We start from the raw sequence: 127,558 nt of genomic DNA, 5'->3' as shown, positions 1-127,558 counted from the left end.
TATACTGTTATAAACAAAAAACTGGGCTACAATTATAAAACTAGTAAACTAACAGTATAGTTCACAGTATAGTTGCATTACAAAATATAAACTAGTTGTGTACTTAGAGTTTGATACTCCTACACTTAAAGTAAACTGGAAAAACAAAGTTCGGAAACTTGTGTTTGGTTGATTATATCTCTGTTGTTGCTAATTGGCATTGTATTTTACATCGTTGGAAAGCCTGTTTATTTACCTTCGCAATGATTTCCAACTTGTAAGGATCATGCATTTGTGGGATGAGTAGCACAGCTGATTATGTGGGTAGCGCCCAAGAAAAATTTGCCAAAATGCTCTGCCAACAGTGTATTCTCCTGTTGGTGTTGACTCTTGTTTTGAGTTGTTTGGTGGATTGGATGATTGAACTCTCTATCAGTAACAAGGAACAAACATAACATATTGGCAATTTTACACTTTATTCATTTAATACAATATGTCAGGAGCCTCAGTAGCGGGTGGAAGATCCATACGCAGCCACAACAGCCTGACACCTCCTCCTCATGCTGGTCACCAACCTGGTCACACGTTGCTGTGGGATGGCGTTCCATTCCTCAACCAGGATTCGTTGCAGGTCAGCCAACGAGGTTGTGTTGGTCACTCTAACACGTACAGCACGCCCAAGCTGATCCTACAAGTGTTGAATTGGGTTGAGGTGTGGACTCTTGGCAGGCCGTTCCATTCTCTCTACTCCCACATTGTGGAGGTAGTCTGCGATAACCCTGGCTCTGTGGGGGCGAGCGTTGTCATCTTGGAGGATGAAGTTTGGTCCCAGATTGTGGAGATATGGGATCGCCACTGGCTGCAGAATCTCATCCCGATATCTCACTGCATTGAGATGGCCTTCAATGATGACAAGCCTTGTTTTGCCAGTGAGGGAGATGCCGCCCCACACCATGACACTTCCCCCACCAAAAGCTGTTACTCCATCGATGCAACAATCAGCATAGCGTTCTCCGCGTCGTCTCCATACTTTGACCCGGCCATCCAACTTTCGCAGACAGAACCTGGACACATCACTGAACATGACATTCCCCCACATGTTCAGGTTCCATTGTCTGTGTTGTCGACACCAGCGCAAACGGGCCTGACGGTGAAGGGCAGTCATTGCAGGCTTCCTGGTAGCCTTATGAGAATACACTGTTTACCATTGGCAGAGCATTTTGGCAAATTTTTCTTGGGCGTTACCCACATAATCAGCTGTGCTGCTCATCCCACAAATGCATGATCCTTACAAGTTGGACATCATTGCAAAGGTAAATAAACAGGCTTTCCAACGATGTAAAACACAATGCCAATTAGCATTGTAATAACAGAGAAATAATCAACCAAACACAGTTTCCGAACTTTGTTTTTCCAGTATATATACTTTAAAGTATACTTTCATGAACTAAAAGTGGGCTACAAGTATAAAACTAGTAAACTAACAGTATACCTATAGTATAGTTCACAGTATAGTTGCAGTACAAAATGTGAACTAGTTGTGTACTTTATTCCTCCTACACTTACTATACTTCTTTGGACCAAATTGGCCCACTTTATAGTTTATAAAAGTATACTCTTATAAACTATAAAGTGGGCCAATTTAGTCCAAAGAAGTATTGAAGAAGTACACAAGTATACTACTAATACATTCATATTAGTATACTGTAATGGCAATTTTCATATCTGCAGTTTAACACTGTACCTTTAGATAATCTCAGGGCCTCACATGTTCAACTGTGTCACCATAGGACAGTGACCTGACATTTTAGATCTCTGTAACTGCAAACAACAGATTGCTGAAATACTTGTTATGTCTTGTGATGCTCTGTTGTCTGCTGTGTGCTGACGTAATGATACACTTTCTATCCTTCTCTTCTTTTCTTCTTTGCACTTATCTTCATGTTATGCTTTAAATGTATAAATACTGACTACTCTTTGTATTCGGGGCTCACTTGCCACAGCCCACAACAGGTGGCTGTGCTCGTGAGTCCATCTGCAGATGCTTTAGTTATTAATGTATGCCTTTTTATTAAATTCACTGAAAGACAAGTTGTTACATTGGTTTGTGTCTTGTTTTAACAGAAACTGCCACCACAATACTTACTACATAAAGTATACCTGGGAAATATAATTGAACTTTACTTAAGTTTACTTCATAAAATAAACTTGAAGTATACTTCTTTTTCGTAAGGGGATGTGATGACAGTAAACTTAAAACTTCAACATGCTTCAACAAGAAATAACTTAAATATGTTTTTAAATAAACGTGTGTGCAGTCTTTAGTGTTTTTAAGAGCTGCAGCAAAGATGTAAAAAAAAAAATTGGTATATTGGAAAACATATAAAACATCTCTGTGGTTGAGAGACTTGCAGTGCATAATGCTGATTTAAGACAAATAACCTCCATTCAGATTGAAATTAACAGCACATGACTCCTACTTCTCCAAATTAAATCTCAAAGGCATTTAACTCTTTGTTGAACGCAGTGGTACGGTATTTTTCTTCAGCACCAAGCACACTGGCTCCTACAGAAAACAGTTACATTTTTTAAAAAGGCTTGTGATTTCCTAAAACAGTTGAGCACGGACAGTTTTAATCAAACACTATCAAACAGGATTAAATGGTGCATTTGTTGGGGAATATTTTCAGATACGGATTATAATGTGCTAGTGAGCTTTAGAGTTTTTAATATTGAAACAAGAAGTTGGCCCTTATTGTGGGAATGCAGAATTAGCAGGGGCCAACTTCTTGTTTCACTATTAGAATCACATCGATCAGTATTGTTCTTCTAAGGTTTACTCAGCTATTTCTTCCGTACGTTTTTTGGCCTTTAACTAGTCCTGCATACTTTCAACTACAGAAACCGTTCAACTATCAAAATATTCAGCTCTTTAAGGACATTAGTGCTAAGACTTGGCTTGTTTCAACTATTTATACTTTTTAAAATATTAAGCTTTTTCCAAAACATTTTTACAACGTAACTCAATGGAGGAAATCTTCAAATCCTCTTAAACCTACGCGTGGGTCGTTAAGGGCTAGAGTGTGTGACATCACCGTTAAAGTGCGAGAAAGCTTTGAAATCTTTTGAAAATGTTCCGAACAAATTGCTCCGTAGCCCACAGTGTTCACTCTTAATAGATACTTTTTTCATCAAATTGTAGGAAATTTTGTGCCGGTCACAGTCATGTAGCTATGGAATCAGTCGGACTTACACATTTGTCTCCTGGGTCCCAAAAGTGAGAGTAAGTCCAACAAGCCACTCCATAGAGAGCAATGTTAAATCAGACGGGAAATGTCTGAAAGAAAGTTGACAATGGCACTTTTCTATCCTGCTCCCATGATCCCATTTTTGACTCCACACACAAAAAAAACGACATCAATGCGTTCGGCAGAGACGCTTCTCTCTGATGATGACATTATTTTTCCGATTGGGCTCACCTTTTTTGTCTGAGACACACTTTTATGACATGTATGTCTCTGGTTGACTCCTATTATAAACTGTCTCACTGAGAGTGCTTAGCAGTGTGGCCATCAGCTGATTCAAATCAGCCAATCAGAGCAGGCTGACTTACACACACACACACACGCACACACACAGAAGGTAACTGTATCTTAACAGGGAACTCATGACAAGTTTTTTTTTCAAAATAAAATCTCTACAGAGTAACTCTATCTACTATATTTTGTCTAACGACTTACAGTTTTTAAAGTTCTAGCTGCTGCTACTGCTACAACTATTACTACTACTACTACTACTACTACGATTACTACTACTATTGCTACTACTACTACTACGATTACTACTACTATGGCTACTACTGCTTTTGCTACTAATACTACTACTACTACTACTATTACTACTACTACTACTACCAGTGATGTTACTGCTACCACTACTGCTACTATTACTACTGCTCCTGCAGCTGTTCCTACTGCCTCAACTACTACTACTACTACTACTACTGCTCCTTCTGCTACTACTGCTACTTTCCACCCAAATACCACTTTCTGTGTAACAACTTATAGATTTTAAAGGTTCATTCCGTGAAAATACTATTTCTGTCCAAGCACTTATAGTTTTCAAGGTTTATTTCACCCAAATACTTCTCTCTCTCTCTCTCTCTCTCTCTGTCTCTCTAGCAATGCAGTTCATCTGTCTGATATACATACAAAGCATTTCTTCTTTCCGCCTATTCAGGAAAATTCAAATTTACCACTTTTAACAGTATTACAGTTTAGCTTCCAGCTTTTCTAGCAATGTATTTACAGCAGTGCAGTGCAATGCATTTGAGCTTTAACATTTTTAGGCAAGTAATTTCACATTTCTGCATTTTCAGCAATGCTTTGCAATAAATTTCAGCTGTCGGCATTCCCACGCATTTTCAGCAGGAAATGCATTTTCTAGTTCACAATGCTAGACATCCACCACAATAAAACACAGGAGGACAATAAGATGAAAGATTTTTAATCAGTAAAAACAGGCGCAATATTTCACATGTAAACAATTGCAGCATTTCATTCTTAATACCTGAATAGTTACAAAGAAATAATATTTTAGTGACTCAAGGATTCTTGTAAAAATAGATCGGTTTAACAAAAGAACAATATCCCCTTCAAAAAAAAAAAAAGAAAGTTTTTGCTAATTACTTCAAGTGCTCTTAGGCTCACCCGCAGGTCGGTGAGCAGGCGCCACAAGCCTCAGCTTCATTAGTAGCCCTCTCGGTCCCTGCAGCCAAATTCTACTTCACTAACCTGTAGTCATGCTTTCACCTACCACTGCACATCCATTTATGAGCAAAGGACTGTTGGGAAAACATCATCATCATCATCTCGTAGTTTGTAGCAGCATAACAGTGGTATTTACCTCAGTGGCAGAGACACAGGCCTTTATTTATAATATCCCCCAGTTAATTTCCTCCATGTTTACCTTTTGTCCTGATAAATTCAGCATAATGTACATTTCCATCAGTACAGCCAGAGTCATGTCACGCGGACCATTTTGCCTTTTCCCCCCCCCGAACGATGTTAAGCTACAATGAAAACCTCCTCCGTCATAATTCCTTTCATAGGTAGGCTTTTAATGTGACAAACATCAGGAAGTGTTGAGTTTTTAGTGTCACATTGATCAGTAGTAAGGCAAAGGAGGAACAACTGGAATGAACAGAACTAGACTGAAAAAGAGAGAACGTGACAGCAGCAGCGTGGTGAGTTTAACACAACTGATGTAATAGGCCCTTTTCACAGCAGCCAATTTGACATGTCATTGCAGGGTAAACACAGGTGTGATTAATAACAGTCATTGTTTCATTTAGGTGCGCCAGGGCCCTGGTATTGTACATGTTGGCTCACTGGAATGGCTGTGACACTAAATAGAACGGGACCATAATTAATTTGATCAATTACACCTGTGTTTACCCTGCTAGTACATGTCAGAATGGCTGCTGTGAAAAGGGCCTATTGGTGTTGTGGAAATGTACATTACTCCGAACTGACCATGTGAGCTGTTTTCAGCCTCTGCCATAGAGTGCTACAGGAATGAATCCTAAAGCCCAGAAATGAGTTAGCATTTTAGCACTTCCGGTTCCCTCGTCTGGAAGACAATTGTTTTTTTTAATGGGTTTTTAGTTAGATGCATGAAATAAGGTGTGTGGTTAACATAAGATTAAGAGAATTTAACCATATGTTCTACAATATAAAATACATCAATAAATACCCCACTCGTGAATTTTGAAACCTTTAATTGTCTTAAAAAAATGCAGTTGCTAACAAGTGGCTAAATGAGACTACAAAACGTCATCACGCTGACTCGTCCGGCATTACAGCCTCGTAGTGTATATTCGCGTTCATGCGACCGTGGTGTAGTTTGTCTATAGCCTAACGTTAGCTTTGGCAATTGCATTCACACTTCAAAAATCATAAAGGTGGTGTTCATTAGTGAAGATTATCTTGCTGAACAAAACGTGTAAGTATCATAAACATGTGTTTGCTACAGAGTTTATTTTCTGCAATAATCCAAAACCCAATGCAAAAATCCCATCGGCTTTTTGTCAAGGGAACCAGGGCGATGCTAACTTCCTGGTTGGCCTACAAAAATACGTCATCCCTGGAGCACTCTATTATTTGAACATCGCTTTTGTACGAGAATTGACGGTAATTCAGGGAAGGTAGAGAATTGGGCTGCAGGGTCTGTGTAGTACGTTTAACTGAGGTTAAGTCTTCAACAGAAATTACATTTTTGCAAGCACAGTTGGCACTGAATTCCCATATTAGTGTGTTCCTAAGAGTGGATAAGACCACTATCACGGTAGCACCTTGGAGTATTCTGACTCTAACAAACACTGCCGTTTCCCTCGCTACCTGCTATCCACCTTTATTTTAAGTGTTTCCTTCCTTCTGTCCTGACTTAGCAGCAGTCTTAGATTTTCTTCTGACAGATCATAGCTGTCATTTCATCCTCATTTTCCATGACAACATGATCAGGTCATGTTGCCTCTTGGGTTTTACATGACCTCCTCATTGAGGCTTCATTATGCCCTCTTGTTTCACCACATCTCAGGTCTACTTACAGTCCTCCTTCGTTTGGCGCTCTTTCCTCTCTCTTCTTCTTCCTCTGCGTCGCTCTCAGGACTCCCTGCAGACTTGTGGTCAGGAGGCCATATGGCTTCTTTTCTGTTCTGCCTCTTTTCTCTCCACCTCCACCTGCTCTTTAGCCTCTGTCCTGTCCTTAAGCGCCATCAGCAGCACCCTGAGCAGTGTGTTGTCATTCAGCAGGTTCTCAGAGGTGTCTGCCAGCTCCTCCAGCCGCCTCACCGCCTCCCCGAGCTGCCGGCTTTTCTCCCGGTGCTGCTCCTCTAAGCTTTGCCTTTCTCTCTGCAGCTCCGTGTTCTGGGCTTCTAAGCTGAGAGCGTCAAATGTCAGTCGCCGGTTGTCGCGCCACAGCTGCGCCAGCTGCTGGGACAGACGTTCGCGAGCGCGCCGCAGCGCTTCAACCTCTTGCTGGAGTGCCAGAAACTCTGCACGGAGGATGGCACTGAGTCCTGGATGCTCTGCCTCGCTAGAAGCTGCCGATGGTTTGTCTGCGTATTGTACAGAGCCAGAGTGCTGCAGGATGAAGTGGAGGAGGTTGGGTAGCGTGATGGGCAGGTCGTCAGGAAACTTCACACTGAAGTGTTTTCTTGAAGAGAAGCAGAAACAGGGAAGTGGTGGTGAAATACTATTTTTTAATGTGTATATTTTGTTTTTGTGAAGATAATAAAGTTAATCAATTAATTGAGTACACAGCATTGAGGCTGTTACTGTACCCACTCTGGAGTAGGGCTGCAGCAAACAATTATTTTCATAGTCAATTAAGCTGCTGATTACTTTCTCGATTAATTGATTAGTTGTTTGATCTATAAAATGTCAGAAAATGGTGCATAATGTCGATCAGTGTTTCCCAAAGCCCAAGATGACATCCTCAAATGTCTTGTTTTGTCCACAACTCAAAGATATTCAGTTTACCGTCATAGAGGAGTAAAGAAACCAGAAAATATTCACATTTAAGAAGCTGGAATCAGAGAATTTTGACCTTTTTTCTTAAAAATAACTCAAACCGATTAATCGATTACCAAAATAGTTGGCGATTAATTTAATAGTTGACAAATAATCTATTAATTGTCGCAGCTCTACTTAGGAGGTTACTGTACTTTGTGTTCTAGAGCTGCAACTAATGACTAGTCTATGAAATGTCACAAATCACAATTTCCTGAAGCCCAACGTGACATCTTCAAAATGTTTGTTTCATTCGACTAACAGTCTCAAAACCTGAAGATATTAAGTTTATTTTCACATAAGACAAAGAAAATATGCAAATCCTCACACGTGAAAAGTTACAGATATAAATTGATTATTTTTCTGTTTGACTTGTTGATCGTTTCAGCTCTAAAGAGCACTCTGGTTATTTCTAGCCAAATATCCACGTATGACTAGAAAATACAATCTCTAAATGTGTGTGTGTGTTTCTTACCTGTATTTGGGAAAGAGAAGAATAGAGGGAACGTGATCCACCATGAACTCCCACGGAAGATCATTACGGGCAACATTCACCCTACACAGAGAAAATGTGGTTATATTATTTTTAATTTTTCTTTAAAAGGTTAGACCACAAAACTAATGTTGAACTGTTTATGAAAGTTTCTTTTGCACTGAAGTTTAAACTATGATTCAACCAACAAAAAATCATATTAAAACACACAGTACTGCCATAATACCTGCATCAAGTCAAACACACACAATCTGTACCTGGCCACAGTGATGGTGCTGTTTCCCTGTAATAGTCTGGCCAGCTGGATGATGACGTGGTTGAGAACAGAGCAGAATCCACACCACTGAGTGTAGTAGAACAGCAGCACATCCTACAGGACAACACACACATTTATATTTTACTCCACAGCTCAAGTTCATGAACTCAATACCGAATCCTTCACATAAATGGATGTAGAGTGGATGAGGTGAGAGTCTTTTCTCACCTTTTGGAGGTCCATGACGGAGGGCAGGAAGGATGAAGTGGTCAGTTCTGTGATGAGGAGGCGTGGAGGTTTGTGCTGGTGTTGGTCTGGACGTTTGGTTTCCCCCTCCCATCCTTTCTTGTCTTCTTCTCCCACCAAGTGTCTCTGCAAGAGGCTGTACGGAGCACTGAAGTTCCTGATGAAGGCCTCTTTAACAAGATATAGAGACATACAGTGAAAACAGAGAATTACTATCAGGATCATATTCTAAACAACTTTTACCCAACTGACAGTGGATCCAGAAGCACATGCAGAATGGTTGAAATGTATTTGTCTCTGTTCATTACAAACATGAAAATGCAGATAACCAAGACATCATTATACATCCTGTAGGAGCCAAAAACAACATTTACAATTTTTACTGTGAAAAAGTCATCACATAGAACTTAAAAGGCTTCAACACCCTGTGTCCCATTCATTACATTACATATTGGTGGTGACTATTCCCTGAAAAACATCTGTACAGTAGTACAGTATGCAAAACATCATGAAACTCAGACATGAGCTGATCTGCTGATCTGCATAATATGCAAAAATGCTGTTTGCCTCAGATGTCTTTGTTTGATGATGTGTTGAATTTGCATTGAACACAGAATTGGTGAATCTAAACAGACATGGCAACTACAAACTAATCTGACTCATCTGGACTTAAAGCAGCAGTGGGTAGAAATGGAGCAAATATGATTAAAAAAAGTTATTTTTATAAAGCGGTCACTATATCCTGACAGAAGTGCATGAGACAGGTAATCTGAAACAAATCATGTGCCTCTGTGTCATCCGGTGCTCCTAACGGCATCTGCAAGATGAAATAGTGTCCTAGTCTTACCCAGAGACTCAGTCAGCGTGGCTGCTGGGCTGCGGTGGAGAACATAATGAACTTCGTCCTTCAGGTTCACAATAGCTGCAAATGACCCATCGCCTTGTGCTCCAGCCTCCTGGTGGGGAGAAACACTTCTGTTGCCTGTTGCCCCGAGCCTCACCGCCAGAGGCCAGTTCAGAGCAACATCCAGCACGTAAAACCTGAGCGTCTTGTTGGTCTGACACCGCAGCCCTGTGATGCCGTCTCCTCCCTGCCGAGGGGCAGAGGGTGGAGGGATGGAAGAAGGAGGAGGTATAAAGGGAGCTCTTTGCACATCTGGCTCCTCTTTGGCTTGTGATTCATTGAGTTGAGGTTCTACTTTTCTGCAGCAGGCACTGTATTGACTAAATGGGCTGTAGCTGCTCAGAAAATTGCTACAGCCCACTGAGGTCGCGGTTTTTATGGACACAGCAGGTAGTCGGTGTAGGCAGCAGTGTCGGAGATAGGACTGCAACACGTCTCCTCCCGGAGTCGTGGAGGAGAAAGAGCAGCGTACAGCGGAGCTGTTCAGGCTCGATGGTGACAAACTGAGGCACAACTCACACACACTTGTACTGGACTCTGGGAGAAGAACTGACTGGCAGCACAGCAAGTGAGAGGTAATACTTTTGTCCAGGCTGGAGTGGTTATTGTTGTAACAGGAATGATAACGCACAGCAATGTCTGCAACCTGAAAGACACAAGAAACAAAGTAATAATATATATATATATATATATATATGAAATGTAAGTAATACAAATGAACTGGTAGCCAGTGAGGGGAGGCTAAGATAAGGGTGATGTGGTTTAAGATCGGTTTAAGAGAGAACTTAAACATGAATAAATAGAGTTCCACTCGTGTAAATATGATGAAATAAAAGCACGGATACATTTCTGCAGGTCAGCAGAGGATTAAAATGATCTAATTTTGGATATGTTTTTTAAGTGGAGGAAGCAGGACAACCTTCTTGATGTGAGCATCAGAAACTGAGGTTACAGTCAAATAGGAATCCCAGATTTCTTAGGTCTAACATTTATTGACAGACTCCCAAAGTTAATACGGATGAGCTGAACAGAGTTGGGTGGATTGAATAACCAAATGTATTGTTGTTAAGCTGCTGCAAAGTTGTTGGACATAAAGCACTTAAACTCGTTGACGCATTGAATGAGAGTGACTGCTATTATCGCCAGGTGTTATTGGTGCATACAGCTGGGTGTATTCAGCATAAAGATTTAAGGCAAGTTCATTTGTACAGCACTTTCAACAACAAGGCAATTCAAAGTGCTTTACAAAAGACAGAAAGGCATTAAGAAAATATCTAAAAGAAACACAAGGCAATAGAAATAAAAAATATAAAGACAGAAATATTATATACATTTTAGAAAGAGTAAAACAAAATAAATAAGATGAAAATAAGCTAAAATACAATAACACAAATCACACTAGACCAAAAATTAAAGTGCAGCTGTGCAGTGCAAGAAATTAATAAATAGTCCCAAATGTAACTTAATAAAAGTCAGGAGAAGATCTCAGTTTTTCTGGGAGTTTGTTCCAGATATGTAGTGCATAAAAACTAAAATGAATATTATGTAAGATTAATGTTATATTTGTGAATGATGTCTGAAGGGAAAAGCATCTAAACAGTAAAAACAGTAATGGACCTAAAACGGAGCCCTGTGGCACACCACAAGTGAGATAGTCAGTAGAGGATGAAGCATTACTAAAAATAGATACCACCAATACACATAAATATCATTCTATGGTTGAGGTAGGATTGGAACCAGAGTAGAGCGGTATCAGAGAGACCTACCCATCTCGAGACAACTAAGCAAGATTCTCCATTGTATCAAATACACCACTGAGGTCAAGTACTAGAAGTAAGCTAATTTCCGTTCGCCGTCTGTGATTTTTTCCATCCCCGCTCACCTGCTGTAGTATGGGATTGGGTTTGGACCCGAGTGGATTGTGCGGCAGGAACAGCAGCAGTGCCGGACCTTTAGACAGCTCATGTTCCAGGAGACGGGACTTTGTTCCTGGAGGCTGCAGCCACTGGAGGACGGTCTCGCGGTGTTCAAACACCCAGCTACAGATGGCCTGTGATGTGAAGTTGCGTTCCCTTCGAGGGAAAATCTGACAGAAGAAAACACACAGCACAATGCCAGTGCAACGCTTTAGTATACATCCAACATGACAGTAAAATGTATCCAGCATTTAATTACATTTTCTAACCCAGTGTTTTATGGCCTTACCAAAGAGGAGTTAAATTTTCTCTTAAGATAAACTGTTTCATCTTCTTTTATTGAGATGGCCTCCGCCACCTGTTTGTTGGTCACAACCCCGAAACGTACAACACCACGGAAATCTGCAACAGAAAAACAGAGAGAGTCACGGCTGGAAACACAAACATTAACCACGTTTTACTGATCATTGCACATTTCCTATTTTTAACATACTCACTGCTATCTTTACTGTTACAAAGACCCAAGTTTCCCCAAACCTGGCCATTTCTAATTTCATTTTACATACTTGACATGATTACAAAGTTGAAACAACTGGCTTCAGTGCTGTCTGATCATGTCTTACCCCTCTTTAGAGCCTGCAGGGCAGAAGACAGATATGTGATGTACCCCGGCGGCTGAGGAGAGGAGTTAAATTGGAAGAAACCCACCACTCGAGGCTGGAAATACACAAGAGACAACCAATTAGAGTACATCATACGGAAATATAGCTTTACTCAAAGAAGAAGACACCTGTGTAAAGACACAGATAATTCAACAACAGTTAAACTTTTAGGTCTACTCTAGCATAACTCTTTAGACCAGGACACACAGTAAGGAATAAACTCTCCATCAGACGGCATGAATCCAAATAATACCTCGTGATAGGAGAGGAACTCTTCGAGTGTGGCTCTTGATGGGAGGTAAGTGAGCGGTGTGATGACTCTGAGGATAAAACTTTCCACATATGGAGCCACAAATGGACCCTTATACTCTATAGGCCCAAATCTGAAGCATAGAAACACAAAGACAAACAACATAATGGATCATTTGGGCGATCAACAACTTAATTGCAGTTACGTTGATCATAAAAACAATTATTTACACAGGAAATAAAACATTAACATTCAGGTGAAGATTTCACACAGGAAATGCCACCAACTAGAGTTCATTAAACCACAGCAATCCTTTCAACTGGAGCAAAAATGTAACCGTTTTGTCATATTTTTCACGCATCAATCATTCATTCTACCATTTCAGTTGAACAAAAATAACTTTGAATGGTTGAGCATCTTACCGTCTATAAAACAGATGGATGATCGGGTACTGATAGAAGCGGTTTTGCTTCCTACATTTCCCGTGATTCCACCAGCAGTTAACTGCCACAAACTGCACCTGTGTTTGTGTGTATAAGAGTGAGAGAAAAAGAAACACAGTTGAACAAGCAAAACTATTTCCAGACCACAGAGAGAGTACATCATGCGTGAGATCAGGCTTTATTCTGTCTCATCAACATCACAAATGAGCCCCACACATTCTAGTTAATAACTTCTTCACAGTGAATTTAGGGGTTGATTTAATTTTATTTTTCCATCAGATTTCTATAAAATCCACATTAACTGGGTAGCTCTTGGACACTGTTTGACAGTTTATTTAGATTAATACTCTAAGCTCTACGAATGCTTATTTTTCTTAGCACTTAATAGTAGGGGTGTAAGAAAATATCGATACACCAGTATCGCAATATTATGTTTTAACCTCTTAGAAATCTGACGGCCCCCCGGCAGACCCGGCCACTATTCTGTTTTTCGGAGGTTATAGCGGGCTCAGTTTTAAAGCTAGAAGTGAAGATACTGGCATCATATGAAACTAAAAAACCTAAAGAATCCATTGGTACCAACCATGTCATACTTGCAGGTCATGAAGGAGGCTAAATAACGCTCCAAACGTATGCTAAATTTTGCTGGGGAAAAACTGGCATGGCCATTTTCAAAGGGGTCCCTTGACCTCTGACCTCTAGATTTGTGAATGAAAATTGGTTTTATGGGTACCTACGGGTCTCCCCTTTACAGACATGCCCACTTTATGATAATCACATGCAGTTTGGGGCAAAAACCATGCAGTACAAATGTGTTATTTTCACCTATTCTAAAATGGTGTATTTGAATCCATCTGCATACTGGGGTCCCTAAACAGTCTTGAACTACATAAATTGGGTATCACAGTAAAGCTTTGACTCCTGTGGATGTGTAATGATGTTATTCCGCATAGTAGCCATTTCACATAGTAACTTTTTTTTAACTCAGATTTTATACATATTGTGTGTCTTTATACTGTGACAGTTTTCCTAAAATTAGATTTGAAAGAAATCTCAATATATCGCCTTGCTTACAGTATCGCAATATAGCTAAATAGCTAAAGTTACTCTTCATTGTAAGAATGTTACTACACCAACTAGCCTTAGTTTTCTGCTACCTTATCAGTGATCAACTAAGGTGGCTATTTGGTATACAAACATTCCTGCAGAGTGCTTGTTGTGTCCTCATGTATTCTGTACCTGTTTGGCCAGCTTCTTAGCCACCTGCTGCACTTCCTGCCGGGCAGCCATCGAGTGAGCACACCACGGCGCATAGAAGAAGATGAGAGATACCTCCGCCACACTCCTGAGACGCTCCACCTGGAGAGAAAATGTTAACGTTACAGACACGTATGGAGCGTGCTAGATTGCAAATCTGTTTGGGTTTTAAGTATGAATTAACACTTGTAGTTGAAGTGCTTTGAGAAAAAAATATGTGCCTCAAAGAAAGAAATCTGATGATTTAAGACAATGCCATAAGCAATCTGCACCAGTCACAGATGAAAACTACATAAGGAAACAATTAAGCGAGTTTCACGCACAAGAAAAATAATAAATTAAAGCTGTGTGCACTCTGTAGCCTCGTCACATTGTTCCTCTGTTATAGCCATCCTCAAACCCATTTATCATGCACATTTTACAATATCTAATAAGGAAAATAACATCTGACTCGTTTCAAAGTGTTTTGTCTGTGAATCTCACCTGGTCCAGCTGACCCAAGTAGAGGTCCACTACCGGGGCCTCGGCAGAGAAGAACCGCACCGGAGGCCGAGCTGCTGCCACCACATTCTTAGCACGGCTAGACACAGAAAAGATTTCAGTGTAAATCAGAAATTACGATTTTTTTTTTTATTTAACCTTTATTTAACCAGGTAGTACTCATTGAGATTAAGAATCTCTTTTGCAAGAGACCTGGCCAAGACAGCAGCATTTAAACATGACACCAAAACTACTACACCCTTTCCACTGTTTTGGCACAGCTGGAGCAAAACAGCCACAGTCACAGACAAAAGAGGCAGGACGTGCCCGAGATCATTTGTCTACAATTTGCTTCAAATTTCCATCTCCACATCTGATAAGATAACATAAGTGTGTTATTTTTGCTTGTTCTTAAATGGTGTATTTCTGGTGTGCTCTTTATACTATGACAGTTTTCTAAAATACGATTTTTTATTTTTGAAATTGCAAGTACTGCTTTATATATATATATATATATCGCAATATATTGAATTAACAAGGAAATATAGCAAATCCTTTGATTTGAAGAGCTGGAACTAGATTGTTTGATTAATAAAGCCAAGTGATTGATAATTGATCAAAATACTCAATCAATTGACTGATTTTTACAGCTCTACATATTTCTATTTAAATAATATCTTGAATGGAGTATTTTTACAATAATATTGCTACTTTTACTCAATTAAAACATTATAATACTTCTTCCAACACATATATAATCCCGGATAAGAAGCAGGATATATCTGAGATCTTTGATTAATACAATTATTGATCGGTTGATCAGAATACTCAATTAATCGACCAATTGTTTTAGATCTACAGATTAAGCTGAAAATACTTTTGAACTTTCTACTTAAATGGAGTACTTTTACTTGTAATTAAGTATTTTTACAATAATATTGCTACTTTTACTCAATTAAAACATCACAATACTTCTTCCAACACAACCTGATAAGAAGCAGGATGTATCTGACATCATTTGTTAGCATATTTGCTTAATGTTTCAGCTGAAACCTCCACAGCCGGGTTCACTGGGGCATAAATGTGTGTTGTTTACTACAGAGTTGTGATAGTTACAATGTTGTCTTTGGAGTCATTTTCAATCTCCACATCTGATAAGATAACATAAGTGTATCATTTTTGCTTATTCTAAAATGGTGTATTTCTGGTGTGTTCTTTATACTATGACAGTTTTCTAAAATAAGATTTTTTTTTTTTTTTTTTAAATTGCAAGTATAATAAGTAGTAAATATAGCAAATCCTCTGATTTGAGGAGCTGGAACTAGAGAACATTGGTATTATTGTTTGATTAATAAAGCCAAGTGATTGATTATTGATCAAAATACTCAATTAATTGACCAATTGTTTCAGCTCTACATATATCTTTACTTACTTACTCTATTTTTACTTGTAATGGAGTTTTTTTTTTACAAATAATATTGCTACTTTAACTCAATTAAAACATTATAATACTTCTTCCACCACAACCAGATAAGAAGCAGGATGTATCTGACATCATTTGTTAGCATATTTGCTTCAAGTTTCAGCTGAAACCTCCACAGCCAGGTTCACTGGGGCATAAATTGTTTACTACAGAGTTATGATAGTTACAATGTTGTCTTTGGAGTCATTTACAAATACAGACGCATAAAAAGCCTTCTTACATTAAGAAGCTGGCTAACTCTTGGTTAGTGGGCTGTCTGGTTTAAACGGGTCAAAGCATTAGTTAATTAATCCTCTTGTCCTACAGTACACGTCAGTGTCAGATCAGCTGCACAACATCATAATTAAACCCTGATTAGTTCACAAGTAGACACATCATAATTAAGAATAGCTAATTAACGATTTACTGAAGCTACAGCAACATTTACCTCAGCAAAGCCATGTTAGCAGCCTGCTCACACACAGAAACACACTACTGTAATGTGAACAGCTGCTCTTGTTTACCTGCATGTGAACTTCACGGCCAGTACGAGCAGGACGCCGAGCACGATAGTCCCGCAGAGTAGCCCCGGTCTCCGGGCCATCAGAAACAGCACCTGCCGGAGAGACTGCCGCACCCGGCGCAGCATTACAGGCGGTCGGCTCTCCGTCCCATTTATACGGCGCGGCCGCTGCTCTACGCCTCCATTAGCCTACCGGGGGGCGGAGAGGAGAGAGGAGGAGAGGAGGACTGGTTCTACCGGGGGGACGGAGCTAACCTGGATTGGACATCGGTGCTGCTGGTGTGTCTGGTGTTCAAACACGGTCAGACCAACCTTTCTTACACACGTAGACTTCTCACTTCCGCAACAATGACGTAAGGGAGAGACCGTAAAGTGCTGTTGAGATGTTGAAAAGCAGCGCTGGGACGTTTAACAACCGTCGTAAAAACAAAACAAAAAAAAGTTGGTGACGTCAAAAGGGGGTATTAAATTGGTCTGAATCATTATCACATGTCAATTTCAACAATTATTGTGTTTGTAGTTATTTTTTTCGTATTGAGTCTTTAGCTGCTCTTTTGAGACAGTCCCTACGTTGTTATGGCGACAGCCGTTGCTGCCTTGACGACCGTTGAACACTAGAGGGCGGACGTTCAACAGGTTTTCATCAATCAAACTCATAGAGGTTAGTACGCTTTAAAACCTACCCCTCAATATCACCGTGGTTTTATTTATATATATATATATACAGATATATATCTGTATATATATATATATACAGATATATACATATAGAAAAAAATATATTTATTTATTTATATAGAAAAATATATATATATATAAATATTAAAATATATATATATATATATATATATTTTTATATATATATTATTATTTTTTTCTATATATATTTTTCTATATATATATATATATAAATATATATAGATAAATATATATATATTTTTTTATATATATATATATTTTCTTTTTTCTACATATATATAGTTTCATTTAGTCCGTTTTAGTCATTATATTACATATAATTTGCCTTTTTTTTTGTATTTTTTTTTTATTAAACCTGCAGTTGGCAGATTATTTATTGGCATCATTTGGCAAAAAATCCTTGGTAACCTTTCAGCATATTATTTAATATATATATATATATAAATAGAGAAAAAATATATATATATATATTTATATATATTATTTTTTGTTCTATATATATATATATATATAATTTTTCTATATATATATTTATATTTTTTATATATATAAATATATATTTATATATATATAAATATATATATATATTGTTTAATTTAGTCTGTTTTAGTCATTATATTACATATAATTTGCCTTTTTATTTGTTTTTTTATTACACCTGCAGTTGGCAGAATATTTTTGGCATCATTTGACAAAAAATCCTTGGTAACCTTTCAGCATATTGTAATTCAAGTGCTCTGAGAGATAACTAGATTTCTGCACCTCCTCATAGCTCTGTCTTCAAGCTTTAAAAAAATCTAGCCCATGACGGAAGACTTTGGTCAATCACAGGTCATTTCAGAGAGAGCGTTCCTATTGGCTGTGCTCCGGCTGATGTGCGGTGCTTGGTATTTCCTCAGCTGATCTCAACATGGCTGCCAGGTCACAAACTTATTTGAGAAGTCAGGATTTTTTCATTTCTATTTCTGCAGTTCAGATCATCACATCCCGACTGAAACTGTCCTTATAAACATAATTATCCTAATTACATTTAAATTGCTCAGCAATTACTCCGTCATAAAAAAAAGAAAATCCCCACAACAGGATATTATTAAAAATCTTTATTTTTCCTTTGTCATTATAGAACATTTAAGAACAAAATCACAGTGTAGAACTTTTAAGTGCAAATGAACAATGTAAAAAATAAAAAGGTCTTTGATTAGCTCTACTCACTCATCACATGGAAACATACAATATACTGCGAACAAAATGTTTCTGAAGAATAAAAAAAAAAAAGGTGCAGCACAATATTTGTCAGCAGTACCAGCAAATAAAACCTGCTATGAACAGTTCCTCCATAAAATCCTAAAAATGAAAAAAGATCTGTATCAGCATCTCAAATTCTGTTAAGAACACATTTTATTTCAAATCTAAGTGCCAACATGAATTGTGAAATGAACGCTTGGAATTCCTGCAACGAGCTTCAGGGTTGAACATTTGTTCATAAAGTTTTGTTTTCCTTTCAATCAACTATGGGTTCCCATCGGGCTGCAATACTGCAAACCTCAACATTTGACACATTTCACAATCACCAAACCTTGTAGAGTGAGTTTTCAGACAGCTGTGTGGCACCAGGATCGCAGTCAAAGCCAGAACCGCACTGAAGATTTCAAGAACGCATAGAAGTTCATGCAGAATAAGGGGTTTATATACACGTATAATACTGCTTCATTCAAACTGATACTTTTAAAGCAGCAGTTGTCCAATGGTTGTGGATTACATGTCATAAAAACATTTAATAATAGAATCAATGCTTGTTTTGTTCCACCTTCAGCCATCTCAGTGCTACAAAGCGATCAGAAAACTCCTCATGAGGCCAGTCTTCACTACCACCGATGTTAGAACATGACTTATCATCAGCATAACTGCCCTCTAGACCATTTAGGCAATGTGGTTTGTGAATGCACTGTGCACGCAGAGAGAGCACTCTCTCCTAATCAATAACATCACAGATATTTCACTGTTTATTCTCCTACAATAGCTCAAACCCTCTCTTGTTCCACATGGCAACCATGCAGCAGAGAGACAAGACTGGAAGCCAGAAAACTTCCTTTCCAACAGCAAGTAAGCCAGTCTCATGTGAGCATACTGCTGAAAATAAACTCCTCTTCAGCAACTGGATTTCTGGCTGTTTTATTTGCTGTGAACTGTGCGGCATTATTTGGGCACTGACTGCATGCAAATTGTTACAGTGCCTGTGTTTCTGGGTGCATTAGCTGCTGCACCACCATGTCTATATTAATGATGGGGCTGAAGTAGAGAGCCCAGTAGAAGAGGCAGTTGCACACGAACTGAGGGACAAAAGGCCACAGGAGGGCGAAGGCAAACCCCTGAGATAACATCTTCCACATGTGGTTCCACATCTTGCGCGGCAGAGACCTGTGAGAAAGTGGAAGATACAAGTTAATGCATGTAGCCTTCTCCACCACAGGAACTGACCAACCTGTAACTTAACATGTAGCTTAAAAGAACAGTGTGTAGGATCTGGCGGTATCTAGCGGTGAGGTGACGAGATTACAACCAACTGAAGCCTCTCCCGTGTGCCAAGAGTGTTAGAGAGCTACGGTGGCCGACGCGTAAATGTAAATGATCCTCTCTAGAGCCAGTTGTTGTAAGAGTAGAGTGCTTCGAGTGTGTGTATACGTGGGAAGTGAGTGGTGAGGCCAGAGAGAGAGAGAGCGGCAGCGACGGGAGCGAGTAATGTTATCGACTACGGACCAAGCCTGTAGAAACATGGCTGACTGCGTGAAGAGGTATGTAGATATAAACGTCTCCTTCTATGGTAACGAAAACACAACGATTCTTATTATCAGGTGATTGTTCACTAATGAAAACATACTTATTAATATTATATGCCATTTCTGCCAATAGATCCCTTAATTGTTTCACACTGATCCTTTAATTTGACAATTACATTTCCCAGTAATGTTTAAGTAGTGTAGGAATTTTCAAATACATGCAACATTTCTAGCTGTGAAAATAGCAAGAAAAGCAAGTAAGCGCAACCAAACGCTACATCGCTATATTTTATTTTCTCTTGAAAAAAACTAAAATTACCGCCTCGCCTTTGTATGCCTCTGCCAACCAGTCAAGTTGCAGTTTACATCCATGTCTTTCCTAAATGTCATCACTTCATCATTTTATCCTGTTAGACATTTGTGTGAAATCATAATTAGCACATTCCTAGTGGACCTTTGTGCCAAATTTGAAGAAATACTCTCAAGGTGTTCCTGAGATATTGCGTTCACAAGAATGGGTTGGATGTACGATGGACGGTAGGACGAACAACCGGAAAACATAATGCCTCCGGACCATGGCAGTCACCGGCACGGAGGCATAAAAAAAAAAAAGCTTAGAAATGACTGGTCTGCATCCCACAGTAAAATTTATTTAAAAACAGAAAGAAAGTAAAAGAAAAACCCAGAAAGATGGCACCTGGCCTCCCCCCTGGTTATACCTGATCCTGGCTCTTGTCCAGAGTCTCCACAGGGCACAGCCCTCCAGCACAGACAGCAGCATGGCGTTAACAATGATGAAGCGAGACGTCCAGTAGTGGATGGCCAGCCAGTCCCAAGCAAACTCTGCTATCAGCTGGTATGGAAGCAGGAGGTACTTCACAAGAAACTCTGCCCACTGTCGCCAACTGGGCTCCAACTAACAAACACGGGAACATCACAGAAAACAAAAGATGATGGTTGAGAGGTGGTTTTATGAATATAAGATGAGTACAAGTTATTTTTCACAGTAAGATCGACCATCACTGTCATACAAAGAACATTTGGTAACCTCAATAGTTACAGTATATTTATATGCAACTTATCAATCAGATGTTTCATTAAGGTAATTATAGTTGTGATATTTTAGTCTGAATAAGGTTAGTACCACTTATTACTGTTAGCATGACGCCTATTTCAAATTGGGCCAAATATTCTAATGTTATTCTTTTATTTTACAGTGTGTGATCATGGATCCATCACCTCTGTTTGCCTACATAATAAAAGTTTTAAGGGCCTGTAGGCCTCAAGACCGGTCCTGATATGGGGAGGGGCTCATTAGGAGTGATGGCTGACACCTGGGTCACCTATATATACACATGTGGTGCCTGAGCAGTCCGTTTCTCTCTCCTCTCTAGGTTAGGTTGCTATATTTTTGTTTTCTTAGACCTCTACATGTTCACACATCCACATATTACTGATGAACTGACTGCATACTTAATTTAGTTTCCTTAAATAAATGTATTTTACTTTAAAGAGTCATATGTGCTCCCCGTATTTTGTCTTTCCTGCAGAGCCGGGTCCTGACACGATGAACCGAGAGAAAGACACACGCAGTCTGTAAAGTGTCACCTGTGCGTTGAGGAAGCTGCTCTCCATTGACTGGCCGATGTGTGTGATGGCCGGACAGCAGGTGTGCAGGAAGGGCAGGAAGGTTTCCGAGTAGTCGAACAAATACAAGTAGAAGAGAGTGAGCCGAGGGGAGCGCTTCAGTGCGTACAGCAGGAACAGGGACTTCCCTGCATTAGTAGCCTGGCAGAAAGAGAAAGAAATACAAGTATACAGAGGAAGTATAAGAAATATGACAAACACTATTTGGAGACTCGCATCTTAAAATCCCAATAATAGAGCTTAAATGAAGGGAATGTTGTATAACACTAAAGCAAAGGTCAAATCCTTGAATATACATTAATTGCATGCTACTGTAGTGGAGGTGGAAGCAAAACAAGATCTTTTACACAAACTTGCTCAGAGCTACAATCACTTCCGATATAGCAACTTCATGTTTACTCAGCTAAAGATGCAAAGAAGTACTGGAAGTACTACCAGCATGGGAACTACAACAGGACAAATACTTGCAAACCAAAGACGCAACATACAGTACGCTGAAAAGGCTAATAATCAGTGGTTTTGTCATGGTATGATCTGGAGCAGAAAGGACTCTTTGTTACCTTGTACTCCCAGAGGTTGTGCGGAGGTTTGACCCCCAGGGCTTTAACTCTGTCCAGTTCAGCCAGAACAGCCCGTCGGTGACTCTGATTTTCGATGCTGTAAGGAGGTTTTAACAACTCTTCGTCCCCCAGCATCAACAGTAGCCTAAAATAAAGGAATCCAACACCACATGGCATAAACATAATGATCCGCAACATGAGTTTCTGTGTCTGTGAAAGTCTAAACCTCAATAGAAAACAATGTACTACAGTTCAAAGATGACAATATGTTGAATAAATATGGCTCTATTTTGTAGGCTATAATATGTCCACATTTCAAATTCAGGACAAGGAGAGCAAACAGAAATTGTGCTGAAATAAAATGTAATTTTTCTACCTCCCATTGACGTTCTCCTGCTGGAAGGGTTCCCTGTAAAGCTGGGCCCAGGGCCCCAAGAGTTCCAGCCAGGACACGACTTCCTCCGTCGTCCAGTGAGACACTGGTTTACTGATCAGCAGGTCATGCTGCTCCACCACACCGCTGCTCCAGTGGTACACCAGCACCATCGCCTAGAAACACATAGATATTAACAAAAAAAAAAGGTACAGTGAACACTCGTTTATATCCTGCTTATACAACAGCAGGATGAATTATACATTATATTTAGATGCAAATAAAAGATGTAGTTCCCAAAGCTGTTGTTGGTGAGGAGTTTGGGATTAACAGGTTTACATGGTGGCTGGAGTCCCTCATAGGCCAGACTGGTGCCAACTAATCAACAGTTCAATGCTCTGGTTTAGCCTTCATGTGATCCAGTTACTGTGTCTTGCATAAATCAACCATTGCCACTAGAGTTCACTATAGGTGTTTGACACCTGCAGCAGCATGATTAATCAACTAAAAATATACATTTGCTCTTAAATTTTAGTAAGATTTGATAAAATGTGTTACTTATCACATCTTTATAAACAATTAAATACTCATTTTCATTTGCAGTTATGAGAATTTATTGCTTAACGTGCAGATTCATAGACCAAGCTCTGTAAGGCTGTGGTTGGCAAAACCCATATTTTTTGTGTCATTTGGTAAAGTTGGAAGAGCAAGATCACTTCTAAACAAAAAAAAAATTTAAACATTGATTAAACTGAAGCTCCATGTCCACTTGAAATGATAATAGTATTTTAATCCTGGGACTTATTTTCCTATTTTTTTCCCAGCATGATGACGGATTTTGATAACGAATCTCAGTTTCCATGGAATATTATGTTCCAGTACACAAAGAAAACACAAGTTCAAAAGCATCCAAAACAAACTGCTGCTTTGCACACAGGCCCTGGCCCCCTTTCCTAAATTCTACAATGATATTCATTATGAAGTAGGGTCAAAAACAGGACCATGCTCTCATCTGTTTACATGCTGCCAGCAGCCCACACACACACACACACAGACACACACACATTTACTGCCACGTTGCAAGACACACAGTTACGTTGCTCCCAAGTGCCACATGGACAAAATAAACATGATCTGTCCACATGATATGAACACTGACCTCTTCACCCACTACTGTGATAACCTTTAAATATTAACCACCACTGTTTTTTTTTGTTTTTTTTACTGCCGTTGTGTACTTACAGCCACACATGTGAGTGCAGTCAGGACTCCAGAGAAGAAGAAGCCTGTTCCTTTGTGTTGGTGTGTCCTGGATCTACCCAAGTTGTCACCATACCTAAAAAACATGTAGATATCTGCTTCAGACCACAAACAGTATTGAATAAGAGAAAGCAGAAGAGACAGACACAAGGCAAGTTCATGGGGATAATATCATTATTGTCAAAGGGATCTCTGTTATACTTGCATTGTGGGTAATATATGCACCAGGTTTTGACAAGGAAGGACAAAAAAGACAGCATCTCAGGTTCTGCTGTGTCCATTGTGATCCTTTCGGTTTTAATCCATCCATCGTGAGTCTCAGTGAGTGCAGTGTTAAATCAGTGGAGTACTCTTTTCAGGATATACTAAGACACACTGTTCAAAAGCATTACACCAAAAACGGCTTGCATCATAGATTATACTGTACTACCTCTGGAAGGCCAGCAGGCTCCGGGAGATTTTGGGGTTTTCCTGAATCTCTGCTCTCCTCCGCTGAACGACCTCACTGAACAGCTTGTCAGTTGCATCCCTAGAGAGGAAAGCAGTAAGTTAACAGCAAGAGGTGGTGAAGTAATGGTTATGTTTTTGGGGTTTTTCTTTAGCATCAACTAACGTAGCTCATGCTTCAAGGCCACGTTGAGGAAAATGTGTGTGATTCTGCTTCGTGCCGTTTGAAACAGTTAAATGAAACTCTTAAACATCCGGAAAGTGGGACAATTTACACCCTAATCAAGTCTTTCTCTTTCCCAGACTAAAACAGTGTGTGTTATATGCATCAGTAACAGTTTACAAAGATAATCCCAACTCCTCCACTCTCATACTGTTGTATAGATTTTTAGCCGTATTAATTTTTCCCGAATTCTTTGGTGATACAGTATTTGTGTCTGATGACAACAGCTTGCTTCCTCTTACTTATTACATTAAAAAAGGAAATACATTTTCAACAAACGCATGTTTTTGCTTCACTGATTGATTGAAGTAGCTGTGGGTGGTAATTTCTAACACTGACTCCATACATTTTTGTACATACTTCCATAAGTTTCTTTTCTTCCATAGGCCTTTACACACCGAATAAACAACAGGAAAATGCAAAATACTCGCCTGCAAATATTATATGTTAGGGCTGGGCAATATGACGATATATATCGTCAAAATGATATAGAAATGTCTATCATATACTGTGTATGTTTCTATATATTGTTTCAAACAGGATATAGGCTAGGCCAATATTTATTTCTTTTTTCTCTATAATTTCACTTAAAACTGTTATGTTCATTTTGCACTCAAGCTCTTAAAATGAGAAAATACTAAGGGCTTTTCATTTGTCAAGTATTAAATTCTCACAGGAGTATCAAAAAATAGGCTTCACTGTGTGGTTATTTCATACAGACTATTTCTTTATTGAATTACCAGAAAACGTGTTATAGTGTGCTATATTGTGATATATATATATATATATATATATATATATATATATATATATATTGTGTGATATATATATATATATATATATATTGTGTGATATATATATATATATATATATATATATATATATATATATATATATATGTCTCTTTTTTCGACGCCTAATATTTGCATTATGCATGAAAGTACTCAAGACAAAAACAACAGTTCGATAAAATATATTGAGGTGTGAATTCATCACACTAAATAAACTCAATTCATGGGGTGTATTTGAACCACACCTGTCACACAGATACACACATGTTTTTTGTCTTTAGAAGTTGTCAGTAGGTCTCTGTTCTCTACTGTGCTACTGTGAGAGAAATGTGAATACTGTGGTCAGAAAATCAAACATGCATTCCCTGATATGGTGTGGCTGTGAAAAGCATACCTCAGCAGTATGTTGATTTTAGGAAAGCCTTCCCACTTCTCCCGGCACTCTGGGCACTCATTCTTGTGAGAGGACTCCCACCACAGAGCCAGACAGTGGCGGCAAAAGTTATGGCCGCAGGTCAAGGTGGTGGGGTTCACTAAGATGTCGTAGCAACAGTGGCACGAGAACTCATGTTCTGAGATGTCGGTGGCGGAGGGCTTCGACTGAGGACACTCAGATAAGTGAGGGGCATCCTCCATTGATGCTCCCAGACCGTCATCTAATGAATCCAATTCCATCTGGTGCAACATGTCCAAGTCTGAAGAAGAGGAGAAACAAGGTTACAAAAGAAGAACTATGTGGATAAAAGTTTAAATTTTAAAATACAGTCTCTAAAAGCTTCTCAGAGACAACTTTCAATTCAAAGGACTGTCCCAGTGTTTTATCCAATTTACTACAATTCACATATATTGAACATCACAACTAAACCATGATGTTGAGTTTTTTATAATGATTATTTAATGTATTTTTCCAGGAGTGCATTGGCTTTCAGTCATCTCCTAACAATATGATAATATTAGCAAACTCTTGAGTTGCGTGAATCCATCACAGTGAAAATCAAGTCTGCATTATATTTTATCGCTGAGGTAATGATAGATATGATAATGATAATGATAATGATAGACATATTTGCCCACTCACATGTTGATAAGAGTATTAAATACTTGACAAATCTCCATTTAATGTCCCTTTTGAACAGATATAAAAATGTGTGATTAGTTTGCGATTAATCGTGATTGACTATGGACAATCATACGATTGAATATTTCAATCGATTGACAGCCATAACTTGTATTGCTTTGATTACTGTAAAACATTCAGCAACAACTATTTAAATTAATACATGTTGCAAATTATCCTTAGGGTTTCTTGGATATCCAGTACACATTTCAACCCAATCCAGTGGAAAAATAAGCAATTGGTGAGGCTTATAATACACAAACTTCCGAAATAACAGCAGAGCAACAGGATTTGCAAGGTCCCATGAATGTAATAGACGTTTTCACATGATTTTTTCCCCAAGAAAATCCATTCATCCAGTTGGTATGGAATGACCCATTTGAGAAGTTGGAACCATGAAGTATGACAAATGACAAACTATTATCTTACAATTAAAAGCTTCATATGTTTTCTGTGCAAAAATCTGACTTTGTAAAGCTGTCATATAAATGTAATGTTCCTTCCTGCAGCTGTCAGACTCCATAACCAGCACTGCTCCCAGTAGACCACTTACACATACACACCAAAAACTGACAATAACCTGATATTTTCAGGTGGAATTTCATTTCATTATCACTGTGCAATATCATTTTCCACTTGTGCAATTTTGTAAATAATCTGTTTATTGTCAATACTGTATATAATGCTCCTATTTTTATACTTCCTTCTATTTAAATGGTTTGTTATACTTTGTTTAGCTCTTTTTTTACTATGTTAGCTGATGCATCTTGTTTTGTGCACTATCCCCTTTGCTGCTGCAGGACTAATAAAGGAATATCTTATCTTATCTTATCTCAATGGAGTAAAAAGTACAACATTTCACTCTGAAATGTAGTGGAGAAGAAGTAGAAAGAAAAGACTCAAATTAAGTACAAGTACCTCCTAATTGTACTTGATTAAATGCACTTAACGTGAGTTACATGCCACCTCTTTAAACACCAAACAGTGAGCTGATCATCATCAAACCATGAGACAGAAAGAAAGCCTTCATTTACACACTGACATCTTACATAGCTACCGTTACTCTGCTAACAACCAGCGTTAACTTGAGCTATCACATCCAGATCTGTACTCGTTAGCTCATTACTAACATGATCTAGGTCAGCAACAACAACAGGTACTGCTCTGTGAAGCAGAAAGAAACAGTTTCCTGGTATAACAGTTTGAGCTTTAAGACTGATATGCTAGCTAGTTAGCCAGCTAGCTAGCGTTAGCATAACAATCAGTAGCTGACAGGATTACCTCGTCTCAGGAGTGGCCTCGGCTGGAGGAGGATGACATAATAGCTGGTTAAAATAACTCAATGTGTGCTTATCGTTAGTTAACCCTGAGTGAAACCGCCCACGGAGGAGAGATGTAGCTCTGCTGGAGTAGCTGTCGCCATGGTTCCGGTGTCACTGCTGCTGTGGAAGTGGAGAGCGCACACATCCGGGTACCTGTTAACAGTCGTCATTGGTGATGTGTCGCTCACGAACGAGCCAGTTCAAAGAACCGGCTCTTTTAAGTGAACGATAAGAGCCGGCTCCCGTCCAAGAGTTTTTATTTAATTAATTCAAGGCAGAATGATAGGACGATCAGAGCACTCCATGCACTGACTGTGACTGAATGAAATTTCACCTGAAAGTATTGCACAGTATGAATTGAAGTTACACCTGAGTAGTACTGATATTGCACAGTCAGTGTACAGTATTGTGCAGTTATTGTCATTTTTTGGTGTGTCTACTGGGAGAAGTGCTGGTTGTGGAGTCTGGCAGCTGCAGGAAGGAAGGACCTGCGATAGTAGCATAAAAAAGTAGAATAAAAGTAGCATAAAAATTGAACAAGTACCTCAAATGTGTACTTAAATACTTAAGGCTATACGTTCAACCACTGCTGTAAATACAGTGGTCTCTTCTGCACATGTACAGCCAACGTGTAAGTTAATAGGTTACTGTTTTGTTATTATCGTGGTCAGGAAAACTTCATACTTCAGTCCAGAATCTGATCTGAACTTTGAACTGAAGCATTTATGAAATCAGCTGGTTTTACAACATCACCTAGGAAGACTACAGACGACACCTTCCTCTGTCCTCTTCTCTCAGAAACGAAGCAGCATGTCAAATTACGGTATTCTGGAAATTATAAGGTTTAGTATATTTATATTGAATAATTTAAGTGATATATGTGCACACATACTAATCATAGGTCAAAACAGCGCTAAATTTGGCTGAATTATAAAAGGCAGAGGTGGTAAAACGAAAGAGGTCTTGGTGAGCTGAGCCAAATGATCTGGCTCACTAAAAAGAACCGGAATTCCCATCACTACTGGTCACACGCTCAGCTGACCTATCCCTGCAGCTGGACTAGAGAGAAGAGGACAGAGGAAGGTGTCGTCTGTAGTCTTCCTCGGTGATGTTGTAAAAAACAGCTGATTTCAGAAATGCTTCAGTTCAAAGTTCAGATCAGATTCTGGACTGAAGTATGAAGTTTTCCTGGCCACGATAATAACAAAACAGTAACCTACTGCTACTACAAGTTGGCTCTGTATGTGCAGAAGAGACCACTGTATTTACAGCAGTGGTGGAACCTAGCCTTAAGTACTTAAGTACACATTTGAGGTACATTTTTATGCTACTTTTATTCTACTTTGTTATGCTACTATCGCAGGTCAATTCCTTCCTGCAGCTGCCAGACTCCACAACCAGCACTTCTCCCAGTAGACCACTTACACACCAAAAACTGACAATAACTACACTATACTGTACAATGACTGTGCAATATCAGTACTACTCAGGAGTGACTTTAATTTATACTGTGCAATACTTTCAGGTGAAATTCCATTCCAATCACTGTGCAAAATCAAATTTCCACTTGTACACTTGTGTAAATATCTGTTTTTTGTCAATACTGTATATATTGTTCCTATTTTTATATTTCCTTCTATTTAAATTGTTCATATTTTATATGTCTGTCTACCTTTGTTTTGCTTCTTTTTTTTTTTTTTTTTACTGTGTTGTATCTTGCTTTTTGTTTTTACTGATGCATCTTGTTTTTGCACTATCCCCTTTGCTGCTGTACACTACAAATGTCCCCACTGTGGGACTAATAAAGGCATATATTATCTTATCCTATCTTTATTCTTCTACTCCACTACATTTTGGAGGTCAATATTGCACTTTTTACTCCATTCACACGACATTTATTTTGACTACTACACATATCTACTTTAATTATTCTGCAGATTCAGATTAATAATTCAAAACTCACAAGCTTCCCAGCAGCAAAATTAGCCCCACATTGACCACCTTCTATGGCAGCCTCTACCATCAGTTTATGAATGTGTATGTGAATGGGTGAATGTTGACTTTTTCACTTTACCATTGTCACTTTACTTTTATGTACTTCTACTGTACTTGTACTTTCACTATACTTGTATATACTTTTTACTACATTCCTGTCTACACCTCTGTATATGTATATATATGTATATATACATATATATTTAGTACTTCTCATTATTACATACTACATTCCTGTTTACACCTCTATATTACTTCTCATCATGCATATACATACTACTTTCTGTTTACATTCAGTTAACTGCACTATACCTGCCTTAGATTATAATTTTACTTTGACTTGTGTGATTTTTATATATATACATATATATATATGTATATATATATATATATGTATATATATCCTGTACAGTATATACAGTATACACGATCAGCCATGACATTAGGACAGCATGGGCACCCTGACCGGTCTGCAGCTATACGCAGCCCCATACGCAACAAACTGTGTTTGTACTATGTTCGGACACCTTTTTATCAGAACCAGCATTAACTTTTTCAGTTATTTGAGCTACAGTAGCTCTTCTATTGGATCAGACAACACGGGCCAGCCTTCGCTCCCCACGTGCATCAATGAGCCTTGGGTCTGACCCTGTCGCCGGTTCACTGGTTTTCCTTCCTTGGACCTCTTTTGGTAGGTCCTGACCACTGCAGACCGGGAACATCCCACAAGAGCTGCAGTTTTGGAGATGCTCTGACCCAGTTGTCTAGCCATCACAATTTGGCAATTCTGTCGCTGTTACAACCAATTTCTGATTCTTACAAACAGTCCCTTTAACTGTTTATAATTTATACAATCAAAATCACATTTCTTTTGGTATTTTTAAGTTAAACTTTACCTATTTTTTTTTTTTTTTTTACAGTATATACAGATAAGTAAAGTAAAGTTAAGATAAAATAGAAAGACATTGCAGTTAACCTTCCTGTTGTCCTCGGGTCAAATTTGACCCGTTTTCAAACTTCATCACATCACAAACATGGGTTTCTTTCATCTGATTGCCCCAAAATAACATGGATGAAAGTAATTCATAATTTCTTGGGGGGGGTTCATATACTCAAAAAGGAGGTATAATTTCATGTAAATGAAGTTTATTGACCATGAATTACAGAAAAAAGTAATGTAAAACTTGTGGTAATGAGTTGGAATGAAGTTGGCTTAAAAAGGTGTCATTATGTGCTGCCATTGAAAATGTTTTTTATATTATAATATTTATTATATTCTGACTAAACTTTGACATATACCCATCTGTGATAATCCATCAATATTATGTTCCACTGATAGTAAAAAATAATTAAAAATTGAAGTTGTTTTTTTTACTCAAATTAGGTGTAATTTCATGGAAATAATGTTTATTAACCATAAATCCCCCGCCCCCCCAAAAAAAAAGTGTAAAACTTTGTGGTAATGAGTTGGAACGAGGTTGGCTAAAAAAAAAAAGTGTAAGACAGAATTAGGTGATAATTTATAGTTTATGTTTTATATAAACCGTCAAACCAGACCAAAAGTTGCACAGTCGACGGGAAGACAATAGGAGGGTTAAACAAAATATAAATACAAATTTATATTATATATATATATATTTACATGTCATACTCAGTACCATCCAGTAGGTGTCAGTATGAGCCTTCCAGACTCCGACCTGCCACCACCACGGATGACAACCTCTGTTACAAAAAACACACGAAGAAGAAGTGGTGTCGCAACCAGCTAGCAGCAGGCTAGTTCAGACAGCAGCAGGCTAGTTGATGACAGGCTGCTGTCATCCTCACTAACGCAGCAGCGTAGCTTCACTCACTCTTCACCCTGGCTTTCTTATGACATCCTTCAAACCCGGCGCCCACATCGCATTATGTTTGAGGTAACGTAGACAACTTGTCTGCTGTTATGGTGCAGCTAACTGCCTCTTTGCTGGATGTAGCTTGTGGTAGGTAACTAGCTAGTAGAGGTGGATGGTGGATGCAGCTGGTTAACCTGCTATCAGATGAGTCAGAAGTAACTGTTCTGTGTGGGTCGACTGAGGTAAACATTGGTTTATATATTAACCTCATGTCGCTCCTAAATTAAACAATAGCTTCTCATTTAGTCAGAATAGCTTGTGTGCTAGCTGGTTAGCTGGTGACGTTTGTTATTAAACAATCATTCAGTAACAGATCAAAGTTATCCAGGGAGATGACTGATGCACTTCTTCTGACTCTCAGGCTTGTTAGATGTCCCAAGAGTTGGTGAAGAAAACATCATACATAACTCACTGTGTCAATGATAATGCTGGCTAGCGTCACAAAACATATAATATGCATAACATAAGTTTATTTACTGTATTGCCTGCTGTAACATTATTGTCAAAGTGGTGCACAAAACGCCTCATTTCTTATATAAATATGTGTTTCTGCAACTATACAGGCATTTTTAAGTCCAGCAATGAAATTTTGGATTTATGTTGAAATTTGCAGTGCAATTTTTGATATATATTTATTTATATATATGCAATGTTTGATAAATATATATATCAAACATTGCATATATATATATATATATATATATATATATAAATATATAAATAAATATATCTATATATAGATAAATATATCTATATATAGATATATTTATATAAATATAGTGTTATTACCTATCTTGATTCAAGGTGTTTATTGTCACATACAAGTACAATCGTGTGAAATGCTTTTTGCTGGGAAGCTCCATTAAAAATAATAAGTTATATTACAATTATAAAAGGAAATACTTTGTACAAGGCATATTAAGAACATATACATATCAGGAAGTATGAATGTACTGTACATATATAAGAAATACTTTGTACAAGGCATATTAAGAACATATACATATCAGGAAGTATGAATGTACTGTACATATATAAGAAATACTTTGTACAAGGCATATTAAGAACATATACAGGCATATTAAGAACATATACATTAAGAACATATACATATCAGTAAGTATGAATGTACATATATAATAAATACTTTGTACAAGGGATATTAAGAACATATACATTAAGAACATATACAGTATATACAGTATAAGACATATGATTGAGGTACTTTTTGTGTGAGAAGGTGTTGTATGAATTATCTATTTAAAAGTCTGACGGTCCGGGGGAAAAACTGTTCCTCAGTGTGCTGTAGAGAGTCCTGGGGGTCTTGTATCTTCTATCAGAGGGCAGGAGCGAGAACAGGCTGTTGTGTTGTGTGTGTTGTCCTTAATGACCCTCAGGGACTTCCTGAGGCACCGCTGGGTGTACAGTTCTTGCAGGCTGGGCAGCTCGCACCCAGTGATGTGTTGACAAAAAATAATTACTCAATAATTGGATTTAATAAAATTTATGAAGCATTTTATGGGCTCAAACACCAACCAGACCTTTTCCCAAACCAAGGTGTCCGAACACACAGTGCATCGCAGTTTGTTGCATATGGGGCTGCGTAGCCGCAGACCGGTCAGGGGGCCCATGCTGACCTAATGTCATGGCTGATCGGTGTATACAGAATTTAGAAATCTTTGTTCTGCAGTGGAGGGGTACATCTGCTCAACACTCAGTACAATTTTATGGTACGTGTACTTTCCTGGAGTATTCACATGTAATGTTACTTTTTTATTTTTATAAAACATATCTGTTGTACCCTTAACTGCATACTTTGCAGATTCAGATTTTACATCCAAAACCTATAATACATTTATAAAATATGACGCATAATTATAGATTAAACTATCCAACATTATATAAAGTAATTAACAGCTCCACCTTGACTAGCTGCAACATTTAAAATGATGCAAATTAATGTAATTTTTACAAGTCGTCTGAATGTTTTGGTATTGTTTTAATTAATACACATTTTGATTTACAGTAAAAAAAAAAAACTGGATTGATGGATGTCTGATGAAGTTCAGAAGAGTTTGGTTTTATTTTCACTGTATTTATATATTCAGAAAATTAATGCAAAATGTGTTTAAACAGCTTTCAGAATTATTTCTGCCGGAGGAATCTTGTATTATTGTATAGTATTTTCCCTTAATTACAACTGCAGTAAACTTAAAGGTTTCTGAGGTTTGTTACTGTATGCCTTGCATTCATTAATCACTGAGTGTGTCTCTGTCTTTATGTCTTAATAGGATCCTGAACTCCAAGATCCATTGTCACTGAGTCTAAATGAAAACTACGATGACCAGAATTCGCCATGTCATGATTCAAAAAAAGCACCAGCAAGCCCCGACTATAATTGTGAGACACCGGAGATTCAAGTAATTATCAAAGAGGAAGAGGAAGGCTGGACTGTGAGTGAAAATCGTGAGTGGAAAATCTTAAATATCCGCATCACCTTACTAGATGACATACACAGAAATGACTCGATCATGGTTTTTCACATTGTTGTTTTGGTTTGTAATGTTAAACACAGATGAGAGCTTCAGCTCAGAGGGAGAAAAGGAGGATACTTCCATGCACTCTTGTCATCCCGACCTGGAGAGCTCCATTTCATACGAAGTAAAGAGGCAGCAGGGAGTGTATTTGGTGGAGAGATGTTCGGAGGAGTCTGCAGGCCCCGCTCTCTACGGGCAGAGCTCCTCTGCCAGAGAGGGGCGGCAGAGACACATGCTCATGGACTCGGATGAGAAACCTAAGATTTCCTGTATACGTGGAAATGTGACTGTGCATCAGTGCAATAACACAAGAGAGAAACCCTTCTCCTGCCCTGTAAGCGAGACGACACCCAGCCACAAAGGGAGCATGAAATCCCATCAGAGAACACATGCAGGGGATGAGGGTTACAGTCAAAGCACATCTTTCACAACAGAAGCAGAAGAGACCAAAAGATCAGCACCTTACCAAACAGTATGTACATTTATATATATTTTTTGGTAGAAATTTGTGATATAACATTATGCAAACATTAGTAATACAAAAAGAATAATCTCTCTCATGTATTAGTGGTTTCATATGGTCAACATCAGCTTGCTTATTTGTTAAATTAATGTTTAGAAAATATCCTAAACAACCTCTAATACCACTACTGACATTGCTAAATGTGTTATGCTTTTGCCTGCTGGTTTCAGACTCCAAATTGTCCACAAATGGAGCGGAACAGGTAGCTTTTCATGGCAATTTCAGGAACATTGATTATAATACTGATCACATCTCAGGGACTTGGGCCTCCTCCATTAATGTTTTTGACTGTTAAGAGAATTTGGTGAATCCGACTTGTACGAACAATCCTCACAGTGAAAAAGTAAGAGAGGTTTAGGATAAGAATCCGAAAATGTTTTTGCATGAGGCCCTATTTATGAAATAATAAAACTGCAAATTGTAGTTTAATTTAAGTATCAAACAAAGTTGGGTTTGAGATTTTTTTTTTATTTTTTTTTTATCTCTATGCATTCCAGCCAAATGAGAGAAATGTCCAAATCGGGTGTCACTACTTCTCTGCAGAAAATGAATGCCTTGTTTTCACACTATGTTCTGTATTCAGGATTCACCTGAACGTGCGGCCCTGATGTCTCATGGACTCAAGATGACATCTGCAAACTTAGAGGACCAAACGCTACATTTGACTGTCAGACTGCAGGCAGGGGAGGAGGAGGAGGAGGAGGTGGAACAAGAGGAACAAGATGAAGAAATTAGTGGTTTAATCAACTCTGACGGAGAAGTGGTTGAATGGGATGCAGGTAAGTGATTCATAACAGCACAGCTTGTTGTTTCAGTTTCCCACATGAGTTTATTTGGTAAAGCACATTTTAAGTAGCTGTTTGGCAACCACATATATTTAACTATTTCCAAAACAAGACCCTTTTAAATTCATGAAAACTCCATTGTAAAGAGCCTTAGTTATTTTGTTTTCTGTTCTGTTCATCATTTGTTCACGTTTGCAGTTTATTTATAACTCACAACATTAGTACTGCCTTTATTTTGAATGTAGAATGCAGCCATTTATGTTAGGCCTGAATGCATTAACTACAGTTTGAATATCAGTTGTCATGTCCGGTATCTCTTGAAGCTGAGCTAACTGTCTTGTTTTTTTACAGGAGACAGTCCTGACAGAGGCTCTGATTGCAGAGAAAGTCCTCAGCCTAGCAAGGTAATTTGTCTTAAGACACAATTTATCAATTTTGTGATACAAAGGCAGATATAAGGTCTGGCCCCTTCAAATCTCTTGAAACCTCTGATTATATATAATATAATATAATTGAACAGTACCACATATATAAGCTCCAGAATGACAATAAAGTTGATTAAACATGCGCCCTGCAAAACCGGACGGAAATGGAATTTTGCAATGCAACTTCTCCAATTTGAGAAAATGGAAAGCTAGAAATGACTATATGAAAATGTCTTGGAAATCAAAGGGTATTATTGTACACCAGAAATATAATCCACTTGTTAAATGAACTGTCATAGGTGTTCCCCAAATTTTATTTCTGACTGATGTCCATGCAGAGGGTGCCTGCTAAAAGTAGTGCTTTGTTTGGGGATAAAGGAGGGTTGAAATCTGCTAAAGCTGGGCATGCACTGTATGATTTTAGTCAGTTTCTTGGCCCGAATTTTGAGCCGCCCGACTCATTTCAGAGTCGGACCAAATTTCAGCTTTATTGGGCGTTGTTTGCCGTGCAGTGTGCAGGGGGGACCGAGGACCGATTAACTCCACAGGCTCTCGCACAGTTGAAGCAGAGCCTCGAGCCATTTCCTTCCGTCAGTGCCTTTTTTCTAGTTTTCTTTTTTTACAGTAATCAGAGCGTAGCTATCAAGATACAGATATAGTAAAACGTAGCTAGCTTGCCTCCAGTTCTCTCTGCAAAATGGACAAGCCATACTGTCCACGTCTTCCTAGTCACTTGCAAGTCCATATACGCCGGCGCCTCTTGTCTTTAGATGTTTCAATAGACAGGATGGAACAGATGATCAAGGCAGCACGTTTCTGCCTTGCTAGAATTGTGACCCGCACAGACCTCTGCCAGCAAACAAGCTTTACCTGCCAGGGAGCTTTCAGACGAATCTTTATTGACAACTGTTAACAGCCAAAATGGTCTGCAGCGGCTAACAGATTGTACAGTGTGAGCACATAAATCATGAGCTTTGGATTTACATCGCGAACGATGTACTCGTACAGTAGGAGTAGGAATTACTCAACAACATTTCTAAAATCGTACAGTGTATGCCCAACTTAAAGCCAGTTTTACTTCCTGTGCTTTGGTTAACGTTCTTTCTCAAACAGAGAATGGGGGTGTGGTGAATAGTCAGGCGTAATTCATTACCATGGCAACCATCATTACCATGGTTTTTCAACCCAGTTTAAATTAAACCAATTTAGATGAATTTTCTGTTTATCAGACCACAAATGAGACAAGAAATACCTTGTGATTGACAGGTCGCTACCATGGCGTTGTCCGGTCTGGGAGTTGTCCGTGTTTTCGTTGGTCAGTGACTACGTCCACTTCTTATATACAGTCTATGGTCTCACTGTAGGGTAGATAAATAGACAAAAAGGAAAAATGACTTGACTGCCACAGAATAGTTTGGATTATATTCTATAACTACTACTATAAAAATGCATTTTATCTTTACCCTGCTTCGGTATTTTTCAACCTGGATCCTATTTCCCCATGTTTTCGTGTCTAAGTGACTAATGGGGACAACAATTTTTGAAATTGGTCCAGTCCTGAGAGATAACGCTGTAACAGGCTGCTGCTAAACTGGCTGCATTGTGATCATATCGGGCATATCTAAAAGTGTTTGTTTCTACCACTGACAGGCTCAGATTGTTATTATAAGTGTCTGAAAACATTATGGGAGAAACTACAGAGAAACGAAATGTTTTTTTTTTTTTGTTTTTTTACCTTTCACTTGATCCGGTCTGTTTGTTAATGTGTGTGTCTCGCTGTGAGAAGTCTCATTGTGAAATCTTGTGTCACACCCACATTGTGCATATCAGATAAATATTCAGCCATGACACTGATAATCTTTTAGATAACACTAAGCTACACTTTCTGTACTCCAACACAACAAACTCTGACAACACCGGCACTCCTCTCCCCACTCTCACTCACATTTCCACCTTTATTTCTCTGTAGGGTCATTTCCATAATGTTGTTGGACACTTATGATAACAATCTGAGCCTGTCAGTAGCAAAAACAAACACTTTAAGTGGACGTAAGTGACGGTGCGCAATTGCCCGATATGATCACTCCAGCGTTCTCCCTCAATACCGGACTAAATTCAAAAATTGTTGTCCCCATTAGTCACTTAGACACAAAAACATGGTATACACCCTCCCTGGGTGACAGTGTGTTTCTGATGGTTTCTAATGATTATGATCGCAGGGTGTCGTCCCGTCCGAGTCTCAGCTGCAAGGCCAAAACCAGAGAGACAGCAGTAGTCCAACGCTCATCATGGAAGTTGTGTCTGTGGGGGAAGATGAAGAAAGGGAAGAAGGGGAGGAAAAAGAGAGAGTAGTAAAGATGGCAGCTGTCTCGCCCTTATATCGTGGTAAACGCAAGTCAAACGAACAATGAAAAGCGTACAGGTTGTAAATAATAGTTATGACTCATCATTATCTTTTGCACACAATGTTACCAGGAAAGAGACACAGAAGGAAGAAGAAGGTTCCAGAAATAACAGTGGTGTCGCTGGACGTCTCAGACACGGAGAAGGAAGTTCCTGCAAGTCCTGGTGAGATGAGATGATCTTTATTATTATTATACACATTCTCAATATTGATTTAAAGGAACAGTGTGAAGCATTTCAGGATGTATTAACAGAAATGGAATATAATATTCACAACTATATTTTCATTAGTGTATAATCACCTGAAACTAAGAATTGTTGTGTTTTTGTTAACTTAGAATCAGTCCGCCATGTCGCTACGCCATGTTTCTACAGTAGCCCAGAACGTATAAACCAAACACTGGCTCCAGAGAGAGACTTTCACATTTTTACGTTACCTGAAGGCCACCGTAGTTCTCCGACACGCTAGTGAAACTGTGGTATCGTGAGCCGCAGAGTGCAAAACCGCTGTACAGCCGTCTGACTTCCGTTGCTCGTAAAGTAGTGTTATTATGGGAAGGATGGCCTCTGAGCGAGGCGAACGGTGTTACCATGGTTTTGGAAAGGGAGGAGTGAGCCGAGGGGTACACAGTTTGTTGGAACCACACCACTAGATGCCGCCAAATCCTACACACACACTGTACCTTAAAGGTCCAGTGTGTAGGATCTGGCGGTAACATGAATGGCCCTCTTTAGAGCCAGTTGGAGCAGAGCCACTGCGTAGAGTGTGTACGTGAGAAGTGAGTGGTGAAGCAAGAGCAAGAGAGTGGCGGTGATGGCAGCGAGCAACATTATCGACTCCGGCCCAAGCAGGAAAAGTTAACGGAGTTTGGTTTGTTTGTTCTGGGCTACTGTAGAAACATGGCGGTGCAACATGGTGGACTCCGCTAAGAGGACCCGCTCCCTAAGTAGATATGAAGGGCTCATTCTAAGCTAACGAAAACACAACGATTCTTATTATCAAGTGATTATACACTAAAGAAAACATACTTATTAATATAGTATTCTATTTCTGCCAATAGATCCCCCTAAATGTTACACACTGTTCCTTTAAGTAGCACATGTGGAGGATTCAGAGGTGTCATAATAAGAGTTGGGTGGATTGTTGATATAATAACTGTTTCTTTCCACATGGGAATACGTTCTTACTGCCTTTCTTTTGTTACAAAGTAAAACGACGGGGCAGAAGAAAGGTTTCAAAAGCTCCAGTGTTGTCTGGTGAAGACCTCGAGGCAAAGCCAGGAAGTGAGTGATTTTCATGTCCATTAAATTTATGTCCATGCTTCTGAAATGATCATTTTGAATATTATTATTTTCTTATAATAAGTCTTTTTATCTTATAGTGTCAAGGCGCACCCAAAGAAAGAGAAATGTTCCAATCATCGTGGAATCAGAAGAATTAACCTCCAAAACTGTCCGCCGGGTTGCTGGTAAGAAGAAGAAGAAAATATACGGTTGGGTATCGTTTTGATTATGTTGACTCTGAATCCATTGATTCTGATTCATTGCATATTATTTGATCAAGAAAACTAAAATATGTCTAGTTCTTTTAGTATTAGTAGGTCTACTACAAACTTTATTTTCTCTGACTGAGGAGCTGATTTGAGAAAAACACTTCCTAACAAATTCACAAAAAATATGAATCTAATTTTGAACAAGTTCTCGATACCCAACCCATTTTCATACGACAGTTTAACATCAGTTTTATGTTTTAGACTAAAGCAATAACCTTTTTTTTCCTTTTACCAGCAAAGCGACCTTACAAAAGAAGGAAAGATACCAAACTATCTGCTGTTTCTTCTGGTAAGTGCAAATAAAATGGTCCAAGAATTTATATCCAGCGTGGTTGTTGTGCAGCTGCAGCTAATCCTTTGCCATGATCTTTGGTTTGTCAAAGGAAAGAAAGGGTGGCTGTGTTTTGAATTGTCTTAAGTTATCCTATACCATGTTACCCCACGGCTAGCTCAGTTTCACCAGTGTGTTAACTGGTAATGTAGGGCATAGTTAAAGTGCTTCTGCATGGCTGCTTGCAGTTAAATAAACCTGGTGCTGTGATGGATACATCGTTGATAGGAACTATTATTTTAATGTACACCTGCCTATAAGTATAGATGTTGGACTTTTTCCAGTGTTCTCTGAAGCACTCATCAAGATAGATTTCAGAACAAGAACACAAAGCGTCTCTGATGATCATCACCAGTTGCAGTTCCACTCCACCCTGTTTCACCTACCGGAAGACATGCCGATGTGTACCATCTACAAAAGTGATTGATTTAGGTCATAGGTGTTTCTTAAAAAAATGGGAAAAATGTTATTTATTGTTTTTGGAATGTTTTTTATCACTGAGGGATAGTCATATGATTATCTTTTTTAATTTGTTCATTTAAAATCTTAAAACTTGTGTGTGCACACAAAGGAAACATCAGCTATGAAAAAGAATAAACTGCCGCTGTAACACGCATTGCAACATCAACATAAAGACGTCTCTTTATACATCCATGGCTATGGACTTATTGGCATTTACAGTCCAAAATGGCAGCAGCGCTACCGCAGCGCCATCTAGCAGCTGTTGTCAACAAAGCACCAGTTCCATCTTTTTGCTTCTATACTCTTTGATATCCACATCTGCAGATCTAAAATGCTGCTGTTATTATTTTCCTTTATTATATGTGACACAGTTTGAGTTTGTGATTGAGTGTTAAGCACCTAAAAAGAAAAAGAATACTTGAAGAACGGAGCAAGTTGACAAGAGTTACTGCAACAAGCAAATTAAGACTATTAACACAGAAAGTGGTTGGTATGTATGTATGTATGTGATTGGGCTTTGATAAGTCTATAAACTGGGTTAGGGTTAGCTGTAAGCATTAAATTAACAGCCTAACGTTGTAATCTCACTGTCCCCACATAGGGAAAAAGCGCCCTGGCAGAAAGATGGTCCGTGTTCCAATAGAAATCCCTCCTGAGCTCCTGAAGAAGCCCAAAGAAAAGATGGAGTACCACTGCTCAGTGTGTGGCAAAGAATTCCCTCATGCCTACAAACTAGAGAGGCACGGGCTGATACACACCGGAGAGAAACCTTACTGCTGCTCCATCTGTGGTCGGGGTTTCAACCAGAAGGGAAATCTCAAAACACACTTCAAAGTCCACTTAGGTGAGAGCTGTTACAGTACAGTATGAGTGCCTAGATTAATTCAAAAACTATCATTTGAAACAATATACACCATGACCATGCCCAATAAACATTAATGATTCATCAGTCGAGGAGGCCCTAATTCAAGCCTCAAGTTGCCAGTCGAATAATTGGCCTTTTTCCTACTGCATCATTGTACACAGAGCAATGCAGAAAGACCAGCATGGCTGTCTACAAAGTTTTTCAAATCTTGTCCTGTCTCCAAATTACCTAACTGTGATGGTGATGGAAAAGGAAGGCAGAGCAATACATATCATATTTGAAGAATCTGACCTGGCATTGACATGCGCCCTGGGTGATCAGATCACAAGTGGACAGCTTTAAGTACGTCTGTTCACACCTGGCATTAGAATGCGTCTCCAGTGACCACTTGTGATCCGATCTCACTTCCCCGCTCTATATGCAAATAAACACGTAGTAAACACAGGGCTGATACAGCAGATGTTGCGATGTGATATTACAGGAATGTCAGTAGTAATATCCAACATGTTTGTAATTTTATTTACATAAAAATATAAGGTTATTGTCTACCGGGGACCTCCATGCCTCCGACAGCGCCCCCTTTGCCAGGAGACAGTGGGCTACAGAGCTTCAGAGAGCCCTGGATGAGAGCGAGTGGGTGGGCGGGCAGGTGTCAGTTCCGTGCAAAGCACCGGAACAAAAACACTGACGCATCACTGACAGCAGGCAGCAATGCACCCCCTAAATGTTACACATTGGTTCTTTAAGGAATAACTAAATAAATATGTTGATGCCAGGTCTGAACAGGGCCAAAGTCAACTTGGAAAAACTAAATTGATTTCAGTACAGTAATATATGCCTGCCTGGCTCAATGTAAACCATAAGTGAAGTAAAACTGAAGTCCTAAACAATGCAAAGAGTGTTATACTTGAATAGCAAAACATGATATGTCTCTCTTTGTGTCTGTGAAGGTCGTAAGGGCGCTGTGGATTTTGACGACGAGGTGAATCCCATAGCGTCAGAACTCTCCGAATACTTGAAGACTCTGCCAGGGGAGTCCAGGATCAGATCATCCCTCCGTTGCCTGGAATGTGGCGAAGAATGTGAGAATCATGCAGCTTTACAAGCACACCACATCACCACGCACACAGAAACCGCTGGTGAATCAGACGCAGTTGAGCAGAGTGCGTCGCAGCTTCTCATCTGCCGCCGCTGCGGCATAAAGTTCAATGACAAAGAAAAGCTGGAAGAACATATGAAAACCCACATCAAGGCGAAGCCCTACTCGTGTCCTGACTGTGGCAAGAGGTTCATCAATGAAAGCTACATACAAATTCACCAGCGCATCCATACTGGGGAGAAACCGTTCCTCTGCTCCCAGTGCGGCAGAGGTTTCCACACGGCTTCCTCTCTCAAGCTGCATGAGATGCAGCACACCGGGGAGAGGCCGTTTGCATGTCTCATCTGTGGGAAGACGTTTCGAATAAACTCGTACCTAACAGCACATTACCAGACCCACATTAAAGAGAGACCTTTCATGTGTAGTGTCTGTGGGAAAGGCTACTCCAGAGCTGAGGAACTGAAGGTGCACCACAGGCTTCACACCGGAGAGAGACCCTACGAGTGTGGAGAGTGTGGGAAGAGCTTCATTTACCGTCAGGGTCTGCGGCAGCATCAGCGCACACATGCTGGAAAACGCATCGGCCCAACTAGACAGCTCGGTAGACCGAAGCAGCAGGCCAGGCTGGACATCTAACAGTCGATCTATTGATGAATTTTTTGTTGTGTTTGAAGATATTACAGTAAATTGCGCTTCTTTCCTGCTCTCCTTCCTTCCATTCTTCCCACCTACAGTAGAGACGATTACCGTGTCTGAAAATATGCGCTACAGCGTCGTGTGGGTTGCCAAATATAATTTGGAACCTTACCTTTTCATCTTTCTTGTAATCATGTTTTGTACCCATGTGTTTATGTTTACTCATCCCTAGTAGCCCATCTGTACAATTTGAGTGCCTTTGTATCATGCATGCCAAATACTTATACTTAATGTTAAAAAAAATATGCACAATATCCTTGTTATTTTAAAATCCATGTCGATGGAATACAGAAATTTTTCAGAAATATGTCTGTTTTTTTCTTCATTCAAAATAATGTATCTTTACAGTAATACGGATTCTCCACAATCAGCTTAGTGACCTGCTTATCATAGCAGAACATACTGCACCAAAACTCCACCAATCATATATGGATGCCTAACTAATTTTAAATCTAGCCAAAAAAGTGTTCATATCAAACCCTCATCCATTCTTGAAAGATGGTTGTTCTGCAGCTGAGTATATTTCAAACAAATTCTCATATTTTTGCTATTTCTGGTGTGTGCAGTGAGCAGTCAGAAATGATTTACCCCCTTGGATTTTCTTTACATTCTTTATCTTGTATTACCTTATTTAACTACAGCGGATGCAATTAGCTGTTTCAAAAAAAGACTACATTGTCAAAGTGAAAACAAATCTTTAAAATACTGATATAAATGAAGTACAAAACAAAATAATTGAGTACAGAAGGATTCACTCCCATCACATCTGCAATTTCCACCCCATCTTCTCTTATTGACAAACCAGCTGTTTGATTCTCCAGATAAAATGGTGTTCACCTTGGTCTATGCCTTTGAATACTCACAGGTGATCTGAAAAACTGTTGGCTTTGTCATCATTTATTTTGTAGATTTGTTTTTTAGTTTGAGTCTTTGTCTAGATCAGGGGTCAGCAACCTTTACTATCAAAAGAGACATTTTAAGCACAAAAAAAAAAATCTGTCTGGAGCCGCAAAACATTTGAGCATTGTGATGAAGGTAACACAGTTTATAGACTAAGAATATAGTATATGAGTCTAATGCAGTGAGGGCCAAAGTGCAAATGTACTACAGAGTATTAGGGCCACAATGAGGGAAAAAACATCTGAGATTTACAGAATAGAGTCAGACTATTACGAGAATAAAGTCATAACTTCACGAGAAAAAAAGAAAATAACTAGTCCTACAGTGTGTATTACAATTAAAAGTATTTTGTTGCTTTGTTACAGCTTGGATTGCTTATTTCTGTCTTCTTATCTGGCAACCCTAGCCAGCCTCCTCCTCCTCTACTAGCTGCAGGTTGTTTTAGTCTCACTGCTGATATAAAGACATTAAATACAACGTGGTGCAGGCACAGCGGTGATATTGGGCTTCTGGGATGTGAGTTAAAGCTAACATGGTGATTTGAAGCCACTATGAAGGAGGTGAGTGTTATTAATCTGCCCATAAACAGCTACGTGCTAGTGCTACATGCTAGCTATCCGTCAGCCAGCTGTTTGACAGTAAACTAGAGCTGCACCGTTAACTCTTCATTTGCTACTGCCGCTGTGCAAATACAATTCAACCTTTAATCATTGTGGAAATCAGATTTAAAATGACATTGAATGCTATTAGGGATGTTAGCAGACAGCTGTTTTGTATTTGACAGCTTGGATTCCTTATTTTTGCCCTCATATCTGGCAACCCTGAACCTAGCTAGCCTCTCTACAGATGCATCTTTAACTCTTCATGTTTAGAGGTCTGTGAGTGTCAGGTGTTACAGTATCAGGCTGTCTGGTCTACAGAGGTGGACTAACTTCACTTTAAAGGTGCAGTGTTGATATAATGTTAGCATGTACCAGATTTAACCCTCCCACTGCCTTTCTCTTTATAAATCTGTGGTCTTGTGTGAGTGTTGTGCCACTTTCCTATTTTACAGAGCCAGGGCTGTTTATGAAAAAAAAAAATTTCAGTGCACACAAAAAACAGACAGGAGATATTCACTGAAATTGTCAAAAAAGTATATTGGATTAGAATCACTGACTCCAGCTGGTGCAGAAACAAAGTGGCTCACAACACTGTTGCAGCCAATCAGCATCAGGGGGCGTTAGAGGGAGAAAGGTCCATGGATGTACTGTATACATAGAGAAGCATTAGAATGGGATCCTGGCCACTCTAGTAAGTGGAAATAGTTTTGTTGTTAAAGGGACTATTTGTAATTTTCAGAATTGCTTGTTAACAGCGACACCTGTGGCCGTTAAGTCAACAAAAGTCAGCGTCGGGCTTGTGCTCGCTCTAAATAGACATGAACGAGCATCGCTCAAAACAGTGAGGCGACACACGTCAGCTAAAACCACAATATCACTCTATAATTCATCTGCTTGGCAGTAATGTTAGCTGACCAGACGAAGGTCTCTCCATGAATCACTGCTGATCCTAGTGTTGGCCTTTCCTGCTTCAGCCCGACCGCGGCCGGAGTGAACAGGGAAGACACCGGCACCCGGTCGTAGACGATAACGTTTCTCGCTGCGGAGCTCCGTCACTTCACAAGACACGGGAAACCTCTGTTGGTCTGGAGGAGCTCCAGCATTTATTTCTGCACAAACGTCCACTGTTCATTTACTAGATATTCTCAGAGCTACGAAGTCTTCTGCAGTGTGGAGTGTGCGCGCATGCACGTGAGGTGGAGCGAGAACGCGTGCGTTGTGTGAGTGAAGGCAAGCAGGAGCGGTCTGAACAGCGTAGCGAGCGCGCATGGGACACCGACCTGGTAGATTTATTTGTGTAAAAAGTTACAAACAGTCCCTTTTAAATGACGAGACGTGATGTCATTCTGAAAACTAAATGTCTTGTTTTTTTTAGAAGTCATTCCTAATGTGCATCAAGCTGATGATTAACAGTTGGATAGGAGCATGGACCGGTGTTGCTGCTGCCATGTGTGTGGTAAGAAACTATCTAACAGCAGAGCTCTGCAGCGACACCAGAGGACCCACTCTGGAGCCAAAGCTCATACATGCTCCCATTGTGGGACAGCGTTCAGTGTCCTGAACAGACTGAAGAGACACATTTCAATCCACACCAAAGAAGAAGGAAGAAGGCTGAAGGAACACCTCGGCATACACGGATGGTCGGCTGAAGCCGAGGAAACTATAGAAGCTTTGGGTGGATTGGACACTGCCAGGACGCCGATCGACTCAGATATGGCACATTTGGAGAGGAAGTCTGCTGGTAAGTTGATTTAGGGCATGTGATGATCATAAAGTGGTCATGTCTGTAAAGGGGAGACTCGTGGGTACCCATAGAACCCATTTTCATTCCCATATCTTGAGGTCAGAGGTCAAGGGACCCCTTTGAAAATGGCCATGCCAGTTTTTCCTCACCAAAATGTATGGTTGGTCCCAATGGATTCCTTAGGTTTTATAGTTTCATATGATGCCAGTACTCTTCACTTTAAAATAGTCTGCTACAACCTAAAAATTGCAAGTTGCGTTAGTGCGTTAAAGAATTTAGTGGCGTTAAAATGAATTTACGTTAACGTGTTAATATTGCGTTAACTATGACAGCCCTAACAATAATACCTCACATTTCATTGCAGAAATGTAGGTGCCAAGACACAAGAGGTAAAGGAGAATATAAGACAAAAATAAAATGTTGTCAGTCAAAGACAACTCATTTTCACAAAGGATCCCTCAAACTTAGATGAAAGAGCGCCATTGTTGGTGTTGTTGTTCTGTACACCTACCAGTCTCTTTGTTTCATGCAGGTAAGACTGCTGATGTTACATTACCTGGTGACACACACACGGCGATGCCCGCCAAACCTGAACGTAACCATTCTCCGAAAACGACACCCACGAAACGTCAGACGAGAACTGAGTCTGAGGAGCTCATCAGCTGCGCAGAATGCAGCAAGGGTTTCCAGAGCGTGTACGCCAGAGACCGCCATCTGAAAGAGAAACATAGCAAACACCCACTTCACAAGTGCTACGACTGCGGACAGACATTTAAAGTTAGCCGAAGCTTGATAGTCCACCGGCGGGTCTGCCATCCAGCACCTGCAGCAGCTGTGGGACCTGAAGAAGAGCGAAGGGCTCCAAAGACTCCCATTTGTTCAACATGTGGAAAGCAGTTTCCTACTAGTGCCTCTCTGAGAAGGCACCTTATTATTCACTCAGGAAAGAAACCGTACCAGTGCACTTTGTGTGAAAGAGGTTTCTCTCAGATTGGAAACCTCAAAACACACCAGAAGATTCATAAAGGTGAGACCACTGAGGTCTCCAGTATTTGTCTTGACCTTTTTAATTTTAAGTTTCAGTTTCTTGCTGTGATTGTCTCTTTTTAACAGGCAGCTGTTTTTCCAGCACTTGTTTATTTCCACCACAATCTCATTCCTTCAGCACCTCAGTTTGGTGAATCAGTGGTTTTGCGCCAGATGCATTTCACACCAGATGATAGTTGGAATAGAGGTGTTTAAGTCTGTAATGTCCAGGAGAGTCTATCTGATGTCAGTCAGATGGCTTCAGGTGAAAGAGGGTGAATTTGGGGGTAGTTGTGAATGCCCCAAAGTCTGTGTGAAGTGAGGCAGAGTTCAACTGTGGAGAGAGATAGTAGGGAAGAACTGGCGATAAAGTCACTGAGAGAAGGGGCCATTTTTCACATATAGAGAGGCGAAGTCCCTCCCCTTCCAGTGGATCCCATGGGACCTTATTTAAAAAAAAATATGTACAATAGTCAACGGCAAAAGACAAATAATTTTTTGATCCCAGTTGAATTGCGCCATGAATCACACATATGATGTTTGTCAATTTAAAAGATAATTTTGTAAGTCAAGAAAGTCCCAGTTTACAACCTGTTCACACATTGTCAATAAAGAATGATTAAAAACGTTTATAAGCGTAAAAACATACATACAGTCCCTTTAAGGTTGATTAACTTCATTTTGTTTTTCTTCCAATAGGGAAATTCACCAACATGGCAGCGTTAGAGAAAAGTTCCCCTCAACCTGAAGAGGCTCAATCATCGGTGGAAATCTGCTTCTGTCATTTGTGTTGGACACAATTTTCAGAGAAACACCTTTTAGAAGAACACTTGAAACAAGTCCATGAATCAAAGAAACCGTTTTCCTGCACACAGTGTGGCAAAAGATTCATGAATGTCCAGAAATTAGAAGAACACAAAGCTGGTCACCAGGGTCTGAATCTCCACCAGTGCTCCCAGTGTGATAAAGGTTTCCAGACCTCAAAGGGACTTGAGAACCACATGCGAGATCACACAGGAGAGAAACCTTTCCCCTGCGTTATATGTGGAAAAAGGTTCAAGCAGGACTCTACTCTGAGAGCGCACCATGCGACGCACTCTGGAGAGAGGCCTCACCTCTGCTCCATCTGTGGTAAATGTTATGTGAGAGCTGAAGAGCTTAAAGTTCACCTCAGAGTTCATACAGGAGAGAAGCCGTACCAGTGTGACGAGTGTGGGAAGAGTTTCTACTACAGGCAAGGCTACAACAGCCATAAGAAGACTCACAGTGCCAAACCCATGGGGCCCACCAGGCAGCTGGGCAGACCCAGACAGCTGGGGAGGACCAGGAAGAAGATCCCCCAGAGAGATCCACCTGATTCAGATGGAGAGGACCTGACCAGGGAGCCTCCAGACCTCGGTAGGTGTGTTGATTGACTGTATCATCCATGACCATGCACTTCACAACGTGAACATTTAAAGGGTGGGTCCATTATTATTATTTTTTTTTAGGTTGTTATATCATTCCGTAGCTTCCCAGTGGTGTTCCTGCACATTTTGGTCAAAGTAGGTATGCTTTAGCATCAAAATGCTATTTACCCAAGCTCTTGAGCGCTTGAGCCTATCCCAGCTGACATTGGGCGAAGGTGGGACATAAAAGGATTCCATCAACTATTTATATAAATATTATATACCTATGCTTGATTTTTCTGCTCTACATATTACATGTAACTAGTGTCAAATAACACCTCTTATTTGCACAATTTTGAGTAAATAATTAAAGACCTAAAACCAAATTTTCATGGTGCAGCCATTTCATGAAGTAAATTTAACTATTATATTTATGAATAAATCAGAAAATCTGGATTATATGAAACAAAAGCTTTATTCCAAAATGGAAAATGACTTCATAAGATAAGTAAACACTATATGTGGAAATATTGTTTTACAAATTACAATTAGGGCTGGTCAAAGTTAATGCGATAATAAAGCATTAACGCTAATTTTTTTTAACGCTACTAATTTCTTTAACGCATTAACGCAACTTGCAATTTTTAGGTTGTAGGGGGCTCAGGTTTGGGGGTAAGTCATAGTCAAGTCAGCACACTGTCACACTGACAGCTGTTGTTGCCTGTTGGGCTTGAGTTCACCATGTTATGATTTGAGCATATTTTTTATGTAAAATGCAGTACCTGTGAGGGTTTCTGGACAATATTTGTCATTGTTTTGTGTTGTTAATGGATTTCCAATAATAAATATATACAAACATTTGCGTAAAGCAGCATATTTGCCCACTCCCATGTTGATAAGAGTATTAAATACTTGACCTTTAAGGTACATTTTGAACTGAAAAAAGTGGACTAACTGTGGACAATCATGTGATTAATGGCGATTAAGTATTTCAATCAGTTGACAGTCCTAATTACAATATAACTCAAGACAAGTGCAAACTGTGTTTAAATATTTACTTAAGATGATATCTGTAAGTTGTATTATAAAAGTCACAAGCTTTAAACACATTACTGAGGTATTGTTATGTCACTTGACCAATGGCTATGATATAATGAAAGTGAGTCATTTGTTTATACAGGAAATAGGCCCCAGCATCACCTTGGCAACCAAGAAAATCATGCTGCAGAGAACCACAGTCAGGTCAGAGAAATCACATCCTGTAGATGTTAAAATTAACTCTCTGCCTGTTCACATCACATTCATTATTGTTTTATATTTTCCAGACATCTGCCTGGAACGTTGGTCATCATACAGCATTCAACCTGTCGGACAAAAACCCAAATACATCCCACTGGAGCGCAGCAGAGGGCCACCACCAGGCCTATGGTGCTCCAGCAGGAGCAAGCATTAATTTCAGTGCCCTGCTCAGGGGAACGGTGGTAAGTGATACTTCGACCTCCAAGTTAAAGTGGACAAGAAGAAACACTTGGCCTCACTTAATGTAAGAAAGTGACTGAATTGGGTGGAAGTTACTGTAAACTATCAGTGGGTGGTGCTATAAATCCAGCCTTTGGTACCAAACATCTGCATCTTCACGTTTGATTGTGCCTCGCATTATGTATCAATGGCATAATCAATTTATAATACTAATGTTTCGAGGCAGATTTATTTTTTTAAGATGGCATCTGTTGTTGTCTATATATGTTGAGTGCAAATACCACAACAATAAATGAAACTCTATAATTAGACACGTGGTGATAATTTAAAACCTCTCATGGTCACAGGGTCAGGAGCACTTTAAAGAGAGCTGTCCAGCAGAGCAGCCCTCCTGGCCTTCTGGGACTTCCTCTGTAACACCATCCTCTGAACTCGGGCTCCCCACACTCCTCCCACACAACACCACATCAGAGACAATGCAGCTGAGCAACAAGACGGGTCTGGAGGTAAATCACCATGAAGAACTCCGACCTGAAACACAACAGGACCAGGATCACAGAACAGCACCTATAGGTGAGTTTGACCGTAGTGGTACAGTGTTATGTTTTTTGTGAACACATACAACTCTTACAGATTTATAATCAAGATAATCAAGACTTTGGTCTTTCATGTTGTTTTAAATTCTACCAGGGTTGAGGGGAAACCTGGAGGAGGAGGGGTCGCCTGTAACAGGAACTTACTGTATCTGCTGCATTTGCAACACAGAGCAAAGTTGTTGTTGCACCTAGAGGAATAAATAGTAAAAAAAGAGTATGGAAACCACCCAACAAACAACAACATCAGCAATGTATCTCGTGTATGGTATCACATCATTTACAATGTATTTCTTGTGTGTTTTCATGACAAAATGTAGTTTGAAAGATCTTGTAGTGTGTGACCTCCTGTCTCCGGTCAGTCATGTAGTGTGAAAACCACGACTTAAAGACTCACGATTACAAGACAGCAAGTTGTGTAGTGTGAACAGTACAGCAATCTGACGACTTTGAATGTCATGTAGGGTAAACTTGGCTTTAGTAAACATTACCATATGTACTCTACCTTATGTTGTCATGCCTCCCCCCGGCGACAGCTGTGGCCGGAGGCATTATGTTTTCAGGTTGTCGTCTGTACATCCGACCCTTTCTCATGAACGTGATATCTCAGGAACGCCTTGAGGGAATTTCTTCAAATTTGGCACAAACGTCAACTTGGACTCAAGGATGAACTGAATAGATTTTTAGACAGACATGGATGTAAACTTACTGGTTGGCGGAGGAATACAACCGCAAGGTGGTAATTCTATTTTTTTTCTCTTTTTAGAAGAAACTTTAAGACGGCCAGAACCTGAACACAGCAGCTCTCAGGAAAAGCCATTTGAGGAGCCAAAACAATGCCAGGGGCCTCGCAGACTCAAGAAGAACTATGACTGTCCGACCTGCGGGAGAGTTTTCCTTCGCAACACCGCTCTGCAACGACACCTTGTGATCCATTTAGGGAAAAGACCTTTCAAGTGCTTCATATGTGGAAGAGGATTCACCCAGAGTGGAAACCTCAAAACACACATGAAAGTTCACAAAGGTCAGAGGCAACAAGAAGCTCTTTTATCTTTATTTGTAATGTTAACTTAATAATTAAAATTCTTTTAAATGCTGGTGTGATTGCGTTTACAATACATAACTATAAATGTCTCTGTTTTCTCACAGGCGAGTTACCAAATTGGACATTAGTTCAAGAGAAGAGTCCGCCTAAAGAATCTCTAACAGTTCATGTGTGTGGAAAATGTGGCATGGACTTCCCTCAGAAACAACAGCTGGAGGAACACCGAGAGAGCCACAAAAAGCCTTACGCATGTCCTGACTGTGGCAAGACATTCAAAAATGAATATTATTTTAAAATACATAAGCGCATACACTCAGGAGATTCACCTTTCCTCTGTTCAGAGTGCGGAAAGAGTTGCGTCACAGCAGATTCGCTTAAAAAACACGAGTTGACACACACTGGAGAGAAGAATTTCCATTGTGATCAGTGCGGGAGGGCATTTTCACAATCTTCCCACCTCAACGTGCACCTGAAGACTCACACCGGAGAGCGGCCTCACCTCTGCTCAATCTGCGGTAAAAGTTACTCCAAAGCATGCGATTTGAAAGTTCACCTGCGAGTTCACACCGGGGAGAAACCGTATACTTGTGAGAAATGTGGCAAGCGCTTCTATTACTCTCAAGGTTATCAAGCGCATCTGAAGATTCACGACAAGAAGCCAAAACCTCCAACAAAACCGTTGGGTAGACCAAAACAACAGCCGATAGTGGTAAATAATCAATAATGTCCCCTGGGAATTCACAATAGTCTGAGAGGGTATAAACTGGAAAAGTAAATCTATTACAGTTGTGTGAAATAAAATATCTTTCAAGTGACTGAAGTGATTGTTCACACAATATGATAGTATCACATGTATATGGTGTACAGTCAGTTTTGTTGTTAAATACATGTATTGTACTATAGTATTAAAGAAAATAAATTATAATATTGTGAATCATTGTTGATAATATTTGTTTCTGTGTCTTTAAATGTGATTCACTTAAACTTGACCTTTGACCAGAGTTGATTTTATCATATATTTTGACTCCACAGATCACGTTATACATTGGTGTGTTACAAAGGAAAAGTTTTTACTGCTTTCTTGGCAAAATAAAACAAAAAGCTTGTACTTAAATATATTTTATACTCTGCATTGAATTACTTTATATATGCTTGTATTTTAAGTCAGAACTTTTTTGTATCTTCATACACAAATACTGTATATGCTGCTTTATGCATTGGGTTATCATGAACATGCCGCAGGATAATAGTATACTGTCATTGTTGGGAGTTTATTTTTGATAACAAATTATGGTTCTGAAACTTTTTCTGTCATGCCCCTCTTTAGAAGGAAAAAAATGTAAAGATTTGTTTTTGTAAGACGGCATCTGTTTTCAGCTTTATATGTTGAGAGCCGTTTGAAAGTACCTTATGAATAATAGTGTAATAATATGAGTAGTAATGTCCTTTTATGAGCCAAATATGTTGTTGGAATAACCAGACATTATTTTGTTATTTACTGTGTGTACATTGGGCGTCGCTGTGCTTGTATCTAGGGGCTCCCGTAGGAACCAAAGAGTGTAGGAACTGTTGTCGTTTGGTGTTTCACCCCGGAAGGACAAAGGGTTTGGTTTTTGACCGCTGTGGCGCTAAAAGTTTTATTTTTTTTAAAAAATACTTTATTTCAAGAGTTCAATACAATATATTCTCTTGTTCAGATTTTTCATTACAATTCTGCAAAAATATTTTACAGTATAAAAATAATATAAAAATAAATTATAAATTATACAGCAAATAAAATGAAGAATAGTCAAGTCAAGTCAAATTTATTTCTATAGCACATTTAAAACAACATGAGCTGACCAAAGTGCTTTACAGACATAGGCAGAATAAAAACAGGTCAACAGAGCAGACAACTAAATCACACACATCCACAGACAGAGACCAAGATAAAATCCATGAGTAAAAGACTGTTATAATGAGCATTTATAAAAAGGCCAATTAGTAATCACAATTCAAGTACATTCAAAAGCCAAAGAAAAGTGGTGTGTCTTCTTGAGCTGTGCTTTGAAAGACTCTGTAGAGGGAGCAGATCTGATGTGGAGAGGCAGAATAAGGAAATATAATCAATAACTGATTAATTTAATGATTGTCTTTATACTTTTATAATACATAATTTACATGCCAGATTCCATCAATCCGATTATAATAGCTGTTTAAAATGGATTGATTAATGTATTATAAGTAAACATGAACACTATAAAAGCCTATAAGCGACGACAATTAAAGAAATAGTGAAGACAAGGCAAGGCAGCTTTATTTGTAGAGCCCATTTCAGCAACAGGGCAATTAAAAGTGTTTTACATAAACATTCAAGAACATTGTGACAAAGTGCAAAAGAACATTAAGACATAATTAAAACAGTTATAAAAACATTAAAGATTAGAAAATAAAAACAAGCTAAAAATAAAAGCTAGGATAGAAGCTAAAATAGAGTATAACACACAAGAGTAAAAGCTCTTGGGCAATATAAGAAAATTATCTGGTTTAATAAAAGGCAGCAGCAAACAGGAAAGCTTTAAGCTTTGATTTAAAAGATCTCAGAGTTGGAGTCCTGCAGGTTTCTGGGAGCTTGTTCCAAATATTTGGTGCATAAAAACTGAACGCTGATTCTTCTGCATGTTTAGTTGTGACTCTGGGGACACTAAGCAGACCTGATCCAGATGACCTGAGAGGTCTGGATGGTTCATAACATAGCAGAAGATCAGAAATGTATTTTGGCCCTAAACCATTTAGTGCTTTGTAAACCAGCAGGAGTAGTTTGAAATCAATTTCTCTGAGAGACAGGGAGCCAGTGTACAGACCTCAGAACTGGACTGGTATGATCCACTTTCTTGGTCTTAGTGAGGACTCTAGCAGCAGCAGGTTCTGAAGCTTTTATTTTGAAAAGCACAACCGGAAGTTCCGGTACTACTGTTAGTGGCTAGCAGCTAAAGCTAGAAACGTTATCTTCACATCCAAACGCTTCTTTAACTTAACTCATTAGTTAGGTGGTATTAATTTAACACGTTGTTTAAACGCGCTGAGCATAAAAAATGAGAGAGAAGTTAATATCGCCAAGTCGTTTCAATAAACTGTCGGGAGAGTACTTTTTACCTGAGGGAGAAATCACTGCTGAGGTTGGTCAACATGTCTGTTGTTAAACGTTAGCTAGCTCGGTTAGCTCAGTGTTACTCAGGAGGTTGTGATATTTACAGCTAATTTAACGTGTTATTTTCACGTTGGACTCGATGGTGAATCTGTCGGGACTGTTGTTTTCATAGAAAATGCACCTGAGTGAGATGAGTCCAGAGGTAGACCCCCATGAAGAAGAACACAGACCTGAAACACAACAGGAGCAGGATCACAGAGCAGCACCTACAGGTGAGTCTGACTGGAGTGGTGTTGTGTACAACTCTTACAGATTTATACTCAAGATAATCAAGACTTTGGTCTTTCTTGTTGTTCAAATTCTACCAGGCATGATGTAGAATATGCAGTTTGAGCTTTAAACTGAAACAGACAATAAGCCTGGGACAAAACAGATAGTAATGCACACAGTGCACTTTCATAGACTAAGCTACTGGAGTTACTGCATTATACTCATTTTTAACAGTCTCTTTTGCACTATATTCACTTTTTTAATAGTCGTGTATCCCAGCTGTTACCCTGCACTATATTCAGTTTTAACAGTTTTTCTTTATCTCCTTGTATTTTTATATCTGGTATATTTTTTTGTACTTTGCACTACTAACTTTTTTACTGCCTTTTTACTAACATGTTTTGCACTATAGAACTGTGATGCTGGAAACTTGAATTTCCCTCGGGATCATTAAAGTTACTATCTATCTATCTATCTATCTATCTATCTATATGGAACGACACAGGACTGGTGAAAAGGGTGTTGTCTGTGTCATTTGTGTTGCACCTGACTCCCCTCTGGGCATGATACACCTACATGTTACCGTGCACCTTGATGACCCGAGGAATGTGGTGTGCAGGGTGTCTATATTTTGTTCACTCCTCATACCTAAACCTAACCAATTAATCCAACCAACCAACCAACAAAGGCATTCAAGGCAATGAGATGGAAAGGTCCGATGATGTCATTCTGCATAATAATTAGCCATGTGCTTCTGTTTGTTGCAATGAGAGTGTGTATTTCCTGAACGGATGGGCTGGCTGAACTATGGGCAGTCCCTATGGAGGTGTGCCTTTTCAGGTTTTCATACCTGCTGCTACCATTGGAGCAGCTTTATAAATGTTCCTTAAAAAACAATACCATATGTATACTACCTGTTTTTTTTTTTTTCTCTTTTTAGAAGAAACTTTAAGACGGCCCGAATCTGAACACAGCAGCTCCCATGAACAGCCTCAGGAAAAGCCGTCCGAGGAGCCAAAACAGGGGCCAAGCAGACACAAGAAGAGAGACTGTCCGACCTGCGGGAGAGTTTTCTCTAACAACACCGAACTGCAACGACACCTTGTGATTCACTCAGGCAAAAGACCTTTCAAGTGCTTCATATGTGGAAGAGGATTCACGCAGCGTGGAAACCTCAAAACACACATGAAAGTTCACAAAGGTCAGAGGCAATAAGAAGTTCCTTTCTCTTGAGAATGAGATGCTTGTGGAAATCACTGGTCATGTGTTTTCATTGAATTCTTAAAGGTCTTATTGATAACATTTCTATGTAGATGAATAATTTTTAAAACATAATACATTCACAGAGGTTTTAGAAAGATACAGATTAAAAGTATGGCTTTTCCTGAAAAAATAATTAGGATTGTGAATTAATCATTTTAAAAGTTGTGGTGGGTCCAAAATGAATGTTTTGTTTATCTCTGTGGAAGATATCTGACGTTTGGTTCCCACTTCTAACAAGGCTTGTGAGCCATCGTATAACGACGTTGGTATCACGTGGTATCCCCGTGTCGTCAGCAATGAAGATGCCAGTTAGTGTGGAAAAAACTGATAAATGGCTGAGTTTGACAGTAAGCGCTCGGCTTCACTATCCCAAGTGCGATAAAAGGAGGCTTCCTCTGCCATGCGTAGTCGCACTGACACCGGTGTCTCCATCAGGCTGCAGGATATGTGAATATTTACCATGGCAACAAGTGACAACTGACGTTAGCACATATTAACTATCTTAGCTTAACCGTCCGAACAACAATAACCCATAAAATTTGAATTTTGCAAATTTAAACAAAACCAACAACTACCAACAGCCATAGTCCTTGCAACCTTAACTAATGTGTTGTCACCGGTTAGATTGTCAAAATGACAAAAAAATAAACGCTTCAATCCCTGAGGAGCTACGTTAGCATTAGTAATGGTTGTGTCCAGTTAGCATAATGTTATAGTTCCCTCAAACAATGTATAACGAAGATGCGCATCAGAGGGGATTTAGATGTGGGTGGCCGACTGGAAAATAAGTACGCCGTAAACCTGCGTATAGAAACAAAGTAACCTAAATCTATAGCTAATGTAATTCTATGGCTACATGTTGGAAAATGACTTCATTACCACGAAAGATTCATCACTTGACATGACGGTCTGTCTGAATCATTCCCTTCACCAACGAACTGGCAACCACTTGTTGTGAAGTGAATGCAATTGAACAGATGAGGGAGAGTGTGACATCTAGTGGCTGGATGTTATACTGTAAATGTTATCAATACTACCTTTAATTTCTACTAAACTTATTTGTATCTTAATTTTTTTTCTCCTATTAAATGACAGTTAAATTATGTAGATCTGATCTCGTACTTCCACAGAAGTCTTCTTATGCTACAAAGTGTTGTCTTTGATTTATGTGCAGAAATTTTAATTGATCAATATTGTGGAACTTGTGTTAGCTATGCCCTAAAGGAGGGTCACACCAAGTGACACAGCAAAATTCAAAACTCAGTCTCTTAAGGGACGAATGTTTATTTTTTCAAAAGATAAATTTGTACCATTTACTCCTTTCTCATAACTGTCTGCCTGTGGTAATTTAATAAAAGTGATGATGCAACATGGCCTAAAAGCAAAAAATGTACGTGGGTTGAATTTGCCCACTCAAGCAAACCCACTGATTGAAGTAATTCCATTGATATGAATTGATTTCACAGTGAAATATTAATCTTTTAAATGCTGCTGTGACTGTGCCTTAAAAATGCAGAACTGTAAATGACTAAATGTCTTTGTTTTTCTCACAGGCGAGTTACCAAATTGGACATTACTTCAAGAGAAGAATCCGCCTAAAGAATCTCCTGTAATGGTTCATGTGTGTGGAGAGTGTGGCATGGACTTCCCTCAGAAACAACAGCTGGAGGAACACCGCCACAGCCATAAAAAGCCTTATGCATGTCCTGACTGTAGCAAGACATTCAAAAACGAACAGTATTTTGAAATGCATAAGCGCATTCACTCGGGAGATTCAAATTTCCTCTGTTCAGAGTGTGGAAAGAATTATGCCTCGGCAGATTCGCTTAAACAACACAAGTTGACACACACTGGAGAGAAGAATTTCCACTGTGATCAGTGCGGGAGGGCATTTTCAAAATCCTACAACCTCAACATACACCTCAAGACTCACACCGGAGAGCGGCCTCACCTCTGCTCAATCTGCGGTAAAAGTTACTCCAAAGCATCTATTCTGAAAGTTCACCTGCGAGTTCACACCGGGGAGAAACCGTATACCTGTGAGAAGTGTGGCAAGCGCTTCTATTACTCTCAAGGTTATCAAGCGCATCTGAAGATTCACGACAAGAAGCCAAAACCTCCAACAAAACCGTTGGGTAGACCAAAACAACAGCCGATAGTGGTAAAAAGTCAATAATGTCACCTGGGAATTCACAATAGTCTGAGAGGGTATAAACTGTAAAAGTAAATATATTACAGTTTGCCCATGTGTGAAATAAAATGTCTTTCAAGTGACTGAGGTGATCAAGCAATATGATAGTTATCACATGTAGCATATGGTGTAGTCAACTTTTTCTGTCATGCCCCTCTTCAGAAGCAATTATCACATTTTATTGAAATAACCTTATCAAGAACATGAACCGCATGTTTTTTCCCTAACATGTTGATAACCTTGTTAACGACACAGCGCTCTTATTTTGCATCTTCATTGCAGGAAAAGCACATGTGGATGTAATAACATTTATTATGGCTCTGTTGCAGCAATTATTTTAACACAATGCAGCAGATAATAATGCCATTAATTACACCTGTATTCGACAACTCAAAGTGTCTGCTGTGCCACATTTTTCCCTGATCATGTGTGCCTCCTGCTCATCAAAAAATAAATAGTTTGGAACTGTCCAGCTTGTTTTATCGTTTTTTGACCCAAAAGGGTAAGTTGTCATTAACCTTTTACCCACCAGAGGATTACTTTTTACTCCAACCACAACGGAATATGTTCACGTAACAGTAGAAATACAATGGTCTAAAAATACTCCGTTACAAGTAAAAGTTCTGAATTAAAAATGTTACTGAAGTGAAAGTATAGAAGTATTATCAGCTACTTAAAGTAAGTAGAAGTACTCATAAGGCCGAATGGCTCCGTTCAAAGTGTTATAGAATATTATATTATTCTCCTTTTATCATTAACAAATACACCTAAGAGTATTTTAGTGTTGCAGTTCCTCAAAGAGTATTTTAGTGTTGCAGTTCCTCAAAGAGTATTTTAGTGTTGCCGTTCCTCAAAGTGGAGATTAGTAGTATAATATTGCATCATATATAAGCATATATGTTTTTTATATATTTAAAAAAAAACATAACTAACTATACTTGTCAGATAAATGTAGTGCAGTAAAAGGTACAATATTTCCAAGTTAAGTACAAGTATGTCAAAATTGTACTTAAGTACAATACTTGGGCGAATGTGCTTAGTTACTTTCCAGCACTCAGTCTGGATATTATCATTAAACTGACAGTATATGTAGAATGAGTACTTGTACTTTTGATAATTGCACTTTGCTTATACTTTTACTAATGTTACTGTTTACTTTTATGTGTTTGCAAAAGCTGTATCAACTGATTTTCATCATTAATTGGGAGATTTAATTATTCTCTTTATACTTTTATAATAGATAGATAGATAGTAACTTTATTGATCCCGAGGGAAATTCAAGTTGTCAGCATCACAGTTCCATAGTGCAAAACATGTTAGTAAAAAGGCAGTAAAAAAGTTAGTAGTGCAAATTACAAAGTACAAAAAAATATACCAGATATAAAAATACAAGGAGATGAAGAAAACTGTTAAAACTGAATATAGTGCAGGGTAACAGCTGTGATACACGACTATTAAAAAAGTGAATATAGTGCAGAAGAGACTGTTAAAAATGAATATAGTGCAGGGTGACGGCAATATATAATTTGCATGCCAGATTTAATCAGTCCGATCATAATAGCTGTTTTAAATGGATTGATTTTATTAATGGATTATAATGAAACACCATAAAAGTCTATAAGATACTACAATGAAATTATGTTATATTAGTGGGGCTTTTATTTTGGTTTCAAAAGCACAACCGGAAGTTCCGGTACTGCTGTTAGTGGCTAACAGCTAAAGCTAGAAACGTTTTCTTCAGATCCAAACGCTTCTTTAACTTAACACATTAGTTAGGTGGCATTAATATGACACCTTGGTTGAACGTATTGAGCATGAAAGGTAGAAATATCGCCAAGTCGTTTCAATAAACTGTCGGGAGAGTACTTTTTACCTGAGGGAGAAATCACTGCTGAGGTTGGTCAACATGTCTGTTGTTAAACGTTAGCTAGCTCAGTTAGCTCAGTGTTACTCAGGAGGTTGAGATATTTACAGATCATTTAAAGTGTTATTTTCACGTTGGACTCGATGGTGAATCTGTCGGGACTGTTGTTTTCATAGAAAATGCACCTGAGTGAGATGAGTCCAGAGGTAAACCCCCATGAAGAAGAACACAGACCTGAAACACAACAGGAGCAGGATCACAGAGCAGCACCTACAGGTGAGTCTGACTGGAGTGGTATTTACAGATTTATACTCAAGATAATCAAGACTTTGGTCTTTCTTGTTGTTCAAACTCTACCAGGCATGATGTAGAATATGCTGTTTGAGCTTTAAACTAAAATCTAGTTTCAAAGGAGCTCAGGAAGGAGTCAGGAAACTCACAGACAATAAGCCTGGAACAAAACATGGCAGAAGACATGCAGCTCTCGTTCCGTGTCCATCTTGTCGGCATATAGTGGGACATAACACCTTGGCAATTGGACTTGTGATAAGCCTTCCAGTTCTCGCTCCCAGCGGAGCCATCAATCCCTGAGTTCTGGTGGTTGAAGTGGGTCATCCCAATCCCTTTTGGCTTGCCACAGATCTTGGACGATCACTTTGGCTCTGGTGGTGGAAGGGAGCAGATAACCCAAAGGATCATACTGGCTGGCGAGGACCCGGTAGATGGAGCGCAGCGTAGGCTTCTTGGCAGATGAGGCCACTCAATGCTTGTAACTGAGGGTGTCAGGGAGACAACTCCATTGTAGACCCGAGGTGGGTTCTTGAGGACTGCTTCCTGGTTGAGAGAGCCATAGCTCACTGCTGGTAGGTTTGGTATGAAGTTGCAGGTGCTGTACCACCTCAGCTTTATTGCTGGCCCATTGTCTGATTTCAAAGCCGCCTTTAGCCATCACTGTTTGCGGCTTGTCCAGGAAAGTTCGGATCTGCGCCATGGAGGGCAGCCTCTGAAGGCATAGAAGGCATTCTTGACAGAGTCCACCACCTCCTTATCACTGTCTGGATCCTCTCTGGCATACCTCTGCAGGGCGTTGATAGTACAACCTCGGTTGCCGATGGTGTCAAATGGGAGAACCTGCCTGAAGTGTTAGGCTCTTGATGAAACATGGCCTGAATGTCTCCACTGATGGCAACGGAGTGCCCGGTTTATATGCGCTCCTCCAGGGCAAGCACCCATTTTGCCGGTCGGCCTAAAGCCGTAGCGGTAATCACGCAGGACAAAGGGAAAGAGTGGAGAGTAGGAAGAGAGTATTTTGTATAGCCTGGGTGTCCACACATGATTTAAAGCTAATGCAGTGGAAAAATACTCTAGACGTGCAAAGTGTTTACAGCCTTAGTCTGCCTGCTTTTCGTGGTTGTAAATAGAACTTTCGGCCTTAAATACGTCCCCCCATTGTAGCAGTTCACAGACAGAAAGGAAACAACAAGGTACAGAGAGAGAGACTGTCTGGAGTTTCATGACAGGAATAGTAATGTTGCCCCCTTGTTTCTGCTGCCCCAATGTGACAAATGAGATTGCTACTATTGGAGGAGCTTTATAAATGTTCCTTAGAAAATATTACGATATGTAGACTACCTTATGTTTTTTTTCACTTTTTTGAAGAAACTTTAAGACGGCCAGAATCTGAACACAGCAGCTCCGATGAACAGCCTGAGGAAAAGACGTACAAGGAGCCAATCCAATGCCAGGGGCCTCGCAGACTCAAGAAGAACTACGACTGTCCGACCTGCGGGAGAGTTTTCTCTAACAACACCGCTCTGCAACGACACCTTGTGATTCACTCAGGGAAAAGACCTTTTAAGTGCTTCATATGTGGAAGAGGATTTACGCAGCGTGGAAACCTCAAAACACACATGAAAGTTCACAAAGGTCAGAGGCAACAAGAAGCTCTTTTGTCTTTAATTCAATGTTGTTGTTTTTTTAATAAAAAATGCAGAACTGTTTGAAAATAAATGACTATAAATGTCTTTGTTTTTCTCACAGGAGAGTTACCAAATTGGACATTAATTCAAGAGAAGAGTCCGCCTAAAGAATCTCCTGTAATGGTTCATGTGTGTGGAGAGTGTGGTATGGACTTCCCTCAGAAACAACAGCTGGAGGAACACCGAGAGAGCCACAAAAAGCCTTACGCGTGTCCTGACTGTGGCAAGACATTCAAAAACGAACATTATTTTAAAATGCATACACGCATTCACTCAGGAGATTCACCTTTCCTCTGTTCAGAGTGTGGAAAGAGTTGCGTCACAGCAGCTGCACTTAAACAACACCAATTGATACACACTGGAGAAAAGAATTTCCACTGTGATCAGTGCGGGAGGGCATTTTCACAATCCTCCAACCTCAACTTGCACCTCAAGACTCACACCGGAGAGCGGCCTCACCTCTGCTCAATCTGCGGTAAAAGTTACTCAAAAGCATCTGTTCTGAAAGTTCACCTGCGAGTTCACACCGGGGAGAAACCGTATACCTGTGAGAAATGTGGCAAGCGCTTCTATTACGATCAAGGTTATCGAAAGCATCTAAAGATTCACGACAAGAAGCCAAAACCTCAAACAAAACCATTGGGGAGACCAAAACAACAGCCGTTAGTGGTAAATAATCAATAATATCACCTAGCAATTCACAATAGTCTGAGAGAGTATAAACTGTAAAAGTAAATCTATTACAGTTTGCCCATGTGTGAAATAAAATATCTTTCAGGTGACTGAAGTGATTGTTCAAGCAATATGATAGGATAACAGTGTACTTCTATCAATTTATTTTTGTATACAAATTGTGTTGCTCAAATTATTTCTGCCATGCCCCTCTGCGGAAGTAAAAAAATGTGAATTATAATGTTGATACCCTCATCAGGGTGCTTTTGCTTCTTCAAAGAAGACATTTTGCATCGTCATTGCAAGAAAAGCACATGTGGATGTAATAACATTTATTATGGCTTTGTTCCAGCAATTACTGTAACGCATTGCAGCAAATAATAATGCCATTAATTACACCTGTATTTGACAACTCAAAGTGTCTGCTGTGCCACATTTCTTTTTCCTTATCCTGTGTGCCTCCTGCTCCTTTGTTTGGGATTGAATGATTTAGTTTTTTAATTCATAATTTATTGAAAAGACAGAATAAGGAAATATCATCATTGATTGGGATTGCATCATATATAAGCATATATATTTTATATATTTAAAAAAAACATAACTATAAGTGTCAGATAAATGTGGTGAAGTAAAAAGTACAATATTTCCAGGTGAAGTACAAGTATGTCAAAATTGTACTTAAGTACAGTACTTGGGCGAATGTGCTTAGTAACTTTCCACCACTCAGTCTGAATATTATCATTAAACTGACAGTATATTTAGAATGAGTACTTGTACTTTTGATAATTGCACTGTTCTTATACTTTTACTAATGTTACTGTTTACTTTTATGTGTTTGCAAAAGCTGTATCAACTGATTTTGGTCACTTAGAGGCAGAAAAACAAACTGTTAACACAACATTGACATATTATCACTATTAATTCATTATTTACTGTGCAGACAGAAAAAGTAAATATAAGAGATTTAATGATTCTCTTTATACTTTTATAATATATCATTTGCATGCCAGATTTAATCAGGACTATCATAATAGCTGTTTTAAATTGATTGATTTATTAATGGATTATAATGAAACACCATAAAAGTCTGTAAGATACTACAATGAAATATGTTATATTAGTGGGGCTTTTATTTTGGTTTCAAAAGCACAACCGGAAGTTCCGACATTGCTGTTATTGGGTAGCAGCTAAAGCTAGAAACGTTATCTTCAGATCCAAACGCTAGTTTAACTTAACTCATTAGTTAGGAGGCATTAATTTAACACATTGTTTGAACGTATTAAGGTATTATAATCACGTTGGACTCGGTGGTGAATCTGTGGGGACTGTTATTTGTCATTGTTGACTTGTGACAGCTTAAAGGGGAGGCTAGTGGACTAGCTAGCTGGCTAATAACAAGTTTCCTCAAAGACGGTGGTCATCCTAGCTGAGATATCTCATCTAGAGGTCACATACTGTTGTCTGTGCTGCAACTCTGGTTCATTAAATGAAACCCTATAATTAGACACGTGGTGATAATTTAAAACCTCATGATCACAGGATCAGGAGCACTTTAAAGAGAGCTGTCCAGCAGAGCAGCCCTCCTGGCCTTCTGGGACTTCCTCTGTAGCACCATCCTCTGACCTCTGACCTCACACCCCTCCCACACAACACCACATCATAGACAATGCACCTGAGCAACAAGACCGGTCCAGAGGTAAATCACCATGAAGAACAACTCAGACCTGAAACACAACAGGACCAGGATCACAGAACAGCACCTATAGGTGAGTTTGACTTAAGTGGTACAGTATTATGTTTTTTTGTGAACACATCCCAGCCAACATTTGTATGTGGGGCCCATGTGGGTAGTAAATGGGCTGAAAAATTGGCACTATATGGGATTGTTCGCGGGTTCAATAATGGCCCCGTGCCAATTGCCCTTGTGGGTTTCATGCAGGAGTACACTGGGTGTTTTATGGGCCCAATCTGGGCAACATAAACCAAAACCCATCTCGGCCCCAGGTTTAAGTTCTATGTGGGAACTACATGGGGACTCCATGGGCTGAAATATGGGTTGTAAGTTGGTTTGTCCACAGTTTTCATGGTGGCCCAATGCACTAATTTCCCAGTAGTGACCCAACTAGGAACCACACGGGTAGGGACCAACTTAGTTGACCCAAGTGGGTCCCATTTGTGTTGCCCATTCTGAGCCCATGCACTAATTTCCGATTAGTGACCCGCCTAGAACCCACATCGGTAGCCCACATGGGGAGTCCATGTGGGACCTACTTAGTTGATCCAAGTGGGCCCCAGATAAGAGGCCCATTTTGGGCCCATACCCACTTAGTACCCAGGTTGCCCCAGCATAACCCATGTGGGGCCCGCATAACCATGTTGGCTGGGATACAACACTTACAGATTTATAATCAATACTTTGGTCATGTTGTTCAAATTCTACCAGTTATGATGTAGAATATGCTGTTTGAACTTTAAACTAAAATCTTTATTGGTCAAATTTAAACAGGAATTAAATTCCAGTATATAATATTAAATAGTATATAAACATAGAATTGAATTGAATAGATCGGCCCCATTGTTACCGATACCCATTCCAGGAATTTCAGTCAGAATTGGCCCGATATCCGATCCAGTATCGGTGCATCCATAAATAATATAGAGAAAATAAAATGGAATAAACTCAAGGTACATGATTTTATTTCAATGCAGATCACATTTGTATTGTAGTTTTATTGGAAAAGGGGCAGTACAAATATTAACAGTAGGGGTGTCCAAGAGTAAGAAATGTACATAGTTGAATCTGATTGGTCAAGTCTTCGTCAAGTGATCATCGAATCATGTTTTTGCTTTCTCATGCCCTGTTTAAGCATTATGTATCGATACAGAAATAGCAAAAACAATAAACTTTTTTGCGGAGATACATGTGACCATCGCTTAACTGCCCTGTTTGTTGTGTGTAGGTGCGGCACTGTCCAAAGTACTGAAACAAAGCGGGGGAGATCGATAAACAGACAGAACATGGTTTCTTAGCCTGCTTGCTTTTCGTGGTTGTAAACAGATCTTTTGGCTGTAATTATACCCCCCCTCCATTATAGCCAATCCACAGATAGAAAGGAAACGACAGGGAACAGAGAGAGAGAGAGAGACTGTCTGCAGTTTTGTGACACTACTATTGGAGCAGCTTTATCCTTGAAAACATTACCATATGTTAACTACCTTTCCCTTTTTTTTATTTTAGAAGAAACTTTAATACGGCCAGAATCTGAACACAGCAGCTCCCATGAACAGCCTTGGGAAAAGCTGTCCGAGGAGCCAAAACAATGCCAGGGGCCTCGCAGACTCAAGAAGAAAGACTGTCCGACCTGCGGGAGAGTTTTCTCTAACAACACCGCTCTGCACCGACACCTTGTGATTCACTCAGGGAAAAGACCTTTCAAGTGCTTCATATGCGGAAGAGGATTCACGCAGCGTGGAAACCTCAAAACACACATGAAAGTTCACAAAGGTCAGAGGCAACAAGAAGTTCCTTTATCTTTAATTCAATGCTTGTTTTTTATGAGATGCTTGTGGAAAAGCCCCTGTCATGTGTTTTTCAGTGGAATCTTAATTTATTAATCTTAACTTGTAGCTTTCACTAAAGTCTTCCTATGCTACAAAGTGTTGTTTTTGATTTAAGTGTAGAAATTATAATTGGTTAACATTGTGGAACTTGTGTATGCCATGCCCTGAAGGCCCGGTCACACCAAAAAAGTGGCACAGTTCCCACTCAAGCAAATTCACTAATTGCAGTCTTTCTATTGATATGAATTGATTTCACAGTGAAATATCAATATTTTAAATGCTGGTGTTACTGTGTCTTAACAATGCAGAACTGTCTGAAAATAAATGATGATAAATGTTTTTGTTTTTCTCACAGGAGAGTTACCAAATTGGACATTAGTTCAAGAGAAGAGTCCGCCTAAAGAATCTCCTGTAATGGTTCATGTGTGTGGAAAATGTGGCATGGACTTCCCTCAGAAACAACAGCTGGAGGAACACCGAGAGAGCCACAAAAAGCCTTACGCGTGTCCTGACTGTGGCAAGACATTCAAACACGAACAGTATTTTGAAATGCATAAGCGCATACACTCAGGAGATTCACCTTTCCTCTGTTCAGGGTGCGGAAAGAGTTGCGTCACAGCAGCTGCACTTAAACAACACCAATTGATACACACTGGAGAAAAGAATTTCCACTGTGATCAGTGCGGGAGGGCATTTTCACAATCCTCCAACCTCAACTTGCACCTCAAGACTCACACCGGAGAGCGGCCTCACCTCTGCTCAATCTGCGGTAAAAGTTACTCAAAAGCATCTATTCTGAAAGTTCACCTGCGAGTTCACACCGGGGAGAAACCGTATACCTGTGAGAAATGTGGCAAGTGCTTCTATTACTCCCAAGGTTATCGAGCGCATCTGAAGATTCACGACAAGAAGCCAAAACCTCCAACAAAACCGTTGGGGAGACCAAAACAACAGCCGTTAGTGGTAAATAATCAATAATGTCACAAGAATAATAATGCTCCTCTGTTTGGGAACCAATGATTTAGTCTTTGAACATTAGTCATCATCCATCTATCACTGCTCAATATCTTATCTGGTTCTAAGTCTCAGTAAGCAGCCCAGATGATTGTTATTCTTTGGCCATGTCGTCCAGTTCCTCCATAGGGATTCTGAGGCATCCTCTAGTCTTACCAGTCCAACATGCCTCGAAAACCTGCTTTCAAAAAATAAAAAGTTTGGAACTTTCCTGCTTGTTTTACTGTTATGAACCAAAAGTGTATGTTGTCACTTTACCTTTTCCCCACCAAAGGAATAAAATATAAACACACTAATTACTGAGATTCTTTACATAAGTAGAAAAACAATGTTTAAAATACTCCATTACAAGTAAAAGTTTTGAATTCAAAATGTTCCTTTAGCAAAAGTACAGTAGTAGTATCAGCAAAATTCTAAATGTAGTGCAGTAAAAAATACAATATTTGCCAGTATGTCAAAATTGTACAGTACTTGAGTACATGTACTTAGTTACTTTCCACCACTGACACTGGATAATAATATGAAACTGACGGTATATGTATAATGAGTTCTTGTACTTTTGATAAATACACTTTGCTGACTTTTACTTGTTTAATTTAATGTGTTTGTAAAAACTGCATCAAATGATTTCGGCCACTTAGGGTCAGAAAAACAAGCTGTTAACACAATATTGACATATTTACACTAATTAATGCCTCATTTACTAAAGACAGAATAAGGAAATATGATCATTAACTGAGAGATTTAATTATTCTTTTATACCCTTCATAATACACCATTTACATACCAGATTTAAAAGTCCCATATTGTAAAAAGTGAGATTTTCATGTCTTTTATATTATAAAGGAGGTTTAAGTGGTTTATAAATACTGTTAAACTATCAAAACACTCAATATACGGAGAAACACACACAGCCCGTATTCAGAAATTGTGCGTTTGAAACAAGCCGTTAGGATTTCTGTCCATTTGTGATGTCACAAATATACAATATTTACACGGTTTCTAACATAAACATTCTAAATGTGTCCCAGTTTATTTCTTGTTGCAGTGTATGTAAATAACATCAGCTGAGGAAGTAAACATGGACCAAAACTGTTGTCTAGCAACGCAATTGAAATGCACTAAAACAGAGCGTTTCAGACAGAGGGTAAATACAGGTATATTCAGGCTGACAGTGTGAAGAAAATAACGTTTTTTTTAACATTACAGAATGTAAACATGTTCTAGTAGAAACACAAAATACGAGTATGAACCTGAAAATGAGCATGATATGGGACCTTTAATTAATCCGATTACAATAGCAGTTTAAAATGGATTGATTCATGAATCCACCATAAAAGTCTATAAGAGACAATGAAAGAAAATACATTAGTAGGAGTAACCTAACTTTGAAAGGTGTCAGTAATGCAACATCACGGATGAAAGCTGCCTTTAAAAAAACAAAAGATGAAGAAATATATTAGTGGTGCTTTTATTGTGGTGACAAAAGCCAACCGGAAGTTCCGAACCCTCCTACTAGTGGCTAGCAGCTAAAGCTAGAAAAGGTTATCATCAGATTCAAACGCTTATTTAACTTAACTCAGGAGTTAGGTAACATTAATATGACACCTTGTTTGACTATAATGAACATGAAAATGAGAAAGAAGTAGAAACATCGCCAGGTGGTTTAATAAAGTTCTTCTGTGGAGCTTCTTCACCTGAGGGACAAATCAATGCTGAGGTTGGTCAACATGTCTATTGTCTGTTGTTAAACGGTAGCTAGCTCAGTTAGCTGGGTGTTACACGTGTCGAGGTGATGTTTGCAGCTGATTTAAGGGGTTATCTTCACGTGTGACTCGATGGTGAATGTGTCCGGACTGTTGTTGACCTGCGGCTCTAGCTTAAGGGGAGGCAACCCGTTAGCTAGTGGCTAATATGAGCCTTGCTAGTGGACTAGCTGTCAGTGGCTAGCAGGCTAATAACAGAGAGGTGGTCGTTGACCAGAGCGCTGGTCACCACCACCAGGAGACATCATCTCATCCAGAGGTCAAACACTGGTGTCTGTGCTGCAGGGGGCTCCTGATGGGTTCAATTATGACACCATAATATACCAACAGGTTTGTCAATTAGGTTGCTGTCTAACTTAAATCACAATAATGTGGGAGTTAAAGGGATGGAGCAAATTGGTCCCTCAAGCTAATGCTACAGAGCTAACTGGGCTACCAGGCACAGAGAAGAGGTTTCCCCCTGAGACATTCAAACCACTTGAAAGCACAGTAACATCAGTTGTTTTGATGGTATGCACTGTAACAGTACACAGTCAAATAGTGTTGCACCTTGAATAGCTTCTGGTTATACCCAGCCAGATGTTACAACACACAGCATCCGCCCTGCTGAAGTGTCCTTGAGCAGGATGATGGATGTCTTCCAGGGTTGAGGCACTAGTTGTAGAGGGGGACAAGTGACAAGGATACTTCTCCTGTAGAGATCTGGTGCTGGAGGATGAAAATCTAAATCTACTCAGAATGTAATATAAAAAAGGACATCCTCAGCTACTGAATGAACTGATGTAACAGTACATAGTCAAATAGTGTTGCACCTGAATATCGTTATTATACCCAGCCAGATTCAAACCTCTGTTACAACACAGCATCCCGCCCTGCTGCTGAAGTGTCCTTGAGCAGGATGATGTGTGTCTTCCAGGGTTGAGGCACTGATTTCAAACTTCTCGGATTCAAACCTCTGTTACAACACAGCATCCCGCCCTGCTGAAGTGTCCTTGAGCAGGATGATGGATGTCTTCCAGAGCTTAGGCACTAGTTGTAGAGGGGGACAAGTGACAAGGATACTTCTCCTATAGAGATCTGGTGCTGGTCCTGATGGGGTTAATTATGACACCATAACATACCAACAGGTTTGTCAATTAGGTTGCTGTCTAACTTAAATCACAATAATGTGGGAGTTAAAGGGATGGAGCAAATTTGTCCCCCAAGCTAATGCTACAGAGCTCACTGGGCTACCCAGAACTGAAAAAAGAGGTTTCCCCCTGAGACATTCAAACCACTTGAAAGCACAGTAACAGTCAGTTATTTTGATGGTATGCACTGTAACAGTACACAGATAAATATTCTCTGTTACAACACACAGCATCCACCCTGCTGAAGTGTCCTTGAGCAGGATGATGGATGTCTTCCAGGGTTGAGGCACTAGTTGTAGAGGGGGGACAAGTGACAAGGATACTTCTTCCATTAGAGATCTGGTGCTGGAGGATGAAAATCTAAATCTACTCAGAATGTAATATAAAAAAGGACATCCTCAGCTACTGAATGAACTGATGTAACAGTACATAGTCAAATAGCGTTGCACCTGAATAGCTTATCGTTATTATACCCAGCCAGATTCAAACCTCTGTTACAACACAGCATCCTCCCTGCTGAAGTGTCCTTGAGCAGGATGATGGATGTCTTCCAGAGCTTAGGCACTAGTTGTAGAGGGGCACAAGTGACAAGGATACTTCTCCTATAGAGATCTGGTGCTGGTCCTGATGGGGTTAATTATGACACCATAACATACCAACAGGTTTGTCAATTAGGTTGCTGTCTAACTTAAATCACAATAATGTGGGAGTTAAAGGGATGGAGCAAATTTGTCCCCCAAGCTAATGCTACAGAGCTCACTGGGCTACCCAGCAAATCTACCCAGAATGTAATATAAAAAAAGGACATCCTCAGCCACTGAATGAATCCTTGGGATTATGATCAGGGGTGTACTGGGAAAGAAATTGAGCCCTGGACTTATCTACTGGGACAAAAATGTTTGAAATAATTATTTAATCCTAATTACAAGAACCCTGAATATGATATCTGGGATATGGTAACGAATATATCTTTATGGCTGTCAGATTTGTCCGTCAAGGTAGGCTTCGTTTATGCTTATAATGTTTGAAATAATGGACTATGATTGACATATACAACATTATTTAACATAGTAAATCACTTTGACTGTTGGGTCACTCTTTTGCAGAATTGTAATTAGGACTCTTGATATTGAAGTCTTGCAATTAATTATAATTATTTCAAGCACATCCAATGTCAGACTAGTGTTAGCACTATAATGTACTAATAGTCCAAAGAGTCAGTAACAGCAGTGTGTCTGTCGCAGCTGTCTGGCGATGTGTATTTAGTACTTTGCCATAAATTGTTATTTGAATGTCTGTTTTCTGACTTTTGATTTTTCACCTCTTCAAGGTTGTATGTTTGAGAGATGGGCTCTGAAAACCCAGAGGACTTTGGACCAGCTGTGATCCTCGCTGAGGAAGCTCAGCAAGAAATTGGATGCCTGATCAACTCTGATGGAGAAGAAGTGGACTTCTCAGATCTCGGTGAGAAAATAAATTGTGACAGCAAAGTATACTGTACGCTGAGTGAAAGGAAAAATAGAGCCCCCCCCATACATCTCAATGCAATCCAATCTAACAGCCGTGTAATGAATACTAACTTTGTGAAACTTAATATTTTGAGTCCACACTGAGCTTCTGCAGACTGTGGTGGTGCTCTGTATATGTAAATGTCGTTGCCAATATATTATGAACCAACACATAAACAACTGAAGTAGTAGTTTGAAAACTGAACATTTCAAGTGAGGTTATATTTATTGTGGGTGGTTTTTATTGCATTGACATACATCATACAAGTATTCCCATTTTTCTTTTAAAGCCCTGTAACATCTGGATGGAATATGATTAGTAATTAGGGAATTCACACTTTGAAGGAATAGTTCTAGTGTTTTGAAGTGGGGTTGTATGAGGTACTTATCCATAGTTCGTGTATTAACTACAGTAGATGATGGTCTGGAGTTTGGAGAAACAGACAGGAGTAAAGTCACTGGAGCAAAGCAATGTACTGCTGTGGACGAGGGCAGCAGCAAAACCCTATTTTAGACTTTTTAGACTTTCTGATGGGGAACTGAACTGAAATTTAAACTTATCTATGCTCTCTTCAAAGCCACCAGACTCCATAAACAAAAATAGTATAGATACGTCTCACTTTCAGTTCAGTTCCCCGTCGGAAAATATTCTATATACAGTATAGCATACACTTGATTCTTTTAGGTGAGCCTTTCTTTTAGGTGTCTAAAACACATTTTGCTGCTGCCCTACAGAGGGATAGAGGGAGCACAACACGTATCTGCTGTGGAGGTCTAATGTTAGTGATGTATGAAAGAATATTTGCAGTTACTTGATGTTCTACTCGTCAAAAGTTTGACAGGCATGGTTAGAAGAGCTATTCTAAATGATAAATTAACTTAAATATTAAGTTTAAAAGCAAACAAGATATTTACTCTGCGCTTCGTCTATAGTGCAGTATTTATCTTGTAAGGGATAATGTACAGCGAGCCGGTCATTGTTGTGAAATAAACGTCGACAGGGCGATTTCGCATCGGGGTCTTGCGTCGCCCTGAAGGGGTTTATTTCAAAACAATGACCTGCTAGCTGTTCATTATCCTGCTTATTACACGGCTACTTTCTTAAGAAATCAGTAATTTGACACAAAACTGGTCCTCCAGAGTTCGACATCAGAACTGCAACAGTCTGCTATAAAGAACTAACGCACCGTAGAACGCCATGATTTACCAATCAGAATCGAGTATTCAACAAAGCCGTGTAATAAATATAATGATTATTCAAAGTCAGCATAAACATCCAGTGTCATCTTTATGCATTCCCAGCAAAGATTGAGAGGTCTGTGCTAGATTATGATGTGAATGCATGAAGGTACCTGAATGCACCATGTCTGACAGCTTGCACACAGAATAGAGATGCAATGATTTATTTTTTATTTATTTATATTTTTTGTTATATTTATTTATTTTTGCACAATTTAAGAATACACAAACATAACAGAAATAACAAATAATATACAGTGCAGGAAGAGGCAGAAAAGCCACTGGGCTTATTTGAAGCTTCCACCTAAATAATGTTAAAATTACACAATGTCATAGAGAACACAAGATTAATATACAGAAAATAATAAGACTACATGATAGTGATCACAAACTGATTCCACTTTTTCTCTCCCAATATCGACACCTAAGTCTCAGTATGATGAGCGCTTTTTTCCTTTCAATCTTTTAAGATTTTCAATTTAATTCCTGTATAGCTGTGCGATAACTCTGACTGTAAATGATGTACTACGTTTTATAAAATAACAACTTCAGACTGAATATTTTATTGCGGAAAATCATCATCATACTGACCTACAGTCAATAAGACTCTACTACACGTGTGACTCTGAACAGCATCACTGTTCGTTGTGTTTAGGGATGAACTGTTTCCTTAACATTTTTGTTTCCCTAAATACAATCTTTCTCATCTCTCTGCTCCCACAGGAGAGAGTGCTATCCCTGGCATCGTACCTGCAGAGACTCCCTCCAAGACATTTGATCAAAGTGAAAATGAAAAACCGCCGTCTCTTCACAGCTGCTCAGTGTGTGGTAAAGACTTCCCTTACGCCTCTAAACTTCAGCGCCACCTACGCACTCACTCAGGAGAGAGGCCTTTCCCTTGCTCCATGTGTGAGAAAAGATTTCCAGAAAAGGGGCTGCTCATGATCCATGAAAGGGTCCATACTGGGGAAAAGCCATTCCCATGCACTTTCTGCGAGAAAAGGTTTGCCAGTCAGGGTGAGCTCAGGCTGCACCGGCGGACGCACACCGGCGAGAGGCCGTATCACTGCTCCATCTGTCTGAAGAGCTTTTCCCGACACTGGCATCTGAAAACTCACTTAGAGGCGATGCACTCTGAGGTTGTTGCGGGCTTTACGAGGAAGAAGTTCCCGTGTTCGGACTGCGATAAGAGCTGTAACTCAGCAGCCGAGCTGAGAGATCATCAGAGGACTCACACCGGAGAGAGGCCCTACCAGTGCTCTTTCTGTGACAAAAGGTTCGCCTTGTCGGGTACACTTGTGAGACACGAGCGTCTCCACACTGGCATCACGCCTTACCACTGCTCCGACTGCGGTAAGACGTTTGCACAGCAGTGGACTCTGACGACACACATGCGGACTCACACGGGAGAAAAACCCTACAGCTGCACACAGTGCGATAAGTCTTTCGTAGCTCCGGGAGAGCTTCGGAGGCACACCAGGATTCACACGGGAGAGAAGCCGTACACCTGCAAGGACTGTGGCAGGCACTTCTCACTGGCAGGAACTCTGAGAAACCACAAAAGGTCGTGTACACAGAACAAGAACGGATCAGTTACAGAAGTCATCTCAGATCCAGTTCAAGCTGCAGTTGGTGAATCATCCCAGCGAGACCTGACCAACAACATCAGCTCTGAGGTAGAGACAATACACAGCAATTTCATAGTAGAATCTGTGTTTCTAGTTTGATTGAGATGTTAAACTTTTTGTTCTGCATTTATACATATACTGTAGTTCTTTGGAACACCGTTGTTTCCGTTTGTTCTTATTAAACTGTTTTTCTAGGTGTCCGACAGTCAGAGTTTGCCCAGTGCAGTTGGACTCCAATCCTCAGAGGGTCTTGACTGTGACAAAGCAGCTCAGTGTGAAAACAACCTGCGAGAACCAGAAGACCGACCAGAGGACGTCGTTTCCAGTCCGCATATGAATGTAATAGTGAAAGAGGAGGAAGAAGAGGAACCTTTGTGTGGTACGTAAACATGAGATTCCACATTTCCTTCTTATGTGACACAAGGAGTGTGAATGCTTTTGATAATGATTTTGACTTGGGCAAAGTTTATGTAATAATAACGCGTTAACGCAAATTTGTTTTAATGCCACTAATTTCTTTAACGCAATTTTTCGGTTGTAGCGGTTTTAAAGCTAGATTGAAGATACTGGCACTCTATGAAACTAGAAAACCTAAGGAATCCATTGGTACTAACCATGTCATACTAGCCTGTCGGGAAGGAGGTTAAATAACGATCCAAACTTAGGATAAATTTTGGCGAGGAAAAACTGCCATGGCTATTTTCAAAGGGGTCCCTTGACCTTTGACCTCAAAATATGTGAATGAAAATAGGTTCTATGGGTACCCACGAGTCTCCCCTTTACAGACATGCCCACTTAATGATGATCACATGCAGTTTAGGACAAGTCATAGTCAAGTCAGCACACTGACACACTGACACTTGTTGTTGACTGCTGGACTTGAGTTTGCCATGTTATGATTTAAGCATATTTTTTATGCTAAATGCAGTACCTGTGAGGGTTTCTGGACAATATTTGTCATTGTTTTGTGTTGTTAATTGATTTCCAATAATAGATATTTACATACATTTGCATAAAGTAGCATATTTGTCCACTAGCATGTTGATAAGAGTATTAAATACTTTACAAATCTCTATATATCTCAATAAAAAATGTGTGATTAATTTGCGTCACTTGGAATTAACTATGGACAATCATGCAATTAATCGCGATTAAAAATTTGAATCGATTGACAGCCCCAATTTGAACAATTATGGGTTGTTTCACTTGTGTTTTCCCCCAGTAGAAGAAGCTCCTGACCAGGTGTCTGGTAGCGAGGACTGCACCATGCAGGAGGAAACTGAAAAGCAGCATCAGGAAAGCAACACAGAAATCAGGATTACAGTAAAGGAGGAAGAAGATGAATGTATTAAAAGTAAGGAAATTAGTTTACAGGAGTACAAATCCAACAACACATTAAAGATAATGTTCACTACTGTTACTGTCTTTACTGCAGTCATTAACTGGGACCTCGTTCCACTGAATGACGGGATTAAAACATGTTTTTCCTCACTGATTTCAGCCCACCCTTCTCTGCTTTTACCTTTTTTTCCCTGATATACTGAATTTACATCTACAGTAATCTGAGTAATTCTGAAAAAAAAAATCAATGTTTGTGTGTGAAAATGCATTGTGTCCTCACAAGTGTTTTCAGGTAGTATTTTTAAAGGTTTCTGTCCACACTGAAACCCCTGAACAGGAACATTTTCATTACAAAGTTAGAGGCAACAGAAAGTTGTCTTCTTAAACCCCTGTCAATAAGATTTGAGACCATCATTTTCCGATTTATCCGCTCTGGTTTTAGAAATGCTCAGTGTTAAGGAGTTAGAATTCTTGATAATGATGTTCTTGCATGCCTCCACTGTGAACGAAGAACCAAAAAACAGAGAAAAGTCTTGATCAGTTGAAGTAAATGGAGGCCACGTATAACACAGTGGACAACCTCCAGTTCTGAGAAGGGAAGCTAATGCTGAAGTGTCTTAAACTTGCAAACGGATGTTTTGATTTAGTTTTGCTGTTGTTAAACGCGGCCCCTATTTACTTCAATTCATCAAGATTTTCTCCGTTTTTTTTATTCTTCGTTCACCATGGAGGCATATGAGAAAGACAAAGTTTTCTTCATGAATTCAAGGTAAAACGGGGTGAGTAATTGATATACAGAAATGGTGATTTTGTGCGTGATTCAACAAGCAAAACGGTTAATATGAGTTGTTTTTTGTCTATAGTGTTATTAAATGGTTTAATCTTATCATTTGTGTTTCCACAGACTCTGGAGAGGATCCTGACCACGTCTCTGACAGTGATAAAGACAGTGATAAAGACAGTTCTCCAGCATCACCGGGGCAGGAACAGTGTAACGACAGTCTGACAAAGAGCTCGTACTGCTGCGGGCTCTGTGGAAGAGACTGTCACAAGATGTCTGCTCTTCAGATTCACATGCGAATTCACTCGGGAGAGAAACCTTACCAGTGCAATCTGTGTGGGAAGCAGTTCACCCAGAAAGGTCAACTCAAAGGTCACCAGAAAGTCCACACGGGAGAGAAACCGTTCTCCTGCCCGGACTGCGGGAAGAGCTTCGCCCACTCTGGGGCGATGAACAGACACCGGCTCACACACACAGGAGAGAGGCCCTACCACTGCTCCGTGTGCGACAGGAGCTTCAACCAGTCCGGCCGCTTGAGGGAACATGAGAAAATCCACTTTGGGGAGAAGTTTGACTGTCCCGAGTGTGAAAAGAGTTTTACGCGAGCTTCAAGCCTCAAGAACCATTTCAGGCTTCATACGGGGGAGAGGCCGTACGGCTGCGACGTCTGTGGGAGAGGCTTCAGCCGCTCACAGAGCCTGAGGCTCCACAAACGGAAACATGAGGAGATTCACACCGAGGACGAGTCTGCATTCACTGTGAGGAACGATGATTTATCACAGAGTGACGATGACTCTCCAATTAATATGTGTATAGCAGACAAAAATGACTGATGATGTATTTATATAAACCATAGAGATATGTACCAGTAGTAGTATAACAATACAAGATGTTAGGCAGTAAAACATGGACTGAAAGAGGGGAAAGTAAGGGACTACCTCTGTGAGTAGACCGTCATATATGGTGCCTTCAAATGAAACTCGTGAGCTCGTGTTTACAACATGGGAAGTCGTGAATATACTATATATGCTTGCCGTTCAAGTGGTTAAGTCGTGAGAACACCGCTGCTAAGCAACGGCAATATTAACGTTACTGTTGGCGTCTAGAAGCCACAGAGGCATTGAACTTCCAAAAGCCTCTTCCTTTCAAAAAATGAACTTCCATGTCCTCCGTCATTTCTGACAACGTCGACAAACACGTCACAATGCGTGAGCTTGGAGCTTTCTGAAACTTTCCACTTACGAGGTCATGAATACCACAAGAGGGGGGCGTTCATATGGACTCTTCTCATGAACGCGGTAAACACGACCCCATTTGAAGGCACCATAAAACTTTATGTCGTGGTTCACAAAAAGTATTAAAGCTAAAATATTTTACTCCCTGAAATTATTAAACAGACTTGTGTCAAGTGATGTTCAGCAACCAACAACATAGTTTCAGACAAAATGACCAAACAAATATTTACTACAAACACAGTTTTAGTGAAATCTGTTCAGATGATAAATTCTAGAGGTTATATTTACTCTCTTTTGTCACTCTTACCTACATTAGTTGCATCAAAATATCACACTCACATTTAGAGTATTTATTGTAGTACAAATGAGTCAATTAAGGTCTGTGATTTCACATTTCTCCATGCAGTATTTGTCATTCAAATTAATCGTGTATGTGGAAATTGGATTGAAGAGTAATTATGTTTTTTTGTATCGATGGCCAATGAGCAGTCTGAGAATCAGGTGAAACTGAAATTCATTCTTTGGGTGAAATATCAGAAATATATTAGCCAGTAATGAAGCAACGGGATCATGATATTCACCAGTTTTTTTTTGCCTAAACCATTTTGCCTTAGTGGTGATTAATCTTTATCTCTGTTCAAGTTATCCAACAACCAAATCATGAATCGGGTTCACCTGGTTTAGACAACTCTTAAAGGCCAAGTAACTATTGTGAATAAAGGAGTCATCCTATCAGGCTGTGATACAAAAGGCATTTGAAGCCATGTAGGTGGTAAAATGTGCCCAGTGCTGCCTCTGTCTAATTGTATGGGACATGTTATACTGAACAATAAAAGTAAAAGTACTAAACACTGTTTTCCTTGGGGAATTCTGACTGCAGGAGTTATTGTATGAAAGGTACAAATATATATGTACAAAAAGTCATGAATATATAAAGTAATGTATTTTTACACAAAACATCGACTGTGGACACTGACCAAACAAAGTTGTAGTATATTAAAAACCAAGATGGTATTAGCATTAATATTGAGCCAAACTGTATATTTTAGTAGGTTTCTAACTAAAGTGATAAGTGTAAAAGTTACAAATATTCTGTAACACTTCATAATAATCGTTTATAAATAGTAAAGTGATAGTTAATTAAATCTAGTTAATAGTTATTTTACTGTTAATTAAATGATAATTGATAATGTTTACTAATTATTTGTAATGCTATAATTTTTGTTAATTTATCATTAGTTTGTTTAATATGAAATAATTAGTTTATAAATGATATATTGTATCATAGCTGATAGGAGACAATAATTACATTCTGATTACATTAGTAAATTATTTATTAACAGTTTATTGTTGTACACATAACATTTTACATACTTTATTAAGTATTTGTTAATGATTACCAGTGATGAATGATGTAAACCTTTAAGAAATATATATAACATAGTATGTAAAATGTTATAATGTGTGCAACGATAAACTGTTAAAATAACATAAATTATAGCATTACTAAAAATTAGTAAACATTTTTAATTATAATTTTCATGGTTTCTTATTAAACTAAATTTGAATTAAATATCAATTTACCATTTATAAATAATGATTATTAAAAAGTGTTACCAAATATTCTCAGTTCAAACCAGTTCTGCCTGAATTATACGATGCATGACAAATGTTTTGGAACAAGTGTTTAAATTAATTCACTTTTTGGGGGTCTGCATGAAACCCTGCATATTTTTGACCCCCTTCGCACTTCCACTATGACTACTCAAACCTGCTCGAACATGAGTGGAAAAGGAGAACCAAAACATGTTGTGGGAACAACTACAAGGTAGATGTTATTTTGCCTAAAGACATAGCACAACGTTGGAGATACACATTTCAAAGAACCTTTTAATCTAGCATATGGATCCAGAAAAATTATGTCATATAACATTGTACATGAAACGACATATGCCAGGAATGTACAGTATATTTGGTTAGGACACTAAACCAATATTTTCAATCTAATTTCTTGAACCACTGAGACATTTGACTACTAAATATTCCCAGAAAATAAAATGAAGTGACTTATTTATATTTGATATACTATTTTATACCACATGTCATGTATGTATGTAAAGAACTGTTACCATTTAAAGCACATTTACAAATAGTAACCTCACTCTGATGTCATTCAGAACAACTTTATTTTGAAATCCCAAAGGCTCACCTTCCTCAACACCTGCTGATTAATTTCTATCGGGCAACCATTGAGAGCCTCCTGACCTACTGCTGCACTGTGTGGTTTGCTAGCTGCACATTAGAGGACAAGAGGGACCTGCAGCGGGTGGTGAGGATGGCTGAAAAAATGATTGGGACCACATTACCCCACCTCAGTGACCTATACGCTGGCCGGCTCCGCAAAAAAGCCAGCTGAATTACTAAAGACCCCACCCACCCTGGACATGGACTGTTTACTCCCCTTCCCTCCGGAAGGAGATACAGGACAATTAAAACACACACAAACAGACTACGGAATAGCTTTTACCCACAGGCAGTCAATTGTGTGGAACCCCACCCAAAGGCTGAGGACACTAGCTGCTGAACCATAATCATGGCACCTGCACTTTATGATCCATTTATCTGTCTATATTTTGATTTGAATGTTTTTATGTTTGCTATTAATGTTTGCTTTTACTGCCAAGGGCTGCTAAACTGTTTTTCGTTGTTTTCCATGGCAATGACAATAAAGTCTCTATTCTATTCACTCATATAGCTACAATAGACTGTTCATTTACAGATTGTACAAAACCCGAGCTGCTCCTGAAGGCAGCACCGTAGTCAGGACACGTACCTGACCCCTTCACCTTTGAAAAAAACCCAAACCATTCATTAATTAGTCATCTTTATATAGCAATACGTTGTTGACATAAGCACATTACATGACATTTGGACTTTAATTTTACAGATTGAGAATCTGACATTAACACAAGAGGTTGTTTAGAGGGCTTTCAAAACGGATGTTCTCGAAATTCCGAAGTGTCCGTGAATGTGCCATGAAGATAAACAGACGCACGGCATGGAGACGGTGGTTCAGGTTATCAACGCTACGGATTATTGAGCTAAATACACATGTATTTAAAGGAAAACCTGCACTGTAGGCTGTATTTATTGTGTCTGTAAGACTCTACGGGTCTCTAGGTAAGCGGTGCTGATGTTAATGCCCCTTGTGAGCTCACATTAGCTAAAGTTACTGTTAAAGTTAGCTAACGGTAAAGCTAATAAACCGTTGCTACAGTAACAGTAACCGTTACGTTACCATTCAGGCGACTAGTTAAAGTTATTATCCTAACTATAATGTATTGTCAGACACAAACTGCGTTTTTTATTAAGTGGCCAAATGTCTTCCTGGTGAACTTTGACATTCACGTGTTTTTTCCTATGCAGAGCTAATGTTAGCTCAAGTTAGCTAGCTTCAACAAAGCTAATGTTGTTTGGACAAAACGTGCAACACGTCATATCGTCATAACGTGTGACGTCACGAGAATGTTATTTAAAAGTATAGCTGCAATAAATAAGATATATATATAACGTTACTCACGTGTAACCTCCAAATGAAGGTAAACATGCTTTTAAAGATGCAGCACGACTCTAATATTATCCATTATTAATTATTATATTATTAAACATACTTATATATTGATTAATGACGTTGTAATTGCATATCTTTTTACTAACATGTTTTTGCACTATGGAACTGTGATGCTTGAAACTTGAATTTCCCTCGGGATCTATCTATCTATCTATCTATCTATCTCTATCTATCTACAGTATGGTAGCTTTCTTTTCAGCTTAATGTGTCCTTAAGTGTTCTGTGTGTTGACTCAAATGATTCCAAAGAAATGCTCTACTTTAATCCCCAATTTAAATTTCCATTATAGCAGTGATGGAAGAAGTATTCAAAGCAGTAATACCAAAGTTTAGAAAGTACAGAAGTATTAGCATTCAAATGTACTGTACTTAAAGGACAAAAAGTACTCATTCTGCAGAAATGGCCCATTTCAGAGTAACGTATATTATATTATTGGATTATAATTGCAGCTGGTAAAAGTGGGGTTTATCTTTTTTACTATATGTACTGCCGGGTAACTTGTGAATCAATCAATCAATCAATCAATACTTTTATTGTCATGTCAACCCACAGTTGATTGGAATTTGTTTCGGTGCAGTGCTCATTAAAAACAGACAAAAGCACACACATATAAAAAACATAGAAAACAACCACCTACATTTATACAATCATTCAGACCAATAAAATCCTAAAATGCTAAAGTTCTGAGAAGAGCCTTGTGCTATTGCAACTTCCCCTAAAGTGTCTAGTGCAAAAATTCCACCAAGAGATCAATAAAGTTTTATCTTAATCCACAATACATCATAATTAATTTGTTGATAATATTTTGTATTATTAATATGTATCTGCAAAGTAACTAAAGCGGTCAAATAAATGCAGTAGGAGTATAAGGTAGCAAAAAATGGAAATACTCGAGTAAAATGCACAAACTTTGAAATAGTACTTGAGTAAATATACGTAGTTTCATTCCACCACTGCATTATAGTTCCTTATACTTTTTGTCTTATGCACCTCTTCTGTTCTCTGTTACATCATTTCTCTTTTAGTGTTGAAGTGAAACCATCAAACTCAGCTGTCAAATCTAATAAATTGTCATTTTCACTTCACTGGTTCTGATGAACACTTCTCCCACCAGCTCCGGACAGCAGGAAATGAGATTATCCGTCTAACTGAACTTTCCTCTGCTGTCTCTCTTTCTGTCTCTCATGTTTTCCAGTCACTCACTTTCATAAACACACGCTATCAGGATGGTGTCGTACAAGCGGCTGAACCCTGAAGATGTCCAGTTCTCCAATGCAGTTTTGTCAGAAGAGCCTCGTCCTGTCCATGAAGAAGTCCCAGTGAGTTCCTTATGTTTACTGCTTCCTCTGCCTCGAACCTCCTGCAGTTTTAAAAGTGCAAATTGTTGGTCTCTTTCTGTGAATTTAAATCACTGCTGCAGAAACGTAATGCTCTTTCTTTGGGCTGCCAATGTTTTGGGATATTTAAGAGTGTTAGTCTCATTATTTATTGTTTGATAGTATTAGTTTGAGCCTCTTAAGAGCAGAAACGAACAATCATTTTCTGGTTCCAGCTTCTCAATTATGACGATTTGTTGCTTTTCTTTCTCTTATGTGATAGAAAACTAAATGTTTGTTGGTTTTGGACTGTTGGTTGGACAATAATAAATCAATAAATCAGTTTTCTGCAACATTTACGAATATTTAGCGCCTTTTTGGCGGCCATTTAAAAAAATTACTGCCCTGGCCCTCAGGGGCCAAATTTGTTGTGCCCAGATATCTATATCTTTTCCTAACATATAAACCTACATCCGAGCCATATGTGTTGCTTTTATCGCAAAATGCCCGATGGTTATGCTTAACTGTCACGCTATCTGCTTCTATTATGGATATATGACAGCTCTTAGGTGGTCATAAAAGGTGCTACTTTGGATTGTTCTAGGATTTGTTTGTGTTACCTGTTTTCTATGTTTTTAGTCTGTAACACACTTAGGGCTGCAACTAACGATTATTTTCATTGTTGATCAATCTGTCGATAATGTTTTTGATTAATTGATTAGTTGTATGGTCTATAACATGTCAGAAAATAGTGAAAAATGCTGATCAGTGTTTCCCAAAGCCCAAGATGGCGTTTTCTCAAATGTCTTGTTTTGTCCACAACTCAAAGATATTCAGTTTACTGTCATAGAGGAGTAAAGAAACCAGAAAATATTCACATTTAAGAAGCTGGAATCAGAAAATGTTGACCTTTCTTTCTTATAAAATGACTCAAACCCATTAATCGATTATCAAAATAGTTGGTGATTAGTTTAATAGTTGACAACTAATCGATTAATCATTGCCGCTCTAAACACAATGTAATTGCTGCCTGTCTTGGACACTCTTGAAGAAGAGATTTTTAATCTTAATGAGGCTTTCCTGGTTAAATGAAATCTCTAATTTTAGCTTTTTTGACTTGAAAAGATCAGCAGTTTTTTACAGTGTAAAGGAACTACTCTGGTTCCTCTTGGTTGCTTTTCTGAGTGTGTTTCTTATTTGATTTCCTTGTTGTGTTTTAAGGTGCCGGAGCCAGAGGAAGCCTCCTTGCTTCCACGGACGCCGCCATGCTCCGTCACCACCGGCCTCCTGGTGACCGGCTGCGTGTTGCTGCTCCTCTGTGGCGGCTGGCTACTGGGCACCATGTTCTGGCTGCACCGTCCAACCAACCAGCAGCCACACAGACCCCCGTCACCGGCCCCCGCAAAAACACCAGACTCTCAATTACAGACAGGAGTAAATGACACTGCAGCTGCTTCCCGCCGCAAGGTTTGCAGTTTAATCCCGGAGGCGTGGAGGTTTGACTGCTACCCTGAAAGAGGGGTGGTTGTGACCCGAGAGCAGTGCGAGGCGAGGAACTGTTGTTTTATCCCTGCGTCCTCTCCCTCCTCCTCTGCCACCCGCCCGTCAGGGAGAAATGGTATCCCCTGGTGTTTCTATCCTCAGGATTTTCCTTCCTACTCGCTTGTGTCAATAAACGACACATCGCTGGGACAGAAAGGCACGCTCGTAAGGGAGGTGAAGACCTACTACCCAGCAGATATCCTCACTCTGGAGGTGGAGATACGTCATGAGACAGACACACGGCTACGTGTCAGGGTGAGTGAGTGAGCTACTCACATGAGTATTCAGTCATATTTAATAAGTCACACAGCATGCAGATTCTGTTTGTGTTTCTGTGTGCGGAGGACTTGTTGCATCATAAATTATATATTTGAGGTACATGCAATCATACTGATCAAAAAAACAATTCTCATCAAAGCCATATTAGAGAGGAGTATTAAGTATTTTAGCCAATTTTTTTAATGCTAAAAGGCTCTGATGTCATTGAGAAGAACAGCTGTCCCTGCAGCTGTTTGCCTTCGATGGCAGTGTCAAATTTAGGGCTGCCCCCTCTTAGTCAATTAGTCAACTAATTGGTCGTTTTGGTCTCAATCAACTAAGATTTCTTTAGTCGATTAGTAATTTTTTCATGCTTTTTTTCATGCTGAATGACTTATTTCCAAGAAACTTATGAGCACATCTCTGGTAAACAGATAAGACATTTGAGGTTGAAGTTGGGCAGAGTTAAGTATAGAGTTTACTAAGGTCATTAAACTCCATACACTGTAGGAATAATAATAATAATAATAAAAGTGCAAGCTAACACACATTTGTCTTTGTTTAATTCACTGGAGTTTATATGAAAAAAAAGGTTAAGAGAAATCTAATCAACCCATTATTCACGTGAGTAAACAACACATTTATTGGCCAGATCTGTGCCACCCCTTTGATTAACCAGTTGGGGGTGTAAAGCTGTCATAAAGTGTTACAGGTCAGTTGATAGAGTTTTATTAGATACCGCTGTAAATTATCTAGTCTGATAATTTAATTACAAGCTGTTTGTTTTTCTCATGTCTGTCAATCTAGATCACCGACCCCTCTGATTCACGGTTCGAGGTTCCGATCTCTGTTCCCGCTGCCACCAAGAAGGCAGAAAGTCCAGATTACATCGTAGAGCTTTCAAAGGAGCCGTTTGGTCTCATCGTGAAGAGGAGGTCTACAGGAACAGTGCTGTGAGTCTCACTTGAATGGGCTACTTTAGGTCGGGTAAAGAAAGGGTGACGGTCACAATCACACATGTATTGTTTGTACTAGAAACTGATAATAATTATCAATATAATACTGTCTCCTTTCATCGGTTTCCTGTTAGTCTGAACACCACAGTGGCTCCTCTCTTCTATGCGGATCAGTTTCTCCAGTTATCCACCTCCCTGCAGAGTCAGTTCATTTACGGCCTGGGCGAGCACCGCTCCACCTTCCTGCATGACGTCCACTGGAACACGCTCACCATGTGGGCCAGAGATGTGCCTCCTACGGTATGGTAACCCCTGTTGTTGTCATTGTTCTGTTTATAGTTACATTTTAGTCACAGACACAGATATTAACATTCAAATGATGGCCTTTTTCACTGCAGATATTTGACCTTTAGTAGGAAAAGCTCAGGTGTTGCTAATAACATTAACGATGGCAAGTCAGCATGCACAATAGACCTTTTTCACACCAAACATTTTGACATGTCATGGAATGGAAAGCACGGTGCACTTAAAGGAACAGTGTATAACATTTCAGGGATCTATTGACAGAAATGTAATATAATATTTATAACTATGTTTTCATTAGTGTATAATCACCTGAAACTACAAATCCTTGTGTTTTCATTACCTTAGAATGAGCCCTTCATATCTACATAGGGAGCGGGTTCTCTTCACGGAGTTCGCCATGTTGATCCGCCATGTTTCTACAGTAGCCCAGAACGGACAAACCAAACACTGACTCTAGAGAAAGTATTTCACGTTTTTACCTGAAAGCCACCGTAGTTCTCCGACAGGCTTGTGAAACTGCGGTAACGTGAGCCGCAGAGTACAAAACCGTGGTACAGCCAGCCGCCGTCTGACTTCCGTTGCTCCTAAAGTAGTGTTATTATAGTGAGGATGACCTCTGAGCGAGGCGAACGGTGTTACCACAGTCTTGGAAAGGGAGGAGTGAGCGGAGGGTTACTCAGTTGATTGCAATCTGCAACGACACCGCTATATGTCACCAAATCCTACATACTGTCCCTTTAACAGGCCCTGGTGTTGTGCATGCTGGCTCACTTAAATAGCTTTTGAGACACTTAATGGAACCAAGCCATCATTAGGGCTGATCGGTTATGGCAAAAATCATAATCACGATTATTTTGGTCAGTATTGAGATCGCGATTATTTAACGTGATTACACACTGACTTTATAATCATCATATATTTAGAAAGTAAATTTTGTATCCTACATTCAAGACGGGTCGTATGGGTTTGCTGACATCGCAGAGGTCATCGTGAGCACCAAGCGGTGAGACCCGGGCGAGGGGTGCTGTAAAGCGTCACCTTCACCCTGGGCAAGCCGATCTAGAGCTGGTCGCAGTGCATCACCACGGAGGAAAAACGCCCAGTGAGGGCCAGCCAGCGCCCGGGAGAGTTCCCACGGATCCTCCCATACCGAGTGGCCGTCCCTGACCCGCTGAATGGGGCGAAAGTGCACCGCTGTAAAGGAAAGAGGTGCCTTGGATTTATTACACAAGACAAAGCTAGAGCGTCATTGTGAAAACGGAATTGAGCACAATAGTCGTTTTATGTCGATTATCTTGTTTTCATTATCGTTGGAAGCCAAAATCTGAATTGAAATGTGATTAATTGCACAGCCATCGTTAATTCTATTATTTACACACTTTGCTTTTCATACTACGATATATCAAAATGTCTGCTGTGAAAAAGGCCTCCATAAATAACATTCAGGACTTCACTTCTGAGGATTGTGGCTTGTTTGAATGTGCAGTTCAAGTTCAGTTCCTTTGTACAAATAAGATCTAATGAATTGTGTCCCTCTCTACAATGTAGGAACAGACAAACCTATATGGAGCGCATCCATTTTACCTGGCAATGGAGGACGGAGGGAACGCACACGGCTTCTTCCTGCTGAACAGCAATGCAATGGGTCAGTCTGCTAGACACCACTTCAGGCTTCACTACGTGCAGTAATACACATCATCTCACAGTGTCACAACAGTTCATACGACAACATTAAGCAATTTTATAAAAGCAGAAGTCCCGAGTTGGCAGTTTGTGCGGTCAGTGTCACAGACGTGTGACTGCAGTGTCAGTAAATATCAACTATCCAGTGTTACAGTATGTAAAGAGGTCATTTTAAGGTCATGTTATATTTCCTAACAAAATTACTGAGCGTTGCTAACTGAAAAGTTGAAATGGTTTGCAAACTTAATCAAAGTTTAATTTGATTGGTTTCCCTTTGCCATCATCATAAGAAATGTTTTATCTCAGCTTTTAATGTTATAACGCAGATGTTCTATTTCCATAAATGTTGTTCATGAGCAGGGATAATCAGCTATTTATTTCAAGATATTTATATAACTGTACATTTTATTCTTAGATACTCATTATATCCCATGTACTCTATTTATTTATTTGCTCTCTGCCTCCATAGTGATGCATTTATCTTGCACTTGTCCTTAATTGTAACTTATTCTGAAGGAGTTTCTTATAAATAACAAATGTTTCATCATCAGTTTTTCTGTTTGTCCAGATGTGATCCTCCAGCCTGCCCCGGCCCTCACCTGGCGAACTATTGGAGGAATCCTTGACTTCTACGTTTTCCTTGGTCCTGATCCTGCTTCAGTGATTGAACAGTATGTGGAAGTCATAGGTCAGTAGGAGTCTGCTTGGATGTGGGAATGTTGTTGTGTACAGTAGCTGCATGACTGTAGCATATTGAATATAAATGTCCTGTTACTGAACAACACTGCTAATTCATTGGTTGCTGCAATTTGCTGTTTGTTTTAAGTCTGTTTCTCTTTTATATGAAATTTCTTATATTGTTTTTAACTTTTTGCTGTTTTGTTTATAATTGTACTTTTATGTGAAAAGCTGAAGTTATTCCTTCCCACTACAACAGTAGTTGCGTTGCGTTGATGCGTTAAAGAAACTAGTGGCATTAAAACAAATTTGCGTTATCGTGTTAATTTGACAGCCCTAGTGTAATTATGTTAACCACAGAGTCTGTTGTTTTGTGTTTCCCTGAAGTCCTGCATTTGTTACTGATAATGTCCTCACTCCTCTCTCTCTTCATCCCTCCACGTTTTCACAGGCTACCCAGCGATGCCCATCTACTGGGCTTTAGGCTACCATCTCTGTCGCTGGGGTTACTACACCAGCAATTCTACCTGGGAAGTTGTCAAGAGCTTGAGGAATTATGGGATACCTCAGGTAAAGTTGACCCAGCAGACTGTTTGTTTGTTTGTGTGTCAGTATTTTTTCCATTCTTTTGTGAAAATGATTTGTGTGTTTGATGTGTTCACAGGACGTCCAGTGGAACGACATCGACTACATGGACCAATTTCTGGACTTCACTTTTGACTCAACAAAGTTTGGCACGCTGCCTGATCTGGTCAAGGACCTGCACGATCATGACCAGCGCTACGTCATGATCCTGGTACACAGGAGTTTTTTGTTCGCCTTCATATGTGTGTCTGATTTTGCGTGTTTGTATGACAGTTGTGTGTCAACCTGCAGGATCCAGGCATCAGCAGCTCGCAGTCTGAGGGCTCATACTGGCCGTACGATGAAGGGCTGAGGAGGGACGTTTTTATTAAAGACGCCGAAGGAAAAACACTCATTGGGAAGGTGAGAAACAAACGATATCCCAATTACCTTCTGAAATGTTAGGGGTGTATTAGAAATAAGACTCTCCATCTCTTCCTCCAGGTGTGGCCGGGTCTGACAGCATATCCTGATTTCTCTGATGATGTGACACACGAGTGGTGGTACGAGAACCTCCAGAGGTTCCACGAGAAGGTGCATTTTGATGGATTATGGATTGTGAGTATGGAAATGGGAAACAATTGAAGAACTGACTCTCTGCAATTCATGATATCTTCTCCCTGACCTTTGTCTCATCTCATCAAATAAATAAATAAATTAATTAAATTATTATTATCTTATTTTAGGACATGAATGAGCCGTCAAATTTCCTGGATGGGTCGACCAACGGCTGTCCATCAAACAGTCTTGAAAATCCTCCATACACACCTGGTGGGATCTGAAGCACAAATCTTACAACAAACATAATATATACACAATTACAAAGTACATATAATTGTCAAAAATGTAAAATTGTGTCTTTTTCCTTTTTAGGAGTACTAGGAGGTTTGCTTAGAGCTAAAACTGTGTGTGCTACTGCAAAGCAGAAGCAGTCCATACACTATAACATGCACAGTCTCTATGGACTCATGGAAGCAAAGGCGTCTGCAAGGTTAATACCTACAACACACAAACACACACAACAAAAGATAAAGTGCTGAACACATTTTGTGTACTTTCCTTAAATCTTCTGCCTGTCTGCTGTCTTTTCTTGTTTTGTGTCCTCTTGTCCAGCGCTCTGAAGAGGATCGTAGCAAAGAGACCTTTTGTAATCTCTCGCTCCACCTTCCCCAGTCATGGGATGTACTCTGGTCACTGGCTTGGAGACAACAGGAGCCAGTGGAAAGACCTGTACACTTCTATAGCAGGTGAGACACATATATATTACACATTTTACAGCTAAATAAATCTAAATAATCGAATAAACTAACTGGTGAGGAAAGCCGAGGCTAGCTAAGGAGCTAAAACTAACGACCGAGTAATTTGCTGAGAAGTTGGGGAGACAAAAACACGCCTCCAAATGTTGCTCCGTGTCTCTGTGGGTGTGTAAACAAACAACTGTTTGCTAACATGTTAGTAAAAGTGACCAAAATAAATGAAAGCAGCTTTAAGTGATAGCCATATCACTGCCATAGTCAGCAATTTGGAATATATTTAAAGTATTTTATGACACATTTATGTTGTTGTGTAACTGATAATTTGAAGGTTGGGTGATTCTAAAGATCTGCATCATGGTTTCACATGTTTTATTGCACACACTACTCTCTACTTACTCTGTCAACTACAGTACAATTAGGAGGAAGAGTAACACCCAAACAATGTATTCTATTTAGAGTTCCTAGAATTGTGTATAAAATGAAATGTCCATTGAATATTTGGACAATGTTTCTCCGTCATTTTAGCGTCTCTTAGTGTTGATTTTTCTCAAGTTTCTCCTTTCCGTGCCTCACCTCTCTTTTGTCTCCTTCAGGTATCTTGACCTTTAACCTTCTGGGCATCCCGTTGGTGGGAGCAGACATCTGTGGCTTCAGTGAGGAGCCCGAGGAGGAGCTATGTGTCCGCTGGACGCAGCTGGGAGCATTCTATCCCTTCACACGCAACCACAACGCCATCGACATGAAGGTAAGAAGATCTTATCATCACTGCTCCAACGTCACCACAAAGCACACGGGGTGAAAAAGAGCTGGTCCGTCCTTTTTTAGAATTTCTTTCTTTAAAGGGCGGGTCCATTATTTTGTTTTTTTTTAGGTTTTTATAACATTCTGTAGTTTCCCAGTGGTGTTCCTTATGTATTCAAATCCAAACATACAAATTTTGGACAGCCCTCTCTGACGGGGAACAGAAGCCGTTATATCGCTCTGTTCAAAGCCACCAGACTCCACTCACGAAAACAGTAATTTTACCTCGCAGAGTGTGGGAGTATACATACAACCCCACATCAAAAAATCCAACCTAACTATTTCAGTTATTTCCAAACATTGACTCAGCTAGCGTTCACATTATTCATAACCTTATTGATTAGTTTACTTTTGGTAACCTACAGTACGTCACTGCTTTTTGCTCACGGCTGAGTGTGTGTTTCCATTTGAAAAAATGAATGCAAAAGAATGCAGATGGACCCGCCCTTTAACAGTATTTTTGTTTAATTTACAGCCTCAAGACCCGACAGCATTCAGCCCTCTGGCCCGTACAGCCATGAAACAGGCTCTGCTGCTGCGTTATTCTCTCTTCCCCGTCCTCTACACTCTCTTCCATCATGCACACGTACACGGACACACTGTCGCACGGCCGATTCTGTTTGAGTAAGTATTTGATTTCTTATTTTGTCTGGACTGGGAGGATCTTTGCCTTACTGTTTGTATCCTTTGTGCATTCAAAAGGTTCCCAAAAGATGTAAGAACCTATGGCATTGACAAACAGTTCCTGTGGGGGAAGAGTTTATTGGTGACGCCAGTGTTGGATCCTGGAGTCGACTATGTGGATGGTTACTTCCCAGAGGGTCTGTGGTATGACTACTACACGGTAAGACCCACACTCCCACTATTCAGCCCAGTGCACACAGGGGCGAATTCACAACAGGATTGAGCGGCTTTTGCGACCGCTAAACCTGCAGAAATAAGACATAAAGAAACGTATAATTCTCAAAGCACCTGCAGACATTGAAATGCAACCTTAACTGAGCTGCCAAGCGAATAGCATCTCGGTGCTCCTGTGCTATTTGCAGGTATGTAAATGAGGTAATATGTATACATTCAAAAAGCCTCATTGCAAAAAATTCACAAAGATCAGCGCTGACAGCCACACGCAGTTACATTATGGGCGTGTTTGTACCGTAATATCATTAGCACAAAATCTTTTGTGAATCGGACCTTGAGACAGGGCAGATAGCGGTTGCAAATGATGCGCAATTCATGGTGCTGTCAGCGGCCATTCTTTGTGAATTCACCCCTCAGAGTACACAGCGTTGTATGAGCCAGGAACAAAATGGTACAGTAAACTTATGGCCACATATGATCCTCTACTTCCCAGGGTGACTCTATGCACAGTAAGGGGGAAGACCTTCGACTCCATGCACCTCTTGATAAGATCAACCTGCATTTGCGTGAGGGCTCCATTACACCAACACAGGTAGATAGGATTTTTGGTTCAATTTACATGGTTGTTGTTTTTCTGAATGATTCTGAATTTCCTCACTTCTAGGGCCTTTTCACTGTTTGATTTCAGACAAAAGTCCCCTTTTCCACAATCTCCTCTTCCCTCCTCCTCCTTTTTTTAAGGTTCTCAATGCATAGAGGTGCCAGCACAATGGCCGAAGCTTGTTTATTGTTTTACAACGTTTTCAGAACATGGGGATGATGCGAGTTGATATCATGTCTCTGCTTGCATCTGTTTTTCTTATATTTACATGGTGGCTCTATGATTCACCATTCATTACTCCATCCGACATGCCTCAAAATTAGCAGTCTGACACAGATTGTGACCAATTGATGGAGTTGAACGGTTGTACGGTTGACCAAGAATTGTACGATTGTTGTTATTTTCTATGGTCACCTTAACTTGACAAGAGAAATAAAGCAAAGAATGTATTTAAGGTCAAGGTGTCCCCAAATTACAAACATTTTTACCCCTGGTAAAATTAAAGATGCATAAACTGTAGTTTTGGTTTCATGAAATGAAGTTTTGAGATATCTGCATCTAAAACTGTTTTTCCTTCAGTTTCACAAATACTATAGACATTAATACTGTCAGATATACCCTGGATAAATCCACAGACCTCGCTGTCAAGCATTTTAATTGGTACTATTTCTTTGGTAGAAAGTAGAACTGTTGACAGTGAGTTTCTGTGGATTATCAGGGACACTGTTTCTGGAAAGACACATTTAAGGCATACATTCTATGCAGGATTTGTCGCTTACTGTAAACACAACATTCAGAGTTGGCCCCTCCTCCCCCCTGGCTCAACGACTCCAGAAACTCACGGTTACCAGAACAGGCCCAGTGCACCAACTGCATTATAACATACGGCAGCGAAAGTGAAAGCCGGCCGTAGAGTCACTCTCGTTTTGGAACGAGCTTGTTGTTTCGCCTCACTATATTTGTGTTTTTTCGGCGTTGTGTCCGCCATTTTCGTGGCTTCCCCTTGGATGCGAGCTTGCGCATGCCTGGGGGCTCAGAAGAACCCTGAAGACGGCACTTCAGGGTTCAATTGCACTCCTTACAATCAGTAGTTTGTAATGTCACATTTGTTGTTCTTTCTCCGTGTTTGTGTGTCCAGGCGCCCAACCTGACGCTGTGGGTGAGCACAGGCCAGCCTCTCCACCTGGTCTCTGCGCTCTCTGACGATGGTTCAGCCAGCGGAGATCTGTTCTGGGACGACGGAGAGAGCATCGACACCTACGAGAACAACCTGTACTCCTACATCATCTTCAACGTCACTCAGGTGCTTACACTCAACTAGTTTTGCCTTAAAAGGAAGAAACCCTCAGTATCACAGGACCACTGGTTCATTCCAGCCTGCTCTGCTCTGATTCAGTTTGTGATTAGCCACATCACGTCTCTGCCTGTTAAAAACCTCCACAAACTGCGTCTGAACTTGTTGTGATTTAGCTCAAGATTGTGCGTGTAGATGACGAGAAACTTACTCAACTTTTTCTTTATAGCAGCAATGCATCTTGGTCTACTGAGGCTGAGGTATCATCCTTCTCTACAGTGAAGTCCATTAATGCCCATTTTGTTGTTAGAGAATAGCAAGTTTACAGAGAAGCTTTTCGGTACTGATATTTACTGTTGATGTTGAAATAATTGAAAATCTTTCAGATAGCATTTTTGTCACACTGCACATAATTTCATATCAATCATGTTGTGTATATTTGGCCGAGGGCTGCCCCCTCTTAATCGATTAGTTGACTAATTTGTCGTTTTGGTCTTATTCGACTAAAATTTCTTTAGTTCATTAGTGATTTTATCATCCACACTGTAGAGCTGAGGGGAATAATTCTCTGTGGGTTGATCGCTATGAGCCTAAATACAATGCAAATATTGATTAGTGCAGCGTTAGTGTTGCGGTGTAACTTACAGTCATCCATCTGCTTATTTTGTAGAACGTGATGACATCACAGGTGCTCCATAGCCACGGGGAGGCCACATACATCATCGTGGAGACGGCCTCCTTCTACGGGGTGAAGCAGAAGCCGAGCAGAGTGCTGGTGAACTCCCATGATGCAACGTTCACCTACAGAGCCAACCAGGTGAGGTCAGGGGGTGACCTGTTTTATATCTACGGGTGAACTATCGCTGTGCTCGATGTTCACGCTGAGTCACTTGGGCTTAAGATGTATTTAGCTGCTAGAATAAAGTGGTAAGCGTCCCTGGTGACTGATCATGTGCTCCACAACGCTATATGTTATTGTTTAGAATATTTTCACCGCTTTATCTTGTGGTCAGCCTTTTCCTTCTCCTTTCTGATGGGGAACTGAATTGAAAGTGAAACGTGTCTATGCTGTCTTCAAAGCCATCAGGCTCAGATGACAAAAACAATATAAATAAGTTTCACTTTCAGTTTAGTTCGCCGTCAGAAAATATTCTAAATATAGTCTACACTTTAATGGATATAGAATTATTTTAGGTGAGTCTTTCTTCTAGGTGGCTAAAATACATTTTGCTGTTCCCCCCGTCCATAGCAGATAATACACTGACGGATAAGTACCTCAGACAACCCCACTTCAAAACACCTAAACTATCCTTTAAAGCTGAAGTAGACGAGATTGAAGCAAATATGATTAAAAAAACTTATTTTTATAAAACTGTTTAAAGCCTGAAAACAGAGGTGAAGAAGTCTAGTTACCATCTAGGGCACCATCTAGACACAACCAAAATAAATGTAGGGGAGTAAAAAGTACAATATTCTGAAATATAATGAAGTAAAAGTATAAAGAAGCATAAAATGGAAATACAAAAACTATAGTAATGTACAAGTACCTCAAAATTGTATTTTAAGTGCCGTACTTGTTTTAATTCAGAGTGCTGAATCCACCTCGCTAATTGGATAATTTGTTGAAATTAAAAGTGAATCTAGCGTAACTTCAACATAGCTTTTTTTGTTTTCTTTAATATATACAGTAACTTTATTTTCCAAGATGTGAGCCAACAACGTGATATATAACTAAGGTATAGGATAGGAAAGAAAGAAAGAAACAAAAAAGTATAAAAAATGAAAAAACACAGTTGTAGTTGTTAGATTAGCGTGTTTTATGGAGTAGTGTTTTGATGATGTCTTTTCTCTCTGCAGGTGTTAACAGTTGCAGATCTTGGTCTCAAACTCAGTCAGAACTTCACCATCAGCTGGATGTAATCAATCACGTTTTTTAATCGTTGGATTTATTTTCTGTTGGCTATTAAAGTCAGAAGCTGGCACACGGTGCAGTCTATATATTTTAGGACAGTGATGTTTTGGCTCTGTACTCCAGAACATTGGGGGTAAAAGGGAACAATAACTGAGGTTAAAGTGCTAATTTCACATTTGTGAACAGTGTACGACTCGTAGACCTTTTTACGCTCGAGGGCTCTGCATAAAAAAAGTGCCAAAATTCCAAACTGTCCATCCGATGTGGTTGCAAACACCCTCAAATTAAAGCTGAGAGTCAGCACTTTAACCTCATAGTCATTGTTGTATTTCATATCTGATGTGCCGGAGTACAGAGACAAAACAAGCTGAAGATGAACAAATGAACAGGTTTGTGTTAAACATATTTATAGTAGGACGTTTAAAAAATGGACATGTAGGCTTATGAAACAACAACACGCAACCACTGACCTACGCTAGTCTGGACACTGCTTTAAATAACTGTGTGGAAAATCTAATTTAACGCCTGATAACTTGGCTTGGTACCTTTTTAGTTTCATCTTTATTCAAGATCAAATCTGCATTTTGTGATTCTCATCAGCAGAAGGATTATGTGCAATAAGTGAAAAAGAGGACGATCTACCTTTCTACAAATGTCTGAAAATAGTTCATGATGTAATATGTTGTATGTGCTTTAATGCTGTTTACAACTTATTTTTGCACTAATTATTCCTGCAGTGTTATAAAGGTAGATACAGGTGCCTTATGATTCCTGTTTGTGTGTTTGTGAGCATCTCTGGGTTTGATCCAGATGATCCTTTTGTTCAGCTTTATATTTGTAAGCCTAAATGCTTTTATGACCATAGCACTGCTATGCACGATGATTCCTTTAATGCATACGTGTTCTGCAGTAATTTGACTGTGAATTTTCAGTTTTTCTGTCACCTCTGATGGCAGAATGCAACTAAAGTATCCTAACCTAAATGTAAAAAATACATTTCTGGAGCTTGTTGAGTGTTTTCAAAATCAACAAAGTTAATTCTGCTTAAATTTGACCGTGGCGCTGTGAAAATCTGATTTGAATTTATAGTCACAGATCACCAGCTGTGAAAATCTTGCACCTTTTCAAAGCAAATCATCAGTGCATGTGTGCAGTAAAGCAAACTACGCAAAAATATTTGTAAGCATGTAAAGACACCGATACAGAGTATATTTTAATGTCATTTGTGTTTACTGAAATTGTGACAAAAAAAATGCAGTATTTTATCATTAATTCTTGTGTTTAATTTTTGTGTAATTGCTTGAATTTAATTATATGAACAATATGAAAACTACTGGAGCTCTACTGGATCTTTTTTTTTCTATTTTATGACAGAAATATTTTGGGGCAACAACAGGTAAAGAAAAAAGAAAGTGAATTGTCTTGACCCCAAGATATTTAAAGATTCAAGGCAAAGAAACTGCATGTTTTTTTTTTTACATTACAAATGTATAATTTTGAGCCCTCTTGTGATTAACAGATTTAATTTGAATAAAAAAATAATTGTATTTATTTTATTTGCACACACATACAACTTAATAAAATCCAGATAATAAAAAAAAAACATACATTTTATTTTTGATCTTGCCTGCATTTGAACCTTGAGGTGCTGGAGCACATTGTGCCACTAGAGGACACACTTTCTCAATACTGTGATGATAATTGTTGGTATCATTCCTCATAACAGATTCTGTTGTTTCCCCTACAAAATATGGGATGTCAGATTTATATAGTATATTTGTCAGTTTTAATTACTGAAAAGCAGGTGTTTTTTTCCAGGTTTGAACCCCAAAGTAGAAACTTTTGAAAGAAAAGTGAAGAAGAAATGATCTTCCGTGTGTCTACAACTCTGATCACAGCCTCCATGCAGAGGTGTTTAACCCACAACGAGTCCAAAGTACTTATGAGGTTTTACTGTAATATATGCCTGTCTTATCTTTTAATACCTTTTGTTCTGGAGTGAATTACAAACCTTTGTAGACTAAGAAACTGCAAGATATGTGGTTAATGTTTACCTTATCTATTTTATAATGCTTGTCTGCGTTGGCTGAAATACATATCCAATATTAATATATTTTAAATGTATCACATCTTTGTCCTGTTGTCTTTACAGCATCCGGGATTGTGATTTTTTATCACATCTTCCTCCTCGACCTTCTTCTCTGTTAGTGTTTCCCTTTAATCATCCCCATCCCTCTGCAGCCTCTCTTTCTCGTGCTTTTAGTCTCAACCATTTTAAACCCAGCACTTCTGTAGATAGAGGAGTCTCAGGATGTCTGTCATTAAGATACGCCAGCCATCTGACGACTGAGCTAAATTTGGCCTCATGCAGGAAGCGATATAAGAACAAATTTCCTCTCATTTTTGTTTGTGTTGATTCATCAATGTTTTCTTATTTTTGCTCTTCTCTTAGGTAAGAGAACATTTTACTAGTGGTCGAGAGCACTCTCACCAAGATAAACATCTTGTTTTCACAGTCCACAAATTGTTTGTCCAACGCAAGAAAACATAAGTTTTAAATTTGAGGAACACAAAAAATGCATAAATATCATATAATCAAATTTAGATGTTATAGGTCAGTGTTTCCCAAACTTTTTTTCTGGGGACCCGCTTTTTAAAAATGACAAACCATCGCGACCTAATTCACGTTAGGCCTTATATCTATTAATGGTGAGAAAAGAAAATGTATGCATAAATGCATCTTAAATAGGTAAACCAGACATTTTGAAGAGATAGACGTAATCACAGCGTCTTTTTATGAATGTGTTATTGAAATCATATACACATGTTAAATACTATAACTATATAAATTAAGCTAAATATATGCATTTAGGCGGAGTTAAGTAGCTCTCGTTTTTTTCCTCTCAGTAACACAAACAGAGTGAACGCTAGCCTTTCATGTTATATTCAATTTTATAAGTAGGCTACTATTATCAGAACACTGAACATTCAGGCTCCCTCGCGGGGCTGAAAGTTGTACTGCAGATATAAATGTTAAAAGACTATGGAAGAAATTCTGCAAATTTATTTGGCAACCCTGATAAAATCTCCTGCGACCCACCTGTGGGTTCCAACCCAGTCTTTGGAAATGATTGTGTTTTGTGGGCTAAAGAAATACTATTGGTCCATTGATCCCAATTTTCCTGTAACGCCAGTACAGACGCTCTGGAAGGTCACACGTTTACTTTGTTCAAAGGTCCGATATTATGTTCATTTTCAGGTTCATACTTGTATTTTATATTAGAACATGTTTACATGCTCTAGTGTTAAAAAAAACAACTTTATTTTCCTCACACTGTCTGCCTGAATATACCCGTATTTACTCTCTGTCTGAAACGCTCCGTTTTAGCACATTTCAACAGAATTGTGTGGCAACAGTTTGGGTCCATGTTTACTTCCTGTCAGCTGATGTTATTCGCATACACCGCAACAGGAAATTAACTAGGACACATTAAGAGTGTCACAGCGTTTAAAACTGTCAAATGGTCTAAATATTGTATATTTGTAACATCACAAGTGAACAGAAATCCTGGTGGCTTGTTTCAAAGGCGCAGTTTCTGAATACGGGCTGTGTGTATTTCTCTGTGGATTGAGCATTTTGATACTTTCACAGTATTTATATAGGACTTAAACCTGCTTTATGATATAAAAGACATGAAAATCTCACTTTTTACAGTATGGGACATTTAAGTTTATTTAACAGTAGCCTACCTCAATTTCACTGCTGCTGAAGTTCTTCTTGTGGCCTTTTTTTCGTGGCATATCTACAATTCTTGGGCATGTGCCAGAGTATGTGCACACGGCACAATACCTGCCCTTATATAATGTTTAGGAGGTGTTACCTATTTTAATAACAAAACAATTGGCTACTCCCCTCCAATTTATGATCAAGTGTGATTCATCATTCAGCACACCTGGATAAGAGCAGATTTGGATGGTTAAGAACGTTTGGTGCATCTGGAGTTGACTTCTCTTATTTTTTGTCTTAACAGAAAATGTAAGAGAAGTTTAAGAGAAGAGGCCCAGTGTCTAGTATGTGCTGCTCTCCATAGAAACTAACCAGAAAACAAGCTGTAAACTCTGAAAGAAGCACTGAGGCTAAAGTCAAGAATTTGACTGGATCTCATGAGTCATGACACCAAACAAGTATTTGATTGTCTCCAACAAAACATACACACAACAGCTGTAGGATGTGATTGTCGTATGTTCCTGCTCTGATAGCAGGGTTGAATTATCCTCCACTACTGATAGACATGTTTTTATTGGCTCTGTGCAAACGTTCACAGGCTAACTGTTTCCAGATGGCAGTTTGTGGAGGGCACGTATATCATTCAGGCGAGGGGGAAGAGAGAGAAAGAGAGCGGCGGGGGTTTGTCAAAAGCATTCTGCTCTACTGACGAGGGCATTTCCTGTCTGGATTTGGGAGGATTAAGTATTTGTGCGTGGGGGGTGTTTGTATGGTCGGCATGTGGAGAGAGAGACAAAGTGGACTTCACAGGACTTTTAGTGGATTGTGTACATGTTTGATTTGACTGCTCCTAATGTGGGAGGAAAGGAAACATGTATAAAGGCGAAAAGTGATTTAGTGTCAGAGTTTACACGTTTTTAAGAAAAACCCTAGGTTAATGTTTCAGTCTGGACTTTCTGAGGTTGTTTGTTTTGTCATATTTATGCAGCACATTTCATACGGAAAGCTTCACAATATGCTTCACAAAAACAATTCTGTTATATATTGTTGTAAAATTAAATATTTGTATAGTTTTTAACAGATTGTTATTTTGCAAGAGAGTCTAGGGGGCATAAAAAAAGAAGCTAAAATCAGCTTCATTGTTCGATTGTTACTTTCTTCTTCTGTCTGGGTGTCTTTTTTTAAAATGAGTCAGTCTCAAACCGACAAAAACAGTTCAACAAAACAAACTACAACTCTTTTAAGTGTGTGTGCTTTTTATATTCACTTATAATCTTTCCATCAAGACCACTGGTTTTGTGAAGCCCAAGTTATTTTTGGCGAGTCCAGACTTCATTTAGTACAGCGGTTCCTAACCTTTTTCCTTAAGGGCCCCCTTTTCTATCATTGAGTAAACTGACGACCCCTGACGACTAAGTGACATATTTAATGTACATTTCGTATTATATTCAATGCATAGCAGTAACAGTATAGAATAACTGATAACTGTACAATTAACCCAAATAGTGAATGCAATAACTGCAGGAAGTTTCTATAAAATGAGTGATTTGGATGGATTTTAAGGCAAGGCAAGGCAGCTTTATTTGTAGAGCACATTTCAACAACAGGGCAATTCAAAATGCTTTACATAAACATTCAAGAACACTGCGACAAAGTGCAAAAGAACATTAAGACATAATTAAAACAGTTATAAAAACATTAAAACATTAAAACATTAAAGATTAGAAAATAAAAACAAGCTAAAAATAAAAGCTAGGATAGAAGCTAAAATAGCATAAAACACAGAAGAGTAAAAGCTCTAGTGCAGTATCAGATCATTATCTGGTTTAATAAAAGGCAGCAGCAGCAAACAGGAACGTTTTAAGCTTTGTTTTGAAAGAACTCAGAGTTGAAGCGGTCCTGCAGTTTTCTGGGAGCTTGTTCCAGATATTTGGTGCATAAAAACTGAACGCTGCTTCTGCATGTTTAGTTCTGACTCTGGGGACACTAAGCAGACCTGATCCAGATGACCTGAGAGGTCTGGATGGTTCATAACATAGTAGAAGATCAGAAAAATATTTTGGCCCTAAACCATGTAGTGCTTTGTAAACCAGCAGAGTATTTCCCGTGAATATTACACCGGAGATGAGATTTTCTGTATTGTGTTTTTTTAAGTATTATTATTATTTTTTTATAATCAATCATTCATACATCATCATTTTTTTTTTTTTTTTTTACAAATTCAGTGTTTTTTTCTCCCTGACGCTTGACCATTATTTTGCTTGCTCATACTTGCTAGTTGTTTTAACTGCGTACTTTTCTAATTTTTAAGTTTATTTATTACAAAGCTGTGTTGAATACTCCATTTTTATTGGTCAATCACAGCGTGATCTCAATCTGTTAATTCTTTATAACAGAACGTTACCATAGGCGCAGTTCTGATGTCGGACTCTGGCGAACTTGACGTTTTTAAGTAATTTCTTAAGTAAGTAGCCGTGTAATAAGCGGGATAATGTACAGCGAGCCGGTCATTGTTGTGAAAGAAATCCCTTCAGGGCGATGAGAGACAGCATCGCCCTGTCGGGGTTTCTTTCACAACAATGACCGGCTCGCTGTACATTATCCCTTACATATTAAATAATAATCCAATGTTTTAGTTTTATTCACAGAAATGAATGAAATGCTGAGATGTAGACCAACTGTATATTTTTTAAAAAGTTGTCTTACACCCATTAAAATCAAGAAGGCCTCGCGACCCGATGTAAAGCTTTGGCGACCCCTAGTGGGGGTTGAGACCCCCAGGTTGGGAACCAGTGATTTAGGAGATGGGTCTAGGTTTGTGATTAGAGTTAGATTCCGGTAATGATTAAGTGAAGAAATGTCATACATGGACACATGCAAGTCAGAATTGTGCATGTGCGCCGCTTGCCTAACCACATTTTTATACTCACTAGTCTGTATTTTGCCTCCACACCTACAGTCATTTGAGTTTAGTGTTCCTCAAAGGTGTGGTGAGGCCTGCTGCCCCATGATATCACCAAACAAATATTTACTCACTTATCACATTGACTTTTGCTTTCTATTTGCTCTCTTCTCTATTGTATCTGCTTTAGGTAGAATCATACTTCTACAGTGTGTGTGCGTGTGTGTGTGTGTGTGTGTGTGTGTGTGTGTCTGCTTTGCAAACAAAAACTCTCAATCATTGTCTACTCGATACAGAATCCAATTCTGGTTTGAAAGTCCAGTAAATTCCCTTCAACTGACAGATTCCCATGATGGTCTGAAGCTTTAATTCATCATTGATGAAGTTGAGTTAAGTTAATTACGTGACCATTAATTTAACTGTTCAGGCCAGCACTTGAACATCTGGCAGACAAGCAACATCTGCCTGTGAATGAAATGATGGTCATTTCAAGAGTGTAAATATAGAACAAAATAGTTTAACCCCTGACATAGAGAGGAAAATGATGATTCAAGAGTAATGAGTAATATGTGATTTAAAAATGTCACAGTCACACGATCTAAGAACAAGTTCATGCAAACCAATATTAATAAAATCATGTTAAACTAGCAAAAACACATTCAGAACTGCACAGAAACACACAGTGATAGACAGCTCAGCTGACGGCAGCAGAATACCTGAATCCTGTTGGGGATTTTTATCAATTGTGCAACATTTAAAGAGTGAAACTGAAAAACACTTCCACACCTTCTCTGGTTGATAGTTTGGCCACACCCATCAGTGATGTCACAGTGTGCTGATCACACTCAGGAGTGCACGTCTACATCACTGCAGCAAGGTGAAAGTTTCAACCACTGGAGATGCATTTTAAACTGGATCAGTTTCACTTTAAAACAGCATTAATTTACTTTTTTGGCTACTTTGGGGCAAACATAAACCATTATCACCATAAAGTTGTCATAGGAAATGTGTTAACAAACGACTGCTAACATTCACACGTCCAACATTCACTCTCCTTTTAGCTCTGTTTAAAGGTGCTAAACTCCAAATTCAGATCATATCTTTGATTTAGGGATTGCCTCCACACAGCTCTCAACATGGTGACAACTGTGCCGGCGGTAGCAGCTAGCGGTGCTAACAGCACTAACAGTGTAAACACCGGCAACTGTCATATAAGCTCAGTGCAGAGCGGCAGAATTAGCTAGCCAGTTTGGCACAAACACTGGGACTCACATGCACTAACGTACCCACGCGGCCGGCCCGGCTACGTAAACAAAGCACAAAGAAACTCAGATTACAACACACACAGAGGGAGAGTGACTTCATTCTCTGCTCAGGTAGACATTACTCCACTATATCTTTACGAAGCGAATAGTTGCTTGCTGCTATATTAGTTCTCTGAATTTCGCATTTAACACCTTTAAAAGAAGCGAAATATCTGGCATTTAGCTGCTAAATGTTATCAGAAAAAGCACAAAAAATACATAGTTGAAAGTCGTGCTGAGCGTCACAAAAAAAGGGAAATTCATGTCTGTGTACACAAATCAAATAGATTAGAAAGATGGATTTGATTTTGTGTCTATATTTCACCAACTGCCGTGAGACTGTGTTGGTTTATCCGACCTTTATCTCTGATTACTGGAGGCAGAGTCGATGAGAGCAGAGAGAGTGAACCAAAACAATAAAAAAAAGAGCTGAAAGATGCTGAAAAGCTCTATAAAGCTGAGAGGGAACTGCAAAAATGGGTGATAATTCTGTGTGGGTTTGCCACTACGAGTTATCTCCTCCACATACACACAGTGATTAAATCCATTAATATAATGAAATATTGATTTAGTGCAGCTTTAAAGTGAACTGTGTTATGGTCATTTAAATGCATCACATTGCTGTAGCACCACTTGAAGGTAAATGCAATGAGTGTTTCCATGTTGACTAAACTTGTTCAAGAATGACGGCTATTTATGTTAAATATGCAACACCTACAAGAAATGGCAGTCAATTACTGGAAGATAAGACAGAACATCAAAATACAACATTTAGTGGATATTGAAATATGCTTGAATTTGCTTAAAATTTGAAGAAGGAATGGTGGAAAAACTTTTGCAAAAAACAGCAACATTGTGGGAAATAATTTGGTGATATTTCGATGACAGGTCCATGTTTGTGGTGTTTTATAAATGGACACATGGTGGCGCTATCAGCACCAGCAAACAATAACTTGTTTCTTTTCCCATGACCTCATTTATTTTAAATCTGTAGATCATACTCCTAACAAACAGACAAATAAACAGGACCAGAAAGAAACAGTTCACTGCAGTGAAGACGGTGAAGCAAAGTACAGCAAGCACCTGAAAGTTTGACTCAGCAGAACGACGCTGCTCTGCTGTCGGCCTGCTGCTTTCTGAGCATGCGTGCAGGTGTCAGGTAACTTAGTAAGCCGACACACCCACACACCCAGCCAACAGGACAGGACAGGACAGGCCGACTTATACAAGCAACAACCACACCTGGTGAACTGGTTTCACAGTTTATCCTCCATTTAATAGCTCCATATTATAACCCTTGAATACATTTTCCTATAATATAAAATACAAATATGTCACGGTAACTTATTATTTAGGAGGTGATGTAGCAGGGGCATGGAGGTCATGACCCTCAGTTTCTGGGTGGGTTTTTGAGTTTACATTGATGACATAATTGCACACCACATACATGTGGTAATGTTTTTTTAAAAGTGTGGTATTATTTGTGGTCTATATTTAGCATCTTAAAGGAACAGTGTGTAGCATTTCGGGGGATCTATTCGCATAAATGGAATATAATATTCATAACTATGTTTTCATTAGTGTATAATCACCTGAAACTAGTTGTGTTTTTGTTAGCTTAGAATCGGCCGTTCCAACACGTTCTCATCCCATCTCGTCACATACGGTCGTTTTGTCATGCCCCTTGGCGTCACTTTAGGTTTAGGCAACAAAACTACTTAGTTAGGTTTGGGGAAAAAAACTACATGATTGGGCTTAAAATTACTACGTTTGTGAAGTGAAAATTAAAATGAACGCGGGACACGAACGAGCGGCTGATTGTAAAGTGAAAGTGAAACTTAACGCACGGTACATGAACAACGGTCTCCTGGATGAAAGCCCTGTGTGTGTTGGACCCATCCACCCTTTTTCCCACCCTTCCTTGTCCTTTGTGTCTCTTTTCATTCTTAAGGTGGTATCACATGAAACTACAAAACTTAAAAAATCCATTGGTACAAACCATTTCATACTACTGGGGCGGCTGTAGCTCAGTGGATAGAGTGGGTTGTCCTTTGACCACAAGGTTGGCGGTTCGATCCATAGCTCCTACAAGACTGCATGCCGAAGTGTCCTTGAACGAGACACTTAACCCTAAGATGCTCCCCGGGTGCTTGCAGCAGCCCACTGCTCCTAAAAATACTTAGAATGGGTTAAATGCAGGTCAAATTGTATCATGACCATTTTAAAAGGTGTCCCTTGACCTCTGACTTCCAGATATTTGAATGAAAATGGGTTCTTTCTCCCTTTACAGACATGCCCACTTTATGATAATCACATGCAGTTTCGGTCAAGTCATAGTCAAGTCAGCACACTGACACACTGACAGCTGTTGTTGCCTGTTGGAGTTGAGTTTGCCATGTTATGATTTAAAAACGACACGGAAAGCGACCTTTCTGGTCAATATGTGTCATTGTTTCGTGTTGTTAATTGATTTCCAGTAATAAATATATACAGTTTGCATAAAGCAAGCATATTTGCTCACTACCATGTTGATAAGAGTATTACTTGACAATACTTGACAAATCTCCCTTTAAGGTACATTTTGAACAGATAAAATGTGTGATTAATTAACTATTTTAACCAATTGACAGCTCTAGTTTTGTTTTTCATCTATCTATGACTTAAAGTGTCCTGAGTAATTTGGACTCATGAACTCATAGCTCTAAAATCTTATCTATGGCTCTGTGACACACACACACACACACACACACACACATGCACACACATATAAGAAATGAAGCTCAAAGCAACCATGAGACTTTGTCTGACTAAATGTGAAGTGTCAAAGCAACTGCTTGAACTACTGTGATTATCTAAACCAGTATTAGTGTGTAAAACCTGGTGCTTTATCTATAAAACTACAGAACAAACACCAGTAATGAGGCAATACTAAACAAAGATCTATAACACACACACACACACTGAAAGGAGAAACACAAAGGCTGAATGAGCTCCACCCAGATACCGCGTCACCATCGACCTTTCCCAGGTGTCACATCCAGTTTCTTCACATTTCCTCAAAGGGTGATTCCCACACACACATCATCACCAACACACAGTCTCTTACACAGAGTCCTGCTGCTGCCTGTCATTTCCTGGATCCAGCGTGTCCAAGCTGCTGTGGAAACTTTCACAAGTGTGTTGTTGGAGAGAGGAGGAGGAGGAGGAGGAAGAGGAGGAGGAGGCAGCTCGGTGAGCCTCCAGCGGCGCTGCAGCTCTCAGGACACGGATCAGATCAGCTCTGCTCTGCTCCGCTGCGGGGATGTCGGCGGTGAAGGCTCTGCAGCAGTGGTGCAAGCTCCGGTGCGACGGCTACCGGGATGTGTCCATCACCAACATGACCACGTCCTTCAGGGACGGCATGGCTTTCTGTGCTCTCATCCACAAACACAGACCTGATCTCATGTAAGTACTCAGACGAGCAGGAACTGAGGGAAGTTATCTACACCAGTTCCTTCAGTGCTGCTTGTTTCCTGCCTGTTCACAACATAAACTGTTTTAGAGAGGAAGGAGTTTTACTTTCCAGCTTTGTGGTGCAGCTTTATGGTAGGTTTCTGCAGGTCTTTAATGAAAGGGAACTTTATCTTCATGGGTCTGCAGGAAAAACAGGAGCAGGAGCTCAGCTGTGGAGTCACTAGAACTCATATAGCCTATAGAGGTGGTGAAGTGTGCATGTTTTTACATGGATTTTAATGTTCTGCACAGTTTACCTGACTGCTAATGTGATCATCTCTGTCAATCCTGTTACTCAGTATTTATATTTGCAAAGTTGTAAACTTAAAGCAGCAGTAGGCAGAATGTTTTTGGCATCATTGGGCAAAAATTCCATAATAATATTTCGGCATATTGTAATTCAAGTGTTCTGAGAGATAACTAGACTTCTGCACCTCCTCATGGCTCTGTTTTCAAAATCTAGCCTGTGACGGGAGACTTAGAGCGTTCCTATTGGCTGTTCATTCAACGGAGGCAGCTGTCAATCACTCGCAAACTCCGATCAAACGGTCAAACTAGGGAGCGCTGATCAAATATGAATTAATATTCTGTTACTGTAATGCCTATTTCTTGCCTCAAATGTTTTCAGAAACATCTTGTAGTGTTTAGCTGTAAAATGAGAAAGTTCGCTCCGGCTGGTGTGCGGTGCTTGGTATTTCCTCAACTGATCTCAACATGGCTCCCGGGTCACAGAGTTTTTAATGGGGGAGGGATCGCCTCGCTTCCCAGCATCGGACGCTTGATGGGCGGCCACTAGACGCAAGGCACTCTGCACCTGATTGGATAAATACTTTCCCTCGTGGCACTCAGCTTTCTAACCGAAACCAAGAACGCGGCTTGTTTGGAAACTTTCTTGTCTTGTATCACCAACATGGTTCACCAAAATGTGTTTCTGAAAACATTTTATGCGAGAAATACGGTTAGTTTAAAAGTTTCTCGAGAGTATCCAGAGGCGGCGAGTCGCGTCGGACGCCTCTGATTTGCATAAAGTTCCTAGCTCTCAAGTTTATGCAAATGAGGAGCAGGCGACTTGACGGTTCGTCTCTCAAAGCGCACCCCAACGCTGCCAGATTGCATTGCACGACTACTTGCATAATGAATGGGAAGCGTGGAAAGGACAGAGGCTGTGGTCACACACCATAAGAGGAACTGAATACCTAATAGTGAAATATAATCACTTCTGAATACTCAAACGTTGAAAATTTCACTTTGAAAACCATCTATCTGAATTTATGATCTGCGTTGTCACACGCGTGAAGTTGAACATCTGGGATAACAAGTCTAAGCAATCGAGCCTGAATAGAATAATTTGCTTCCATAATAGCCACACATCTATTAGGCCTGAAATAACCTGGTCTCAAAAACTCTTATTGAAATGCCATTTTAATGGTCAGCTATCACAGGCGTGTAGTTGACGGACATATCGCTTCAAATTTGACTTGTTCTTTCCCCAAAACACTTAAAAACTTTTTTTTGTGTGCGTTTCTTGTAGGTTTTAATCAAAGTTGCACAAAACCTCTGCAACTATTGATGTTTACCATCATTGAATAACGTCTTGATTCATTATTAGATAAAGTTTTTCTTTATTTAGTTCATAGAATGTCAGAAAATAGTGTAAAATTCCCGTTACAAGTTCCCAGAACCCGGGGTGAAATCTTCATATTGTTTGTTTTGTCAGGTCAACAGTGCGAAGCAAGCAAGCAATTTTCTGTCTATTGTCTAATTGTTTCAGCTGTGTCAGTACTTGGAACTGAAAATGAAAGTTGCATGGGATCTCATACAGTTTGTCTGTGTTGGTTTGAGATCTTGAGGATTTATAGGAAAGTAAAAGCACATCTGCTCTGTGTTTTTCCCGGGACTTTCTGATAACTACCAGGGAATTTCCACCTGGGAATATTGGTTAATATTTGGTACTTGTCTTTTGATGGCCTACAAGATGTTCTCAGTTAGATGTTTCCATGTTAGGCTTTGGTTTAAATATTCCAAAGACTTGACTCATCATCTTTAGTCCGCCAGTTTTACACAGAGATGCCTGGTGTTGTTCCAGAGAAGCCATTACAGCAGACAGACAGTAGTTTCATTTTAGGAAGAGCTGCTCCAGTTTTTCCATTCCACTTTTTCCTTGCAGCCAGACGAGCGTGGCGGCACATTTCATGTTTACATGCTGAAGCACTAAACATTGGTTAAATGCTTTACTTCAGTTTACTGAATATAGACACACTCATGCCTACAGGCTGAACTTTCTGTTCCAGCTGTTTGACAAACTGACATGAGATCATGTGTCACCACAGCGACCGTGTAGTGAACTGATCAGTCACCCTGTCATGATGATGTGACGGCGTTGCATGACTAAATAACACATGTTTAGGTCTCGACTGCTTGTAAACAAATGAATGAGGAAGGGAAGTTGGATCACGTGTGTTACACAATTTTTTTCCTCCTCTGTTGCAGCAACTTTGATTCATTGAAGAAGGAAGATGTTTATGAGAACAATAAACTGGTAAGACACGTTTACATTCTGCATTTTGACTTCTGACTGTTTTTAATTTGTGTTTGCTGAGTACACACAGGGTTAGTATAGTAGATATACAGACATTCATGGTCCCCAGAGGATGAATCCTATTGACTTAAAGGGGAACTTCTGTATTTTTCAACTTGGACCCTATTTTCGCAATGTATTTGTGTCTAAGTGACTAATGGGGACAATAATTTCTTAAATAGGTCCAGTATTGAGTGATAACGATGTAACCGGCAGCTGCTAAACGAGCTGCGAGGGCAAGTGAGCAGCGTCAATGTAATGTTACGTTACGTCCACTAAAAGTGCTTGTTTTTGCCACTGACAGGCTCAGATTGTTATTATAAGTGTCTGACAACATTATGGAAAGGACCCTACAGAGGAATAAACCATTTTTCTTACCTTTCTCTTGATCCGGTCTGTTTGATATTGTGTCCAAGTCCCGCTCAAGGAGGAGTCTCGTTGTGAAATCTGAATATTCGTATATTTTGGCTCAAATAAATACGGACGGCCATCAAATTCAAAGACCTCGTCCACATTGTGGAAATCATCTAAATATTCAGCCATGACATTGAAAATCTTTTAGATAACACTAAGCTACACTTTCTGTACTCTAACACAACAAACTCTGCCCGGCTGGCACTCACGTTTCCACCATGGATGTATTCCACTATTCCACTGTTGTCTTCCAGCAACACGTCACCTCGCCATATTTCAGAACAATACTTCTCCTTGATCGAGACTCTTTCCATAATGTTGTCAGACACTTATAATAACAATCCGATCCTGTCATGGCAAAAACAAGCACTTTCAGTGGACGTAAATGACGGTGCCAGCTTGCCCCAATAGGATCACATTGCAGCCCATGAACAGCTGTCGTCTACAGCGTTCTCCCTCAAAACTGGAACAGTTTCAGAAACTCAGAAACTGTTGTTGCTATTAGTCAGTTAGACATAAAAACATGGAAAAATCCAGAAGTTACCCTTTAAAGGTTCTCTGTGGAGTTTTAAACCTCTAGCAGTGATAAGGAGCTGTTTGTCTATGAGTGGGCCCCTGTTTTGTTTATCTCGGATGACATGATACAGTCCTACCAATGGTTTCACATTATTCCACTGATCAGTAGTTGGCGGTGACATGGCAAGATATGCTGCAATGAAGAAGAACACTAGAAGCTAGTAAACATGGATGTAAACAAAGCAGGATTTAAAATCCTAAAATAGATCCTGAAATACTTGATTTATTAATCACTAATTAAAGTAATTGTTACTTGCAGCCATAAATTGCTTCTACGTGCGTGTTGACTCTGGATATTGCATCATCAAGATTAGATAACAGGCAATTTTCAAAAGCGTCAGTGTTGAAACATAGCTGAAGATCCCAGTCATTGCCAAATATGGAGTGTTTTAGTCTGGGAACTTTGACATTGGCTTCTTCATTGCTTTCTTTACTTTCACTTTCTTCCCAGAGCTTCTTTACTGGATTTTGAGCTCTGCATGACAAAAACTCGACATTACTTTTACTCTTTAAAGTGATATTGAATAAAAGCCTAAATTAGCAGCCAGTATTTGACACTATTCAGGATTGTAGCTGAAGCTTAAAGAACATATTAAGGTTAAAAACGACGATGAGCTGTAAGAGATTAAAGTGCACAGCAAAGTAAACAATGTTTTTATGGCTCTTTTGATCTACTGATTACTGATTAAGTTCTGCCTCTGGTGCTCGGCGGCGGCCTGCCTCTGCTTGTTGTTGTTTTCTGCTTCCATGGAATCCTTTCACTTTCACTCTGAACACACAAGGTGTAGACTCAACCTGTGCTCAGGAATTTTCCATTTGAAAAAAAGGATTTTATGTAGGATACGCAAAAAAACAAGACATACATTATAGAAAACATTGATTTAAACAAAGAAAACGTGTGTCCACATCTAAAGGTAGGACAGGCATCTCAAATCCAACTCAAATAAACAATTAAAATAAAACAAATTTTATTCAAATTAACTAGGGCTGTCAATAGATTAAAATAGTTAATTAATCGCAAATTAATCACACATTTTTTATCTGTTCAAAATTTACCTTGCTTTGTGCAAATGTATGTATATATTTATTATTGGAAATCAATTAACAACACAAAACAATGATAAATATTGTCCAGAAACCCTCAAAGGTACTGCATTTAGCATAAAAAAATGCTCAAAACATAACATGGCAAATTCAAGCCCAACAGGCAACAACAGCTGTCTGTGTGCAGACTTGACTATGACTTGCCCCAAACTACATGTGATTTTCATAAAGTGGCCATGTCTGTAAAGAGGAGACTTGTGGGTACCCATAGAACACATTTACATTCACATATATTGCCAAAATTTCGGCAAAATTTCGCCAAACTTTCACTTAAGTTTGGAGCATTATTTAGCCTCTTTCTCAATAAGCTAGTATGGCATGGTTAGTACCAATGGAAAACTGAGCCTACTACAACCTAAAATTCACAAGTGGCATTAATGCATTAAAGAAATTAGTGGTGTTAAAACAAATTTGCGTTATATTGCGTTAACTTTGACAGCCCTAAAGTTAACACTTTTTAAAAAAGTACCAACATGTATCAGCGTTATTGCGTCGGTGTCAAAACACTGATTTTTTGGCAAAAACTTTGGAAAAAAGATACCTCAACCCGAAAAGAAGACTCTAAAGTAAAGCTGAAATTAAAAAAAAACTAATTTAGGACACTCAAAGTCGATAACATGCACTTGAACACCAAGTGAATATCTTGTATGAAGTGTGTTAAGATGCAGAAACATCAGTTTTTCAGTGAGGCCTCATAAAGTCAGACTTTCTGCTTTTCATGTGATTTATTGGTCCATTTCCATCTTTGGCTGCTCGGCCTAGATGCTATAAATCCACCCTGAGCTTCTTCTGTCTTGTTGGATAAAGTCAATGTTATTTGCAGGCATTCAAGGTTGCGGAGGAGGAGTTGGGAATTCCAGCGCTGTTGGATGCAGAAGACATGGTGGCTCTTAAGGTTCCTGACCGCCTCAGTATCCTGACATACGTGTCCCAGTACTACAACTACTTCCATGGACGCTCCCCGAGTGAGTATCAGTGTCTCGCTGTGGCCGTCTCTTCCTTTGTTCCCTTCTTCTTTCTTTCTCATCCGTTTATTTGTGTGCTCGCTGCAGTTGGTGGTTTGGGCGGTATAAAGCGGCCAGCTGACGGCCCCACAGAGGAACCGTCAGGGAAGAAGAACCAGGCGGTGGCGTCGAAGGTGTTTCCCTCTTCTAAACCGGCCAGAGAGAACAGCCCTCCCCCCTCTTCCAACATCTCAAGGCCCTCTCCTTCTCCAAGACAAGACAGAAATGCCACAAAGGTAACCTTTACTGCCTGAATACTTTACACAACCATTACTAATAGTGAACAGAAAGTGAAAAAAGGCTTGTTTTTGGAATTACTTCATGAGAAATGTGGAAGTTTGCAAAGTCAAACACATTTAAGATGACCCAAATACCTACAATTGTTGTGTCTGTACCAAACTACTGTTCAAAAACCCCCCAAAAAACCCTGCATTGCCTCAGAGAAGTTACAGCAAGTGAGGTAAAAGATGATTAGTCATGAATCAAGTGTTATTTCCACCTCATGTAACCTCTCTCACCCTCTCTTCCCCTCTTCTAGGATGTTGTGGGTGAGAGATCCCACCAGACGGGCACCCTGAGTAACAAATGTGTGTCCTGCAACAAGCATGTTCACCTGGTGCAGCGACATCTAGTGGACGGGAAGCTCTATCACAGGAACTGTGCAAAGTAAGAACCCTTGTCAATTCCTTTAATCGTAACTGATCCGTATAATCTGTGGAGTCTGGAGTGTGCCACGTGAACAATTAGAGACATTTTTAGTTCTTAATTAAACTCAAAGTAAAAAAAAAATGTAATTGATAAATCTAAAAAAAGCAATTATGAATTGATTAATTAAATTACCCTTTAAATGATGCATTACAAGAGTTCTCCACTGATTTTGCATTGCACTCCTACACCACTGTCAGACTCACAATGGACAAAATTGATGCAGCAGAAGCAGACAAATTCTTCTTTGTCATACAGTAAGTTGATGCATATATTACCCACAATGCAATTCGACCGCTGACAGTTCAGTTGGAGGTTGCGTATGTTATGCTGATAGCGGCTCTTTACCTGTGTCCTGCTTATCATATTCCATGTCAAGGTCCATTTGTGTAACATTTACAGTTTCATTTCATGATCGCTTTAAAGGGACAGTTCACCCCAAAATCAAAAATACATATTCTTCCTCTTTCCTGTAGTGCTATTTATCAATCTAGATTGTTTTGGTGTGAGTTGCCAAGTGCCGTAGAGATGTCTGCCTGCTTCCTCTTGAATATAATGAAACTAAATAGCACTCAAGTTTGTGGTGCTCAAAATGCCAAAAATGCATTTGAAAAACTCAACAGCAATGTCTCTTTCCAGAAATCATGACCTGGTTACTCAAGTTAATCCACACACCTTGTTGTGAGCAGTGTCACGTAGGAACTAACACTGTGGGAGTCATGTGTGCGAAGCATTTTGTAACGACTACATGTCTTTGTGCTTTCTGTCTTTCAGGTCACTGACGCCTACAAACCCAACTGCACCTCTCAGAGTTTTACCCACAAACACTCCTGTTTCCAGATTTAGTCCTCTGCCAGACTCTACTAAAACCAGTACAACTACTCCCGCTCATACACCCTCCAGACCAACACCACCATGGCTGAAATCCAGCATCCCTCCCAGCTTCTCCACCACTCTTTCTCCTTCTCCGTCTCCTTCCCGGCCTGCTTCAAGTCTCTCTTCTGCTGCTAAAGACACTCCGACATCTGTTGTCTCCAAACCCGAGCCTTCACGGACTACATTTCAATCTACCTTCACCACCACACCAACGACCACTTCTAACAACACCAGGCCCACTCCTGCTCCTCGTGCCTCAACCACGGCAGCCAAGACTCTGCAGTCCAAGCTCAATTTCTTCCAATCGGATAACGCCGCTAGCGAGGAAGAGAAAAAGACTACAACCACCAACATAGTCATAAATAAATGGCCGAATGTGACCGGTAAGGGCCAGGAGGTCACAACAGGGCAGGCCGTCACTTTGGTTGTGAATGTTGGTGGTTTTGGCAGAAAGGAATCAAATGTGAGCTTGGACACAGGTGGGGAGGGAGCTAAACCAGCTGTTGGAGGTGCAGATTCAAAGATGAAATCAGCTGGTAGAGGTGCAGATTCAAAGATGAAACCAGCTGGTGGAGGTGCAGATTCAAAAACGAAATCAGCTGGTGGAGGTGCAGATTCAAAGACAAAAGCATCAGCAGCAGCCTTCATCTCCAAAAAACTGGCTGAGGAGAACAACAATAACAACAGTAAGCCATCATGGATAACTACAGTGCTGAAGAAACCTGACAAGTAAGCAATGAAACACACTCACATACAGTACATGTTTGTCTAGACTTAATAGTATCTTGCATTGGCCTGACCTCTAGTGGTGAATAGTAGCATTTAATCTCTGATCAGACCTCCTCAAGTGGAGACTCCAAAGAAGGAGACGGTGGGTGCCAGAGGGAGGAAGCTGCTGAAAGTTGACCGGTCAATCCTCGCTGACACGGAGACCGAAAAATCCCGGACTCCGAGCCCGGCCGCTAAGAGTGGACTCAGAGACAGAACCCCAGATAGAGGCACGCCAAAGCCCCGCAGTGCATCACCCAACACCTCAGGTTAAACTCACACACTTTGATAACTGTACATAGAGGAGTTTAGTCTGGTGTAATGCATGTTTGTGGAGTGGGAAACCCTGATTTGTGTATGATACAATTTATGAGAAAGTGCTTGTTGTACTTGTTTAGAGCAGTGATTCTCAAAGTGGGGTCTGTGGCACTCTGCCAGGGGCTCCATGAAGTTTTCAGATTCATTTATTTAAATTATCATTTTATAATTTATAGGGCTGTCAATCGATTAAAATAGTTAATTGCGATTAATCACAAAATAATCACCTATTTTTTTATCTGTTCAAAACATACCTTAAAGGGAGATTTGTCAATTTAATACTCTTATAATTGGAAATCTATTGACAACACAAAACAATGACAATGGTGAAGAAGTAAACCTGGAGGTGTAAAACATTAAAGTTTTGATTTCCCTTTTCTCATCAGCATCTGAAAACAAAGACTCTCCTGCAGACTGGAGGTCAAAGCTCAAACCCATCGCCAAGTAAGACTTATTTATTTACTTATTATACCATATTTCTGGTTAATCCCTTGCCCTTACTGGCTCAGTTCCTATTGTCATAGCTCCAGCAGGGTGTATCTGTACGTGGGCGAGCTCACAGCATATCAACATCTCTTCCCCCCTCCGATGTCCTGTCCATCCATCCATCCTTTGATCCTGTCTTTCATCCATCTATCCAACCTTTTCCGTCCCACAGGACGCCTGTACCTGCTGCTCCTCCAAATGGCTCGGCCATCATTTGTAGTCAGAGCTTTCAGCCTCTCCTCTTCCGCCACATGCATGTGAGCCCCAAATGGTGTCAAGACTGAGTAGAGTCCTCCGCGGTGCAACATATGCTCAGTGCTCAGAGTTCCTTTCCCCCGGATGACCTTTCCTCCCACTCTCATGAATCAAAACTAAGGGCTGCAGCAAGACAGAAAGGGGACTACTTGTAGGAGCAGATAAATGACCATTAATTAAATTCTGTCTCTTTTTCCTCTATTCTGCTCGTCCTCTATCCATCCACAGACCTGCTGGTCCCACACAGTCCTCTCCTAAACCATGGAGGGCTAACGGAGCCGGAAAGACTCCAGAGCTGCCTGTCAGGCCTTCTCCACCCTCTCATCTGCCCACCCCGGACGTCTCTGTCACTCCACCTGCAGCAAAGGGTAACATGGGCACCTGTGCTGTAATGTTGTTCTGTTTAAATGCAATTTGGACAAAAAATATACCTGCACATTGCACATCTTTTTCTCAATTCCTCTTTTATTCTACATGGGCACATCACATGACAATGTTTCTACCACAAATGGTCTTCCTCCCTCTTCTGTCTTTGTTCTTAACTTTGTTTTAATATCTATTTTCTGCGTTATAACTCTTTCTTTTTCAGGTTTCCTGAATGGTCCGAAAGTCCCAACTGCAAATGGTACCAAGTCAGAGTCAAAGATTTCCAAGGTATGTGAACCTTAGATGGACAATAAGTTGGCTTTTGCTTAACATTAGGCTATATCATATAATATTAAATGCAATCCCTTTGAGGTTTTTATTGTTTGTTCAGTCAAAATAAGCATTTAGAGGATGACACTTTGAGCCAGTGAGTTTAGTGCATTGCATTGTATAAACTCTTTTTAATTAAATGTGTGTTAAAACTAAGTAAAATGAGCTAGCAAAGGATGCATTGAAGAGTAAAATAAATTCAGTTTAATTTAACCGCAGCTGGAAAATAAGTTTACTTTCGCTTTTATCATATAATTTCATATGTGCAAAACCAATAATAGGAAAACTAAGGAGCTGATAAATTAAATTTTAATTTATTTAATCTACTGATTGGTAGTAAAAGTTAAAAAAATAAATGATCTTTTACTGCTTTCTTCACACTAAGATGTAAGGATGTTATTTAATAAAAGCAATGGGATCACTAATTTATGTTCACCTGTGCTCTTTACCTATGTTTTGGTTCATATCTTCCATTTAATTTGTGCATGTTTGTGTGTGTTTCATCTGTAGACGAAACCAGACTACATTAACAAAGATGACATCATGAAGGAACTGCAGGAGATTGAAGATAATTTGAACGAGTGGGAGAAGAGGGGAGTGGAGCTGGAGGTGAAGCTCCGCAGCAGTGAGGAAGGTGAGATAATAAACACATAACTCATACTGTATATGAGCCTCGTCTTCAGTCGGGAGTGAAAAGAGAGGCAGATTCAGAGGAAGGGAGTGTACAGGATATGGGATTAACTGTGTGTGTTTGTGTGTCAGAGGGTGAAGATGACTCTCTCATGGATGGGCTCATGGTCGAGTGGTTCAGCTTGATCAGGAACAAGCAGGTGGCGATGCGCCGCGAGTCTGAACTGGTCTACATGTGAGTAAACACATACACGCACACACTTAGAAAAGGCAAAGGGGCATGCCACAATTTTAGCGATTAGTGAAACAGACTTGTGGCCAGAAGGTTGACAGTTTGAATTCCCAGTGTCCTCCCTCCTCCGTCCCACAGCAGGGCGTCCTGGAACGAGACAGCTCACCCCCCCACTGGCTGCAGTGTGAAGCAGGATGCTGCTTAACTGCACACATGCACTGCAATTATTCCGTTCATAAATTAATGTCAACCCTCTACCTCTACCAAGGCCTTTTAAAGGCAAATGAGGACAAACAATATGAAAAAAAAACTGTATTTGAATCCATATCTGCATTAAGATTCACACATTGTTAGAAATCATGGAGATTTTAGGAAAATAACTTAACAATGGCAACACTGTGCTCATGAACACTTAGTAATGACCATTTAAAGCTGCTCTAATCAATATTTTTATGTCAACAATAGACCAATTGACCATGAGATTTGTGACAAGGGTGGCTCATTATATCCTGCCTCACACCCGAGTGTTTTAGTGTCTTTTAGCTCATTGTTTTGGTTTTACGGACTGCAACTTTATTGTTTTGGTTCACTCACACCGCTCTTATCAGCGTAATTTCCAGTCTCAAAAACCCACCGTACACTATACCTGCCAAGCACCAAAAGGTAGTCTGGCAAAGTTAGCGACAAGCTAACGACCATAGTCGAGCATTTAGCAGCTAAAGAGACAGATATTTCACTCTGGAAGTGGTGGAGACCAAAAACCGAGCTAAAAGGTGAATATTGGCTTTTGATGATTTTGCTGTTTTTAATGGCTCCAAAAATGAGAAGTTTGTCAGGAGGCATTAGAGGAAAGGCCATGGTAATAATAAAAAGATATTCCAATGACAAAAAATGTTGAGCATAAATTCTTGATCTTGTGTTTAGTAGTTTGGCAACTCAGTGTCCTTAATGTACTTAATAGTTTTTGCCAGAACTTTCAACTGCATCTCACGTAAATGTGTTTAGGCAGTATAATAACGGTAAAGCTCATATGAATAGAAATGTGTTGAAGGAATTAAGCTAAACAAAATTTGTCAAACAACCAGACTAAAGACATACAATTCTAGGCAATAGTAACAAATACAAAAAAACATTTAAATCCATATTTGTATGTTGTTTTTATGTGTAGTGGGAAAACCCAGGACCTGGAGGAAGAGCAGCCCAGTGTTGAGCTGGAGCTCAGGAGGCTGATGGAAAAACCAGGTGAGAGTTTGGGGGGAACGAACACATTCAACACAACATGACACAAATCGAACATCTCAGACTGAAACGTGTTTTGTGTTTGAGCAGAACGTCAGAAAACATCTTGGGACCGGAAGAGAGAGGAGGAGCTGATGGCCAAACTGTTTGAGATTGTCAATGACAGAAACGCTATTGTAGAAGGTCTGGATGAGGACAGACTCAGGTGTGTTTATACAACTACAGCAGAGGTGATGGGTCATTTGGGGCAAAGCTGCTGGGTAATACTTTATAAAAACCATCATTCATAAATGGTAAATTGATAGTTAATTAAACTTAGTTAATAGTTATTTTACTGTTAACAATGAAATGATGATAATAATAATACATTTTATTTGGTGGCGCCTTTCAAGACACCCAAGGACACCAAAAATGACAACAAAATGTTTCACTGCCCTAGTACTCACAGATTGCATCGTATGTATAAGTACAGCATATACAGTATATGCTCATACAGGTATAAACTGCTGTTAATCTCTGTTTGCTTTTTGTGTGTTTTCTCAGGGAGGAAGAGGAGGACATGGAGATAGAAAAGATGATGATGAATTTCAGTGAGTGTCTGAAACACCTCCACAGACCCCCCTTCCCTCCGCTCTGTTCATTAGTTATCACAACCTCCATGTCACTGCAACTTAGTTGGCTTATAAATTATCCAATTGAAGATTTCCATCATGGACGCCTCTAATTGAAGTAGATAGAATTCTCATCGTGGTTTATGGACGTGTGTGTGTGTGTGTGTGTGTGTGTGCGTGTGTGTGTGTGCGTGTGTGTGTGTGTGTGTGTGTGTATGTGAGCTGCATTTTTTACCGGGCGATGTTTTCATCTCATTTGATCTAATGACTGCTAATGGAAAAAGCATCAAACAAAATGCTCCCCCTCTTTTTTTTTGTCAGCGCCGTTTCCTATTAGACAAATGGATAATGTAGCTGGTTAATTTGACCCTCTGATAGAATAGAGTTAAAGCCGGCTTCATTTGCAATTCATGACCGGGAAAAGCAGGGCTGAAAATTGAGGAGATTTATTGAACTTCAGTGAAAGGTCGTTATGTTGCAGCGAGTGAATGCCGACCGTGGGCTAAAGACTAGCCATTTCATTTTAATGTATTCGTAAAGTTAATGCCAAAGTTTCACAGTTCATTCCCGCTCTGAGTGCAGTCATGTGATCGTTTACACACACACGTTAGGTAAATGCTACTTTATACCACGGCCACGGAAAATACCACTTTTTGATTTCCTGGCAGGTGTTTTTTTTTTAAATCTTGTATCAGGACATCTCAGACAAAGGTTAACTGACATGCTGACATTAGACTGCACGTAACCACGGCAACGGTGCTTCCGCTATGTGAACCCTCGCTGGTGAAACAGACCTAGCTTATGAGTTAAACTGACTATAAAACAAACTTTAACCACAACCTGTGGACACAGCTCTTTTTGCTTGTGATAAATGGTTGTGGTATAAGCACAATAATGCATGCAGAACTGCACTAATATAAAAATTAGGGCTGTCAAAGTTACCCGCAATAATAACGCCTTAACGCAAATTCATTTTAATGGCACTAATTTCTTTAACGTATTCAACATTCATTATTATTAGTTATTTTCAGACGGATATCGCTGTTTGTTGTGTGTAGAGATGTGTATGTGTACAGTATTGCAGCAATAGAGACAGAAAGACAGAAGAACATGTCAGCCTGCTGCGCTGTGAAGCTTCAAATACCTTCGAATAATTCTCACCAAAGCTTCGAAGCCCAAAAAATGGTATTTGGGACAGATGTCGTCCCTCAAATCCAACTCCTTTCTTGCCTCTGACAAAGATTGAGTAAAAATAAACATAGAACTATTATTTGCATACAAGTAGGTGAAAAAATAGGTGTATATATAACAAGTAATAATGACCAACAACATATAATGTGGCTATAAACAAGTCAAATGTTCTGTAGATTGTAAACTAATACAAATAGTGCAAAGAAATATTCTTGTCATGTTATAGTTAATTTAGCTTTAATGTTTAGCACTTCTGAAGTGACATATACATGACATATTTAAAGCAGCATTAATCAGATTTTTTGGCCGCTTCGGTGCAGAACCTTAAAAACAAATCACACAGGTTTGGGATATTATGGGTTTATCAAGTTAATTTATTAGCAAACTACTACAAAACTTTTCATGTGCTGCAAACAGTACTTTTAAAATCTGATTTTCCAATTTTTTTATAATCCTAAATGTAAAAGCTGATTTGAGTTGATTGATTGAGGTGTCACAGAATTACTTTTACCAATCTCACCTGTCATGTTTACCTCTGTGTCATCTTTTAACTATCCTCCTCTTCTCCTCTCTCAGACATAAAGAAAGACAAACAAGACAAACCAAAGAAAAAGTCTCCGATGTCCAAACTGTTCAATTGGGGGAACAAGAAGGAGGGATGATGCTCCGCAGAACACAGCGCTGCTACTGTCTTTGATGTGTGTGTTTTTTTGCTGCTCTTGTTGTAGTCTTAATGTCAGTGTACTCAGCCTGTGATTCATGGGATAACACGTTAGTGTGTCTGTGTGTGCTTGTGTGCGTGTGTATGTGTGATCTGTCATTTTAAGCGCTTTTAGAAAAATGCCCTTCCCTCTGTCGACTGCATCACTCAAGATCTGACGTTACTCCTGCCACACACACACACACACACACACACACACACACACACACATGCACGCAAGCACACACAGATGATGTTGAGGGGTTAATGACTCACCAGCCGTGATGTGATTGGGTTCAGCGCTCCGGTTGTTAGTTTTAATACCCTTCTAGTCTTAATCTGTCTACTTAATGCTCTCTCTCACACACACACACACACACACACAAGCAAACTCACACACATTTCCTCCTTATATCTTCTTACATGTGCAACTTATTGAAATGTTGGTTGTGTACAGTAACACTAGAGATGCTAATAGGAGTTAAAGAACAGAGGTCAGACAGCTGTTTCTTGCTCGCTGCTCATGTTTCGGTCCAGAGTACCAGACTAACGTCAGGGTCACTCTCTGACCTTGTTGTAGTCGATTACATGTTGAACTGCTTTTAAACTCAAAGGTCGTGCTCCGTGTCGTTTTCTCTCAAATACAGCACTCATTTTTTTTTCTTGGACAACAAGTTTTCTCAGAGCGCTGCCCTCTGATAAGGACAAGTTTTTAAAAAAATATTTTCTTTATATTACGGCTGTCAAACGCTTAAAATATTTAATCGCGATTAATCGCATGATTGTCCATAGTTAATCGCAAATTAATCACACCTTTTTATCTGTTCAAAATGTACCTTAAAGGGAGATTTGTCAAGTATTTAATACTCTTATTAACATGGGAGTGGGCAAATATGCTGCTTTATGCAAATATATGTATATATTTATTATCGAAAATCAATTAACAACACAAAACATTGATAAATATTGTCCAGAAACCCTCACAGGTACTGCATTTAGCATAAAAAAATGCTCAAATCATAAGATGGCAAACTGCAGCCCAACAGGCAACAACAGCTGTCAGTGTGTCAGTGTGCTGACTTGACTATGACTTGCCACAAACTGCATGTGATCATCATAAAGTGGGCATGTCTGTAAAGGGGAGACTCTTCTACATAAAATGATGTCTGAGTCTGAGAAGATATAATCACTCTTTAGTTGAACTTGTCACAGCCTGTAGGTATATGCAATTTATGATGCAAGTAGGCATAGTTTTGTTTTAAGGGCTGGAAACCACTGTGCCAGAAACACACACTTATTTGCATACAGCATTTCACTCTTGAGCTTTGGGAGCAGTCGATGGTGAAGGTTCACTTACTAATGATTTAGAGATTTAGAGACAACTGCATATTAAGCTCTTCATTCAGCGACTATGATTCTTACAGAATGAAGTGAGCTCAGATTCTCTTCATCATATACAAACTGATATTTTTATAATAATACATTTATGAGTTAATGCATATCTGATGCTCAAAGATAGTTGCAAGAAAGTCACTGGATGTCTTTTGGCCGTTTTACTTTCTAATCATGTTCTTCTCTACTTGAATGTGTGGTTTTACGGTTGACTAGAGGAAATGGATTAATCTGGTTTGTGTCATGTGACTCACAGGTTTAAGTATTCAAACTAAAAGCAGGAGTTGACTGGATGTTTTTGAGTCTTAGGAACACAAGAACTGGTCCATATTGGATCTGGATCTGTACATATTATTACATCTAACTGTTTAGTTTGTGAGTGTCATAATATATTACTTTTGGAGAGGCACTGAAGCAAACTTTAAATTTCTGTGTCGTGACCAAACTGCTCAGTTTCAACACAACTAGTTGGTACTACACACAATTTATAATTTTGTATATATGTTAATGTTCTTGTGCCCTTTGTTCTGATTTATCTCAGCTGTATATATGTTGTATAAAGTTGGTAATTACAGCAGTCTGATTATAAAATGGAGAAACTGGACTTTAAACAAATAACTGTAATAAATCTACTTAGATTTTAATAAAAACATTAATTGATCATGGTTCTCTGATATTGTGATATTCACTTATATAGAAATAGAATACATAACTAACGGTGAATGTAATTAATGCTAAACCACCTTTATTTAACGCAGCGGCTCCTGAGGGAACCGACTTACTTAAGTACTTAGTAGTGTTACTTACTTAAATTAGTTAAGAGTTAAAATTAGGGCATGTATTTTTGTGGTTTTATTCAGGCACTGTACTGTTTTGATCATATTTGGCCCAAGCATGACTTATCATTGGTCTTTTAAAAGAGTTAAAGTGCTGGAGTGATGATGCATTTTCTGTGTAAAAACACCAGGAGGCAGCATGAGACTTTCCATATCACTGGAGCTCACACACAGCATGAATCCCTTTGTATCTTCTGGTCTGTAGAACCGACAAATATGCACATACATACAAGGTCCAACCCAGACTCAGAATGAAAGACATATGGAGTTAATATTTTTTTTAGATTTATCTTATAAAGGAAGTTTTCAGCTTTGGATTGTTCTTCTGTTCTCACTCCTGCAGAAAGACAACACAAGCCTCACTCTCTGTTATCACTTCTCCAATGGATCTATTACATAATACACATGGTGGCACATACATTTATTTTTCTCTTGTCAAGTGTGACAGTAAAAGCTGAAAATAAAACATAGAATTTGATTGGTGTTAACCGTCAGTAACAATCTTTAAATTTCCTTTGCTTCAGCAACTTCGCTGCTGCAGAGGATGCTTGTTTTCTGCACTACAAACGCATAAAACTCTTCAAAAACAGTGAGGAAAGATATGACAATTTAAATTATAAATTAGCTTTGAAGGGCTTTACAATCTGTACGGCATACGGCAAAAAAATAATACTCAATAATAACTCATTAATAACATATTTCTGCAAGGGGACAAGAAAAAGAAAAGTAGTTATTACAAGGATATAGAGGTTGTGATGCTCAAGACGGAAAGGAGAACGTATGGGCACTGACAAGAATAGCCAGTTTTAGTATGTTTGTATCCCCAACTTGTACTGTTATCTATCAGAGGTGTAGTTAGGAAATCCAGGCCCACCTATTTAAATAAAAATAATCTTACTTCCCCTCGCTGCAGCTGAGTCCATCACCAAAACACTTCAACATACTAATGAAGGCATTTTAGATTGGTCCTATAGCAGAGAACAAAATATGTTATTTGTAATTTTTGAGATTTCAAGACACAGAATAATATAAAATCGAAACATTTCTGGTGCGTTCTTAGATGTTTACCTGTAAAAGCTGCAGGTGAGGAATGAGAACACATCAGTGTTATGAAAATATATGAACACAAACTATATCCTTTAAAAGAACAGTGTAGCATTTAGGGGGATGTATTGGCAGAAATGGAATTTAATATTAATACGTATGTTTTTTAAGAATCGTGTTTTCGTTACCTTAGAATGAGTTGTTTATATCTACATAGGGAGTGGGACTCTTCACTGAGTCCGCCATGTTTCTACACTAGTCCAGAACGAACAAACCAAACACTGGCTCAAGATTGAGCCATTCACACTTTTGCATTTTCACGTCAGCCACCGTAGTTCTCCTACACGCTTGGCACACGGGAGAAGTTTTAGTTGGTTGCAATCTGCAACCTCACCGCTAAATGCCAAATCCTACGCACTGCACCTTTAAGAAAAACTACAACTAAAGTGATAGGATTTTGCGTGAGTACTAAATTAATACAAATAAATATGAACATAAACTCATTAGTTTTAGAATTTCCGTCAACTCTCGTGACACTGAATCACAGAAATCCACAGACATTCCAGGAGATGGCGCCATGCTTCACTAAAGTAGCACAAAGATTAAACATTATGGCCATTCCCCAGTGGGCTACCTCCGGGGTCTGAGAAGTGAAGTCAATGCTGAAGTTAAAATTGTATTCTCTCTAACAGCCAGCAGGGGGCGACTCCTCTGGTTGCAAAAAGAAGTCTGATTGTATAGAAGTCTATGAGAAAATGAGCCTACTTCTCACTTGATTTATTACCTCAGTAAACATTGTAAACATGAGTTTATGGTCTCAATCACTAGTTTCAAGTCTTCTTCAATACAGCATGATGTTCATTTAGTAAATTATGGTCCCATTTAGAGTCAAATAGACCATAAAGCAGGGTATGATTTAGGGCGTGGCTACTTTGTGATTGACAGGTCGCTACCACAGCTTTGTTCAGTCTGGGAGTTGTCCGTGTTTGCGTCTTAGAACTTTAACCCTTTCCCAGTGTGTTTTCAGTTCATGAAAGTTAATTATAACATTTTTGGTTGCCTAAAAAATGTCTTATTGAGTATGCGGTTGTACTTAGCTCCACCTTCTTGATTCACTTCTGGTTGCAAAAAAAACAAAATGGTAATGGCCAAAAATCGAGATGGCGATGGCCAAAATGCCGAACTTGAGGCTTCAAAACGCCAGTCCACAAAACCAATGGGTGACGTCACGGTGACTTCTTCTTATATATATAGAGTCTATGCCATTCCTACACAATGTGTTTTGTATTTATATGTAGTTCTGAGACATTATAGCTGGCCCTTACAAAAACAAAGTATCCTGTAAAACTCAATAAAAACTAAACCTTTCTGAAAAACTAAAACTAAACTAAAATGAAATCGAAAAGTCAACACTAAACTAAAATTAAAAAACTAATTGAAAATTCAAAACTATTATTCTCGTTACACATGCAGAAAAAGACAGTGTGGGGAAAGCTGTCGGTAAAAACAGCCGTTAATCTACAGAGAAGCGCAGCGCTCTGAGAGACGAGGTCAAACACACACATGCAAACACAAGGAACACTTTCTCTGCTACAGCTGAATCATCCATTCACAGTAGCGAGGAGGAAAAGAGAGAAATAATACAATACAAGAAGAAAAGAGCAGGGAAATTGACTTTTAGCTCATAGCTGTTGTTTGTTTTATATCTTTTGCCGTGAAAAATACTAAACTGTGTAATCTCCTCCCCTCTAAAGGCAACATCTGTTCCTGTTGTTATGTGTGAAAGTGTTTGTTGATTCCTTCCTGAAACCATGATAAAATGTTCCATCGCCGCGCCGCCGTGTGTCTGAATCAATCATGTCTCCGCTTAATTTTGGAACATGTTTATCTTAAGTCAACTCAATAAGGTACATTTATAAGGTGGGAGACTGCGGTTTCAGTGCAGACTGTAAATATACCTTTGAGGTGGTTCATTTACATAACACAGTGGGCCCTCACATATTATTCACACAGACTTTTAAACAGTTTAGTGAGTTTGGAGTGAGGCTCGACTCTGTTCTGACATAATGAGATTCAAGCATTCACGGCTCATATCTGTTTAATCCACGTTAAAGTAGTATAAAGTCGACATTAGCATACACTCAACCTGTTGGTATTGTTGTTTCGCACGCCTTTATGTTCGTCTC

General features: G+C 39.4%; 8 protein-coding genes and 2 long non-coding RNA genes across 14 annotated transcripts; 7 read left to right on the top strand and 3 right to left on the bottom strand.

Annotated features, from left to right (window-relative positions):
* Positions 1 to 6,028: 6,028 nt before the first annotated feature.
* On the bottom strand, positions 6,029 to 16,752 carry txndc11 (thioredoxin domain containing 11). Its single transcript, XM_037764492.1, has 13 exons — positions 16,444 to 16,752; positions 14,461 to 14,557; positions 13,960 to 14,079; positions 12,700 to 12,797; positions 12,281 to 12,410; positions 11,989 to 12,082; positions 11,655 to 11,767; positions 11,332 to 11,535; positions 9,393 to 10,095; positions 8,528 to 8,715; positions 8,301 to 8,413; positions 8,026 to 8,106; positions 6,029 to 7,194 (listed from the first exon to the last, which is right to left on the bottom strand). The coding sequence occupies exons 1-13, from the start codon at positions 16,566 to 16,568 to the stop codon at positions 6,666 to 6,668; spliced, it is 2,595 nt and encodes an 864-aa protein (XP_037620420.1). The 5' UTR covers positions 16,569 to 16,752; the 3' UTR covers positions 6,029 to 6,665.
* Positions 16,753 to 18,226: 1,474 nt separating this feature from the next.
* Positions 18,227 to 27,819, bottom strand: LOC119485144 (bifunctional apoptosis regulator-like). Its single transcript, XM_037764498.1, has 9 exons — positions 27,618 to 27,819; positions 25,614 to 25,914; positions 24,189 to 24,287; positions 23,741 to 23,834; positions 22,502 to 22,674; positions 22,126 to 22,270; positions 21,527 to 21,706; positions 20,638 to 20,834; positions 18,227 to 19,559 (listed from the first exon to the last, which is right to left on the bottom strand). Exons 2-9 carry the CDS (start codon positions 25,904 to 25,906, stop codon positions 19,367 to 19,369), a joined length of 1,374 nt encoding a protein of 457 aa, XP_037620426.1. The 5' UTR covers positions 25,907 to 25,914; positions 27,618 to 27,819; the 3' UTR covers positions 18,227 to 19,366.
* Positions 27,820 to 30,733: 2,914 nt separating this feature from the next.
* LOC119485148 lies at positions 30,734 to 31,190 on the top strand. The gene is made up of 2 exons (XR_005206196.1): positions 30,734 to 30,874; positions 31,150 to 31,190. It is a non-coding gene; the product is annotated as an uncharacterized LOC119485148 (long non-coding RNA).
* A 191-nt stretch (positions 31,191 to 31,381) lies between these two features.
* On the top strand, positions 31,382 to 43,534 carry LOC119485142 (zinc finger protein 33A-like). Of its 2 annotated transcripts, XM_037764493.1 has the most exons (12): positions 31,382 to 31,569; positions 33,840 to 34,014; positions 34,124 to 34,557; positions 35,192 to 35,387; positions 35,745 to 35,797; positions 38,038 to 38,203; positions 38,294 to 38,386; positions 39,431 to 39,505; positions 39,604 to 39,690; positions 40,010 to 40,063; positions 41,169 to 41,411; positions 42,383 to 43,534. In XM_037764493.1, exons 1-12 carry the CDS (start codon positions 31,561 to 31,563, stop codon positions 43,165 to 43,167), a joined length of 2,370 nt encoding a protein of 789 aa, XP_037620421.1. In that variant the 5' UTR covers positions 31,382 to 31,560; the 3' UTR covers positions 43,168 to 43,534. The 2 variants fall into 2 exon arrangements, with proteins under 2 accessions (XP_037620421.1, XP_037620422.1); XM_037764494.1 differs by lacking the exon at positions 31,382 to 31,569 and having other exon boundaries at positions 33,881 to 34,001.
* A 991-nt stretch (positions 43,535 to 44,525) lies between these two features.
* Positions 44,526 to 64,134, top strand: LOC119484910 (zinc finger protein 62 homolog). Its single transcript, XM_037764091.1, has 13 exons — positions 44,526 to 44,687; positions 46,143 to 46,470; positions 47,006 to 47,500; positions 48,199 to 48,897; positions 50,068 to 50,129; positions 50,213 to 50,368; positions 50,714 to 50,939; positions 56,345 to 56,605; positions 58,221 to 58,837; positions 60,680 to 60,754; positions 60,899 to 60,998; positions 62,379 to 62,648; positions 62,763 to 64,134. The coding sequence occupies exons 1-13, from the start codon at positions 44,679 to 44,681 to the stop codon at positions 63,383 to 63,385; spliced, it is 3,921 nt and encodes a 1,306-aa protein (XP_037620019.1). The 5' UTR covers positions 44,526 to 44,678; the 3' UTR covers positions 63,386 to 64,134.
* A 385-nt stretch (positions 64,135 to 64,519) lies between these two features.
* Positions 64,520 to 68,158, top strand: LOC119485145 (zinc finger protein 239-like). The gene is made up of 3 exons (XM_037764499.1): positions 64,520 to 65,139; positions 66,612 to 66,878; positions 67,290 to 68,158. The coding sequence occupies exons 1-3, from the start codon at positions 65,040 to 65,042 to the stop codon at positions 67,910 to 67,912; spliced, it is 990 nt and encodes a 329-aa protein (XP_037620427.1). The 5' UTR covers positions 64,520 to 65,039; the 3' UTR covers positions 67,913 to 68,158.
* A 965-nt stretch (positions 68,159 to 69,123) lies between these two features.
* Positions 69,124 to 78,426, top strand: LOC119485143 (oocyte zinc finger protein XlCOF28-like). Of its 3 annotated transcripts, none has more exons than XM_037764495.1 (6): positions 69,124 to 69,668; positions 72,175 to 72,308; positions 74,315 to 75,267; positions 75,415 to 75,598; positions 76,442 to 76,573; positions 77,465 to 78,426. In XM_037764495.1, exons 2-6 carry the CDS (start codon positions 72,191 to 72,193, stop codon positions 78,172 to 78,174), a joined length of 2,097 nt encoding a protein of 698 aa, XP_037620423.1. In that variant the 5' UTR covers positions 69,124 to 69,668; positions 72,175 to 72,190; the 3' UTR covers positions 78,175 to 78,426. The 3 variants fall into 3 exon arrangements, with proteins under 3 accessions (XP_037620423.1, XP_037620425.1, XP_037620424.1); XM_037764497.1 differs by having other exon boundaries at positions 69,125 to 69,668; positions 76,445 to 76,573; XM_037764496.1 differs by lacking the exon at positions 69,124 to 69,668 and adding an exon at positions 69,677 to 70,044.
* LOC119485146 lies at positions 73,609 to 90,839 on the bottom strand. Its single transcript, XR_005206195.1, has 4 exons — positions 90,827 to 90,839; positions 86,097 to 86,099; positions 80,724 to 80,733; positions 73,609 to 73,982 (listed from the first exon to the last, which is right to left on the bottom strand). It is a non-coding gene; the product is annotated as an uncharacterized LOC119485146 (long non-coding RNA).
* si:ch73-12o23.1 (lysosomal alpha-glucosidase) lies at positions 81,598 to 97,836 on the top strand. The gene is made up of 21 exons (XM_037764491.1): positions 81,598 to 81,756; positions 83,403 to 83,526; positions 84,745 to 85,320; positions 86,131 to 86,276; positions 86,414 to 86,579; positions 88,134 to 88,230; positions 88,837 to 88,956; positions 89,398 to 89,516; positions 89,611 to 89,742; positions 89,823 to 89,933; positions 90,015 to 90,128; positions 90,257 to 90,341; positions 90,444 to 90,561; positions 90,684 to 90,817; positions 91,420 to 91,571; positions 92,103 to 92,251; positions 92,330 to 92,471; positions 92,979 to 93,077; positions 94,225 to 94,389; positions 95,051 to 95,197; positions 96,238 to 97,836. The coding sequence occupies exons 2-21, from the start codon at positions 83,434 to 83,436 to the stop codon at positions 96,298 to 96,300; spliced, it is 2,928 nt and encodes a 975-aa protein (XP_037620419.1). The 5' UTR covers positions 81,598 to 81,756; positions 83,403 to 83,433; the 3' UTR covers positions 96,301 to 97,836.
* Positions 97,837 to 107,285: 9,449 nt separating this feature from the next.
* LOC119485606 (MICAL-like protein 2) lies at positions 107,286 to 122,734 on the top strand. 2 transcript variants are annotated; one of them, XM_037765308.1, is made up of 17 exons: positions 107,286 to 107,669; positions 110,208 to 110,256; positions 113,213 to 113,354; positions 113,442 to 113,629; positions 113,932 to 114,059; positions 114,873 to 115,483; positions 115,517 to 115,703; positions 115,812 to 116,011; positions 116,447 to 116,504; positions 117,030 to 117,169; positions 117,391 to 117,455; positions 118,008 to 118,131; positions 118,260 to 118,362; positions 119,528 to 119,601; positions 119,689 to 119,803; positions 120,142 to 120,188; positions 121,977 to 122,734. In XM_037765308.1, exons 1-17 carry the CDS (start codon positions 107,527 to 107,529, stop codon positions 122,060 to 122,062), a joined length of 2,460 nt encoding a protein of 819 aa, XP_037621236.1. In that variant the 5' UTR covers positions 107,286 to 107,526; the 3' UTR covers positions 122,063 to 122,734. The 2 variants fall into 2 exon arrangements, with proteins under 2 accessions (XP_037621236.1, XP_037621235.1); XM_037765307.1 differs by having other exon boundaries at positions 107,288 to 107,669; positions 114,873 to 115,703.
* The last annotated feature ends 4,824 nt before the right edge of the window (positions 122,735 to 127,558 follow it).

This window comes from Sebastes umbrosus, chromosome 3 (genome assembly GCF_015220745.1).
Source record: "Sebastes umbrosus isolate fSebUmb1 chromosome 3, fSebUmb1.pri, whole genome shotgun sequence".
NCBI classification, from domain to species: domain Eukaryota; kingdom Metazoa; phylum Chordata; class Actinopteri; order Perciformes; family Sebastidae; genus Sebastes; species Sebastes umbrosus.
This window is presented reverse-complemented; position numbering and strand designations above follow the sequence as displayed.

Bases quoted from the DNA above. Each gene is read 5' to 3' on its own strand.
- txndc11 (XM_037764492.1), bottom strand. From the start codon at position 16,568: ATGCTGCGCCGGGTGCGGCAGTCTCTCCGGCAGGTGCTGTTTCTGATG. The intron at 12,798-13,959 runs GTACAGAATACA...ACACAAACACAG, and splicing joins CTAAGAAGCTGGCCAAACAG to GTGCAGTTTGTGGCAGTTAA. The intron at 8,414-8,527 runs GTGAGAAAAGAC...GTTGTCCTGTAG, and splicing joins CCGTCATGGACCTCCAAAAG to GATGTGCTGCTGTTCTACTA.
- LOC119485144 (XM_037764498.1), bottom strand. From the start codon at position 25,906: ATGTTGCACCAGATGGAATTGGATTCATTAGATGACGGTCTGGGAGCA. The intron at 24,288-25,613 runs GTATGCTTTTCA...TTTCCTCTCTAG, and splicing joins AAAATCAACATACTGCTGAG to GGATGCAACTGACAAGCTGT. The intron at 22,675-23,740 runs GTAAGTACACAA...ATGTGTTTCTAG, and splicing joins CTGCACTCACATGTGTGGCT to GCGATGGTGCTGGTGTACCA.
- LOC119485142 (XM_037764493.1), top strand. The intron at 38,204-38,293 runs GTAAACGCAAGT...CAATGTTACCAG, and splicing joins TGTCTCGCCCTTATATCGTG to GAAAGAGACACAGAAGGAAG. The intron at 41,412-42,382 runs GTGAGAGCTGTT...GTGTCTGTGAAG, and splicing joins ACACTTCAAAGTCCACTTAG to GTCGTAAGGGCGCTGTGGAT.
- LOC119484910 (XM_037764091.1), top strand. The intron at 46,471-47,005 runs GTAAGTTGATTT...TGTTTCATGCAG, and splicing joins TTTGGAGAGGAAGTCTGCTG to GTAAGACTGCTGATGTTACA. The intron at 62,649-62,762 runs GTCAGAGGCAAC...TTTTTCTCACAG, and splicing joins ACACATGAAAGTTCACAAAG to GAGAGTTACCAAATTGGACA.
- LOC119485145 (XM_037764499.1), top strand. From the start codon at position 65,040: ATGCACCTGAGCAACAAGACCGGTCCAGAGGTAAATCACCATGAAGAA. The intron at 65,140-66,611 runs GTGAGTTTGACT...TTTTTATTTTAG, and splicing joins TCACAGAACAGCACCTATAG to AAGAAACTTTAATACGGCCA. The intron at 66,879-67,289 runs GTCAGAGGCAAC...TTTTTCTCACAG, and splicing joins ACACATGAAAGTTCACAAAG to GAGAGTTACCAAATTGGACA.
- LOC119485143 (XM_037764495.1), top strand. From the start codon at position 72,191: ATGGGCTCTGAAAACCCAGAGGACTTTGGACCAGCTGTGATCCTCGCT. The intron at 72,309-74,314 runs GTGAGAAAATAA...CTGCTCCCACAG, and splicing joins AGTGGACTTCTCAGATCTCG to GAGAGAGTGCTATCCCTGGC. The intron at 75,268-75,414 runs GTAGAGACAATA...CTGTTTTTCTAG, and splicing joins CCAACAACATCAGCTCTGAG to GTGTCCGACAGTCAGAGTTT.
- si:ch73-12o23.1 (XM_037764491.1), top strand. From the start codon at position 83,434: ATGGTGTCGTACAAGCGGCTGAACCCTGAAGATGTCCAGTTCTCCAAT. The intron at 85,321-86,130 runs GTGAGTGAGTGA...CTGTCAATCTAG, and splicing joins ACACACGGCTACGTGTCAGG to ATCACCGACCCCTCTGATTC. The intron at 89,934-90,014 runs GTGAGAAACAAA...CTCTTCCTCCAG, and splicing joins GAAAAACACTCATTGGGAAG to GTGTGGCCGGGTCTGACAGC.
- LOC119485606 (XM_037765307.1), top strand. From the start codon at position 107,527: ATGTCGGCGGTGAAGGCTCTGCAGCAGTGGTGCAAGCTCCGGTGCGAC. The intron at 110,257-113,212 runs GTAAGACACGTT...TGTTATTTGCAG, and splicing joins TTTATGAGAACAATAAACTG to GCATTCAAGGTTGCGGAGGA. The intron at 118,132-118,259 runs GTGAGATAATAA...TTTGTGTGTCAG, and splicing joins GCTCCGCAGCAGTGAGGAAG to AGGGTGAAGATGACTCTCTC.